The sequence below is a fragment of the Mytilus galloprovincialis genome, chromosome 13 (assembly GCF_965363235.1).
Source record: "Mytilus galloprovincialis chromosome 13, xbMytGall1.hap1.1, whole genome shotgun sequence".
NCBI classification, from domain to species: Eukaryota; Metazoa; Mollusca; class Bivalvia; order Mytilida; family Mytilidae; genus Mytilus; species Mytilus galloprovincialis.
Genome location: NC_134850.1, coordinates 10,260,959 through 10,403,831, shown reverse-complemented (window position 1 = coordinate 10,403,831; position 142,873 = coordinate 10,260,959). Strand labels below are relative to the sequence as shown.

Here is a 142,873-nt window from a genome sequence, read left to right as displayed (position 1 = left end):
GTTAACTAAATCTGCATCATCATCTCTCCACCAACAGCCAGTCTTATGTTAACTGAATCTGCATCATCATCTCTCCACCAACAGCCAGTCTTATGTTAACTGAATCTGCATCATCATCTCTCCACCAACAGCCAGTCTTGTGTTAACTAAATCTGCATCATCATCTCTCCACCAACAGCCAGTCTTATGTTAACTGAATCTGCATCATCATCTCTCCACCAACAGCCAGTCTTATGTTAACTAAATCTGCATCATCATCTCTCCACCAACAGCCAGTCTTATGTTAACTGAATCTGCATCATCATCTCTCCACCAACAGCCAGTCTTATGTTAACTGAATCTGCATCATCATCTCTCCACCAACAGACAGTCTTATGTTAACTGAATCAGCATCATCATCTCGTCACCAACAGATAGTCTATCATCTCTCTACCAACAGCCAGTATATCATCTCTCCACCAACAGACAGTCTTATGTTAACTGAATCAGCATCATCATCTCTCGACCAACAGACAGCCTGGTAAATACTGAATCAGCTCCTCGTCTCTCAACTGACAGACAGTCTGATGAAGACCTAATCTGCCTCTAATGTCTCAACCAACTGACAGTTTTAGAGTTAATTAAATCAGCATCTTACTGAATAAGCATCATCTTCGTTCAACCAACAACAGTCTGGCATATACTGAATTAGCATCATCATCTCTCAACCAACAAACAGTCTGGCATTTACTGAATAAGCATCATCTTCGTTCAACCAACAACAGTCTGGCATATACTGAATAAGCATCATCATCTCTCAACCAACAAACAGTCTGGCATATACTGAAAAAGCATCATCATCTCTCAGCCAACAGACTGTCTGGCATATACTGAATTACCATCATCATGTCTCAACCAACAAACAGTCTGGCATATACTGAATTAGCATCATCATCTCTCAACCAACAAACAGTCTGGCATTTACTGAATAAGCATCATCTTCGTTCAACCAACAACAGTCTGGCATATACTGAATAAGCATCATCATCTCTCAACCAACAAACAGTCTGGCATATACTGAAAAAGCATCATCATCTCTCAGCCAACAGACTGTCTGGCATATACTGAATTACCATCATCATGTCTCAACCAACAAACAGTCTGGCATATACTGAATTAGCATCATCATCTCTAAACCAACAAACAGTCGGGAATTTACTGAATTAGCATTATCTTCGTTCAACCAAAAACCGTCTGGCATGTACTGAATTAGCATCACCATCTCTCTACCAACAAACAGTCTGGCATATACTGAATTAACATAATCATCTCCTAACCAACAATAGTCTGGCATATACTGAATTAGCATTATCATCTCTCAACCAACAACAGTCTAGCATGTACTGAATAAGCATCATCATCTCTCAACCAACAAACAGTCTGGCATATTCTGGATTAGCATCATCATCTCTAACCAACAGTCTGGCATATACTGAATTAGCATCATCATCTTTCAACCAATAGTCTGGCATATTCTGAAATAGCATCATCATCGTTCAACCAACAGTCTGGCATAACCTGAATTAGCATCATCATCTTTCAACCAACAGTATGACAAATACTGAATTAGTAGCATTATCATCTTTCAACCAACAAACAGTCTGGCATATACATCATGATCTTTCCAACAACAAATATTCTACTTTGTTCTGAATCAGCATCATCATATTTCCACCAACTGAAAGTTTGGTGTGATCTCAATCAGTATTAACGTATCTCATCATTAGACATCCTTGCATGAACTGAATCAGTCTTCTCATCTCTCAACCAACAAACAGTCTGGCATATACTAAATTACCATCATCATCCCTCTACCAACAAACAGTCTGGCATATACTGAATTACCATCATCATCCCTCTACCAACAAACAGTCTGGCATATACTGAATAAGCATCATCATCTCTAAACCAACAAACAGTCTGGAATTTACTGAATTAGCATCATCTTCGTTCAACCAATAACAGTCTGGCATATACTGAATTAGCATCATCATCTCTCTACCAACAAACAGTCTGGCATATACTGAATTATCATAATCATCTCCCAACCAACAATAGTCTGGCATATACTGAATTAGCATCATCATCTCTCAACCAACAACAGTCTGGCATGTACTGAATTAACATCATAATCTCTCAACCAACAAACGATCTGGCTTATTCTGAATCAGCATCATCATCTTTCAACTAACAGTCTGGCATATGCTGAATTACCATCATAATCTCTCTACCAACAAACAGTTTGGCATATATTGAATTAGCATCATCATCTCTCAGCCAACAAACAGTCTGGCATTTACTGAATAAGCATCATCTTCGTTCAACCAACAACAGTCTGGCATATACTGAATTAGCATCATCATCTCTCAACCAACAAACAGTCTGGCATATACTGAACTACCATCCTCAAGTCTCAACAAATAAACAGTTTGGCATTTACTGAATAAACATCATCATCTCTCAACCAACAAACAGTCTGGCAAATACTGACAAAGCATCCTCATCTCTCAGCCAACAGACTGTCTGACATATACTGAATTACCATCATCATTTCTCAACCAACAAACAGTCTGCCATATACTGAATTACCATCATTTTGTTTCAACAAATGAACAGACTGGCATATACTGAATAAGCATCATCATCTTTCAACCAACAGTGGCAAATACTGAATTAGCATCATCATCTTTCAACCAACAAACAGTCTGACATATACTGAATAAGCATCCTCATCTCTCAACCAACAAACAGTCTGGCATATACTGAATTACCATTATCATCCCTCTACCAACAAATAGTCTGGCATATACTGAATTAGCATCATCATCTCTAAACCAACAAACAGTCTGGAATTTACTGAATTAGCATTATCTTCGTTCAACCAAAAACAGTCTGGCATATACTGAATTACTATTATTATCCCTCTACCAACAAATAGTCTGGCATATACTGAATTAGCATCATCATCTTTCAACCAACAGTATGACATTTACCTTATTCATAGTTTCAATCAACAAACTCAGTTCTTCAAACACAAGTGCATGATTTTCTGCATCTTCTATTATATACTGAATAAGCATCATCATCTTTCAACCAACAAACAGTCCGGCATATACATCATGATCTTTCCACCAACAAATATTCTACTTTGTACTGAATCAGCATCATCATATTTCCACCAACTGAAAGTTTGGTGTGATCTGAATCAGCATTAACGTATCTCATCATCAGACATCCTTGTATGAACTGAATCAGTCTTCTCATCTCTCAACCAACAAACAGTCTGGCATATACTGAATTAGCATCATCATCTCTAAACCAACAAACAGTCTGGAATTTACTGAATTAGCATTATCTTCGTTAAACCAACAAACAGTCTGGAATTTACTGAATTAGCATTATCTTCGTTAAACCAATAACAGTCTTGCATATACTGAATTACCATCATCATCTCTCTACCAACAAACAGTCTGGCATATACTGATTTAACATAATCATCTCCCAACCAACAATAGTCTGGCATATACGGAATTAGTATCATCATCTCTCAACCAACAACAGTCTGGCATGTACTGAATTAGCATCATCATCTCTCAACCAACAAACAGTCTGGCATATACTGAAAAAGCATCCTCATCTCTCCGCCAACAGACTGTCTGGCATATACTGAATTACCATCATCATGTCTCAACCAACAAACAGTCTGGAATATACTGAATTACCATCATCATCTCTCAACCAACAAACAGTCTGCCATATACTGAATTACCATCATTTTGTTTCAACAAATGAACAGACTGGCATATACTGAATAAGCATCATCATCTTTCAACCAACAGTGGCAAATTCTGAATTAGCATCATCATCTTTCAACCAACAAACAGTCTGGTATATTCTGAATTAGCATCATCATCTTTCAACCAACAGTCTGGCATATACTGAATTAGCATCATCATCTTTCAACCAATAGTCTGGCATATTCTGAAATAGCATCATCATCGTTCAACCAACAGTCTGGCATATACTGAATTAGCATCATCATCTTTCAACCAACAGTCTGGCATATTCTAAATTAGCATCATCATCTTTCAACCAACAGTATGACATATACTGAATTAGCATTATCATCTTTCAACCAACAAACAGTCTGGCATATACATCATGATCTTTCCACCAACAAATATTCTACTTTGTACTGAATCAGCATCATCATATTTCCACCAACTGAAAGTTTGGTGTGAGCTGAATCAGCATTAACATATCTCATCATTAGACATACTTGCGTGAACTGAATCAGTCTTCTCATCTCTCAACCAACAAACAGTCTGGAATTACTGAATTATCATCATCATTCCCCTACCAACAAACAGTCTGGCATATACTGAATTCGCATCATCATCTCTAAACCAACAAACAGTCTGGCATTTACTGAATAAGCATCCTCTTCGTTCAACCAACAACAGTCTGGCATATACTGAATTAGCATCATCATTTCTTAACCAACAAACAGTCTGGCATATACTGAACTACCATCCTCAAGTCTCAACAAATAAACAGTCTGGCATGGCATATACTGAATAAGCATCATTATCTCTCAACCAACAAACAGTTTGGCATATACTGAAAAAGTATCCTCATGTCTCAGCCAACAGACTGTCTGGCATATACTGAATTACCATCATCATCTCTCAACCAACAAACAGTCTGGCATATACTGAATTACCATCATTTTGTCTCAACAAATGAACAGACTGGCATATACTGAATAAGCATCAACATCTTTCAACCAACAGTAGCAAATACTGAATTAGCATCATCATCTTTCAACCAACAAACAGTCTGACATATACTAAATAAGCATCCTCATCTCTCAACCAACAAACAGTCTGGCATATACTGAACTGCCATCATCATATCTCTACCAACAAACAGTCTGGCATATACTGAATTAGCATCATCATCTCCCAACCAACAATAGTCTGGCATATACTGAATTAGCATCATCATCTCTCAACCAACAACAGTCTGGCATGTACTGAATTAGCATCATCATCTCTCAACAACAAACAGTCTGGCATGTACTGAATTAGCATCCTCATCTCTCAACCAACAAACAGTCTGGCATACACTGAACTGCCATCATCATATCTCTACCAAAAACAGTCTGGCATATACTGAATTAGCATCATCATCTCTAAACCAACAGTCTGGAATTACTGAATTAGCATCATCTTCGTTGAACCAGTCTTGCATATACTGAATTAGTATCATCATCTCCCAACCAACAATAGTCTGGCATATACTGAATTAGCATCATCATCTCTCAACCAAAAACAGTCTGGCATGTACTGAATTAGCATCATCATCTCTCAACAACAAACAGTCTGGCATATTCTGAATTAGCATCATCATCTTTCAACCAACAGTCTAGCATATACTGAATTAGCATCATCATCTTTCAACCAATAGTCTGGCATATTCTGAAATAGCATCATCATCGTTCAACCAACAGTCTGGCATATACTGAATTAGCATCATCATCTCTCTACCAACAAACAGTCTGGCATATACTGAATTAACATAATCATCTCCCAACCAACAGTCTGGCATATACGGAATTAGTATCATCATCTCTCAACCAACAACAGTCTGGCATGTACTGAATTAGCATCCTCATCTCTCAACCAACAAACAGTCTGGCATATACTGAACTGCCATCATCATATCTCTACCAACAAACAGTCTGGCATATACTGAATTAGCATCATCATCTCTAAACCAACAAACAGTCTGGAATTACTGAATTAGCATCATCTTCGTTGAACCAGTCTGGCATATACTGAATTAGTATCATCATCTCTCTACCAACAAACAGTCTTGCATATACTGAATTATCATCATCATCTCCCAACCAACAATAGTCTGGCATATACTGGATTAGCATCATCATCTCTCAACCAACAACAGTCTGGCATGTACTGAATTAGCATCATCATCTCTCAACAACAAACAGTCTGGCATAATCTGAATTAGATCATCATCTTTCAACCAACAGTCTAGCATATACTGAATTAGCATCATCATCTTTCAACCAATAGTCTGGCATATTCTGAAATAGCATCATCATCGTTCAACCAACAGTCTGGCATATACTGAATTAGCATCATCATCTCTCTACCAACAAACAGTCTGGCATATACTGAATTAACATAATCATCTCCCAACCAACAGTCTGGCATATACGGAATTAGTATCATCATCTCTCAACCAACAACAGTCTGGCATGTACTGAATTATCATCATCATCTCTCAACCAACAAACAGTCTGGCATATACTGAAAAAGCATCCTCATCTCTCCGCCAACAGACTGTCTGGCATATACTGAATTGCCATCATCATGTCTCAACCAACAAACAGTCTGGCATATACTGAATTACCATCATCATTTCTCAACCAACAAACAGTCTGCCATATACTGAATTATCATCATTTTGTTTCAACAAATGAACAGACTGGCATATACTGAATAAGCATCATCATCTTTCAACCAACAGTGGCAAATTCTGAATTAGCATCATCATCTTTTAACCAACAAACAGTCTGGTATATTCTGAATTAGCATCATCATCTTTCAACCAACAGTCTGGCATATACTGAATTAGCATCATCATCTTTCAACCAATAGTCTGGCATATTCTGAAATAGCATCATCATCGTTCAACCAACAGTCTGGCATATACTGAATTAGCATCATCATCTTTCAACCAACAGTCTGGCATATTCTGAATTAGCATCATCATCTTTCAACCAACAGTATGACATATACTGAATTAGCATCATCATCTTTCAACCAACAAACAGTCTGGCATATACATCATGATCTTTCCACCAACAAATATTCTACTTTGCACTGAATCAGCATCATCATATTTCCACCAACTGAAAGTTTGGTGTGATCTGAATCAGCATAAACATATCTCATCATTAGACATCCTTGCGTGAACTTAATCAGTCTTCTCATCTCTCCACCAACAGAAAGCCTGATTTAACTTTATCAATATCATCATCTCTCAGCCAACAGACAATCTTGTCTCTACTGAATAAGCCTCCACCATCATACAGCTTGGGGTTTTTTTTTATTGAATCAGCATCATCGTCTCTCAATCAACAGAGTTATGATGTGTACTGAAGCAACTACATAAGCATCATCACTTATCTACCAACAGATAGCCTGGTCTGTACTGAATCAGCATCATCATCTCTGCATTAACATACATTCTGGTGTGTACTGAATCAGCATCATCATCTCTGCATTAACATACATTCTGGTGTGTACTGAATCAGCCTGTTCATCTCTCATCCAACATAAAGACTGGTGTGTATTGAATTATAATCCAGATTTCTCGACCAACAGACAGTCTGGTGTCTACTGAATCAGCATCTGCTGTCCACAACATACAGCCTTGTTTATACGGAATCAGCTTCATCATCTCTCCACAACTGACAATTTGGTGCATAATAATATTCTTTCAACTAACAAACAGCCTAGTGTGTACTGAATCAGCTTCTTAATCTCTCAACCAACAAAAACCTGGTGTGGACCGAATCAGCCTATTCTTCCCTCTTTAAACTCACAGTCTGGTTGTTATGGATCATCATCAACATATGTCTACCAACATACAGTGAACTGAAGAAGCCTGCACATCTCTCCACCAACAAACAGCTGGGTCTATACTGAAACAGCCTTTTAATCTCAAAACTAATAGCCAGCCTGGTGTGTACTGAACAACATCTTCATCTCTAAATTTACAGAAATCCTGGTGTGTACTCATACAGCCTCCTTAGTGACCAACAGATGTCATGGTGTATACTGAAACAGCTTTTTATCTCTCAACCAACACACAGCCTGGTGTGTTATGAATCAGCTTCATCATCCCTCCACCAACAGAAAGACAGGTGTGTATTGAATCAGACTACTGATTTCTCAACCAACAGATAGTTTTGATTTTAAGTATCCGAGTTGTGGGGTTTTATTCATTTAGGAACAATATCTGAAAAATGCTTAAAGCAGTTCTCATGAAACTTGGGTGAATTGATTATTCTATTGATGAAAGCTCCTTTTTAATTTTCATCAATTGACATCGAGAAGTAATCAAACATTATTCTTTGAAAATATGACATGTGTATCATATGCTCATGGCGCAGCTGTTTATTTAACATTCTATATCAATAAGATTTGCTCAGGTTTTGTGGTTTCTGAGCTATAAGGGATCAAAAATGTCATTTCTCTATTTGTCATAGAAAATGACATTTCTTACTGTGTCCAGCACATTACCATAATACAGTGTCAATATAAAAATGAAGATGTGGTATGATTGCCAATGAGACAACTCTCCATAGCAGACCAATTAACACATAAATTAAGAAGTACAGCCTTTAACAGCAAGCAAAGCCCACACCGTAAAGCCCACTATAAAAGGCCAAGACATGACAATGTAAAACAATTCAAACAAGAAAACTAACGGCCTAATTAATGTACAAAAAATGAACAGAAAACAAATATGTAATACATAAACAAAAGACAACTACTGAATTACAGGCTTCTGTAATAGAGTAATAATTTTTTTTTAAGTCAAAATCATATTTTATGATTCATAATTCATCAACTTTTTTTTTATTGCAGTTTATTATTCCTACACTATTAGTTGTGACCTGCAGCAGATATTTTAGCCAATATTTCACCATTTTAAAGCCCTGCAGCTGAAGACTCTCAGAAAATGCTAAGTATTTTACTGCTTTACCTTAGCTTATATAATATTTTGTTTAAAGGTTTACCATAGCTTATATAAAATTTTGTTTATGGTGACTTGAGAAACACCAATACCACTCAGATTACAATTCTACCTTGACAGGTAAGTTTGTATCTAGCCTATAAAATACTTATTTAGCCTTGAGAATTGAAAGGTCAGTTTATCCCATGCATACAAAAGAAGTTTACCTATGAGGGTCAGAATGGGGTTTACAGAATAGAGAATACATGTAATAGCAACAAAAAATAATAGAGAATAGAGAAAATGACATCAAAATAAAGAATAGAGAATAATTTACTGCAGTGCAAAAGTATAAGGAATAACTGTGCATAATAAAAAGGTAACTTAGGTAACTGTAAGGCATACTGATAATATAATCATGATCAATGAACATAATTGATAAATAATCTTGTAACAGAAAGACTAAATAGTAAAATCATTTTCATGAGAATTTTACAGAATGAGAGTTATTTCAAGGCTATTAAAAGAAAATGCCCTAAAACTTTAAAGAATACAGATATTAAAAAACCCATCCAGGTCCTCATGTTATTTACCTTGTCAAAATATAGGCCACACCATTATAATCTACACATCTAGTCAAACTGGTTTTAAACTAGAGATCTAGTCAAACTGGTTTGGTATAACTGACAGTTTGCTCCTGCCCTAGATGTCTATTTCACACTGACCTTATGTGTTTGTGCTTAGAGTACATTGTACTGTCATATTTATTGGTTTTCTGTTGGGGCATGATCTAAACCTGCAAAACAGTGGCTTGAGATTTCAATTTAAAAGGAATCAATAAAATCTTAAAAGTTTATTCTATATGAACTGATTTTAGTATAATAAATTAATATTTGGAATTTCATATCCTGATTGATGATTTTTTTTGGGACCAAGATGTTTTCTTCATTCTAATTCACATTATAATTATCTAACCTTCAATTCACATTAAAAGATAAAAAAAAATTCAGCTCGCGTTTAGAATATTTTGCAACTAAATTATAATCCTTTAGAATTTGGTGTAAACAAAAAACAAGAGAACCTGCAAGCAGAGTCTATTTCTATAAAGCCGATAGTTTTTTTATATCTGAAAAGAAAACTAACACGTAAAAAAAAGGCCGAAAGTAACCCCTAAATTTCAACATTAACATATTTTGAACAATTGAATCAAGATGCACAAAGTTTAAGCATTGGTCAGAATATAGGGTTCTTTTGTACTTTAACAATATCACAATAACAATAAAGTGACCTTAATTTTGGACAAGGTAAATGACATGAAGCCAATTTTACCAACTTCTTTTGTATGAATGGGATAAACTGACCTTTCAATTCTCAAGGCTAAATAAGTATTTTATAGGCTAGATACAAACTTACCTGTCAAGGTAGAATTGTAATCTGAGTGATATCGGTGTTTCTCAAGTCACCATAAAGGTTCTATAAATGACACTTAAACATTGGCATGAAATTACAAGTTTTGTTTTATTTAGCTTTAAGGATTATTGTTAAAATAGTACATACAAAAAACTTGCAACCCTGTTTTTATATGACCATAAATTTTGGCGGTCATGTATTGGTATTACTGCTGTTCAACATTGTCGGCCACAAATATAGTTTCCTGACTAAAACTGAAGTATTAGCTCAATTGTTAAAAATTTTAACATAACGTAAAGGAATGTGGGTATCGTGAGAATCTCTCACTGACAACACTGGATAATAGTTATAAGTACTTTGCTAATGACTAAAGACATGAACATGGTTCAACTTGTATTTTGTGACTTCAATAACTTGTATTTAAAAGGGAAGTTACATTTATTTGTCAAATAGAAATATACGTTCAATAGAATATAACAATACAAAAGTATCTTTGACACTTTTGGTACTGTGAATAAAAATGAATTTCAGAGTTAATTACATTAACAATATAAATTAATAATGTGTTAAATTTAGTCTTTAGTCAAAGAAGAACATAACCTATATTTGTTCATTATCAATAACAGTCATATTAAGCTAGATATAGTTCCCTTGAAATTTAGTTCAGTCTATCACATGAAAACATGTTTAACCTCTTTCTCTGGGCACAGTTCAAGTTTTGAAACGTATCAACTGATATAACAGCTCCTGTTGCCTGATTCAAGTCCAATTCCAACAGTAATGATCCTGCTACAGACTTGATTACACAGTTCACTCTACAGTATTTTTACCAGTACATTTATAATGTACAAGTCAACATATGCTTCATTGATTTTCCTTATTTGTCAAAAAGGTTGTCTACAGCTAGTTGTAATAAAATGTTCACATTAAACTGAAAAACCTAATTTCACCTTTTTCTTTTAAGGAGGCTCGCGGGTATAAAATTTTAGAAAAAATTAAACATTTATTTTTCATTACAAATTTTATTTATTACCTTTAGTAGTTGTTACTTTATCATATGGTACAAACATCTTTCCAAAAAACCAATTTGTGTTGGCCCTAGGTGACTTTTAAAATGTAGATATCATTGAAAAAGCTCCAAATTATATCCCTTTGTTGCAAAAATGCCATTTTTAGCTCACCTGGCCTAAAAGGCCAAGTGAGCCTTTCTCATCACTTGGCGTCCGGCGTCCGGCGTCCGGCGTCCGGCGTCCGTCGTCGTCGTTAACTTTTACAAAAATCTTCTCCTCTGAAACTACTGGGCCAAATTAAACCAAACTTGGCAACAATCATCATTGGGGTATCTAGTTTAAAAAATGTGTCCGGTGACCCGGCCAACCATCCAAGATGGCCGCCATGGCTAAAAATAGAACATAGGGGTAAAATGCAGTTTTTGGCTTATAACTCAAAAACCAAAGCATTTAGAGCAAATCTGACATGGGGTAACATTGTTAATCAGGTCAACATTTATCTGCTCTGAAATTTTTAGATGAATCGGACAACCCGTTGTTGGGTTGCTGGCCCTGAATTAGTAATTTTAAGGAAATTTTGCTCTTTTTGGTTATTATCTTGAATATTATTATAGATAGAGATAAACTATAAACAGCAATAATGTTCAGCAAAGTAAGATTTACAAATAAGTCAACATGACTGAAATGGTCAGTTGACCCCTTTAGGAGTTATTGCCCTTAATAGTCAATTTTTAACCATTTTTCGTAAATCTTAGTAATATTTTACAAAAATCTTCTCCTCTGAAACTACTAGGCCAAATTAATCCAAACTTGGCCACAATGATCTTTTGGGTTAGTAGTTTAAAAAATGTGTCCGGTGACCCGGCCATCCAACCAAGATGGCCGCCATGGCTAAAAATAAAACATGGTGTAAAATGCAGTTTTTGGCTTATAACTCAAAACCCGAAGCATTTAGAGCAAATCTGACATGGGAAAAAATTGTTTATCAGGTCAACATTTATCTGCTCTGAAATTTTTAGATGAATGTTGGGTTGCTGGCCCTGAATTAGTAATTTTAAGGAAATTTTGCTCTTTTTGGTTATAATCTTGAATATAATAATAGATAGAGATAAACTATAAACAGCAATAATGTTCACCAATGTAAGACTTACAAATAAGTCAACATGACCGAAATGGTCAATTGACCCCTTTAGGAGTTATTGCCCTTTATAGTCAATTTTTAACCATTTTTCGTAAATCTTAGTAATATTTTACAAAAATCTTCTCCTCTGAAACAACTGGGCCAAATCAATCCAAACTTGGCCACAATGATCTTTTGGGTTAGTAGTTTGAAAAATATGTCCGGTGACCCGGCCATCCAACCAAGATGGCCGCCATGGCTAAAAAAAGAACATGGTGTAAAATGCAGTTTTTGGCTTATAACTCAAAACCCAAAGCATTTAGAGCAAATCTGACATGGGGTAACATTGTTAATCAGGTCAACATTTATCTGCTCTGAAATTTTTAGATGAATCGGACAACCCGTTGTTGGGTTGCTGGCCCTGAATTAGTAATTTTAAGGAAATTTTGCTCTTTTTGGTTATTATCTTGAATATTATTATAGATAGAGATAAACTGTAAACAGCAATAATGTTCACCAAAGTAAGATTTACAAATAAGTCAACATGACCGAAATGGTCAATTGACCCCCTTAGGAGTTATTGTTCTTTATAGTCAATTTCTAACAATTTTCATAAAATTTGTAAATTTTTACTAACATTTTCAACTGAAACTAATGGGCCAAGTTCATTATAGATAGAGATAATTTTAAGCAGCAAGAATGTTCAGTAAAGTAAGATGTACAAACACATCACCATCACCAAAACACAATTTTGTCATGAATCCATCTGCTTCCTTTAATATTCACATAGACCAAGGTGAGCGACACAGGCTCTTTAGAGCCTCTAGTTTGGCATTAAAATTGAAATATCTTTTTTAACTCATCGGTGACCTATATTTTTTATTGTTGTTTTCGAATAAGTTGTATATAAACTAAATAATTGTAAAATTGCCAAAAGGCCAAGTGAGCTTTTCTCATCACTTGGCATCCGGCGTCCGTCGTCGTCGTCCGTTGTCGTCGTCCTGCGTTAACTTTTACAAAAATCTTCTCCTCTGAAACTACTGGGCCAAATTAAACCAAACTTGGCCACAATCATCATTGGGGTATCTAGTTTAAAAAATGTGTCCGGTGACCCGGCCAATTAACCAAGATGGCCGCCATGGCTAAAAATAGAACATAGGGGTAAAATACAGTTTTTGGCTTATAACTAAAAAACCAAAGCATTTAGAGCAAATCTGAATGGGGTAATATTGTTCATCAGGTCAAGATCTATCTGCCTTGAAATTTTCAGATGAATCGGACATTCCGTTGTTGGGTTGCTGCCCCTGAAATAGTAATTTAAGGAAATTTTGCTGTTTTTGGTTATTATCTTGAATATTATTATAGATAGAGATAAACTGTAAACAGCAATAATGTTAAGCAAAGTAAGATCTACAAATAAATCAACATGACCAAAATGGTCAGTTGACCACTTTAGGAGTTATTGCCCTTTATAGTCAATTTTTAACCATTTTTCGTAAATCTTAATTATCTTTTAGAAAAATCTTCTCCTCTGAAACTACTGGACCAAATTTAACCAAACTTAGCCATAATCATCATTGGGGTATCTAGTTAAAAAAATGTGTCCGGTAACTGGGCCAACAAACCAAGATGGCTGCCATGGCTAAAAATAGAACATGGGGGTAAAATGCAGTTTTTGGCTTATAACTCAAAAACCAAAGCATCAAGAGCAAATCTGACAGGAATTAAAATTGTTGATCAGGTCACGATCTAACTACCCTTGAATTTTCAGATGAATCGGATAATCGGTTGTTAGGTTGCTGCCCCTGAATTGGTAATTTTGAGGAAATTTTGCTGTTTTTTTGTTATTATCTCGAATATTATTATAGATAGAGATAAACTGTAAACAGCAATAATGTACAGCAAAGTAAGAACTAAAAATAAGCCAGTATGACCAAAATAGTCAATTGACCCCCTAAGGAGTTATTGCCCTTCATAGTCAATTTTTTACAATTTTCTTAAAATTTGAAGATTTTCCACAGAAAGTACTATTATAGATAGAGATAATTGTAAGCAGCAAGAATGTTTAGTAAAGTAAGATCTACGAACACATCACCATCACCAAAACACAATTTTGTCATGAATCAATCTGTGTCCATTGTTTAATATTCACATAGACCAAGGTGAGCGACACAGGCTCTTTAGAGCCCCTAGTTTATTTTGATATTACTTCTGTTTCTCCTATTAGTTCAACAGAAAAAAAGGACATTAACAAAAATGTATGCTTCTTTCGATGGCAGATTGTGACTGTAAATGAACGGTGACCCCATTTTTTTATTTCATTTTTCTTTTAAGTATAAGATAAAGTTCATTTATAGAAAAATATAGCGAAGTCCTATATTAAATAAAAATTTCGATTTAGACCGGCGAGCCCCCTTAAAAGTATTTATCTTCATTTTTGGTCACTTTCAGTTATTGTGAGATTAATCTAGTTTTAAAACAGGGGCTTGTCATCTGGTTTGTACTGCTGTTCATAGACTGTAAAAGCTCATCATAGTTACCTCAATAGAATAAAAATAAGTTTATGTCACTGCCAAAAGAGTTCTGATTTACGGTACTACAGAGCAAGCTATTGCATGTATATTTGACAAAGTACATAGTAAAATTCTTACCCTTAGTGGCACAGGCGCTTGGGTATAATATGATACATATTTTTTTAAAGTATTTTTTTGTTGTTTAAATTATTCAATTGTCTATATTTATAATAAGTATCTATCACTTCTGTGCATTTCTCAATTAGTTTCGAGTGATTTAAAGGACTAAGTGAAAATACCAAATTTTACTATCCATACTAAGAAACAAAAAGGCAACTAACTCGACCCTATTTTCTGCTATCTATAAATACATAAATAGACCTACCTGAATTTCCCAATTTCTGGAAATTGTGCCTTCCTTGCCGTCAGATCGCAGGCATTGTTTATATTTATCAAACTGGTACTGTTCATAACATTTTTAGTCCATCTCAAGCATATAATAAAAAGATTTTAACTATTTTGAGAACTTTCAAATTTATGTGCCCGGAAGTTGACTGTTTTTCCCGATATTTTATTTAAGGGAAATATTTTTTTCCTGGACTTTTTTGGAACATCTCTACAAGTACGTATGAAAATGATAAAGTGATACGATGTTTTGGAAAAACTTGGCAAAGATGGTCATGCAGTCCTTGAAAGGGAAAGAATTTCCCAAAAAGATTCTATGCAGGTTATGTGTGATAACTGCAATGCATATTAACCAAAAAACCTATGTCAAGACACAGAGCCACATGCCTGAGGGAGTATCATCAAAACAGATAAATGCCATTCCAGCACAATTGATTATCAAAGATAGTGATGTATCTGAAAGTTTTGTCAAAAACATCTTGACAAAATTTACCAAAGATGACATTGGTAAAATCTGACAATCTGATAATTTGGTAAAAAAAGTTGGAGGTATATACTGTGCTTGAAAAATATAACAAAAGTAGACCAATTATCCCAAGTCAGAAAGAGTGTGATGACGACATGAGGAGGTTAGCTGAAACATACAACTTTTTTAAAGAAGAAGTCAAGAAGGATCACTCGTTACTAATAAACACTGCTGCTGATATGTTTAATAGATTTGTTTTCAAATACCTGCAAGAGGCAGTATGTAATTATACGGAAGTAGGTGATTCATATGGAGATACATCTTTTAAGTTAAAACATGGTCTTAAATATGCATTATATTATGTTTTAAAAAAAGTCAGCAGAGATTTTGAGAGCAGATCATCTCAGTAAATTTGCAGACGATAAAGCAGAGGAGGTCACAACATTTTTGCATATTTTTGAAACCACCAAAAAATTAATAATTTTCAAATGCTTTATTCAATAAAAGAAAAAATCGTCAGGTTAATTTGAGAAAGCCACATCGAATAACAGATGATAATTTATTGTTCACCATCAGACAATTCACCATTGAAAGAATTAAAAATAGAGTAGAAATGTACAAAGAATATAAAATCTGGACACTATCAGACTTCATTAAATTGAGGAATCTTGTGGTATGTCGCTTGACAATGTGTAATGGACGACGTGGTGGAGAAGCATGCAGATGTCTTAGATCAGAGTTCAAAGATGCTGTTGAAGACAATTGGATTAATAAAAAATGGAAGAATGATCCATATGTGCTTTTCCAAGTATTGAAGAATGTCTACAAGGCTGGCAAAGGGATAAAAATACTGGTACCAGTTTTGTTCTTTTTAGAAACATTGTCAGCAACTATTTTATTAGATGATGATGACCTTAGGCAGCAAGCTGAAGTTTTATCTAATAACATGTATGTTTTTGCAAACACTCATAATTCCTTGGAATATGTAAACGGCTACTGAGGTATGCAACTTGTTGCAAGTGATGCTGGTATAAGAGAAGATGAGGCAAAGAAGATCAATGACACCTTAATTCGACATTTTACCAGCACTGAAATGGCTGCAAAGGACATACCAGAGAACGAGCGACAATATTTCTATACACATATTTGTAATTCCAAAGAAATGAACAAACAGACATATCAAGCTCCTTTAGCTGTTATGGAGATCGTGAAAGTTGTCAAACACATGAAAGTCACACAGGATAGCGTTGTCACCAACCTGTATGCCACCAGATAATGTCCTTCTTCATGTTATTCCAATTGCTAATCACGGAACAATCGCACAGGATAATGTTTTGTCACCACCATGTTTGCTTCAGATAACATCTTTCTTTGTATTTTTCCTATTGGTCAACACACAGACAGTCACACAGGATAATGGTATGTCACCAACATTTATCCCTCCAGATAATATCTTTCTACATACTCTTCCAATTTGTCATCACACAGACAGTCACATAAGATAAAGTTTTGTCAAATAAAGTAACATGTATGCCTTCAATAAGTGTTTAAAAAGCAAAATCTGCAGATAGTGTCTTTTTCTTCATCTGATTTAAATTTTCAACACAGTCAGTCACACAGGAAATTTTTTATCACCAACATGTATGCCTCCATATAACATCTTTCTTAAGTTATATCCCTCCGATTTGTCATCACACAAATAGTTACACAGTATAGTGGTTTGTCATCAACATGTATGCCTCCAGTTTATGTCCTGATAATGTCTTTCTTCATTTTGAATCAATTTGTCATCACACAGACGGTCACCAAGGATAGGGGTTTGTCACCAACGGAATCCCAATCCTCTCCTAACCTGACACAGTGGTATAACTGTACAAAATAAAGTAACATGTATGCCTTCAATAAGTGTTTAAAAAGCAAAATCTGCAGATGATGTCTTTTTCTTCATCTGATTTAAATTTTCACCACAACTTACTGACCAGACAGTCACACTGCATGATTTTTTGTTATATATATTATAAATAAGAAAAACGACAAGGCAACTTTATCTTCAACTGTAAGCAACCAATTAGATACTTGACCAGGAGAGTGTTGCATATTTTGCAACAAATACTGCCTAAAGCTTAGTAGGCACATACAACTGGTACATAAAGAAGAAGACAGAGTAAAGGCAGTCCTTAAGGTCTCTCCAAGAACAAAAAATAAAATATTTTCATAATTTAAAAAGGAGCTAGGGCATGTAGGGAATTCATTTAAACAACATGGAAAAACTTGGCAAAGATAGTCATGCTGTCCTTGCAAGGGAAAGAGTTTCCAAAAAATATTCTGTGCAGGTTATGTGTGATAACTGCAATGCCATATTAACCAAAAAAGCTATGTCAAGACACAGAGCCGCATGCCAGGGAGGATCATCAAAACAGATAAATGCCATTCCAGTCCAATTTTTGATCAAAGATAATGATGTATCTGAAAGTTTTGGCAAAAACATCTAGACAAAATTCACCAAAGACGATGTTGGTAAAATCTGTCAATCTGATGATTTGGTAAAAAAAAGTTGAAAGTATACTGTAGGTTAAAAAAAAGACAAAAGAAGACCAATTATCCCAAGCCAGAAAGAGTGTGATGAACGACATGCATGAGGAGGTTAGCTCAAACATACAACTTTTTTAAAGAAGAAGTCAAGAAGGATCATCCGTTACTTCATCTCAGTAAATTTGCAGACGATAAAGCAGAGGAGGTCACAACATTTTTGCATATTTTTGAAACCATCAAAAAATTTATCAATTTCAGATGTTTTATTCAATAAAAGAAAAAATCGACAGGTTAATTTGAGAAAGCAACATCGAATTACAGATGATAATTTGGTCACCATCAGACAATACACCATTGAAAGCATTAAAAAAATAGTAGAAATGTACAACCAATATAAAATCTGGACATAGTCAGGCTTCATTAACTTGAGGAATCTTGTGGTATGTCGCTTGACAATGTGCAATGGATGACTTGGTCAGCAAGCATGCAGACTTCTTAGATCAGAGTTTAAAGATGCTGTTGAAGATAATTTGTTTAATAAAAGATGAAAGAAAGATCTATATGTGCTATCTCAAGAATTGAAGATTGCCTATGAGGCTGACAAAGGGATGAATAAACTGGTACCAGTTTTGTTGACTGTAGAAACATTGGCAGCAACTATTTTATTAGATGATGATGACCTTAGGCAGTAAGTTGAAGTTTTATCTAATTACATGTAGGTCTTTGAAAAACTCATAATTCCTTGAAATATGTAACGGCTGCTTTCTTTGCTGCTGGTTTCTTAGCCTTAGGCTTGGCTGCCTTTTTCTCTCCAGCTGGTTTCTTTGCAGCTGGCTTCCATTAGTTCTTGAATGCTCTTCTTCTTCACCTCTTATGAATGCTCCTAGGTAAAAGTCTTGGAATTCTGTCTTCCAAAAGCATTTAATGGGATACCACTCTCAATATAAAATCTGGACATGGTCAGACTTCATTAACTTGGGGAATCTTGTGGTATGTCGCTTGACAATGTGCAATGGACGACTACGTCAGGAAGCATGCAGACTTCTTAGATCAGAGTTCAAAGTTGCTGTTGAAGACAATTTGGTTTAATAAAAAAAGAAAGAATGATCCATATGTGCTATGAAGTTATAACACTTGAACAACACTTTTTAATAATAATTATATGAAATAAGGAAGCTTATATATTCAATCTAGAATTGAACACTTTGATTTTTATAAATGTACGAGTACAAATACAACAAAACACATCCAAAAGCCATGAGGCATGAACGTTTACCAAAATATCGTAAACTCTGACCTTTTATCACGTGACCAATGTCTTAACCTTAAAAGCCATTATGGTGACTTGAGAAACACCGATATCACTCAGATTACAATTCTACCTTGACAGGTAAGTTTGTATCTAGCCTATAAAATACTTATTTAGCCTTGAGAATTGAAAGGTCAGTTTATCCCATTCATACAAAAGAAGTTGGTAAAATTGGTTTTATGCCATTTACCTTGTCCAAAATTAAGGTCACTTTATTGTTATTGTGATATTGTTAAAGTACAAAAGAACCCTATATTCTGACCAATGCTTAAACTTTGTGCATCTTGATTCAATTGTTCAAAATATGTTAATGTTGAAATTTAGGGGTTACTTTCGGCCTTTTTTTTACGTGTTAGTTTTCTTTTCAGATATAAAAAAAACTATTGGCTTTATAGAAATAGACTCTGCTTGCAGGTTCTCTTGTTTTTTGTTTACACCAAATTCTAAAGGATTATAATTTAGTTGCAAAATATTCTAAACGAGAGCTGAATTTTTTTTTATCTTTTAATGTGAATTGAAGGTTAAATAATTATAATGTGAATTAGAATGAAGAAAACATCTTGGTCCCAAAAAAAATCATCAATCAGGATATGAAATTCCAAATATTAATTTATTATACTAAAATCAGTTCATATAGAATAAACTTTTAAGATAATAAGTATTTTATAGGCTTGATACAAACTTACCTGTCAAGGTAGAATTGTAATCTGAGTGGTATTGGTGTTTCTCAAGTCACCATAAATCATTTGCTGTCTAAACTGCTAGACCTTTCCCTCCATTTTCACTTTTATCCTGCTTGTCTGAAGATTTGATTATCAAAACCTGCATTGTCATTTTCCATGTGCACCATGGCTTCAATTTTTAATTGAAACATATAATTTTCATTCAATTGATCATTTATTCAAGCAATCAAAACCATCCATTAGTTCTTGAATGCTCTTCTTCTTCACCTCTTCTGAATGCTCCTAGGTAAAAGTCTTGGAATTCTGTCTTCCAAAAGCATTTAAAGGGATATCACTCTCAATATAAAATCTGGACATGGTCAGACTTCATTAACTTGAGGAATCTTGTGGTATGTCGCTTGATAATGTGCAATGGACGACTAGGTCAGGAAGCATGCAGACTTCTTGGATCAGAGTTCAAAGATGCTGTTGAAGACCATTTGGTTTAATAATAAAAGAAAGAATGATCCATATGTGCTATCCCAAGAACTGAAGATTGCAAACGAGGCTGGCAAAGGGATATGTAATGGCTGCTTTCTTTGCTGCTGGTTTCTTAGCCTTATGCTTGGCTGCCTTTTTCTCACCAGCTGAATCCAGAGTTTTTGTGATCTGAAAGAGTCAAAAATGGTTTTACTTCATATTGTATACCCCTCAATACGTTACCAAAGCTATTTAAGGAATTATAAGGGATTTTCCCGAAAACCTCTGCAAATTTTCAGAAAAAAAAGTTATAACACTTGAACAACACTTTTTAATGATAATTATGTAAAGTAAGGAAGCTTATTGAATCTAGAATTGAACACTTGATTTTTATAAATATACAAGTACAAATAAGACAAAATACATCCAAAAACCATGAGGCATGCACGTTTACCAAAATATCGTAAACTGACCTTTTATCAAGTGACCAATGTCTTAACCTTAGAAACCATTAAATCGTTTGCTGTCTAACTGCTAGACCTTTCCCTCCATTTTCACTTTTATCCTCCTTGTCTGAAAATTTGATTATCAAAACCTACATTGTCATTTTCCATGTACACCATGGCTTCAATTTTTAATTGAAATATATAATTTGCATTCAATTGATTATTTATTCAAGCAATCAAAACCATCCATTAATTCTGTCTTCCAAAAGCATTTAAAGGGATATCACTCTCAATATAAAATCTGGACATGGTCAGACTTCATTAACTTGAGGAATCTTGTGGTATGTCGCTTTACAATGTGCAATGGACGACTAGGTCAGGAAGCATGCAGACTTCTTAGATCAGAGTTCAAAGATGCTGTTGAAGACCATTTGGTTTAATAAAAAAAAGAAAGAATGATCCATATGTGCTATGAATTTATAACACTTTAACAACACTTTTTAATAATAATTACATGAAATAAGGAAGCTTGTTCAATCTAGAATTGAACACTTTGATTTTTATAAATGTACGAGTACAAATACGACAAAACACATCCAAAAACCATGAGGCATGAACGTTTACCAAAATATCGTAAACTCTGACCTTTTATCATGTGACCAATGTCTTAACCTTAGAAACCATTAAATCGTTTGCTGTCTAACTGCTAGACCTTTCCCTCCATTTTCACTTTTATCCTCCTTGTCTGAAAATTTGATTATCAAAACCTACATTGTCATTTTCCATGTACACCATGGCTTCAATTTTTAATTGAAATATATAATTTGCATTCAATTGATTATTTATTCAAGCAATCAAAACCATCCATTAGTTCTTGAATGCTCTTCTTCTTCACCTCTTCTGAATGCTCCTAGGTAAAAGTCTTGGAATTCTGTCTTCCAAAAGCATTTAAAGGGATACCACTCTCAATATAAAATCTGGACATGGTCAGACTTCATTAACTTGGGGAATCTTGTGGTATGTCGCTTGACAATGTGCAATGGACGACTAGGTCAGGAAGCATGCAGACTTCTTAGATCAGAGTTCAAAGATGCTGTTGAAGACAATTTGGTTTAATAATAAAAAAAAGAACTATTAGGAGATCTAGGCTAAAATAGGCACTTCTGGTATTATGTAAGCACCACATCAGCACCATTTGAAAGTTTATAGTCCTTCAGCATGTTCAGTTGTTTCCTACCATTTTCCTTCCAATTCATATTATCTTCATCTTGTAATGTTTTGTTTTCGTTTACCCAATCTAGAAATTCAGGTGGATCAATTAAAAATTATGTTTTGTTTTCATTCTGATTAATCTAACAATTTTTAACTTTCAATTAAAAAAGGCAATTGTTAGAATAGTCCCTTTAATCAATTAATAGATGGTTTATAATAATCTAATAAATCAGAATAGCCTAGATATAATTTTTCTTCCTTGACTTAAATTCCTTCAACAATTATGTATTTATGCACCTTCCTATTTTGGTGTAGTGTGTTTCAAATGTTTAAGCCATGCCTGTTAGGTGTTACCAATTCTTTGTATCTTTTCAATGCTGTTTTATAAACCTAATGCTATGTGCGCATTTGCCTCAAGCTTGCATGTATCATGGGCTATGTGTGTTTAGAACCTAAACATGAATTTGCTATATTTATGTTTCATATATAAATTACTTGCCAAAATGAAATACTAAAATAAATTAAGGACTGAATGCATATACATAATATTTATGTTATATGAATTTAAGGCGCCATAACTAAATAAGTAAGCCACCTACCAAAACCAATAACAACAAGAACAAAATAATTATGATAAAGCAATTTGATTGTAAATGCAGTTAGATTTTAAAACAATTTTAATTGACTACAATCAACTAAGGATATGTAATTACCAATTCTAAATAAAACAATATTGATTAATAGTTCATTAGTATTTTTAATTTCTTCTCCTTGTTTCACATTTGATTGCTTAATTTCTTCCACCATAGTTGTTGCTTATATTGCGTATGTTTTTATCATAATTGTTGACTAAAAATGCCCTCTGTGGGACCTTGAACTTAAATTATATCCCAATGTATAAGAAATTTACCTATGATAATCTTCTATACAATATATTTTGTTGCCTACATCAATTGTAAACAACACTCCATCAAGCAGCTTTTTCCCCATTTAAGAGGTGAACTGACCACCATCAGAATGAAATAAAAAAAAGAAGTAATAGAAGCAATCAAAATATTTTAAAAACCATTTAACTTAACTCAAATTATGTATAGTATACCATATATCCACACTATGGTAGCAGCAGCTAAAGGATCATAAAATCTGACTCCTCATTCTAGACCTTTCTCTCCATTTTCACTTTTATCCTCCTCATCTGAAAATGTAATTATCAAAATATGTTTTGTCATTTACCATGAAGACCATGGCTTCAATGTTTAATTGAAATTATAATTTGCATTTGTTCTGAATTCTCTTGGGTAAAAGTCTTGGAATCCTGTCTCACAAAAGCAATGCGCAATATTCAGTAAAAATAATAGCGCAAATAGGGGTATTTCATCTATAAGAACACATTATTACCACCAGAGATATGAAATTAATTGAAAATCCTTTTCTAAAAGGTGCAACCATATGGTCAGGGTAATTAACACTCTGTTACAGTTTACTTTTTTAAATACTTCTAAACTCTGCATATGGTATGACCGTTCATTAAAAAGACGCTATCATGTAGGTAATTTTATTATTATATTATAATAAAAAGATAAGCTAAATAAAAGTAAGAAGTTTCACATAGTTAATTTTACTTAATTGTCAAATTTATAGTAAACATTTTATACCAGCAGATTTTTTTATTGCACTTTTTATTTGGCAATGTATTGCAATTTTTTAAAGGGAAAATGAAAAAAAAATCATATTTTTTTTTGTTGAATTACACTCTTATCATCGTTTACAATTAACACAATCTGTGATATCAATATATCATTGCACTTTGAAAACAAGTAGTCATTTGTTGATTGACACAGTTGTTTGTTCATCAATACAAATGATGGTTGAAACGAAAAGTCAAATGGTAAATTTATGCAAGAAAAAAAGATAAATAAGAAGACTTCTGGTAGAAGGGAGAGTACTTTCATACATTGATGTCAATGACATGACAGCCTCATCAGACTGATTTCGTAGAGGGAATCCGTTTAAAGTCCCCCTTTACACAAAAAATCTTTCTAACATGAATTCCAGGCAGGTTCAGGGAGGAATTTGCTTGTGTGTGTTCAGAGATGATGACTGCAAAAAAACTGTGTTACAAATATCACAATTATATGTTTTTTTCTCATCATTTGGCTTCAGTCGTCCGTCGTCGTCTATATATAAATTACTTGCCAAAATGAAATACAAAAAATAAATTAAGGACTGAATGCATATACATAATATTTATGTTATATGAATTTAAGGCGCCATAACTAAATAAGTAAGCCACATACCAAAACCAATAACAACAAGAACAAAATAATTATAATAAAGCAATTTGATTGTAAATGCAGAAAGACTTTAAAACAATTTTAAATGGCTACAATCAACTAGGGATATGTAATTACCAATTCTAAATAAAACAATATACCATTAATATAGAATGAAATAGAATTAACAGCCCAGTAAAAATTTGAATTCTTCTCATTTTTTCATGTTTGAATGCCCTCTTTTCTGCTGTCTAAATTTGAAAGGCAGAACAAGTAGAGCCATTGCAAGAGTGTACCATTTTTTGTCATGGTCTGCAGTGATGGATATACAAGTAATTGTCTGAATGGGTCCTACTAGAGAATGTCAGTTTTGTCAGACATTAACACAAATGGTTTTTTTTTCTCACCATATATGGTCGTCACAGTTTCTTATATAAATTACTTGCCAGTGGTTTTTTTTCTCACCATATATGTCCTCATGAAATTTTCAAATTGTGTTAGATGATCCCGTCTGTTGTTTTGAAGAAATGTCAATCCAGAAAACAGATGTTTTAAGACGCTTTTAAATAATGGAGTCATAGATCTTTCATTGAAACACCTTCTTTCTAGATACACGCATACATTTTGTTCCTTTAAATACAATTTTCTAAAATGTCACTCTTTCAATACAGTAATTAAATCTTTGACAATTTTTTTAATTGGTATACATACTGAATTTGTTATTGGTAAATTAAAACCATGCTAAATATTACATTTAAGTACCTTCACAGTACTCCATCTGTAAATACCTATATTTTGGCATTGGACAATTAGGTAAAGTTTTTCTTTGACTGTTAACAACATCTTTTTAAACTTATGTCATCTAAGTGTTTCCTTCTAAAAATGCTAGTCTTTAAGTGACTTTGTCTATATTATTCATACTTTTCTTTTAGACAATCCCATATATAAAACTGTAGACAAAGATCATCATATTAAATAACAGCAATAGAGTATTCACTCTTATTGGTGTTATTTCTTGAATTGCATTGCATTACCATTGATACCCTGGTTAAATGATGCTTTTAATAATGAATTGCTGTTTCAAGTGTGAACCATGTTTATTGTAAATCAAATCCTTCCAAGACTTTCTTGAATGCTCATCTGATTCACTTGTTCTGAATTCTCTTGGAATCCTGTCTCCCAAAAACATTGAAAGGGATACTACTCTATAATTTCACACATGAAATGATTGAACCAGGCAATGATTGAAAATAATATTTTTTAGCAGAATTTTTTATTGCACTTTTTATTTGGCATATAAGGAAAATGAAAAAAATATCATATCTTTTTTGTTGAATTACACTCTTATCAGCGTTTACAATTAACACAATCTGTGAAATCAAGAAGTCATTTGTTGATTGACGCTAGTATTTTGGTCTTGAATCAAAAGAAAAGAAATCTAGTCTGCCTTAAATTTTGGTAAATGACCCTTTATCAGATATGGCAGTCATATATAGGTGTTATGGAGCAGTATATTTTACCCTGTATTGTAGGGGGGAAAACAAGGAGTTTGAACATCAGAATCAATTTCCAAAACCTTATCTAAGCACATCCTTAATTGTTTTGTTAGTTCATTTAGCCTAATCAGATAGACTTTTTTCTACATATGTCATACATCAGTAAATCAATTACCTTTCAAACACTTTAAGTGACTTTGTCTTTATTATCCATACCTCCATTTTAGACAATCCCAATTTTGAAACTATAGACAAAGATCATCATATTAAATAACAGCAATAGAGTATTCACTCTCATTGGTGTTATTTCTTGAATTGCACTGCATTACAATCGTCTTAATACCCTGTATAAATGATGCTTTTAATAATGAATCAGTAGTGTAGTTTTGCACTGTTATGTTCTCATTCATTCCTCAACCAAGTCTATTGTAGTCACATACCCCTACTACTAACTTTTTTTTTAAGCCAGAATATTTCCACTGGTGGGGAAATAATTAATAATCCCAAATTATAGTTTAAACAATTAATGTATTAAAACTAGCTATAATTTGTGCTTCTTGAATAGATTGTCAAAGTCTCTTTGTCTTAAGGATGTATTGAAGTGAAACTAAAAAAAAAACTAGATTTTGAAAATGATGCATAAAGCTAGAAAATTTTGGGTTAAGAAAAAGCTTAAAATGTTGATGGTTGGGGAGCTCCTTTTCCAGATATTTAATTTTTTAAAAATTAGCGGGAAAAGGTTCACTCGATCAGACCATAAATTTTGCATTGGTAGTATTTTGGTCTTAAATCGAAAGAAAAGAAATCTAGTCTGCCTGAGTATTCACTCTCATTGGTGTTATTTCTTGAATTGCACTGCATTACAATCCTCTTAATACCCTGGTTAAATGATGCTTTTAATAATGAATCAGTAGTGTAGTTTTGCACTTTTATTTTCTCATTCATTCTTCAACCAAGTCTATTGTAGTCACATACTCCGACTACTAAACTTTTTTTAAGCCAGCATATTTCCACTGGTGGTGAAATAATTAATAATCCCAAATTATTATTAAACCAATTACTGCATAGCTATAATTTGCTTCTTGAATAGATTGTCATGGTCTCTTTGTCTTAAGGATGTATTGAAGTGAAACTAAAAAAAAACCTAGATTTTGAAACTGATGTATAAAGCTAGAAAATTTTGGGTTAAGAAAAAGCTTAAAATGTTGATGGTTGGGGAGCTCCTTTTCCAGATATTTAATTTTTTTTAAATTAGCAGGAAAAGGTTCACTCGATCAGACCATAAATTTTGCATTGGTAGTTTTTTGGTCTTGAATCGAAAGAAAAGAAATCTAGTCTGCCTTATTTTACCCTGTATTGTAGGGGGAAAAAACAAGGAGTTTGAACATCAGAATTAACTTCCAAAACCTTATCTAAGCACATCCTTAATTGTTTTGTTAGTTCATTGGGCCTAATCAGATAGACTTTTTTCTACATATGTCATACATCAGTTAATCAATTACCTTTCAAACACTTTAAGTGACTTTGTCTGTATTATTCATACCTCCATTTAAGACAATCCCAATTTGAAACTATAGACAAAGATCATCATATTAAATAACAGCAATAGAGTATTCACTCTCATTGGTGTTATTTCTTGAATTGCACTGCATTACAATCGTCTTAATACCCTGGTTAAATGATGCTTTTAATAATGAATCAGTAGTGCAGTTTTGCACTGTTATATGAAACTATAGACAAAGATCATCATATTAAAAAACAGCAATAGAGTATTCACTCTCATTGGTGTTATTTCTTGAATTGCACTCCATCTTAATACCCTGGTTAAATGATGCTTTTAATAATGAATCAGTAGTGTAGTTTTGCACTGTTATGTTCTCATTCATTCCTCAACCAAGTCTATTGTAGTCACATACCCCGACTTCTAAAACTTTTTTTAAGCCAGCATATTTCCACTGGTGGTGAAATAATTAATAATCCCAAATTATAACTTAAACAATTAATGTATTAAAACTAGCTATAATTTGCTTCTTGAATAGATTGTTAAAGTCTCTTTGTCTTAAGGATGTATGCAGACTAGTGTGTAAGCTTTCTTACCAGCCTAGTAAACTTGATTTTGCCAGTATGCATCTTGCAAGTAGGTGTTTCATCCCCTATTCTACAACTTTCAAGAAATGTGAGCATCACTTCAGGTTTTTTTTAGCTTTTCTGGCTATAAATGTTATCATTGTGTTTTCCTGTTAGTTCTTTTATAAATACAAGCATGTCTTACTATTAGGAGATCTAGGCTAAATTAGGCACTTCTGGTATTATGTAAGCACCACATCAGCACCATTTGGAAGTTTATAGTCTTTCAGCATGTTCAGCTGTTTCCTACCATTTTCCTTCCAATTCATATTATCTTCATCTTGTAATGTTTTGTTTTCGTTTACCCAATCTAGAAATTCAGGTGGATCAATTAAAAATTATGTTTTGTTTTCATTCTGATTAATCTAACAATTTTTAAGTTGCAATTAAAATAGGCAATTGTTGGAATAGTCCCTTTAATCAATTAATAGATGGTTTATAATAATCTAATAAATCAGAATAGCCTAGATATAAGTTTTCTTCCTTGACTTAAATTCCTTCAACAATTATGTATTTATGCACCTTCCTATGTTGGTGTGGTGTGTTTCAAATGTTTAAGCCATGCCTGTTAGGTGTTACCAATTCTTTGTATCTTCTCAATGCTGTTTTATAAACCTTGTGCTATGTGCGCATTTGCCTCAAGCTTGCATGTATCATGGGCTATGTGTGTTTAGAACCTAAACATGAATTTGCTATATTTATGTTTCATATATAAATTACTTGCCAAAATGAAATACTAAAATAAATTAAGGACTGAATGCATATACATAATATTTATGTTATATGAATTTAAGGCGCAATAACTAAATAAGTAAGCCACCTACCAAAACCGATAACAACAAGAACAAAATAATTATAATAAAGCAATTTGGGTGTGAATGCAGTTAGACTTTAAAACAATTTTAATTGGCTACAATCAACTAAGGATATGTAATTACCAATTCTAAATAAAACAATATTGATTAATAGTTCATTAGTATTTTTAATTTCTTCTCCTTGTTTCACATTTGATTGCTTAATTTCTTCCACCATAGTTGTTGCTTATATTGCGTTTGTTTTTATCATAATTGTTGACTAAAAATGCCCTCTGTGGGACCTTGAACTTAAATTATATTTCAATGTATAAGAAATTTACCTATGATAATCTTCTATACAATATATTTTGTTGTCTACATCAATCGTAAACAACACTCCATCAAGCAGCTTTTTTCCCATTTAAGAGGTGAACTGACCACCATCAGTATGAAATAAAAAAAAAAGTAATAGAAGCAATCAAAATATTTTAAAAACCATTTAACTTAACTCAAATAATGTATAGTATACCATATATTAGATTTTTTATCCACACTATGGTAGCAGCAGCTAAAGGATCATAAAATCTGACTCCTCATTCTAGACCTTTCTCTCCATTTTCACTTTTATCCTCCTCATCGGAAATTGTAATTATCAAAATATGTTTTGTCATTTACCATGAAGACCATGGCTTCAATATTTAATTGAAATTATAATTTGCATTTGTTCTGAATTCTCTTGGGTAAAAGTCTTGGAATCCTGTCTCACAAAAGCATTGAAAGGGATACTACTGTATAATTTCACACATGAAATGATTGAACCAGGCAATGATTGAAAATAATATTTTTAGCAGATTTTTTTTATTGCACGTTTTATTTGGCAAAGTATTGGAATTTTTTAAAGAGAAAATAAAAAAAAAATCATATTTTTTTGTTGAATTACACTCTTATCAGCGTTTACAATTAACACAATCTGTGATATCAATATATCATGGCACTTTGAAAACAAGTAGTTATTTGTTGATTGACACAGTTGTCTGTTCATCAATACAAATGATGGTTGAAACGAAAAGTAAAATGGTAAATTTATGCAAGAAAAAAAGATAAATAAGAAGACTTCTGATAGAATGGAGAGTACTTTCTTACATTGATGTCAATGACATGACAGCCTCATCAGACTGGTTTCGTAGAGGGAATCCGTTTAAAGTCCCCCTTTACACAAAGAATCTTTCTAACATGAATTCCAGGCAGGTTCAGGGAGAAATTTGCTTGTGCGTGTTCAGAGATGATGACTGCAAAAAAGCTGTGTTACAAATATCACAATAATACGTTTTTTTCTCATCACTCATCGTCTATATATAAATTACTTGCCAAAATGAAATACAAAAAATAAATTAAGGACTGAATGCATATACATAATATTTATGTTAAATGAATTTAAGGCCCCATAACTAAATAAGTAAGCCACCTACCAAAACCAATAACAACAAGAACAAAATAATAATAATAAAGCAATTTGATTGTAAATGCAGAAAGACTTTAAAACAATTTTAAATGGCTACAATCAACTAAGGATATGTAATTACCAATTCTAAATAAAACAATATTGATTAATAGTTCATTAGTATTTTTAATTTCTTCTCCTTGTTTCACATTTGATTGCTTAATTTCTTCCACCATATAGTTGTTGCTTATATTGCATATGTTTTCATCATAATTGTTGACTAAAAATGCCCTCTGTGGGACCTTGAACTTAAATTATATCCCAATGTATAAGAAATTTACCTATGATAATCTACTATGCAATATATTTTGTTGTCTACATCAATCGTAAACAACACTCCATCAAGCAGCTTTTTTCCCATTTAAGAGGTGAACTGACCACCATCAGAATGAAATAAAAAAAAAGTAATAGAAGCAATCAAAATATTTTAAAAACCATTTAACTTAACTCAAATAATGTATAGTATACCATATATTAGATTTTTTATCCACACTATGGTAGCAGCAGCTAAAGGATCATAAAATCTGACTCCTCATTCTAGACCTTTCTCTCCATTTTCACTTTTATCCTCCTCATCGGAAATTGTAATTATCAAAATATGTTTTGTCATTTACCATGAAGACCATGGCTTCAATATTTAATTGAAATTATAATTTGCATTTGTTCTGAATTCTCTTGGGTAAAAGTCTTGGAATCCTGTCTCACAAAAGCATTGAAAGGGATACTACTGTATAATTTCACACATGAAATGATTGAACCAGGCAATGATTGAAAATAATATTTTTAGCAGATTTTTTTTATTGCACGTTTTATTTGGCAAAGTATTGCAATTTTTTAAAGAGAAAATGAAAAAAAAATCATATTTTTTTGTTGAATTACACTCTTATCAGCGTTTACAATTAACACAATCTGTGATATCAATATATCATGGCACTTTGAAAACAAGTAGTTATTTGTTGATTGACGCAGTTGTCTGTTCATCAATACAAATGATGGTTGAAACGAAAAGTCAAATGGTAAATTTATGCAAGAAAAAAAGATAAATAAGAAGACTTCTGGTAGAATGGAGAGTACTGTAAATTCAGAAATTATTGCGAGGTTTTTATTAATGCGAATAATGCGACTGAGTTGTAAACGCAATAATTAAAACTCGCATTTTGTAATATTCTAACTGAATTAAGCATGACTTTTCTCAAAATCGTAAAAATTAAAATCGCATTCAAGTGTAAAATGACAAAATCGCAATAATAAATGCACGCAATAATTTCTGAATTTACAGTACTTTCTTACATTGATGTCAATGACATGACAGCCTCATCAGACTGATTTCGTAGAGGGAATCCGTTCAAAGTCCCCCTTTACACAAAAAATCTTTCTAACATGAATTCCAGGCAGGTTCAGGGAGGAATTTGCTTGTGTGTGTTCAGAGATGATGACTGCAAAAAAGCTGTGTTACAAATATCACAATTATACGTTTTTTTCTCATCACTCATCATCTATATATAAATTACTTGCCAAAATGAAATACAAAAAATAAATTAAGGACTGAATGCATATACATAATATTTATGTTATATGAATTTAAGGCGCCATAACTAAATAAGTAAGCCACCTACCAAAACCAATAACAACAAGAACAAAATAGTTATAATAAAGCAATTTGATTGTAAATGCAGAAAGACTTTAAAACAATTTTAGATGGCTACAATCAACTTAGGATATGTAATTACCAATTCTAAATAAAACAATATACCATTAATATAGAATGAAATAGAATTAACAGCCCAGTAAAAATTTAAATTCTTCTCATTTTTTCATGTTTGAATGCCCTCTTTTCTGCTGTCTAAATTTGAAAGGCAGAACAAGTAGAGTCATTTTTTGTCATGGTCTACGGTGATGGATATACAAGTAATTGTCTGAATGGGTCCTACTAGAGAATGTCAGTTAGACATTAACACAAATGGTTTTTTTTCTCACCATATATGGTCGTCACAGTTTCTTATATAAATTACTTGCCAGTGGGTTTTTTTCTCACCATATATGTCCTCATGAAATTTTCAAATTGTGTTAGATGATCTCGTCTGTTGTTTTGAAGAAATGTCAATCCAGAAAACAGATGTTTTGAGACGCTTATAAATAATGGAGTCATAGATCTTTCATTGAAACACCTTCTTTCTAGATACACGCATACATTTAGTTCCTTCAAATACACTTTTCTAAAATGTCACCCGTTCAAAACAGTAATTAAATCTTTGACAATTGTTTTAATTGGTATAGATACTGAATTTGTTATTGGTAAATTAAAACCATACTAAATATTACATTTATGTACCTTCACAGTACTCCATCTGTAAATACCTATAGTTTGGCATTGGACAATTAGGTAAAGTTTTTCTCTGACTGTTAGCAACATCTTTTTAAACTTATGTCATCTAAGTGATTCCTTCTAAAATTTGGTAGTCTTTAAGTGACTTTGTCTGTATTATTCATACCTCCATTTTAGACAATCCAATATATGAAACTATAGACGAAGATCATCATATTAAATAACAGCAGTAGAGTATTCACGCTCATTGTTGTTATTTCTTTATGTTCTCATTCATTCCTCAACCAAGTCTATTGTAGTCACATACCCTGACTACTAAACTTTTTTTAAGCCAGCATATTTCCACTGGTGGTGAAATAATTAATATTCCCAAATTATAATTAAAACAACTGATGTCTTAAAACTAGCTATTATTTGCTTCTTGAATAGATTGTCAAAGTCTCTTCGTCTTAAGGATGTATTGAAGTGAAACTAAAAAAAAACCTAGATTTTGAAATTGATGCATAAAGCTAGAAAATTTTGGGTTAAGAAAAAGCTTAAAATGTTGATGGTTTGGAAGATCCTTTTCCAGATATTTAATTTTTAAAGAATTAGCGGGAAAAGGTTCACTCGATCAGACCATAAATTTTGCATTGGTAGTATTTTGGACTTAAATCGAAAGAAAAGAAATCTAGTCTGCCTTGAATTTTGGTAAATGACCCTTTATCAGATATTGCAGTCATATATGAGTGTTATGGAGCAGAATGTTTTACCCTGTATTGTAGGGGAAAAAACAAAGAATTTGAACATCAGAATCAATTTCCAAAACCTTATCTAAGCACATCCTTAATTGTTTTGTTAGTTCATTGAGCCTAATCAGATAGACTTTTTTCTACATATGTCATACATCAGTTAATCAATTACCTTTCAAACACTTTAAGCGACTTTGTCTGTATTATTCATACCTCCATTTTAGACAATCCCAGAATTATGAAACTATAGACAAAGATCATTATATTAAATAACAGCAATAGAGTATTCACTCTCATTGGTGTTATTTCTTGAATTGCACTGCATTACAATCGTCTTAATACCCTGTATAAATGATGCTTTTAATAATGAATCAGTAGTGTAGTTTTGCACTGTTATGTTCTCATTCATTCCTCAACCAAGTCTAATGTAGTCACATACCCCGACTACTAAACTTTTTTTTAAGCCAGCATATTTCCACTGGTGGTGAAATAATTAATAATCCCAAATTATAATTAAAACAATTAATGTATTAAAACTAGCTATAATTTGTTTCTTGAATAGATTGTCCAATTCTCTTTGTCTTAAGGATGTATTGAATGCCCTCTTTTCTGCTGTCTAAATTTGAAAGGCAGAACAAGTAGAGCCATTGCAAGTTTTTTGTCATGGTCTACGGTGATGGATATACAAGTAATTGTCTGAATGGGTCCTACTAGAGAATGTCAGTTAGACATTAACACAAGTGGTTTTTTTTCTCACCATATATGGTCGTCACAGTTTCTTATATAAATTACTTGCCAGTGGGTTTTTTTCTCACCATATATGTCCTCATGAAATTTTCAAATTATGTTGGATGGTAGCCCATCAATTGTGTTAGATGATCCCATCTGTTGTTTTGAAGAAATGTCAATCCAGAAAACAAATGTTTTGAGACGCTTATAAATAATGGAGTCATAGATCTTTCATTGAAACACCTTCTTTCTGGATACACGCATACATTTAGTTCCTTTAAATACACTTTTCTAAAATGTCACCCGTTTAACAACATCTTTTTAAACTTATGTCATCTAAGTGTTTCCTTCTAAAAATGGTAGTCTTTAAGTGACTTTGTCTGTATTATTCATACCTCCATTTTAGACAATCCAATATATGAAACTATAGACGAAGATCATCATATTAAATAACAGCAGTAGAGTATTCACGCTCATTGTTGTTATTTCTTTATGTTCTCATTCATTCCTCAACCAAGTCTATTGTAGTCACATACCCTGACTACTAAACTTTTTTTAAGCCAGCATATTTCCACTGGTGGTGAAATAATTAATAATCCCAAATTATAATTAAAACAACTAATGTCTTAAAACTAGCTATTATTTGCTTCTTGAATAGATTGTCAAAGTCTCTTCGTCTTAAGGATGTATTGAAGTGAAACCTAAAAAAAACCTAGATTTTGAAATTGATGCATAAAGCTAGAAAATTTTGGGTTAAGAAAAAGCTTAAAATGTTGATGGTTGGGGAGATCCTTTTCCAGATATTCAATTTTTAAAAAATTAGCAGGAAAAGGTTCACTCGATCAGACCATAAATTTTGCATTGGTAGTATTTTGGACTTAAATCGAAAGAAAAGAAATCTAGTCTGCCTTGAATTTTGGTAAATGACCCTTTATCAGATATTGCAGTCATATATGAGTGTTATGGAGCAGAATGTTTTACCCTGTATTGTAGGGAAAAAAACAAAGAATTTGAACATCAGAATCAATTTCCAAAACCTTATCTAAGCACATCCTTAATTGTTTTGTTAGCAGAATGTTTTACCCTGTATTGTAGGGAAAAAAACAAAGAATTTGAACATCAGAATCAATTTCCAAAACCTTATCTAAGCACATCCTTAATTGTTTTGTTAGTTCATTGAGCCTAATCAGATAGACTTTTTTCTACATATGTCATACATCAGTTAATCTATTACCTTTCAAACACTTTAAGTGACTTTGTCTGTATTATTCATACCTCCATTTTAGACAATCCCAATTATGAAACTATAGACAAAGATCATTATATTAAATAACAGCAAAAGAGTATTCACTCTCATTGGTGTTATTTCTTGAATTGCACTGCATTACAATCGTCTTAATACCCTGTATAAATGATGCTTTTAATAATGAATCAGTAGTGTAGTTTTGCACTGTTATGTTCTCATTCATTCCTCAACCAAGTCTAATGTAGTCACATACCCCGACTACTAAACTTTTTTTTAAGCCAGCATATTTCCACTGGTGGTGAAATAATTAATAATCCCAAATTATAATTAAAACAATTAATGTATTAAAACTAGCTATAATTTGTTTCTTGAATAGATTGTCCAATTCTCTTTGTCTTAAGGATGTATTGAATGCCCTCTTTTCTGCTGTCTAAATTTGAAAGGCAGAACAAGTAGAGCCATTGCAAGTTTTTTGTCATGGTCTACGGTGATGGATATACAAGTAATTGTATGAATGGGTCCTACTAGAGAATATCAGTTAGACATTAACACAAGTGGTTTTTTTTTTCTCACCATATATGGTCGTCAGTTTCTTATATAAATTACTTGCCAGTGGGTTTTTTTCTCACCATATATGTCCTCATGAAATTTTCAAATTATGTTGGATGGTAGCCCATCAATTGTGTTAGATGATCCCATCTGTTGTTTTGAAGAAATGTCAATCCAGAAAACAAATGTTTTGAGACGCTTATAAATAATGGAGTCATAGATCTTTCATTGAAACACCTTCTTTCTGGATACACGCATACATTTAGTTCCTTTAAATACACTTTTCTAAAATGTCACCCGTTTAACAACATCTTTTTAAACTTATGTCATCTAAGTGTAAATAATTAATAATCCCAAATTATAATTAAAACAATTAATGTATTAAAACTAGCTATAATTTGTTTCTTGAATAGATTGTCCAATTCTCTTTGTCTTAAGGATGTATTGAATGCCCTCTTTTCTGCTGTCTAAATTTGAAAGGCAGAACAAGTAGAGCCATTGCAAGTTTTTTGTCATGGTCTACGGTGATGGATATACAAGTAATTGTATGAATGGGTCCTACTAGAGAATATCAGTTAGACATTAACACAAGTGGTTTTTTTTTTCTCACCATATATGGTCGTCAGTTTCTTATATAAATTACTTGCCAGTGGGTTTTTTTCTCACCATATATGTCCTCATGAAATTTTCAAATTATGTTGGATGGTAGCCCATCAATTGTGTTAGATGATCCCATCTGTTGTTTTGAAGAAATGTCAATCCAGAAAACAAATGTTTTGAGACGCTTATAAATAATGGAGTCATAGATCTTTCATTGAAACACCTTCTTTCTGCATACACGCATACATTTAGTTCCTTTAAATACACTTTTCTAAAATGTCACCCGTTTAACAACATCTTTTTAAACTTATGTCATCTAAGTGTTTCCTTCTAAAAATGGTAGTCTTTAAGTGACTTTGTCTGTATTATTCATACCTCCATTTTAGACAGTCCCAATTATGAAACTATAGACAAAGATCATCATATTAAATAACAGCAATAGAGTATTCACTCTCATTGGTGTTATTTCTTGAATTGCACTGCATTACAATCGTCTTAATACCCTGTATAAATGATGCTTTTAATAATGAATCAGTAGTGTAGTTTTGCACTGTTATGTTCTCATTCATTCCTCAACCAAGTCTATTGTAGTCACATACCCCTACTACTAAACTTTTTTTTAAGCCAGAATATTTCCACTGGTGGGGAAATAATTAATAATCCCAAATTATAGTTTAAACAATTAATGTATTAAAACTAGCTATAATTTGTGCTTCTTGAATAGATTGTCAAAGTCTCTTTGTCTTAAGGATGTATTGAAGTGAAACTAAAAAAAAACCTAGATTTTGAAAATGATGCATAAAGCTAGAAAATTTTGGGTTAAGAAAAAGCTTAAAATGTTGATGGTTGGGGAGCTCCTTTTCCAGATATTTAATTTTTAAAAAATTAGCAGGAAAAGGTTCACTCGATCAGACCATAAATTTTGCATTGGTAGTATTTTGGTCTTAAATAGAAAGAAAAGAAATCTAGTCTGCCTTGAATTTTGGTAAATAAATGACCCTTTATCAGATATTGCAGTCATATATGGGTGTTATGGAGCAGAATAGTTTACCCTGTATTGTAGGGGAAAAAACAAGGAATTTGAACATCAGAATCAATTTCCAAAACCTTATCTAAGCACATCCTTAATTGTTTTGTTAGTTCATTGAGCCTAATCATATGACTTTTTTTATACATATGTCATACATCAGTTAATCAATTACCTTTCAAACACTTTAAGTGACTTTGTCTGTATTATTCATACCTCCATTTTAGACAATCCAATATATGAAACTATAGACAAAGATCATCATATTAAATAACAGCAATAGAGCATTCACTCTCATTGGTGTTATTTCTTGAATTGCACTGCATTACAATCGTTTTAATACCCTGTATAAATGATGCTTTTAATAATGAATCAGTAGTGTAGTTTTGCACTGTTATGTTCTCGTTCATTCCTCAACCAAGTGTATTGTAGTCACATACCCTGACTACTAAACTTTTTTTTAAGCCAGCATATTTCCACTGGTGGTGAAACAATTAATAATCCCAAATTATAATTAAAACAATTAATGTATTAAAACTAGCTATAATTTGTTTCTTGAATAGATTGTCCAAGTCTCTTTGCCTTAAGGATGTATTGAATGCCCTCTTTTCTGCTGTCTAAATTTGAAAGGCAGAACAAGTAGAGCCATTGCAAGTTTTTTGTCATGGTCTACAGTGATGGATATACAAGTAATTGTCTGAATGGGTCCTACTAGAGAATGTCAGTTAGACATTAACACAAGTGTTTTTTTTTCTCACCATATATGGTCGTCACAGTTTCTTATATAAATTACTTGCCAGTGGGTTTTTTTCTCACCATATATGTCCTCATGAAATTTTCAAATTATGTTGGATGGTAGCCCATCAATTGTGTTACATGATCCCGTCTGTTGTTTTGAAGAAATGTCAATCCAGAAAACAAATGTTTTGAGACGCTTATAAATAATGGAGTCATACATCTTTCATTGAATCACCTTCTTTCTGGATACACGCATACATTTAGTTCCTTTAAATACACTTTTCTAAAATGTCACCCGTTCAACAACATCTTTTCAAACTTATGTCAGCTAAGTGTTTCCTTCTAAAAATGGTAGTCTTTAAGTGACTTCGTCTGTATTATTCATACCTCCATTTTAGACAATCCCAATTATGAAACTATAGACAAAGATCACCATATTAAATAACAGCAATAGAGTATTCACTCTCATTGGTGTTATTTCTTGAATTGCACTGCATTACAATCGTCTTAATACCCTGTATAAATGATGCTTTAAATAATGAATCAGTAGTGTAGTTTTGCACTGTTATGTTCTCATTCATTCCTCAACCAAGTTTATTGTAGTCACATACCCCTACTACTAAACTTTTTTTTAAGCCAGAATATTTCCACTGGTGGGGAAATAATTAATAATCCCAAATTATAGTTTAAACAATTAATGTATTAAAACTAGCTATAATTTGTGCTTCTTGAATAGATTGTCAAAGTCTCTTTGTCTTAAGGATGTATTGAAGTGAAACTAAAAAAAAACCTAGATTTTGAAAATGATGCATAAAGCTAGAAAATTTTGGGTTAAGAAAAAGCTTTAAATGTTGATGGTTGGGGAGCTCCTTTTCCAGATATTTAATTTTTAAAAAATTAGCGGGAAAAGGTTCACTCGATCAGACCATAAATTTTGCATTGGTAGTATTTTGGTCTTAAATCGAAAGAAAAGAAATCTAGTCTGCCTTGAATTTTGGTAAATGACCCTTTATCAGATATTGCAGTCATATATGAGTGTTATGGAGCAGAATATTTTACCCTGTATTGAAGGGGAAAAAACAAGGAATTTGAACATCAGAATCAATTTCCAAAACCTTATCTAAGCACATCCTTAATTGTTTTGTTAGTTCATTGAGCCTAATCAGATAGACTTTTTTTCTACATATGTCATACATCAGTTAATCAATTACCTTTCAAACACTTTAAGTGACTTTGTCTGTATTATTCATACCTCCATTTTAGACAATCCCAATTATGAAACTATAGACAAAGATCATTATATTAAATAACAGCAATAGAGTATTCACTCTCATTGGTGTTATTTCTTGAATTGCACTGCATTACAATTGTCTTAATACCCTGTATAAATGATGCTTTTAATAATGAATCAGTAGTGTAGTTTTGCACTGTTATGTTCTCATTCATTCCTCAACCAAGTCTATTGTAGTCACATACCCCTACTACTAAACTTTTTTTTAAGCCAGAATATTTCCACTGGTGGGGAAATAATTAGTAATCCCAAATTATAGTTTCAACAATTAATGTATTAAAACTAGCTATAATTTCTGCTTCTTGAATAGATTGTCAAAGTCTCTTTGTCTTAAGGATGTATTGAAGTGAAACTAAAAAAAAAACTAGATTTTGAAAATGATGCATAAAGCTAGAAAATTTTGGGTTAAGAAAAAGCTTAAAATGTTGATGGTTGGGGAGCTCCTTTTCCAGATATTTAATTTTTAAAAAATTAGCGGGAAAAGGTTCACTCGATCAGACCATAAATTTTGCATTGGTAGTATTTTGGTCTTAAATCGAAAGAAAAGAAATCTAGTCTGCCTTGAATTTTGGTAAATGACCCTTTATCAGATATTGAAGTCATATATGAGTGTTATGGAGCAGAATATTTTACCCTGTATTGAAGGGGAAAAAACAAGGAATTTGAACATCAGAATCAATTTCCAAAACCTTATCTAAGCACATCCTTAATTGTTTTGTTAGTTCATTGAGCCTAATCAGATAGACTTTTTTTCTACATATGTCATACATCAGTTAATCAATTACCTTTCAAACACTTTAAGTGACTTTGTCTGTATTATTCATAACTCCATTTTAGACAATCCCAATTATGAAACTATAGACAAAGATCATCATATTAAATAACAGCAATAGAGTATTCACTCTCATTGGTGTTATTTCTTGAATTACACTGCATTACAATCGTCTTAATACCCTGTATAAATGATGCTTTTAATAATGAATCAGTAATGTAGTTTTGCACTGTTATGTTCTCATTCATTCCTCAACCAAGTCTATTGCAGTCACATACGCCGACTACTAAACTTTTTTTTAAGCCAGAATATTTCCACTGGTGGGGAAATAATTAATAATCCCAAATTATAGTTTAAACAATTAATGTATTAAAACTAGCTATAATTTGTGCTTCTTGAATAGATTGTCAAAGTCTCTTTGTCTTAAGGATGTATTGAAGTGAAACTAAAAAAAAACCTAGATTTTGAAAATGATGCATAAAGCTAGAAAATTTTGGGTTAAGAAAAAGCTTTAAATGTTGATGGTTTGGGGAGCTCCTTTTCCAGATATTTAATTTTTAAAAAATTAGCGGGAAAAGGTTCACTCGATCAGACCATAAATTTTGCATTGGTAGTATTTTGGTCTTAAATAGAAAGAAAAGAAATCTAGTCTGCCTTGAATTTTGGTAAATGACCCTTTATCAGATATTGCAGTCATATATGAGTGTTATGGATCAGAATAGTTTACCCTGTATTGAAGGGGAAGAAACAAGGAATTTGAACATCAGAATCAATTTCCAAAACCTTATCTAAGCACATCCTTAATTGTTTTGTTAGTTCATTGAGCCTAATCAGATAGACTTTTTTTCTACATATGTCATACATCAGTTAATCAATTACCTTTCAAACACTTTAAGTGACTTTGTCTGTATTATTCATACCTCCATTTTAGACAATCCCAATTATGAAACTATAGACAAAGATCATCATATTAAATAACAGCAATAAAGTATTCACTCTCATTGGTGTTATTTCTTGAATTGCACTGCATTACAATCGTCTTAATACCCTGTATAAATGATGCTTTTAATAATGAATCAGTAGTGTAGTTTTGCACTGTTATGTTCTCATTCATTCCTCAACCAAGTCTATTGTAGTCACATACCCTGACTACTAAACTTTTTTTTAAGCCAGCATATTTCCACTGGTGGTGAAATAATTAATAATCCCAAATTATAATTAAAACAATTAATGTATTAAAACTAGCTATAATTTGTTTCTTGAATAGATTGTCCAAGTCTCTTTGTCTTAAGGATGTATTGAATGCCCTCTTTTCTGCTATCTAAATTTGAAAGGCAGAACAAGTAGAGCCATTGCAAGTTTTTTGTCATGGTTTACGGTGATGGATATACAAGTAATTGTCTGAATGGGTCCTACTAGAGAATGTCAGTTAGACATTAACACAAGTGTTTTTTTTTTCTCACCACATATGGTCGTCACAGTTTCTTATATAAATTACTTGCCAGTGGTTTTTTTTCTCACCATATATGTCCTCATGAAATTTTCAAATTATTTTGGATGGTAGCCCATCAATTGTGTTACATGATCCCGTCTGTTGTTTTGAAGAAATGTCAATCCAGAAAACAAATGTTATGAGACGCTTATAAATAATGGAGTCATTATCTTTCATTGAAACACCTTCTTTCTGGATACACGCATACATTTAGTTCCTTTAAATACACTTTTCTAAAATGTCACCCGTTCAACAACATCTTTTCAAACTTATGTCATCTAAGTGTTTCCTTCTAAAAATGGTAGTCTTTAAGTGACTTTGTCTGTATTATTCATACCTCCATTTTAGACAATCCCAATTATGAAACTATAGACAAAGATCATCATATTAAATAACAGCAATAGAGTATTCACTCTCATTGGTGTTATTTCTTGAATTGCACTGCATTACAATCGTCTTAATACCCTGTATAAATGATGCTTTAAATAATGAATCAGTAGTGTAGTTTTGCACTGTTATGTTCTCATTCATTCCTCAACCAAGTTTATTGTAGTCACATACCCCTACTACTAAACTTTTTTTTAAGCCAGAATATTTCCACTGGTGGGGAAATAATTAATAATCCCAAATTATAGTTTAAACAATTAATGTATTAAAACTCGCTATAATTTGTGCTTCTTGAATAGATTGTCAAAGTCTCTTTGTCTTAAGGATGTATTGAAGTGAAACTAAAAAAAAACCTAGATTTTGAAAATGATGCATAAAGCTAGAAAATTTTGGGTTTAGAAAAAACTTAAAATGTTGATGGTTGGGGAGCTCCTTTTCCAGATATTTAATTTTTAAAAAATTAGCGGGAAAAGGTTCACTTGATCAGACCATAAATTTTGCATTGGTAGTATTTTGGTCTTAAATTGAAAGAAAAGAAATCTAGTCTGCCTTGAATTTTGGTAAATGACCCTTTATCAGATATTGCAGTCATATATGAGTGTTATGGAGCAGAATATTTTACCCTGTATTGAAGGGAAAAAAACAAGAAATTTGAACATCAGAATCAATTTCCAAAACCTTATCTAAGCACATCCTTAATTGTTTTGTTAGTTCATTGAGCCTAATCAGATAGACTTTTTTTCTACATATGTCATACATCAGTTAATCAATTACCTTTCAAACACTTTAAGTGACTTTGTCTGTATTATTCATACCTCCATTTTAGACAATCCCAATTATGAAACTATAGACAAAGATCATCATATTAAATAACAGCAATAGAGTATTCACTCTCATTGGTGTTATTTCTTGAATTACACTGCATTACAATCGTCTTAATACCCTGTATAAATGATGCTTTTAATAATGAATCAGTAATGTAGTTTTGCACTGTTATGTTCTCATTCATTCCTCAACCAAGTCTATTGCAGTCACATACGCCGACTACTAAACTTTTTTTTAAGCCAGAATATTTCCACTGGTGGGGAAATAATTAATAATCCCAAATTATAGTTTAAACAATTAATGTATTAAAACTAGCTATAATTTGTGCTTCTTGAATAGATTGTCAAAGTCTCTTTGTCTTAAGGATGTATTGAAGTGAAACTAAAAAAAACCTAGATTTTGAAAATGATGCATAAAGCTAGAAAATTTTGGGTTAAGAAAAAGCTTTAAATGTTGATGGTTGGGGAGCTCCTTTTCCAGATATTTAATTTTTAAAAAATTAGCGGGAAAAGGTTCACTCGATCAGACCATAAATTTTGCATTGGTAGTATTTTGGTCTTAAATCGAAAGAAAAGAAATCTAGTCTGCCTTGAATTTTGGTAAATTACCCTTTATCAGATATTGCAGTCATATATGAGTGTTATGGAGCAGAATATTTTACCCTGTATTGAAGGGGAAAAAACAAGGAATTTGAACATCAGAATCAATTTCCAAAACCTTATCTAAGCACATCCTTAATTATTTTGTTAGTTCATTGAGCCTAATCAGATAGACTTTTTTTCTACATATGTCATACATCAGTTAATCAATTACCTTTCAAACACTTTAAGTGACTTTGTCTGTATTATTCATACCTCCATTTTAGACAATCCCAATTATGAAACTATAGACAAAGATCATCATATTAAATAACAGCAATAGAGTATTCACTCTCATTGGTGTTATTTCTTGAATTACACTGCATTACAATCGTCTTAATACCCTGTATAAATGATGCTTTTAATAATGAATCAGTAGTGTAGTTTTGCACTGTTATGTTCTCATTCATTCCTCAACCAAGTCTATTGTAGTCACATACCCTGACTACTAAACTTTTTTTAAGCCAGCATATTTCCACTGGTGGTGAAATAATTAATAATCCCAAATTATAATTAAAACAATTAATGTATTAAAACTAGCTATAATTTGTTTCTTGAATAGATTGTCCAATTCTCTTTGTCTTAAGGATGTATTGAATGCCCTCTTTTCTGCTGTCTAAATTTGAAAGGCAGAACAAGTAGAGCCATTGCAAGTTTTTTGTCATGGTCTACGGTGATGGATATACAAGTAATTGTCTGAATGGGTCCTACTAGAGAATGTCAGTTAGACATTAACACAAGTGTTTTTTTTTTTTCTCACCATATATGGTCGTCACAGTTTCTTATATAAATTACTTGCCAGTGGGTTTTTTTCTCACCATATATGTCCTCATGAAATTTTCAAATTATGTTGGATGGTAGCCCATCAATTGTGTTAGATGATCCCGTCTGTTGTTTTGAAGAAATATCAATCCAGAAAACAAATGTTTTGAGACGCTTATAAATAATGGAGTCATACATCTTTCATTGAATCACCTTCTTTCTGGATACACGCATACATTTAGTTCCTTTAAATACACTTTTCTAAAATGTCACCCGTTCAATAACATCTTTTTAAACTTATGTCATCTAAGTGTTTCCTTCTAAAAATTGTAGTCTTTAAGTGACTTTGTCTGTATTATTCATACCTCCATTTTAGACAATCCCATATATGAAACTATAGACAAAGATCATCATATTAGATAACAGCAATAGAGTATTCACTCTCATTGGTGTTATTTCTTGAATTGCACTGCATTACAATCATCTTAATACCCTGTATAAATGATGCTTTTAATAATGAATCAGTAGTGTAGTTTTGCACTGTTATGTTCTCAATCATTCCTCAACCAAGTCTGTTGTAGTCACATACCCTGACTACTAAACTTTTTTTTAAGCCAGCATATTTCCACTGGTGGTGAAATAATTAATAATCCCAAATTATAATTAAAACAATTAATGTATTAAAACTAGCTATAATTTGTTTCTTGAATAGATTGTCCAAGTCTCTTTGTCTTAAGGATGTATTGAATGCCCTCTTTTCTGCTGTTTAAATTTGAAAGGCAGAACAAGTAGAGCCATTGCAAGTTTTTTGTCATGGTCTACGGTGATGGATATACAAGTAATTGTCTGAATGGGTCCTACTAGAGAATGTCAGTTAGACATTAACACAAGTGTTTTTTTTTCTCACCATATATGGTCGTCACAGTTTCTTATATAAATTACTTGCCAGTGGGTTTTTTTCTCACCATATATGTCCTCATGAAATTTTCAAATTATGTTGGATGGTAGCCCATCAATTGTGTTAGATGATCCCGTCTGTTGTTTTGAAGAAATGTCAATCCAGAAAACAAATGTTTTGAGACGCTTATAAATAATGGAGTCATACATCTTTCATTGAATCACCTTCTTTCTGGATACACGCATACATTTAGTTCCTTTAAATACACTTTTCTAAAATGTCACCTGTTCAACAACATCTTTTTAAACTTATGTCATCTAAGTGTTTCCTTCTAAAAATTGTAGTCTTTAAGTGACTTTGTCTGTATTATTCATACCTCCATTTTAGACAATCCCATATATGAAACTATAGACAAAGATCATCATATTAGATAACAGCAATAGAGTATTCACTCTCATTGGTGTTATTTCTTGAATTGCACTGCATTACAATCATCTTAATACCCTTTATAAATGATGCTTTTAATAATGAATCAGTAATGTAGTTTTGCACTGTTATGTTCTCATTCATTCCTCAACCAAGTCTATTGTAGTCACATACCCTGACTACTGAACTTTTTTGTAAGCCAGAATATTTCCACTGGTGGGGAAATAATTAATAATCCCAAATTATAGTTTAAACAATTAATGTATTAAAACTAGCTATAATTTGTGCTTCTTGAATAGATTGTCAAAGTCTCTTTGTCTTAAGGATGTATTGAAGTGAAACTAAAAAAAAACCTAGATTTTGAAAATGATGCATAAAGCTAGAAAATTTTGGGTTAAGAAAAAACTTAAAATGTTGATGGTTGAAGAGCTCCTTTTCCAGATATTTAATTTTTTAGAAATTAGCAGGAAAAGGTTCACTTGATCAGACCATAAATTTTGCATGGGTAGTATTTGGGTCTTAAATTGAAAGAAAAGACATCTAGTTTGCCCTAAATTTTGGTAAATGACCCTTTATTAGATATTGCAGTCATATATGGGTTTTATGGAGCAGAATATTTTACCCTGTAGTGTAGGGGAAAAAACAAGGAGTTTGAACATCAGAATCAATTTCCAAAACCTTACCTAAGCACATCCTTAATTTTTTTGTTAGTTCATTGAGCCTAATTAGATAGACTTTTTTCAACATATGTCATACATCAGTAAATCAATTACCTTTCAAACACCAGTATGTAATTGACCATGCAATGTGCACGTTTAATTTTAACATTAGTATCAACATTCAGGTCATGATCTATTGAAGATTAGTAGTTACAGATAAGTTATAACAGTATTTATGATAAGGGAAAGATACAAGACCACTGTCTAAGATGCTCACCTAATGGACAATTACAGTCATATTTTTAGAAATTAAAAAAAACAAAAAAACAAAAAAAAACACACACTATGCTGATATATTTAACATTAGAACTATTTGCTACAGCTTTTATTATGAAAGTGTCACTTATAACATTTGTCTTCTCAACAAAAGAAAATATATTATCTCTTGTAGATTTTCACAAACTGGCAATTACAGTCATATTATTAGAAAATAGGAAAAAAAAAGGTTTATTTGGAATGCAATATAAAAAAAGTAATAGAAGCAATCAAAATATTTCTAAAACCATTTAACTCCACTTATGTGTAGTATACCATATATTAGAACTTTTATCCACACTTTGTTGGAAGTAGCTAAAGGATCATAAAATCTGACTCCTCATTCTAGACCTTTCTCTCCATTTTCACTTTTATCCTCCTTGTTTGAAAATGTGGTAATTATCAAAATCTGTTTTGTCATTTACCATGTAGACCATGGCTTCAATGTTCAATTGAAATTATAATTTGCATTTAAATGATCATTTATTCTGAGGCAATCAAATCCTTCCTAGAGTTTCTTGAATGCTCATCTGATTCACTTGTTCTGAATTCTCTCGGAATCCTGTCTCCCAAAAACATTGAAAGGGATACTACTCTATAATTTCACACATGAAATGATTGAACCAGGCAATGATTGAAAATAATATTTTTTAGCAGAATTTTTTATTGCACTTTTTATTTGGCATATAAGGAAAGTGAAAAAAAAATATCATATCTTTTTTGTTGAATTACACTCTTATGAGCGTTTACAATTAACACAATCTGTGATATCAATATATCATGGCACTTTGAAATCAAGTAGTCATTTGTTGATTGACGCAGTTATCTGTTCATCAATACAAATGGTGGTTGAAACGAAAAGATAAATAAAAAGACTTCTGGTAGAAGGGAGAGTACTTTCTTACATTGATGTCAATGACACGACAGCCTCATCAGACTGATTTTGTAGAGGGAATCCGTTTAAAGTCCCACTTTACTCAAAGAATCTTTCATACATGGATTCCAGGCAGGTTCAGGGGGGAATTTGCTTGTGTGTGTACAGAGATGATGTCTTCAAAATAGCTGTGTTACAAATATCACAATTATACGTTTTTTCTTAAGAATGTGTCCTCTGGTGGATTTTCAGGAATGATGTATTTTGAATAACATATAAATCACATGCCTATCTATGATGTTTCTTCATCTTACAATTTAAGCTTTCTTCATTCTAGAATTAACTTTGCCTGCATGGTGATAAGCCATGCGTGAAACCTACTATCTGCAGGATGGAATTTTGCTGTCTTTATTGAACAACATTGTTCCAATAATCTTTTATGTATTTTTTTGCATGGTATTCTTATTCTAAAAATCTATGGTAAATAGTACCAGTGCCTTGTGGTTAGATCTGGGATTAAATCAAGAGCTTTGGGAACAAGCCTAGAAAGAAAATACGAGAAGATTGAGCTCGTCAGTCATGGTATGCAATCATCTATGGGAAGGAAAACCCAAATACTTTGGCTCAATAAAACAGCAAAAATTGTATTAAAGTCAGACAAGTTTATACTTATTTATCAATCTGTGGTACAAGTGTATAAAATATAAAAAAAAATCATTTGAAAGCATCTACACACAACTGATAATCTCAAAAGTGTGGCAAGTCCTTAATTTTATATTCAGTTAATTGACAAATGAAATGTAAACTATTTGCTTATCCTGCATAATATATAACAAGCACAGATCATTTCTTGGCCTTCAAAAGAAAAACAATTACTATCGTAAATAATATATACCATTTTATTTATGTAAATTATAAGATTTCATCCCATCTACATGAACTTTATTTGTTCCTGTTACATTGCCATCATAGGGGGAACATTCTTTAAACATTTGTACTGCTGGTCCATCCTGGCTTACTTGGAATGCAATAAAAAAAAAAGTAATAAAGCAATCGTCATATTTCTAAAACCATTTACAGTGACTTGACTGTAAGTGTTGCTATCCACCAATTGCAATTCATTCAAAATTTTGACCAAATTGCAATTTGTTTTATTAAACCAAATTGTTCAACTGGTCAGAAATTTGAACCAACTGCTGTAGAAAACCACAGTAAAGACTGAAAGTGCAAGGTGATAAAATAAAACATACTTACAATCCTATAAGACTTTAACTCCACTTTATTGATGGTATTTTTAAATCAGTCTATCAATCTGTATAGTTATATTATAGCCATTACCATACTAAAGGTGAACTGTTTTATTTTTAATTGCTATAAAAATGTCCAAACTAAGCTTTTATATAGTTTTTCTTTCGAAAAGAATTCTATATTCATAAGAATCACACATTATGTGAATAAAAACATTTCATATTCAGTAAAATATTTGTGAAATTGTAATATGTTAGTAGGAAGGGGAGATAATCTTTTTTGGTTTCAAAAAATCTTTATTCAAAAGAATAGTATTTTAGGTTATCTCCACAAGGAAACTTATCAATAGCATATTGTTATTCCACACATATTTTACTGAATATATGATGTATTATTTTAAATGACATATGATTCTTATAAATATAAAATCCTTTTCAAAAGAAAAACTATATAAAAGCTTAGTTTGGACATTTTTATAGCAATTAAAAATAAAAAGGATTTTATATTTATAAGAATCATATATCGCATTGCTGGTCCTTCCTTTGAGCAGGAATAAAAAAAATATAATAAAAAAACTGAAAGGGTCACCTGTATGACGTATGTCCTCATTCACGCAATTCAATTTTGCCTAGGATGCAAGATTCTAGTTACAATGTGCTGTCGCATGGAAGCATTATAGAAGTCTTGAATAGTGTAAAGGCTATGTACTGACAGAAAGACTTACACACTCTGCTGTCTTTTCAACTACAAAGCAGGCTAGCCAGTAGTGATAAAGAATCTATGGCTCTTACCACACGAGACATTTACACAATCATGTGGTACAAACCACCAGCAAACAATAGAAGAGTATAATATACTATACATGTTTCTCTCCCTCTGTGCATTGATGATTGGATTTCATTTTTTTCCGTAAAATTCATTTTTCTTTTGTCTAGGCATGAGTTACTGTCCTTTCTTTAGCATGCTTCAAGAGTCATTTTCTCTCTTTTTCAATTGTCAAATGTCAACATCTTATATTAATCACAGAATGCTTGCCTCAGATGGGAATGTCTGTCTTTGGATTTGCATTTTATCTGAAATTGACATGTTTGTTACAATCTACAGTGATATTTGTACTACATCACTTTTGATACTGAGAGTTGTCAAATTCAATTAAAAAAAATCATCATAATTCAGTATTTACTATTAATAGAAACATTCATATATAGGCATCTGATAAATGATAAATTATAGATTATATTTCTCAAAGTTTGTATAATTATTTGATTGAAGATTAAGACATCTTGTGTTCTGCTATTTTGCAATCCGAAGATGGCAAAAGATAAAGGATTTCAACATAATTCATCAAACATATTAGGTTTATAAGTGTGTTACATAATGCCAGATGGGTGTGTTTTATCAGTAACACTGAAATTAAAGCATTTTAACAAATGCTATCATAATATATTTTATTAAAGCTTAAAATCAAAACATTTTTAATGTAATTATTGTTGTACAATCTAGTTCTAGTACTAATTGACTGCATGATACATCAGTTTGCTTGGTATTTTGCATGGCATTCAATTTTAACTATCTGGCAGGTCGAAACTTTCCTGGTTCAGTTCAAAATTACGTTTTGTAAGACCCTGCATTATTAAGATAAATAAAAAATGTAGTAAATGTTGTTGATAGAATTTAAGTGTTATTTTCAACAAATGGTACATCACTCTAAATTTTGAATATATATGCTGTATTGATAAAAACACCATCTTTGGCTTTTTATATTCTTTTAAAAAGATGTATGATGATTTTTTAGAAGTGCTGTATATATTATACATTTACAAGCATATAGAACCAGGAAGGTCTCAGGGAAAAGTCAGATTTCTATTTTATTTTCCCTCAAACTGTAAATTTGATGCATTCCCTGACTGATGAGACCAAATATGCATTCAAATTTACGGTTTAAATAAACTTACATAACTGCTATGAAAGCATATATCAACTTGCCCTGCTGTTCCATTTTTTTTTAGGAAAACATAATAAAGTGCTTTGCTGAGTGCAGCTGGAGGCGCTGCAGAGGTCCAAACCTGAACAGTTGGGGCAAATATGCACACCATATTCAAGCTTGATACTGGTTTGAATTTGGATTTTTATTTAACATTTGACATATTATAGGTTTCTAAATAAAAGTAGTCAAAGAACTAGAAATTGGTTATATGAATTGAAGTTTCAAATGTTTATTCAATTAAAGATTTCTTACTGTTGTGCAATACACTGTGCTGTTTTGCAATACTTAGTAAATCTGTTGTCAGACTATAAACAAAGAAAGTTCAATTAACTCTCATGATCAATGTCATATTAGAAATTTATGAAAATCGAAAGGGAGCTTACATCAATAGATTTAAAAACTATAGGTACTCTGATGGATTTAACATAGGAGGGTGTAATACATATAATACTAAAGGTACTCTGATGGATGTAATATAGATGGGTGTAATACATATTAAACCATAGGTAATCTGGTGGACGTAAGAAAGGAGAGTGTAATACCCATAATACCATAGGTATTTTAATGGATTTAACATAGGAGGTTGTAATACACATATATATAGGTACTCTGATGGATTAAACATAGGAGGTTGTAATACACATAATAAAATAGGAACTCTGGTGGATGTAGCATAGGTGGGTGTAATACATATAAAACCATAGGTGCTCTGACGGATTTAACATAGGAGGGTGTTATACACATAAAACCATAGGTACTCTGATGGATGTAACATAGGGGGTGTAATTCATATAATACTATAGGAACTCTGATGGATGTAACATAGGTGCCTTGGGTGTAATAGGCATATAATACTATAGCTAGTCTGATGGATGTAGCACAGGTGGATGTAATTCATATAATAATATAGGTACTCCGATGGATTTAACATAGGAGGGTGTTATATGAAACGCGCGTCTGGCGTATATACTAAATTTAGTCCTGATATCTATGATGAGTTTAAATACATATAAAACTTAATAGGTACTCTGATGGATGTAACATAGGTGTGTGACAAAACCTTATAACAGAATAGATGTAGTCAATATTCTGTGCAAAGTTTTCAGATGAATCTGACAATCGATTGTTGGGTTGCTGCCCCTGAATTGGTAATTTTAAGGAAAATTTTCCATTTTTGGTTATTATCTTGAATATTATTATAGATATTATAGTCATTATTTACCAATTTTTCGTAAATTTTTGATAATTAAAGCCATTTTTATTATTCGTGATTATAAAGACTCATGACAGTTAGAAAACATTCCGAAGCAAACATTCAGTATAACATAGAATTCAACATGATGTATTTAATGACGTAAGAAACTGACTTCAAGTGGTTATGTAAAATGATGAGATACAATCTCCAAGAAGCAATTTGCATGTCACCCTCCATAGAATCCATCAATAGCTAGCTAAACCTCTCAAGTGTTGTCAATTATTTTATCTGTACATATCCATTGTTATATACATTTGTACTGTATTAATGAAATGCTTGTTCATAATTTTTCGTCATTATAATCTGATGTACACTCCCCTTTATTGTTGACTATGTCATTTAGACAAACTTGCATTATAGATGAAAAAAATATATATACATAAAAACATGCGCTGATCAAAATGTAAAAAAGATGAATAAATGGGATACTGAAAAAGAAAACAAATTCGTTGAGAGCTTTGACAGAAATAAATTAAGCGAATAAGAAATCAGAGTTGAACATGCTAGAACTAGCATACTAGGTAAAGAAAACATAAATAAAGTCGTTGGACAGGTGAACTCTATTATTCTAGAATTTGTAACTGTGATATCGGACCTTCTTGTCTGCCTTCTCATTCCGACGCCTTTAGGTCTTTAGTGCAACTAAATGACTTACTCTCGACCTGCACATTGTATTGTAAACAATGGCGTTCATCTCCATTCACCGTCTTATGAGAAGGTTAAAGCATTTTGAGAACATTGCAAAAACATATCAACGTACAGTAGCATCTCAATTCAGAAATCATCAGCCGTTCATAAGTGAAGTCAAGAAAGAATGTTTGAAAGATGAAATAAAAAACTACATCGATAAAACTAACCCCCACGAATACGAGTTGTATGCAGTTGTTGCGGATGCAGCTCCATTGACATTTATTCGACAGAAAGTTAACAATCAACTATAGGTGAACAGTTTACAGCAAAGAGCAGTGTATGGCATTTTCCATATTACAATCTTAATGATCGAACAATACTCTTTGGAAATGAAGAAGTGAAAGGCATTGGAGATTACTCCTCTAATGTTATGAAGTGCTTCAACAGTATGCTCGTGATGAAATTTATGACGAAAAATTGATTCCAGCATATACAGCACTAGAAGGATTTTATACCAACAGAGGTATTTTGAAACAATATTTCAGGAATGGGACCTTCGAAACATTTGGCAGTGCCATGCAGTGGTGTAGCAAGGCCATTTTTAAGGGATAACATGAATGACAGAATAATACTGTTATTATTGATTTTCATTACTTCCCTTTGATTTATCCTGTTTTAAGTTATTTTTCTTTAAATAAAGTAAACTAAGAAGCATACAAAGGATATATATTTTAATCATATAGTCATAAATAAACTCATCATAGATACTTAAGGACTTAACTTTGTAAATATGCCAGACACACGTTTCATCTACAAAAGACTCATCAGTGACGCTTTAATCAAAAAATGTTTAAAAAAGCCAATTAAAGTATGACGTAAAGGATGGTAGTTAAATGATTTTAAAGGTCTTGGGGACAAATAAGTAACATAAATTAAAAAATTATTTGAGGAATATAGACTTCTTTGCAAGGCTCAAATTTAAATTTATATAAACAATCTGATATCAGTTTAAAATTTACCAACTGTTGAATGGCTGTCATAGCTATAGTCAAGGTTGTTAAAACTTCCGTTTATTGTTAGAATTTTCTGGTTGATTGTCCACATAAATAATTTAGAGGAAATCAGGTTTTTATCGCAAGTGATGTTTCTGAAGGTTTCTGTAAACAGTGCTACATGGCTATCGCTGATCAGATAAGAATTTACTTTTTTGAAGAGAAGGTTAAAATCTGCAGGTTTTGTTGGATTTTTAGAGAAAACTTCCTGAAGTTTTGAATAGTGTTTCTCAAGTAAAACTTTGAGCTGTGTTTCTATTAATCTTGACTTGTCATCAGAACCACTATCATTAATGAATGTGTTTATGTCATAAGGACATTGAAATGCGGTCGGTGCATGCGGTTCTTCTTCATCATCTTCATTCATATCAATATTCGTCAAATCAAAGATAACATTGTCATCAAAATCAAAATTTTCATTGTTATCCCAATTTGACATTTCTTCAATTTCTTCAACTGTATGTTCAAATTCATTTTCTGTAATTTTACCCTGGCAACACTGTAAATCCAAAAGTGGTGGTGTACTGTCTAAATCATAAAAATTATATACAACGTCGCCATGTTTTAATCTAGCAGCCATGGGGTTGTAATTCAGGATACGTAATCCCTCGGTTGTTATGGCACGCCCTATGGCTATTCCCATTTGACCCGGCGCAAAAAATGAGTAGCAGTCTACCTCCAGATATTTGATACTTTGGCCTTGGGCCCTGTGCACGGTTAAGGCATAAGCCAACCTCAACGGATATTGCATTCGTGATGCCAATATAGTTTTAGTTGTTGGGTCATACACCTCAAACAAACATTTTTCCATTTCAACTAGCCTTCCATTACAACAATAGAATCATTTGATAAGGAAGAAATGTGTCCAAGTCATCCATTAGATAGCCCTGAAATATTTCTAATTAAAATTACAGGTGCCCCGACTTTAACTGACAACACTTTACATGCCACACTTTTACGTAATAGATCAACTTTTCCAGTGTCCAAAGATCTAAAATATTTTGGAGGACCTGGAATTAGTTCATCTAATTTTTCCTGGTTCATAAATTCTACATCAAAATTTGTACCAAATAAATATTGGATATCATTGTTAGGAATATTTTGCAATGGTCTATCAAGACTTTTTACAAATTCCTCAGTTTCTTCGGTTGGGTTGCCATCACATAATTCATTAATTGCCCTAATCAACTGATGCTCATTTTAGCGAACAACCTGAAAGGAATAAAAGAAATAATGTTTAACAAACTTTCTATGAGGCAAAACAAAAATTTTCTAAGGTACTGACCAATAATAATTGGCAAAAGGGGGAGGGAGACAGGGCTCATGGGACACAGATGATGCCCACCCCCCACCCAACCTTTGTATATAATATAAAGTTATAAAGGAACATAATTGGGCCAATATCCCTAATGCGCCTCAAAAGTTGTGTTTAGACGAAAACTCTCTGTGTAGTGATATTGGACATGTTTATAGTTTTAACAAGTGACTGAACTAACTATAATTGTTAATTTCTGTGTCATTTGGTCTCTTGCAGAGAGCTGTCTCATTGGCAATCATACCACATCTTCTTTTTTTTTTAAATTGCATTTGAATAAATTTTTTCAACTTAAAAAACTATGATACAAATGTAATGTGTAAATTGACAGGCCTATCAGACGGTGCCTCATTTGCAGAGCCTGTTGAGACTTTGCAATTGACATAAACTAGAACCTAAGTCCTATGACATGATAAGATTCAATTGTTCTAGACTCATATTTTTGAAAAGTTAAAGTGTTTCAAAAGATATTTATAAGTCAAATTCTGTTCTATTGTTTTAATTCATTTTGTTCCTTAAATCAACTTAACCTATAGCTGTACAACCTATGGGAATGCAACAAGAGTACAAATCCCAATAACTGATAATTATACCATGGTTATCTATGTTATAATTTTCACAAGTATACCATGGTTTTGTTGAATATGGTTTTCAAAAAGAAAAATAAAGATCGGGAGACCTGGCGTTGGCCTCTTGAATTTTGACACAAGAACAACAGAGTCAGTGTGGGGCCACTAAGCTAAACTGCCCGCTTTGCACCAGCTGATTAAAAAAATGCCTAGGGTGGGAATCGAACCCACATACACCCACTCTGTTCTCCTATATTTTATAATAAGCAAAAATTCCCTCTCAAAACAATAAAACAAAAGTTTAAAAAATCTAATTTATATTTCTTTAAAATATATTAAGGTGGCTCGGGACTATTCGACTGCGCATAATTTCACGCATGAATTACAAAAGTATTTGCGGTAAATTCGATATATTTTTTAAAAATATTTTGATTGATTAGAAATGTTAAATCATTGTAGTTATGTGACTTATAGAATATTTTCATTATTATCCATATTTGTTAAAGGATCAAAATGACATTTCACCCATTTTCACCATTTTCCACCAAAATTTGGGTTTTTAGGTAAAATATTTTTTTTTCCTTATCGGTGACCTATGTTTTTTATTGGCTCATTCTTTGAAGCTATATTCCAACTTTTCATATAACAGTTTTGGACAAATTGTCATAGAACGTTTTTTTGATATATGTCAACACCTGTATTTTCCCTATCATTTCATTGAAAAATGATCCCATTTACATATACCTAGTTTATAAGTAAAATTTTGATCTTAAATGGTCCGTGACCCCCTATTTTTTTCGACCAATTTGATTCATTTTCTTTAAAGAATAAAATAACAAAAAATACGGCACTTCTGATAGTAACTTCGAATAGGCCCGAGCCACCTTAAGCTGCTTTAAATTCAGTTATGGGAATATATACCGGTACCTAGATTGTATCCTCATACATTATCATAGTCTCCAATGTACAGCTATCTTTTACATTCAATATACAGAGGTTTTTTTAAGAGGGAGGGAAAAGCAGGCACATCTCTTTTAAGGAGCTTCATATACATGTATATAGTTAAGGAATTAGACTACCGGTATTTATAACAATATAAATGTTGGACCGTTTAAATTTGATAGCAAATGGTTACCCAAAATTAAAGACTACAAAATTTATTTTCTATTAAAGCTTTGCGCAATGTTTCTCTTTGTTATATGTACAAAACAGCCCCGGCATCTCTATTATTAATTTTTTTTTTTTTTATACTATTGCAATTTGAAATTTAAGTTCACATGGCTTAAGAAGGGGTCATAAACCGTAATACAGTGTAGCTCTGTTGAAATGAATTTTCTCGTTTTCAGTAAAAACAATATAACATTTTGATAGTTGAGTTGAAAATTAAAAAGAAAACTAACCCTAAATGTGGGACTCCAGAGAGCTTCCAACTATCAAAAAATCTTTGACTAATTTTGCATCCATTTCCAGTAAATCTTATTCCTTCACTATATGTTTGTCTAGATCTGTAGCATTATCCGCCACCCATGTAAATGTGCATCCTTCGGAGATGAAAATTCAGGTCTAACTGATATTCCTGTGGTTTCAAAATTTCCGTGCTTATTATATAGAAGGCAGAGCTTTGTGTTTACTATTTAGCCAATTCTTAACAAAATTTTACATTAAAAGATGCTATAGGTTAAAACAGATATTTCATATTTTTGGGTAGTTTTGTGGTGTTTCGTAAATTATAACATAGTTTTGTTGAAACACCACGGCAAAGGTTAAGGCCAGGGCTGTCAACAAAACTATGATATTATTTACGAAACACCTCAAAACTATCCAAAAGATATGAAACATCTATAACTTAAACTGTTAAAACGGTTATTATTAAGATTTTTTTTAGAGAAGTTACAATTTCATTCAGACATAGGATGTGAATTTTGTTATGTACTGTCCTGGACAAGTTGAAAAAAAAGGTATTGTAGAGGCCTGACTGAGAACATCATATACTATAGTGTCAAATGTACTGTTGTTTAAAATTTGAATCTGACAGAAAGAGGGTTAAAATTAGGAGATCAAAAAACTCAAATTTGCAAAAAAATACCAACTAACCATCCTTAAATTAAAGTCTTTGTAAATATGCTGCTTGTAAAACAATATTTTCCACTATCACCATACAAGTAGTTTGGTACCGGAGGAAGTTGCTTGAAGTCCCCACTAACAATAATCTGAAAAAAATATGACTTTTTAAGAATTGAATGCTTCTTTTTGTAACTTCATTGGGGTGTAAAAGCGTTGACCAAAATACATTTAGTATGAATTTGAATGTAAAAATTTGCGCTAGGTCAACGCTTTTACTACCCTATGAAGTTACAAAAAGAACCATTCAATATTTATAATTACAGTTTAATATTTAAGAATTGAATGCTTCTTTTTGTAACTTCATTGGGGTGTAAAAGCGTTGATCAAAATACATTATGTATGAATATGAATGTAAAAATTTGCACTAGGTCAACACTTTTACTACCCTATGAAGTTACAAAAAGAACCATTCAATACTTATAATTACATTTTTAAGCTAGGATCATGAAAACAAGAATTTTTACAAGTTTTCATTTCATTTAATTTACAGAAAAATTAAGTCCAGCACTTTTATCATTAAAAATAACAAAATGTTTTTGTTTTTTTTACAAAATTTACTTCTGGATAATACCTGATGATCATAAACAAGTTTCTGTCCAAGTTTGATAGAAATCCAGGATAGTTTAATCAAGTTACATGTATAATATCAAAATTTCAAAAACTTTAACCACAGAGTGAATATTTGAGGACACCACTGACGACGGAATGTAGGATTGCTGTGGCTCACTATTTCGACTAAAGTCAAAGGCTAAACAAAAACTAAGATGCAAAAATTTTTTAATCTGTTGGTAGAGGTTAATTCTTTTTGATTTTCTGTAGATAAGCAAATAATTAGAGTAAAGAATCATGAGACAACCATACATATTGTGTGAATGTGTTCAAATATATGGAAAGCAAGCCTTTTATAGCTGACTATGTCACATAATGTGAATTGTCTTTGCTCAGTGTTAAAGGCCGTACAATGAAATATAATCATTAATTTCTGTGTCATTTGGTATCTTGTGGAGAATTATCTCATTGGCAATCATACCACATCTTTTTTTTTATATAAACAATATTTTTAACTACTCAGTTTAAAATCAACATGCATTTAAAAATTGCTTTACCTGTAATCCACCAAACACACTGTTGTTGTCTCTAACAAGGCGGCAAACAAACTCAACCTTTTCAAAAATGGCTTTTGACAACATCCAAACTTCATCTATTACCAGTGTCTGTGCAGACCTTGAATAAAACAAGCTGTATAAAACCAATTGTTGGACAAAGATAGGAAATACATAATTTAATAACACAACTGAATCATACATATGTGAAGTAAACAATATAAGACTATCATGACTATATGCAAATGATTTTTTATTCATGTTATTATGCAGGACATTCAGCTTGTAAACAATTTAGCATTACCAGACCAAAATTTCTTATGTGAAAATTTCTGAAAGAGTCCTACTGGTTTCTTATTGAGAACCAGATTTAATGATCATTTTCATTCAGAATTCATATCTATCAATCTATATTTTATACATTGAGAGTCCACAATGTTGGGGAAATTTTCATCTATGAACACAATGAAATTGCAAAAAAATATTGATTAAACATGTTAAAATTGCAATACCAGACTTTCGGTCCTGAATTCAATCAAATTTTACCAGACCTAACAATTGTTCACAAGAAATGTCAGACTGTCAGCACTTACCCGTACCGTAAACTATATCAATAATCAAAATTGTAAAGCAAATCAACACTGACTTTGAGAGTTCAAATCCTGCATTTGCTCATGCACTTTTAATTTGATTGACTAGAATTGTCAGTTTTCCTATCAAAGCTCAATATTTTCCCCTCTATTCTACCTTATTCTTTTCCTTGCATCTGCAAATTGTTCATCTAACAGGAAGTATCTGCGAAGATCGTCCACACTAAGTCTTCCATCTTGTATTCCGGACCAATGATGGAGTGTAGTGGCCCCATATCAAAGCTGATAGCTGGCCACATCTGTTGTTGATGTTATAGCTATATTCTTGTCTTTTTGTAGAGTACATATTATCTGCCTGGAATGACAATGCATTTATATAAATATGATGCAAAATAATAGTATTAAAAGACAGGAAGATAAGAGATGAACATACAAACTGATAATGTCAGGGCTAAAAAAGAATATATAATATTATATGTTTTTCAATTTGGAAATGAACTATGCACATGTATAATTTACTACTTGTAAAATATAATTGAACTTGCAATTGAATGCATTATCACCCCCGCTTTTGATGGGGTTCATGTTTCTCAGTCCTTAGTTTATGTAGTTTTCTTTGTTGTTTTGTTTACTAATGTTTGTTTGTTTCTTTTTAAGCCATTGCTTTGTCAGTTTAATTTTTTCTTATGAGTTTGAAAGTCACACTGGTATATGTAGCCCCTTTTACAAAAATCCAGAGTTATCTACCTTTAGTTTAAAATTTCTAAAGTCAATCCGTCTCACATGTCTAGATTGAAAAATAAAAATATGTAACATTAAGACTCATAATTCGTCCCTGCATAATTCTATGCTGGATTTCTACTTATTTATTTTTTTTGTAATGATTTTCTTTTTTATCATCTAATTTATGTTCCACAGGCTAGTTATCAATTACAAGGAAAATGTTGGAGGAAAAGAAAAACTTGAAGATATTTATAACAAGAGTTGTTTGCAGTTTAGCAAAGTATTTGTGGTCCCATCAAAGGAAGTTTTGTCTAAAGTTATCCAAAAACTATTTCACATAAAAAGTGTTCTTAATTATAAAGGAAAATCAAAGTATACAGTATTTAATTTAGAACAAAAATTTCCATCTGAATCAGAAACATGTGACAGTATAACATTACCTGAACACTGTACATTTGAAAGAACAAGCAGTGTCAGAGAAATATTTGTTCCAACAGAATTTTGTCTAAATGGAAAAAATGTTCAATATAATGTATCATTTGACACCAGTCATCCAGTGGAAAATGTACCATCAACATATTTAACCATAGCATTGATTCCCGTACAGAAATTGCTAACAAAAGCACATAAGTTTCACATGTGAAGCACATGAGATGCAAGTAAGAATTGTATGCAAATCAGGTTGCTCATATGTGCAGTTTGGTAGTTCATATGTGCCCACAAAAATCTAACATAATGTTCACATGACACATGTGCAATTCAAACCTCAGGTGAGCTTTTATCATCCATGTTAGTTTTATGTTAGTTTTGTACTTTGAAAAGTTTTTCCATTCTTCTAACCATTCAAAACTAACCTACATCATTGCTCATATGAGCTTTTTCAAAATGACATGCCCAGTCATGTACTTCCTGTAAATTCAAATTCATGAAAAGCATGCAATAAATGGAGGTAGATGGATAGGGAAAATGTTAAGTCCTATATTGTGCTATTTGAAGAAAGGCATTGTTGAAATCTGATAAAACCAGTGTGGCTGTGGTTAATTATTTGTAAGTTATCATTTCTATTTCATTATTTTCATTTTTGTGTCAGATTTTGAAATATATTACAATTTTAAGTCCTTTATGGGAATATAAATACAGGTTAATAAAATTGCTTCAAAATAAGTACTGCATGTATAAAGATTTTTCCTTTTTAAACTTTTTGAAATGCAGTACTTATTAATCAAAGACATTCATTGTGTACTAAACTTCCAAGTCCCTCTATTAGTTTTATAATGTAATGTTATGTTTTTAGTCATGATCATGATTATTGTTTAAATAAAAAAAAAAAAATGATATGAAAATCATAATTAACTGACAATAATTAAAGAATAACTCTTTTAACATGATGTATCAGTTATTTTATTTTCAACTGAATTATTTAAGATTTTCATTTAAATTTGAAAAATATTCCTTTTTTAAAGCAGCCATTTTGTTTTGGTCAACTATAATATTCACGTGTGCAACATGTGAGCAACTGCTCATATGAGCAATCTAATAAAATGCACATGTGAAACAAAAGCTCATATGAGCAGTTGCTAACGTGAGCATCTTATGTGCAACTTATGTGCAACATGTTAGTACTTTTTGGTAAGGGTTTAACTTTCCCTATTCAATGTAACCAGAACAACATTGATGGAATTTTACATGTACTGCATGAATTTAGGATTTGTAAAGGGGTTAAAAACAAAGAACAAAAAAACAGCTTAAAACCTGATACATGGACTAGTATTATTGACAAAACAATAAATGAAACCAGAATAAGATCTAAAGTCTGCAAAACTATTATTTCAATAAATTTTACATTAGACCTATGCTCTGCTTGCTCTTCTAAAGAAAGACTTAAAAGAAAAAGGAAACTTGACACAAAACTAAATGATCAAAAGAAAACCTCCAATAGCTCACAACCATTGGCTAATAACAAAAATATTGAATATTGAAGTTAATGATAGAAATGACTCATTGCAGAAAAAAAACTACAGAAGTTACTAAACAAACACAAGAACAGGCACAGGAACTTGAACCAGAAAATTGTAGAGAACATGTGAATCTTTGTGAACAAGATAATGAAGACATGCAAATTATTTTGGACAAAATCTTAAGCAAAGGAGCACCTGAAGATTTTAGAGTACTTTTAGAATCACTGTTGTCAAATTCAAAGATTGGTCTGGAAAAAGACAAAGACGCTGGGATCCTAAAGTGATAGGAATATGCCTCTCGCTATACTGTAGATCACCTCAAGCATATCAAGATTTAGGTAAATCTGGAATGCTTATACTTCCCTCAAAAAGACTTCTGCAGTATTACAAGAAATCTGTACCACAGGCACCTGGCAATGTTAATCAGAACTTTGAATGGATGGTTAAAGAGGCAGAAAAAAAGGGTAATAAAGAGCATGGAAAGCGAGGTGGAATTCTTATTGATGAAATGAGCATTCAAGATGACCTCCAAATAGTCAAAAAAGGAGATTCTTGGTTCATTATTGGAGCTGTAGATATGGGTGAAATAAATAAAAAAAAATTGATATCATCATAAATATGGAAAGAAAAGTTAAAATGGCCACTCACTGCCTACAATATTTATTTCGTGGCTTTACAGGATTTAGATGGCCTGTTGCATATTATGCCTCTGAGACAGCTAGTGCTTTTCAAATCTATAATTCTTTTTGGGAGATTGTTTTAAAATTGAAAGAAAATGGTTTCACTGTAGACTATGTAAATATGGATGGTGCATCCACAAATAGGCTGTTTATGCACATGTTAAGCGAAGACTTGTGGAAGAGTAAATTTTTAGTATCTGACATTTTTGAAAGGGACCATCAAATTTGTATATTACAAGATATAAAGCATGTGCTAAAAAAAATTAGGAATAATTTGGAGTCAAGTCGGCTAGAAAATAAATCAAAACCAGGCTGTTGCCTTATAAACTACTCTGTCCCTATTGTTAGGAGTCATTGGGAAGAAGCCTATAAATTCAATATTCAAGATGGTTTTCCTATTCACTCAAAACTCACAGAGGAACACATAGTGTTAACCCCTGTTTCTAAAATGAGAAACTCTTTAGCTACTGATGTTTTGAATGGTGAAATGCTGTCAAAGAACCCCAAGGATTCAATTTTTGTCAAATTCAAACTAAGTTTAATTTTGGACCCTTTAATTTGGACCTTAATGTAGACCAATTTGAAAACGGGACCAAAAATTAAGAATCTACATACACAGTTATATTCGGCATATCAAAGAACCACAATTATACAATTTTTGATGAAATCAAACAATAATTTTGGACCCTTTGGGCCCCTTATTCCTTAACTGTTGGGACCAAACCTCCCAAAATCAATACCAACCTTCCTTTTATGGTCATAAACCTTGTGTTTAAATTTCATAGATTTCTATATACTTATACTAAAGTTATGGTGCGAAAACCAAGAATAATGCTTATTTGGGCCCTTTTTTGGCCCCAGGTGATAATTCTTTTACACAAACGGGATGATGTATTTGATAAAAATCTTTCCAATCCTTTTATATACCCACTAGAACACACCTGTGATATTGCGGGTCCGTGACTGAATTAAAGTATATAACTATGCGTAAGCCTTATTTTAGTATTGGTAATGTCATCTGATAAAGTCATGCCGATTATAAGAAACACAGTTTTCTCTGCTTTCAAATCTTTTTGTTTGAACCCGTCACCTGGAACTTATCAATTATTGGTAATATTAATTATATGGAAAAAAAAAGGTCCTGAAATGGAATATTTTTTAACCAACAGCATTGTCCTATATTAGTTATAAATAAAGTTGAATTCTTTGATTCGCTGCTTTACGTCATACCCGCTAACAAATTGAAAACTGTACATATACGCCTTATATTATTATTAATGATTGAACTTAGTAGTGTCCACCCTGTAAGTATGAACTGTGTATATAGCAAAATCCGAAATACACCGTTTGGTGGTGCGCTTTTCATATGCTTAACATACAGGTAAGTAAATAGGTAACAGATGAATATACTATTGGAATCGGTATCGGATTCGACCCGGTACTTGTTAATTATTGGCAATATTTAAATTATGTGTAAAACAAAAGGGTCTGGAGTGGTGTAATTTTTAATCTACACCATTGTCCTATATTAGCTATATATAAAGTTGAATTCTTCGTTTTTACCCCATGACGGCTGACAAATTGGACCTCATTATTTTAGTATTATAGATATACTATAGCAGTGGTCAAGAGTTGTACCATATCGGGATTTGGTCAACTCTTTATTACAGAATAATGAGACAACCCTCTATCCAAGTCACGATGTATTAAAATTTATAACAATTATAGGTCACAGTACAGCCTTTAACAAGGAGCCTTAGTTCACACTGAACAACAAAGCTGTAAAGGACCCCACAATGACCAGTATAACACAATTCAAACAAGAAAACCAACGGTCTAATCTATATACAAAACGTGAAAAGACTAACATACATATGTTACATACCAGAAAACGACAACCACTGAACAACAGATTCCTGACTTAGGACAGGGGCATATGATATGTGCAGTCAGTTTGAACGTTTTAACTGGTGCCTTAGACTGAATGAAAAAAAAAATGGTAAAATTTAAAAAAAAAAATACCTACATTTATATATCTACCCTATGTCATGTCTGTTTTTCAAAGATGTAATAGGAAACATACATATTTTTTATTTGGTTTTAGGTCACACCAATTTGATTTTTAGTTCTTTTGATTCAAAAAATGATCATTCATTAGACAACAACTATGAAGCAAGCAATCAGTTTCTGTATTTTCAATTTGTTTTTTAAGATATTTCTAACATTTTAGAAAATTGGCACAAGCAGAAAAATAAAGAATGACCTATACTTGTATGCAATATTTAACATGACTTGTGATTATAATAAAGTCTCCAATACAAAATCATGACCCATATTTTAGGCACATCCCTACCAAAGATGTAAAGTAAAGAAAATTCAATTTTGTGTGGCCTAAACATAATGAACAACAATGGCAAAGTTATTAAATTCCACAGTTTGTTATTTTGTCTGTTTTATATTTTTAGGCTGTTATCTTGTTTTTACAATATAAACCAATTTGCTAAGGCTTTTTTTTGGTGGTAATAAATTTCGTGTTATGACAAAATGTATGATGTAGTGCACATTTTCCCAATATTTTTTTTTATTTAACTTCAACTTTAAGGACCACTTATCTTCAGTCATGGTACAGTTAGGTCTAGTGTAGTATTTTTCCAATTAAACTTTATATCTTTAGCACTAGCGGATCTAGAAATTTTCATAAGTGGGGGCCCACTGACTGCGCTAAGAGGGGGCCCGCTCCAGTCACGCTTCAGTGATTCCCTATATAAGCAACCAATATTTTTCCCAAAAAGGGGGGGCCCGGGCCCCCTCTAAATCCGCCTCTGTTTAGATCCTTTTTGGAAGAACAAATCCTTGAGATGTACAAAAAAAATTCAAGAAAGATATTTTGAAGCGACTTTTGATAATACAATGTATAATACCCCTATATAACTTATAAAATGTGTCTTATCATGCTTATTGTAATATAATTTTTTTCAGTACTTTCTATTTATATAGGTATATTGAGTTTGAAGTTGTTCTTTAATTTATAAAGTTTATTTCTTTTATATAACTATGGATGTATCCAGCATTTTCAGCCCTTCAAATTTATAATCTTAACTCTCAAGTTAACTCTCTTAAGCATGTTAAGTCAGACTTAGTCTCATTGCAAATGTTTTCCCAAATAAGCAAATTTTTCTATTCTTTATTCTAATTCAACAGCTCATCTAGCCAACAATTACAACTAGATGAATTTACTACCTATCTATTATATCTATTATACTGATAAAATAAACAAATTATACAAATAAAATTCTATTTGGAATTCTCATACCTTGATAAACTCGTAATATAGTGTAAAACTCAAAATATATAACTTTCATTTTCTAGACTGTACATGATATCAAATGTCCTTCACATTACATGTGACGTATTTGATCACGTGATATTCATTGCTAGAAAAAAATACCTTTTAAAGAGGCGTATATATCGGTTTATTAAATTATTTTTTTTTACTAAGAAAGTTAGTTTTATATAATTTAAACAAAATATTAAGATATTTTACACTTTATCTATTTTATAAATAAAAAGCAAGACTTATATCAGTTTAATTGAGATATATATGATTAAAACCCATACACTTTTAAAGTTATAGTTTGAAGCAAGCGCATAGGTCGCGCGCGATCATCATATATCTACGTCTCCAAATTTCGAAGTGTCGGTATTTAACTAAAATAAACGCCATTGAGCTAATTTTTGGTGCATCTGAAAGATAATATATAAGCCTTTAAGAATAATACCGTAATTCAATGAACAAATAAGTTTTTCATAGAAAAATATAATATTTTTGCAGGGAAATGCATACTTAAACCCCGTGCCTACTTTGGTGTTTGACACCTAATTTCTCTAATATAACCTAAATTGGAGATATAACCCAGAGCCCAGAGGTAGATTTAAGGGGGAGCAGGGTTTTATTTCTAAAAAAAAATGGTTGAATATAAAGGGAACACAGGCGGATCAAGCCATTTTAAAAAGAGGTTCCTAACCCAGGACAAAAAGGGGGGACTATATAGGGAACAAAAAATCTTACCCCTTTTGAATCCGCCACTGGAATCACTGAAGAATGACACGAGCGGGCCCCTACTATATGAAATTTCTAGATCCGCCAGGGTCCGTGATAAATCTACGCTAAATAAGATATTATATGTAACTTTCATTTTCTACAGATTGTACATCAAATCAAATGTCCTTCACATTACTTCTTCTTCTGTGTATTAGCCTCCTTTAAGTAGGAGCACCTCCGAATGAAGTATATACCCTTAATGTCTTATTAAAATTTGTAAACACATTAAAAATATGTACATCACATGCATATAAAAGAAAGGAAGTTGTTGGTTTTTTTTTACATGGCATATATACAGGGACTTGGGTGTTTTTTTTAAACTATATTATCTCATGTTTATGTTAAAAATCTGTTATTATTGCTTTATATAAGTCTAGAATAAAAGTAAACCATTTATTGTTAAGCGATAAAATTAAGTAAAATATGATCAAATGTGCTAAAAACTGGTTAAATCCGTTGTAATATATTAAGTAGAAATTTCATACTAATGTAAAATACCTAATGGATTTGGTGATTTAAAACTATAAAAGATTTTTTTTTTTTTTTTTAAATAAGGTGGTTTGGGATGTTAACTGTGAAGATATTTCTTTTAAAATATATATGTCTTATAATCACTTTATTCAAATATTGCAGTAATTATAAAATAAAATAAAATAATTTGGCATCAGTAGGGATTTTTAAATGAGATTAAAATAGATTTTAAAATATATGTACTTAATACTGTTTCTTTTCTTTGTTTGTACATTTATATATTTTTATGTGCTACTGTATATGTGCTGATATTAGACATTTGTTTTAATCTATCTTGCTTAGCTTTTATTCTGCATGTGCTATCTATGTATTAATATATATATGTGATGTCTGTATGTTTGTGTTGTATGTGTATCTGATGTTATTACATGTATGTTTTGTTTATTAATATCAGTCGGTTAAAGAGCTCTTAAGAGCTCATGTTCATTGTTATTATGTATATATATGCAACCCGACTTTAAATAAAGATTACTTTACTTTTACTTTACCTTATGTGGACAAAACCTTTGCCACAGGGATTTTTTTTTATAAATTAAAGAGGGGAAGTGGTAGGGTCACCCTACCCCAAATTGGCACCACAATTAAAAACGTTAAAACACTTTACCCATCTTGGTCGTTGGGTCCAAACAACCTCTGTACTTATTGTTGACAAAAGCTTTGCCGTAGGGAACTTTAGATAAATTAAAGGAGGGAGGTGGTAGGGGCACACTACCTAAGCTTTTAACCTCAATCAAAAACGTTTATAAACCTTACCCACCTTGGTCTTTGGGTCCAGACAACCTTAAACAAAATTCCTATCATTTGAACTAAGTGTGGACAAAACCTTTCCCGTAGGGATTTTTTTTTAATGAATTGCAGAATAGATGAGGTGGTGTCATCCTACCATAACTTTGGACCTAAATTAAAATAGTCCCACCTTTTACCACTTGGGGGTTCGGACAAGGCAACCCGATGATAGGCAATTGGCTATTATTGGTACCATGTGCGGATAAAAGGTTATCATAAGCTTGACTGCACGCGGGAGGATAAAGTCATGAAACTTTTTAATTATGCATAAGGTCCAAAATTATGATAGGGTGATTTTTCCATCTAAAATAAATTTTTTCATTTAAATAAAGTTACCATACATATAATGATAAACTATTTTAATTAATTGATAAAGTATTTTGATAATTGTTAATTCAAGTTCATTTTAAGAATCAAACTCTTTTATTTCATATTTATGTATTTGATTAATTTATTCGTTTGGTTGGACTCGAAATAAACATATAGACATCTTTGTTTTATTCACCAGGAGGCCTCGAAATAAAGCAAACGACAGTCGTCCCCCAAATTGTCGTAGTTAAAGTACTGAGAAGAAACATGTAAAACAGCAAAGCAACAACACATAAACCCTTCAACGGGAAAGGGGAGGCAACTGCCTTAGTCTGCGCTTTCCCCCTCTTTTCCGCACAACAATATGTTTAAATTGAGTTGTAAAAGTGTTTAAATTACTAAAGCATAACTTGTACGAAGCGGTCCGTTCGAAAAATATGCACACGATCAACAATATAAAATCACCCTTCCCTTTTCCCGCCCCAAAAAAATCAGTCAAAAAGAAGCATTCCTTTCTTATTATTATTTTTCTATTCTAATAAGACAACACAAACAGTTTGACCAAGTTTTTCTTTAATACACCAGTGCACTTTTTATTACGTTTCAATTCGAATTTAACATATAGTTTTGATATTCCTTATGTATTAATTTTCTTTTAGACAAACTTCTCGTAATTTCTTGAAAGTTTTTACATTACATTTTTTTTCTACAAATATAACTTCCTTGCATTATATACTTTATTTTTCATATTTCAGACTCGGTGCCGGGCTTAATGTCTATACATGTGACGTATTTAATCACGTGAGATTCATTGCTAGAAAAAAAAACTTTTAACGAGGCGTATATATCGGTTTATCAAATATATCTTTTTAAGGATGTCTGCTTGTCATGTTTAGAAATTTTTGTCAGATTTTCAGAATCCTCTGGTTTTATCCATTTGAATGCCTTAAAACAAATCCCCATGAACCCCCATTTTTCTTTTTATAAATCTTTTACATGTATAATTATAAGTCATTTCCTTTAAGAATAATACCGCAATTCAATGAACAAATAAGTTTTTCATAGAGAAAAATATCGTTACAGTTTAAGTGTGCAGGGAAATGCATAGTTAAACCCCGTGCCTACCTTGGTGGTAATTTTTACGCACGAAAAGCTGACCTAAGCGCGAATATTTAATATAAGGTCGTTAAAGTCAGCGTATATAATAAGTATAAGAATAACATTACTTTTCGGAAGTCTTTGTTAATAAACAAACCAAAATGCAGATAAAATTTTTGAACTGGCCAAAAGTTGATAAGCTCCTTGCCTCATTTGGCAAGGAGTTCCAGGGTTTAGCTGCCTCATAACTAAAGCTTTTCTTACCATACCTTGTTGTTTTTGGCCGTGGTATATCTGCTATGCCTTTGTACCTGAAGTTATATGAATTTTCTTTAATATTTACTAAATTATGTAGGAATTCTGGACTTGATTTATTTATTATTTTATATGTCTCTAATACCATGGTTCTCAATCTTCTGATTTTTAGTGCTGGTAGCTTAGATTGTTCAAGAAGTGTATTGTAAGAATTTGTGTAGTCGTCATAAATAAATCTGAGTGCTCTTTCTTGTATTTTTTCTATTTTCTTTGTGTTTTGTTCACTGCAGAAGTGCCATGTAAGAGGACAGTAGCTGAGGTTTGACATGATAAATGAGTGGTATATTGTAAGTTTTGAAAGTCTGGTGAGATGAGTGCCAATTCTTTTTAGAACGTTCAGTTGTCGTGCAGCTTTTTTGCAAATATTTGAGATGTGAGTGTTAAAATCCAGTTTAAAGTCTATTGTTACACCGAGAAGTTTCACTTCGTCGTCACATTTTATGTTGAATCCATTTAGGTTGAAAGTAATATTTTGAGTGTGTGTTTTTTTACCTATGGAAATTGCCTGGAATTTTTCTGGGTTTGCCTGCATTTTGTTGAAAGAGAACCATGAGATTAGGGAATTACTGTCTTCCTCTCAGGGTTTAATAACTGATTCCAAAGTAGTACCTGTTTTTGAGAGGGTGTTATCATCAGCATAGTTGTATAAATCACAGTGTTTGACAAAAAGAAAAATATCATTTATAAAAACATTAAATAATACAGGGCCTAGTATAGATCCCTGAGGAACACCTTTATATATATCTTGCATTTGACTGATACTCTGGCCTATTTTTACACACTGTTTTCTTGCAGTCAGATAGCTTTTGAGTAATTCCAGAGCAGATGGACTAAGGCCATATTTTTCCAATTTCAAAAGAAGTAAATCATGTGGAAGACAGTCAAAGGCTTTACTTAGGTCCATTAATATAGCCGCTAAATATTTATTGTTATCCAGTGCCTTTTTCCAATCTTCCAAAATTTTGAGTAATGTTGACTGGCAGCCATAACCAGCTCGAAATGCCGCAAGAAAATGGTCGAAAATATCATCAAAGTATTTAGTGAGTTGATTTTCTATGGCTGTTTCAAAAATTTTAGATATAGCAGGTAAAACACTAACTGGTCTATAATTACCCTTTTCAAGAACACTGTTTTTTTTGTGAACAGGTGCCACTTGGGCAATTTTTAATGAGTCTGGAAAAATGGAAGTGGATAATGATAAATTTACAAGCTGTGTGATAGGTTTAATCACTACAGGTTTAGCAGCGTGTAAAATTTTTGGTGATATACCATCTATACCAGTAGCCTTTTTAACATTTATTTTACCAATTCTTTTCGAAACAAATTCCTCATTTATAGGCTGAAAAATAAGTTTATTTGATGTTGACCCGTTTGAGTATTTATTACGTATAGCTTCTATACTTGGGTGTTTGTCATTCACCTGTACGTTGTTGTCACCAATGTTTTTTGCAACATTAACAAAAAAGTCATTAAAAATTTCAGATATTTCTTGTTGTAAGGGATTTTTTAATTTCAGATATTTCTTATTATAAGGTACAACTGATAGGTTATTGCATAAGGTTGCATGAACCAAAAGACCCGGGTGGGTTAAGTTATGGAATGTTTTTCAATTGAGGTCCAAAGTTGGGGTAGGGTGTCCATAGCAACTCCCTTCTTTAATTCATAACTCCCTTCTTTAATTCATTTAAAATTCCCGACGACAAAGGTTTTGTCCACCTTTGGTACAAAAGATAGGCAATTGCTTAAGGTTATCTGGACTTTAAGACCCGGGTGGGTAAATTCACTTTTTTAATTGATGTCCAAAGGTGGGGTAGGCTGATTTTTCCATTCTCTTTTAATTCATACAAAACTCCCTACGGCTAAGCTTTTATCCACATTAGGTACAAATGATAGGCAATTGCATAAGGTTTCCTGGACCTAAAGACCCAGGTGAGTTAAGCTATGGAAATATTTTGATTGAGGTCCAAAGTTAAAAGAATACATGCTCTGAGAATACATGTCAGTTTTCCAAATCCCATGTACAGAATGAGGATAAATCATGGATATCTATATATTAATAGATCAAAAAAAGAGGGACGAAATATACCAGACGGACAGTCAAACTGCCAACGAGGTTCACGTTTTGTTTTCTTATTTTAATTGCTTCACGGGAATATAATATACGAAGTTTTTATATTTAGTTTCATTTGAGTTTTAACTTATTTCCTGATATTTATTCGTTGACGTAATTTGAAAAGGTTTCATCGAAACTATTTTTACATTTCTCTCATGAACAGTTTCCGGTTAATTGAAAAGTATATATATTCACCAAAGTAGGCATGGGGTTTAAGTATGCATTTCCCTGCAAACATATTATATTTTTCAATGAAAAACTTATTTGTTCATTGAATTACGGTATTATTCTTAAAGGCTTTTACATTATCTTTCAGATGCACCAAAAATTAACTCAATTGCGTTTATTTTAGTTAAATGCCGACACTTCGAAATTTGAAGACGTATATATATGATGACCTATGCGCTTGCTTCAAACTATAACTTAAGTGTACGGTCTTTAATCATATATATCTCAATTAAACTGATGTATATCTTGCTTTTTATTTATGAAATAGATAAAGTGTAAAATACCTTGATTTTTTGTTTAAATTATATAAAACCAACTTTCTTAGTTAATTTAAAAGGTAATTTTTTCTAGCAATGAATCTCACGTGATCAAATACGTCACTTGTACTAGAATCCATGACAAGTCGCCCCACTCCTAGTCGCCCCACTTTTTCACCAACTCGCCCCACTTTAAAAAAAACCGCCCCAACCTGGATCACCAACTCGCCCCACTTGTGAAATGTGTTAAATCCTGTTAATATTACTCCTGAAATTATATAAGGTGTACTACACCATCATATGTAACATCTACCAGAGACCTGTATTATATAAGGTGTACTACACTGTCATATGTAACATCTAACAGAGACCGGTATTATATAAGGTAAACTTCACCGTCATATGTAAAATCCACCAGAGACCTGTGTTATATAAGGTATACCCTGGCTGTTTTTGGCACAACTTTTTTGAACTTTTGGTCCTCGATGCTGTTCAACTTTGTACTTGTTTCGGCTTTCGAACTTTTGTATCTGGGCGTCCCTAGTAAGTCTTGTGTGGACAAAATGCATTTCTGGCGTATTAAAAATTTTAAACTTTTTGCCTTTTGTTAGCTATTATTCGTGTGTTTCTCAATTGTGTTCTCCTATTTATTTATATTGTAGTCCTGTAATGCTGTGTTGTCATTTTATTGTTATATTTCACATAGTCATGAAAGAGGGCGGTTTGGCATGCCACAAAACCAGGTTCGACCCACCATTTTTTCCTAAAAAAATGTCCTGTACCAAGTCAGGAATATGGCCATTGTTATATTATAGTTCGTTTCTGTGTGTGTGTGTGTTACATTTTAACGTTGTGTTTCTGTTGTGTCGGTTTTTTCTCTCTTATTTTTGAGTGTAAATTCACATTACTATAAAACGTGATAACTTACTTATCTATCCCAAATTCATGTATTTGGTTTTGATGTTATATTTGTTATTCTCATTGAATTTGTCTGATGCTTAGTCCGTTTCTGTGTGTGTGTGTTTGTTACATTTTAATGTTGTGTCGTTGTTCTCCTCTTATATTTAATATGTTTCCCTCAGTTTTAGTTTGTTACCCCGATTTTGTTTTTTGTCCATGGATTTATGAGTTTTGAACACCGGTATACCACTGGTGCCTTTATTTTTTGCCCTTAATGCCTAGACTGTTTGCCCCATAACTTTTATGATAAATCCTAACCTACTGCTTTATGGTATGAACATTGTGGTATAATTTCAGAGTAATTAAAATACTTATACACAACTTATTGTCCTGAAACTAGATAAATGTATGTTTGGGCCCCTTTGGGTCCCTTATTCCTAAACCGATGGGACCATAACCCCCAAAATCAATCCCAACCTTCATTTCATGGTTAGTAACATTGCGTTAAAATGTTATTGATTTCTATTTTCTTGTACTAAAGTTATCATCCGGAAACTATCCGTCTTTGGACGACGATGCTGTGATACCAATATATGACTGCAAATATTTTTGCGGTCATATAAAACCCAGACCAAAACACAAAACTTAACTATAACCACTGAACCATGAAAATGAGGTCAAGGTCAGATGACACCTTCCAGTTGGACATGTACACCTTAGTCCTTTCATTCACCCAATATATTGCTTATAGTATCTGAGATTTGAACTTGACCACCAAAACTTATCCTTGTTCACTGATCCATGAAATGAGGTCGAGGTCAAGTGAAAACTGTCTGACGTGCATGAGGACTTTGCAAGGTACACACATACCAAATATAGTTATCCTATTACTTATAATAAGAGAGAATTTAACATAATATTACAAAAAAATCCTAACTTTTTTTCCAAGTAGTCACTGCACCATGAAAATGAGGTCAAGGACATTGAACATGTGACTGGCGGAAACTTCGAAATATGAGGCATCCATATACAAAGTATGAAGCATACAGGTCTCCCACCTTCTAAACTATAAAGCTTTTAAGAAGTTAGCTAACGTTGCCGCCGCCGGATCACTATCCCTATGTCGAGCTTTCTGTGACAAAAGTCGCAGGCTCGACAATAAAAACCAATTATACCAAGCATGTTTCAATTGATTGATAATCACAATGTGAGTGAAACCCATACAGGGGGAACTATATCTATCCATATATAAATAAAGTAGTGCCAAAATATATAACAATTCAAGGCAGACAATTACGATTTATTGTAATATGAAATAACTCATATGTTTACCATGTTTACAAGTGTATATGGGTATGCTGAATATATAATTTACAAATTAAAATAATTGAATATAAACAGTCAAACAATGATTTAAATGTATATATAAGCATTTAACAATAGCTAAGCATCTGTCATGTATTATTTTAACAAACAAACAACAATTCAATTTTCATGTAAAATAATTCATCTTATTCGCAGTGTATGTGCATTTAACAAAAGATACATAGTTTATAGTAAGCAAAACACACCAATATTCCTGCTTAATATAAGAGACAGAAAACAATTGCTCACAACATGTTTTATATGATACCAAATTGAAGCAATAATTCTGATTAAGGAAAGAGATTTTAGCAAAGAAAATTTTGCATGTCAATATATAAACTGAAAATTTACATAAAACAGAAAGTTGATAAAAGAGAGAAACAAAAATCATTACAACATGTTTCAGTTTTCATAGTATAATGTTTCTTTAAAATAAATTCCCCATATTAAGTGTGTAAGCTTTTAAGCAATAGAGAAACAGCATGAAAAGTGACCAAAAAACTCAATAAAAATTCAATGACTCAAAAATAAGATTAAGAATCATAACGAAAAAGTATATAGATCTTCAAGTGTGTGAAGTTTAATCTACATACACCAGTCAAGGGTCTAACTTAAATAAGTTATCAGAGAAAAATAACATGCATGTATTATTAACGACGCTTTCATGAGTTGTCGACTCTTTTCTCCTAAATCTGTGATAACATATGTTTGTTATCAGTTAAATGTATCATAAATATTTTATCTTTAATGAACACTTGGGAATTTTTAAAACTTTGCGCAGTAGCTTAATATATTACCTTCATAACTAATTTTCTATTTCCATTGATACAATTTTAATCAACCATGGTAAAACAATGAGACATGGCTTTTAAGGGCAAACAAAGCTGTAGTAACAAGGATTAAGTTATTACAAGCATGTGACTTACTATATGAGAGTATATGAGACACTTGGAATATTGCGCAGTTCCTAATTACAAGCTCTGATCATCATTTCTTACAATGAATTGAAATACATTGCTATGCATGTCAGAGCAAAGCCTTTAAAGAGATATAGAAAAGCTGTAATAATACCCTTTTGTTATTGCAGGAATATATTTTCTGTAATAACATAGGTGTACTATGCGTAATTTGTAAACTATGAGCTGTTATATCTTTGCAAAGATTAGTATACTTAAAGAAAATTATAATATCAATAGAACTTGAGAAATTTTTTATAAAACAAAGGTTGTATATTTTCTCTTTGAAACATGTAACATACATATGTTATCACAGTTTTTTGATATTTTAGCCCACAATAACAACATGAATGTTATTTTTCTCTAATAACTTATTTAAGTTAGACCCTTGACTGTACTAACAAACTTAAACACCATTAAACTATCTGCATTAATTACCAAAATGAGGTCGAAGAGTGACAAGGAAAATGGACATATGATAGATGGCAACTTCTTAACATCAGGCATCAATTACTTAGTATGAAACATCCAGTTTTTTTACACTCTAAAATATACAGCTTTTTAGAAATGAAACTACTTCCACCACCCTATCACTTTCCCTATGTCAAGCTTTCTGCTACACTGGATGTCCCAGGCTCCACAAAATCTAATTATACCATGTATGTTTCAATAGTTAAACCATCTGAGATCATAATAGTTTAATACTATCTAACAACATCATGAAAATCAATCAACTGTACAAATATTTATACAAATTCATATCAAATTTCATATATATATATAAGTAGTTCGTCTTAAAATAATGTATAACCTAATCATAAATTTTAAGAAATTCTTTTTTGAAGTTTTTGAGATTATCGAAACTTACTTAGCATTGTCATTTCAGTAACTAGGTGTGTGCCATTTTCCTAATTTTTCCGTAGAAAATATATCTACCTTTCTGATAATTTTAACCTAGTAAGTCCTTACTGTTGAAGTTTATACTTACATTTCCTTCATATTTTCTATTTTTATCAACAGCAGCCATGTTTGTGGATGAATAGAATCACCTGATACAATTATCAAATCAAATACCATGAAAAACATTCGGGTAAGTTTGGTGATATTTGGCAATGTCATTTTATTTTTAAGTTTACCACAAGAAAAAGAGAGAAGACAGATGCCAAATAATGAGATCATTCTTAAGTCCCTTTTCACATTAAATGTAGTACAGCAAAATTGATATCAAACATAAAATTTTAAATATATTTAATGTTGATACATATACATACAATTATTTCATAGTTAATTCAAAACATATTAAAAAAAAATCTGCAAACATACATTAATTTATCAGATTATAACAGCCTGATTTCTTTGTCCATTAGAGGCATTACCTTTCAAATTGATGTTCACAAATTCACCTAAATATCTCATATTTAATTTATAAGTTAACATACTATAATGCTTATCAAAATTACAAAAAGTCTTAAAGAAACATTTAAAATTCAAGGACTTATAATAATGTATTAATATTTTGCATGTATTTTGTAAAATAAGATCAAACACATTTACTTAGCTCAGTTACAATATAAAAACAGACAGAGCAAAGATGTACAATAAAATTTAATGACAAAAAGTTGTTGTATTAATGAAAATCAAAATATACTTACAAAATAAATAGTTTAAAATTTACCCCTTTTTCCCCATTTCAAATTAACTTAGCTTTACAACATGAAAAACACATCACTTAAAAAATCATTTAGTCTTTTTTGTAGTAAATGGTGTATTTCTTAGAGTTGTTAAGGGTATCTATAGGTACATGAATAACTATGTTTTAAATTCATTTAAATATTTGTTTACACAATAATTCAACAAATAAAATAACATTATAACAAATACAAAAAAATAAATAAACAAAGTGAAACCTCCCCCTCCCCCATCCAATCTGAAGGAACTGTATTATGAATAAAGTCAATATGAGATTTTCTTAGAGATATTATTGTGTCTGGAAGACTCATATGGTTCCACTTCAGATGCAAAGTTTAATCTAAATATACAATCACTGCTGATATATATGAATTTGAGCAAAGTGGCACATAGGTTTATTGTTCACTGTACCTCTTAAACAAATAAATATTCTAACCAGATGCTCCCCAGGGCACAGCTTTATACAACCATAGATGTCGAACCCTGAACAGTTGGGGAAAGTATGGACACAACAAGCAAGCTTGATACAGCTCTGAATTTGGATTGTTATTAAATATTTGACACAGCATAGGTTTCTGACACAAAATGAATGTGGTTTAATGAACTTAAAAAAAAATACTTGCTTTTAAAGGGGCACTAGCTGTCAAATTCATGGACACATGATTCAAATTCTTATATTTGATTTAAAACAATGTAAAACATTTATCTGAAGGATGCCTCCGGGTGTGGGAATTTCTCGCTACATTGAAGACCTGTTGGTGACCTTCTGCTGTTGTTTTTTTCTATGGTCGGGTTGTTGTCTCTTTGACACATTCCCCATTTCCATTCTCAATTTTATCCAAACCAAAAAACATCTGAAATAAACAGTTTACAGAGCATGGGGGTCAATAATATGTAGGTTCATTTCATTTAATTAATTATCAATTTGACCTCAGATGACCATATAAGCGATGTAAATATAAATAAAGATATGATTAAGCCAACACGTGCAATATGATTTTTATAGGTCTATTTGATTGTTTGATTTTATTTTGTAGATTAAAAATATATTTATCAAATGATTTACCTTTGATTCATTTTCATTGTTGACATGTGAGTTACAAATGTAAAGTGAATAATTAATTATTAATTTCATTATTGATTGAACAAAAAAAATCTTACTTTAGATTTTTTATATATCTTGTAGGTAGTGCCCCTTTAAGCAATACACTGCAGTTGAATATTAATCCCTTAAAAAAGAATATTTGAAGAAAGTTTTACTTTATTTCTGAAATCCGAAATATAAAAAATTTTGCCCCCAACAAATTCATATTTACCCAATCCTAACAGTTTGGACCATCATCCCCAAAATCAATCCCAACCTTCCTTTTGAGGTATTGAACCTTCTTATCAAATTTCAAAGAGATCCATAGTTATTGTCTGGACACCAAATGTGGCTTCGGAGGATGCAGACGACAACATCATACCATTATGTGACGCAAAAAGTTTTAAGTTTAAAAATAACAACATTCAAGTTTCTCCTAAAAGAGCAAATATTTAAAAAAAATCCAAAAACCCTGGTCACCTGCAAACCTTCAGTATATGTACAAACAGTCTGCAAAGTAAAAACTTTCTAACATTTAAACTGTAGAAGGAGTTATCTGGAAATGCACCTCTTATGCAAGTATATCAAAAAATAACATTCCAACTATCTCCCAAAAGAGCAAGTATTAATGAAAATGTGTAAGGATTCAACAGAACCCAGTGTCTCGCCTACTCTTGCTGTTAATCTCAGACTCAACAAAAATGAGGAAAAACAAGAATGTGTCCCCAGTACACGAATGCCCCACTGGCACTATCATTTTCTATGTTCAGTGGACCGTGAAATTGGGGTAAACCCTCTAATTTGGCATTAAAATTAAAAAGATCATATCAAAGGGAACATGTATACTAAGTTTGAAGTCGATTGGACTTCAACTTCATCAAAAACTACCTTGACCAAAAACTTTAACCTGAAGCGGGACAGACGGACGAACGAACGAACGGACGCACAGACCAGAAAACATAATGCCCCTCTACTATCGTAGGTGGGCATAAAAACAATAAAATATTCCTCTTTATTGTAAGAAGCTTCTGTCAAAGCTACGATAGAATGAAGGATTGCTATGTCTCGCTTTTTCAACTAAAGTTGAAGGCTTGACAAAAATCAAAATCCTGACCACATGCACATCTTCAATATATGTACAAACACGAAAAAGACTTAAGATAACATCTGTAAACAAAGATGTTTCAATCATAAAAGTAAACCTCAAATAAAGTTCATCCGTATTTGCCATTTATTTAGTTACCAGCTTTATGAAGATTTTTATTTCATGAGACTGCAATAAAAACAAGACAATAAATATTTTTAATAGACAAATGTTTTGAAAGTCAGGATCAAATTTATTGAAACAAGCAGCATTATACATTTGTACCTTTTTAATTCATTTTTGTATTTGAACTGCTATAAAAGACCAAAAATGTGAGAGAGAAAAATTGTATTAAATAATATATTTATTTATATACATGATATATATTATAACAAAGTGAACCCAAATCCTATTGTCTGTTTCTTTTTTTCAGACATTTGATGCTTTAAATGATATAAAGAAGGTATTATTGGTGCTACTGTGGATTCATTAATATTCGTTGGGTACCAATTTTCGTTGATTTCGTGGGTACAAGTAAACCACGAAATTAGATGTTCAACGAATGACACATTTTCTATTGTCTTGTATTGCAGACCTCGGCACCACCACGAAATCAAATATCCTCGAATATACAAGTTTTCCTTTATCCACGAAAATTGATACCCACGAAAATAAATGAATCCACAGTATATAGGCCCTGAAAATTCAATGAGTTCTTAGTTTTAGAAATAGGAACATTTACTTATAATTTAACAATGAGTTACAAATCTAAAAATGGTTAAATCACTTAACAGAATGATACATTAAACCAAAAGATGAAAAACCAGGTCCAGGTTATAACATTTCATTTGTGTATAACATTTTTAGTTGAATTTTTGAGTATATATATGTATAAACCATCTTTACCATAATTATTATAGTTTTTGAAGAATTTATAATGTATCCTTCAAAAATAATAACACTTACATGTACTTGCAGGTTTAATAAAAATAAAAAATACTTCTATAAAATAATTAATTTATCATAAAAAAGAAATAATTCATTTATAATGTTTATCATTATTTATAATGTTTATTATATAATTATTACAAAGAAAAAAACTAAAGTACAAAGTTCAAATTTAATGACCATATTAATTTTTACTCTGACAGTATCTCAGAGTTATATATTGTTGGATTGAAGCTAAATCTTTAATTAGTTCAACTTAAAACTAATTTCAATCATGGAATTCAATAGCTGCATCACACACCACTTTCTATCACAAAGAAAAATTCACATTTTAACAGGATGTTTGTGCAGCACACAACACTACCAATACAAAGAACATTGGATGGAAAGTGTTGTGCAGCGCTAAAAATATTATAATGCAGAATAAACAGGGAATTCATTAAATAAACTGTTATCACAGAGATATGTCTCGCCTTATTGTAATTTGATTATGCAAACATTGAAATCAAAATAGCAATACTCTTACATTTTACACAAGTTATAAAAATATTCAAAGTCAGTGAACCATGACTGAGTTACATGGCTAAACAATCTCCATGTAAATGAGATGTGCCAATGCTTATACAACTGCATACCAAATACCAAAATGACCATTGACTTATTATAAGTCGTTCCCAAATCTAAATACAAACATTAACTACTAAACTATAGAGAAATTTCAAAGTCAATAAGAGGGGGTAGGGTAGGGCTATATAATCTCCATGGAAACAATACTTGCAAATGCCAATAAATTTGTATACCAAATATCATTGATTTAAAATAAGCAGTTCATCTTTAACTGATCTAATTACAAACTAATACATGTAAACTAAGACTAAGTTTCAAAGTCATTAGACTGTGACTGAGGGGTGAGGCCAAATATTCTCCATGGGAATGAGATGTGCCAATGCGAAAGCAACTGAATACCAATTAACATTGGCCTTCCAATAATGGTTCCCCTTGAAATGATCTGATCACAAACAAATACATGATAACTTAGAATAATTTTCAGTCAATAGACCATGACTAAGAAATGGAGTCAAATTATCTCCATGGAAATTAGATATGCCGATGCTTACACAACTACATACCAAATATCATTGACCTACCACTTGTGGTTCCCCATAAACTGACCTAATCACAAAATTGTACATGTAAAATAAGAAAAAGTTTCAAAGTCAATAGACCATGGCTAAGGGAACGGAACTAAATTATCTCCATGAAAATGAGGTATGCTGATGCTTACACAACTGCATACCAAATATCATTGACCTTCCATTTATGGTTCCCCAGGAACTGACTTGATCACAAACTAATACATGTAAAATAAGCAAACGTTTTGAAGTCAATAGACCATACCTGAGGGGGCAGGGCCAAATAATCTCCATGGAAATGAGATGTGCCAATGCTTATACAACTGCATACCATACATAATTGACCTACCACTTGTGGTTCAACATAAACTAGACCTAATCACAAACTAATACATTGTTGACGCCTACACCGGAAACATACCTATGTCTCACTTTTTGACTCCGTCAAGGCAAGACAAAATTTTCAAGCACAAGAAATTATGCAAATCCCATAATTGAAAATAATAGCCTGCACTTTTAATTTGTTTTGTTATTTTCAAGCAAACAAATTTCAACTATTCAATATTATTAAGTGACATGAAATCTTTTATTAAAGACCTACGTTCTGGCTCCAATAGAATATCTTTTGGATTTGAATAGAATATCACAGCTTTATCATCGTCATCAAGAGCTTCATTATCCTTTAGCTTTTGGTAATGTTTTCTTGAAATCTCCAACAGTGTGAAGAAAACCTGAAAAAAGAAAAAAGACAAATATTTTCATATTTTTGTTGGGTGTGGGACAAAACAATTTTTTTTAAACATATAATAAAGTTTCCATGTGTACTTTATACTAGCTATCATGGTTATAGAGTCTTCAAGGAACCTATCTTGCAAAGTTACCAGACATTAAAGCAATGTAAAGTATATCCCTGCTTCTACATGGTGTGGCATAGCAACCATGGCATCAATAGGTTGGATATATTTAATATATTTTGTAATACTGATTTTTCTGGATTGTAAAAGAAATGTAAATAGTGTAAGAGAGAGCTCAAGATACAATAATTACACAACAAACAGAAGGCAAATATGTAAAAAGTGTTTAAATTCAATCTGTTTATCTGTGTTGTCAAATCGTACCCTTTTGCCTAACCGGTTACTCGTATAATCTTTCGACGGATTAACCTGTTGACCCAACTTGACCGGTAGTTTAAGTTAATGTTTGAAGGCCTTGTCAAAAGTACCCTACACATTGATATAAGAAGATGTGGTATGAGTTTCAATATGACTACATTCCATCCAAGTCATACATTTACGTTTTATAATACGATGATTTGAAGTTTGGCCTTTGATTTTACAAGGCTTGTCTGTGAAGATTCCTGTCGAAGTTTGACTTTTAATAATCAAATACACGGTATCAACTATTATACTAACTTCAAATTTTAAATTAAAAAAAACTTCTTGATCTCGTAGAATTGAATATGTCTGAAACCCATGATTATTCCCTTTTGTCTTGTTGTCTCCAAAAATAATGTGAGGTGTTTCAATTAAAATTGATTAATCCTGATATTCATACCATCAAGTATATACATTGATTACATTCACCTTGGTTTGTTTTTTACAGTTTTTGATTTCGCATTTAGTTATGACAAAGACTTGCACGACGGAGATTGCACATTCAAATGTAGGTCTACACAATATACGATCAAAAGTGAAATAACGAAGTAAATCGTAAAATTTAATCGTATTACTGATTAAAAATTACTGTTAAAAGAAACATGAAACTAATTATATTTCCTTAAGATCTTGCCCCGAGCTGAGAGACAAGTTTTAATTAACTTTGTATTTTTGGATTAACAAATCCAATCAGTATACTGGACAAATGATCCGTTAAATTAATTACCACGACAACATTTTTTAAAGAAAACACAACTATTTAATGATTTCAATTCAAATTTATATGAAATCTATTTAAATTGAAAAATAGTCCGGTTAACCGGTTAGCTTTTTTGGTATTCGGTATTCATGGTATTCGGTCGTTCGAACGGTTAACTGGTTAACCGTTGACAACACTAGTTTATTTGTGTGTCGCCATCTCATCAATTCAGCATGATTTTTTTAGGTCTTTTCTCCAAGTATACACACAAATGAGTGACATGAGAGGCTTGGAAGTCTGTCCAATCAAATAGGGAATTGAAAACTTGAAGGTTGAAGTCTTGTATATGACTGCTCCATAGGCTTACATGCAAAACAGCTAATCTTAGAAAACCAAAATAAATAGAAAATGCTACATAGAAAAAAAATTTCATGTTTATATCATGTATGTACTAATTTGAAATTTTGATTCAATAGAAAAACCATATGCTCCGCAGGGCACAGCTTTATACGACCGCAGAGGTCGAACCCTGAACAGTTGGGGTAAGTATGGACACAACATTTAAGCTTGATACAGCTCTGAATTTGGATTGTGATTAAATAGTTGACACAACAGTACTTAATGCTCTACATGCAGCCCACCAAGCAGTCAGTGCTGTGCGTGCAAGGGCCATGGACTCTGTGTATTGGCCTGATATCACAGTAGACATTTCCTGAGTGAGAGACCAGTGTGTTCACTGCCATCAGATGGCCAAGTCAAATCCTATGCAGCCACCATATGACATAACACCTCCACATTATCCGTTCCAGATGATTTGTAGCGACTACTTCACTTATAACAGTAATGACTATGTAGTTATTGTTGACAGGTATTCAAACTGGCCAATGGTATACAAGTCTGAATCAGGTGCAGAGGGACTTGTCAAGAGACTTCGTAAGACATTCGTGACATTTGGTATCCAAGAAGAGTTGACATCTGATGGAGGTCCACAGTTCACAGCAGGGAAGACGCAAGAGTTCTTAAAGGCCTTGGGTGTTGGTCATAGACTTTCATCAGTGGCAAACCAACATGCTAACTGCAGGGCTGAGATGGCTGTGAAAACAGTAAAACGCATGCTGGTGGACAACATCACTGTCATTGGATTGTTGGATGTTGATAAATTCCAGAGAGCATTACTGATGTACAGAAATTCTATTGACCCGGAAACGAAAGCATCCCCAGCATTGATTCTGTTTAGACGACCCATTCGTGATGCCATTCCTATACTGATAGATATTCTCTTCATGAAACCTGGACTGAGTTAATGTCTCATCGAGAACTGGCACTTGCCAAACGTCATTTGAGGGAACATGAACTGTGGAATGAACACTCTCACATCCTGCCTCCACTACACATTAGAGATCATGTGTACATACAAAACTTGGTAGGCAATCATCCCAGGAGACAGTAGGACAACCGGATGTGCCTTTTCGGCCAAAATGTGATTCGGCGGCGCTCAGTAGTCCTACGCCGAAAATTGGACTATTTTGCGTCTGCCGACGTCAACTGAAAAATGGCGCGCTTTTGTATTTTTTTTAAAATTCGTTTGCGGCAAAGTGCGGACGATAAATACTGTCGATTTTAAGCATATCTACATGAGAAAAATATATGAGTTTAAATTTTATTTTCATTTTTGATCATTGAAACATAAGGAAATCTTATTTTTTTACATCTGAACATAGAATTTCGGATTTTGATTTTCTGCACTATAGGATTAAATGGCTATATCAAAAATGGGAACAAAAAAATACCTATCCTTCGATTTACTAAAAATTTTTACAACCTATTCTCGCGAGTTTTTGGCATTGAAATTCGTAAAGAACAGAGGTGTCTAAGCCAAGGCAAAAATTTGTTCCCATTTTAAAGTAGGGGTCTCAATCTTTTATAGGTTTTTCCTTGCATGGTCGGTAGATTTGAAAATTGGAAGAGTTTCTGTTTTTAAAGTAAATATGTATTCAAATATAATGAAAAGGTGAATCATTAGGTATAAAACCACTTTAAATATAGCAGTTTGTGTCACTGAATTGTAAAATTATAGATTTTTTTCGAAATTGAAGAAGGCGCCATTTTTGGCTATTTTTCCATTACGTCTATTGATATGCTAAAATTATGAGGTGTTTCTAAAAAATCTCCGACTCAATTTTTTTTAAACTTTCATATGCTAATCTTTGGTACAAAATGTATGTGTTTTGAAAAAATTAGGCACTTCTATCGAGTAGAAATGGAGAATGGTCATCTTTACTTAGTATGTCCCCACTATGGGGGCCCTGTTCCTCCCTTTACCTTGTTTCTGAAGAACACGATAGTAATTCATCTCTCGAAAAAATTATCCACTAAAAATAGTTTAAACATATCAAATATATGTTAAGACATCAATAAATTTTACTGGATGTGATTTTTTAAGCAGAATTGCCGGAATCGACCTCAACCGAAGTTGTGTCAGTATATAGATAAACGTTGTCAATTTCCGGCGCCGAAAATGCCAACGTAAAATGTCATTAAAAGTTGGATTCTTTTCTTCTTTGTAGCAATTTTGTTAATCTTAATGCCAAGGAAGGCATGCAATATGTTGAATCCATACCAACGTTATACCATACTTGGTACCCTAGAGTGTTAGGCTTACACATCATGGGACCCCGACTGATTTGTTGAAATCATGATCGTACTTTAACTAAAAGTTTTCAAAGTAACTTATAAAAAACAAGATTCATTCCGTGAATATTGTTACCTGCCGCTGAGTTTTTAATGAACATTTAATCTGATTAGGTCATAGAAAAGCTGTTGATATTCCTTTCGTTAATATAATTATCGTTGTGTGTTTTGTTTGGTTTCTTATTTTTAAAAGGGGGGCGTTGGCAGGGGCATGCTCTTTTTATTTTGTCAGAGGCATGTGTCATTTTTAGGGCTCATGGTTCTCAATCTCTGGTTACAGTGGAGGTTCAAACTCATCATGACTTTAAAAACTTATTAAAAATTCATTTTGCAGTTTCTTGGGGCATTGACATACTGACTATCAATATATCTATGTCATGCTTCATTGATTCCCTATATAATCAACCAAATTTTTCCCATGAAAGGGGGCCCCCCCTGGATCCGCCTATGTACTTGTTCGCCCTGGGTGCTTTGCCCTGATACCCATTAGCCCTGTTCTTTTTTTTTTATTTTGTTGTCCTCTTTAATGTAAATTATTTGAATGAAGTATGTAAAATTTGGTTGACAATTTTGTGCATAAACCACATACGCCAAAACGTTGCAAATTTTGTCTGGATTGACTATTCATTTGCATCCATTGCTACACATGCATTTATTTCTAAACATATTTTCACTTTTGCATACAGGCTGGAAAGGAATATTCTGCATCTGTAACAGATGCAGAATATTCCTTTCCAGCCTGTCTTGTGTCATGTAACAGGGTCTTTTATACATGTGGCTCACTAACTGCTTTTTGTTCAAGTTAATCTTTTTAGACATTTGATATCTGGTGGAGAGTTGTCTTATTGGCATTGATCATACCCCAACTTTCTAATTTTCATATTACTGAAAGGTAACTGTATTTATTACCTTGAATTGAATAAATAACTACTTACAAAAAACAATTCCACATGTAAAAAAAATAAATGAAACATAATTTCAAATGATACAATGTAGCTAGCCTTATGGAATATTTTGTATGTTGTGCATCTCTTTTCTCCTTTTAGTGACAGGGGGCCTATTTTGTATGGTTGGCTGCTTCATATCTGGTGATGGGATATACATTTAGTTATGCAGTGTTGAATACAAGTCCCCACCCCCCTAATTGATAGGAATAAACAAAACAAAAATTCTTTCACTCAATCTCAACAACAAGGCAAAAGTGAAGTAAATCAATATAAGCATACTACTGGTTCCGCTCGTTTTCTGCTCTTTGGTTGGGTTGTTATCTCTTTGACACATTGCCCATCTATATTCTCAATTTTAAAGATTATTCAAGTATGTGATATGTGATAAATATCCAAAAATGAGCTTATTTGATAAAATTCAGCCTTGATCCACAATTTCTTGAAAAAGTAACAAAGCAAAATACAACATGTGGGTACATGTCTAATTTACCAGGAAAAAAGTTGAATAATTCTGGAATGGCAAAACTTGAATTTGCCCAAAACTAAAAGCGAGCTTTTTTAAATTACACTCATGCAAAATAAAAGGGAAACACTTGAGGCCAGAGGGAAGATATAATATTCGGTTGTCAGAAGTATAAAATAAACGTGGAATCTTTTTAATTATATAACAGTGAAATTGCTTAAAACAAAATATTCATGAAAACAACCGAGTCAATAATCTGATTTTTTTTAATAAATATGGTGACATTTCATTTCTGCACTTTTTAATGTTGATGAGTCTCACATATTTAAAAAATCCTCTTGTTAATAAACTTTGGAGCCCATAGTCTGTTAAACTTTCATTTATTAAATCCTGCATTAGTTCAACAAAAATATCCGCTTATAATCACTTGAACCACCTCGGATACCATTCTGTACATGAATATATCTCTCATAACAAATTTCATATAAATTGCTGATTCCAGGTATCAAAATTTTTATCCTCCAGTAAAATTATTCCTCTGACAGGATGTTTTGTCTTCTGAAAATGAAATATTTTGTTATTAAATTAAGTTTGTTAATTCAATCAAAAAGTAATGAAGAATGATAATTATAATATATTGTATTTCATTGTTATTGCCATCTATGACTTCAATACAGTCTGCTCAAGTCATTCTCTTATCTAAAAAAAACAGATGCTCCGCAGGGCACAGCTTTATACGACCGCAGAGGTTGAACCCTGAACGGTTGGGGCAAGTATGGACACAACATTCAAGCTGGATTCAGCTCTAAATTTGGATTGTGATTAAATAGTTGACACAGCATAGGTTTCTGACACAGAATGAATGTGGTCTAATGAACTTAAAAATTTTTTTTTGCCTTTGAGCAATTCACTATGCTGTTGAATATTAATCCTCTCAAAAAAATGTTTGAAGAAATTTTCTTTTTATTAATGAAATCTGAAATGAAAAAAATTGACCCCCCCAATTTTTTTTCACATCCCCCTTTCCCTTATTCCAAAACTGATCTCAATTCAAATTTCTAATGGAGTTTGCAACAATAACTACTCATTTAAATACATCATAAAATATTAAAATGTAAAGAAAGAGCTTGTAATCACTGAATGGTAAAGATTGTTTTAATTTATCAGTTGGTAGTAAAAGTGAACATACATTGTATATTGTATAAAACAATGATTTAAGTTGATTCAACTACATGTACTATTCTGGACAAAGAAAGATAATTCCAATTGAAAATTCTTGCTATTGCACAATATTGTGCAATTAGATATTTCTTGCTATTGTGCAATACTGTGCAATTGAAAATATTTGCTATTGCACAATACTGTGCAATTGAAGATTTCTTGCTATTGCGCAATACTGTGCAATTGAAAATTTCTTGCTATTGCACAATACTTAATATAATAATTTTGGATCCTGATTTGGACCAACTTGAAAACTAGGCCCATAATCAAAAATCTAAGTACATGTTTAGATTCAGCATATTAAAGAAGCCTAAGAATTCAATTTTTGTTAAAATCAAACTTAGTTTAATTTTGGACCCTTTGGACTTTAATGTAGACCAATTTGAAAACGGGACCAAAAATTAAGAATCTACATACACAGTTAGATTTGGCATATCGAAGAACCCCAATTATTCAATTTTTGATGAAATCAAACAAAGTTTAATTTTGGACCCCGATTTGGACCAACTTGAAACTGGGCCAATAATCAAAAATCTAAGTATTTTTTTAGATTCAGCATATCAAAGAACCCCAACTTGGCCAAGGATTCAATTTTTGTTAAATCAAACTAATTTTAATTTTGGACCCTTTGGACCTTAATGTAGACCAATTTGAAAACAGGACCAAAAATTAAGAATCTACATACACAGTTAGATTCGGCATATTGAAGAACCCCAATCATTCAATTTTTGATGAAATCAAACAAAGTTTAATTTTGGACCCTTTGGGCCCCTTATTCCTAAACTGTTTGAACCAAAACTTCCAAAATCAATCCCAACCTTCCTTTTATGGTCATAAACCTTGTGTTTAAATTTCATAGATTTCTATTGACTTATACTAAAGTTATGGTGCGAAAACCAAGAAAAATGCTTATTTGGGCCCCTTTTTGGCCCCTAATTCCTAAACTGTTCAGACCTCAACTCCCAAAATCAATCCCAACCTTCCTTTTGTGGTCATAAACCTTGTGTTTAAATTTCATTGATTTCTATTTACTTATACTACATGTAGTTATTGTGCGAAAACCAAGAATAAAGCTTATTTGGGCTCTTTTTTGGCCCCTAATTCCTGAACTGTTGAAACCAAAACTCTCAAAATCAATCCCAACCTTTCTTTTGTGGTCATAAACCTTGTGTCAAAATTTCATAGATTTATATTTACTTAAACTTAAGTTATAGTGCGAAAACCAAGAAAATGCTTATTTGGGCCCTTTTTGGCCCCTAATTCCTAAAATGGTGGGACCAAAACTTCCAAAATCAATCCCAACCTTCCTTTTGTGGTCATAAACCTTGTGTTAAAATTTCATAGATTTCTATTCACTTTTACTAAAGTTAGAGTGCAAAAACTAAAAGTATTCGGACGACGACGCCAACGTGATACCAATATACGACCAAAAAAAATTCAATTTTTGCGGTCGTATAAAAATGGTCAGATTTATTAAAACGCTTCATTTGCATGGATATGATGCACATCATGTAAGAGTTAATTCCCTTATATTGTTTTTTTTATCATAAAATAAATTTAAATTATGGTACCCTTCATTCTTGAAATTAGGTTTTAAATCCAAATGTAACTATCTTGACATTTATACAGCATAGATAACAGAATAAAATCTTTAAACTATTAAAAGAATACCATTCGACCTTAAAGTCTGTGTATGATTCTTTTACCTATATCTCATTAATTATAATTTCCATCCTCAATTTATTCCATTGGCAACTTTTATATATAAAAAAGAATAATTTAGTATATAATTATGTCTGACTGTTAAATGTAGATATTTTCAGTCAATTCCCTTATGAAAACAGTCTGCATACCATGTATATTATGTTTTTGTTTCATATTTGTGGGATTGAAATCATAGCACACTGTAAATAACTGACTGTTTTTACCCTAAACAGACACTTTTGGATTACTTACCCATAATATATTCTAGTCCTATTGTTTTCTATCAAAATCATTTTGCTTTCAACATTACTGGACACTGGTCGTTGACATTCCATTTGATTACTGTTTTCTTGTTGTATGTATATCACACATACATGACATACACATGCACATGTACAAGTGTTTTTTGTTGATATATAAAAGTCCTATGTATTGAATTTTTGATTCATAGTGAACATCTTTCTCCTTTCTGTAAATATAAAGCAAATGTACATACAATTACTAAATAAATTATATACTAAATTATTCAAAGCAAAATTAAACTTTGCATTGTTATTATCAACACATTAATACAAATTTGCCATATGAATTACCAAGAAAATACATGTTTTTACTAAGTATTATAAATAATTATGCCTCAAGCATTTTGCTCAATACATAAAAGTTAAAGGCAATAATGGGCAAAGAAAATATTTCCAAGTCTTGGAAAATTATTTTTTTATGTATAATATAAAAAAGAAGATGTGGTATGATTGCCAATGAGACAACTATCCACAAAAGACCAAAATGACACAGACATTAACAACTATAGGTCACTGTACAGCCTTCAACAATGAGCAAAGCCCATACCGCATAGTCAGCTATAAAGGGCCCCGATAAGACAATGTAAAACAATTCAAACGCGAAAACTAATGGCCTTATTTATGAAAAAACGAAGAACAAATATGTAACACATAAACAAACGACAACCACTGAATTACAGGCTCCTGGCTTGGGACAGGCACATATATAAATAATGTGGCGGTGTTAAACATGTTAGATAACAATGTTTAATATCACAACATGGAGCAGATTTGTGTGTTAACAATCCTTTCTTTAACATTTTTATATTCAATTATATTATAGTGTACATAAATATCATAACATGTACAATACAAGCTAAAATTATATACATTTTGGGGGCACTCACAACCCAGTTTTTCTCAATTTAAATCCTGGAACCACCACTGTCATGACTATTGAGACCTTGTTGGTAAAAATTTGGTTGATTATATAGGGACTGAAGCATGACTGGAGCCCCCCCCCCCCCCTTTATGAAAAGTTCTGGTTTTGCCACTGAAATTTGTTAGTTTCTGGTCTGACATGTAAATGTATGTCACTGTGTAAACTCTCAAATGGGTGACGGGTGATTGGTTAATTACAATGGGGATACTACATGTATCTGGTTTATTTTTTTATATATGGGAAAGAAGAGTATGGATAGTGAACCCCCATTGTCAGAAACAAGTGCCTATAATCCCTTTCCCTTTGTATTGTATCAATTTGTGTTCATAAAAGATTTAATTTTTATAGATAAAATATTAAACTTGAGTGTACATGTATTATATAAATGAAATCAGGGACATATAAAAGTTCAAAGTTCTTTATTTTCCAATTAAGGGCCCCTGACGGCAATAATGACAACAATACACAATACATTCTGATTCTTAACACATAAACAATTAACATATAATGAGTTTTGTCTCTTGCTTGTTCATGTTGTTATAAGTGTCAAAAGTGTTGGCTGTTATGTTTTATTGTTGTTTTGTTTTGTATATGTTTCAGCAATGATCCTTTTGTACTGGATTTTATCCTGAATAAAATTAGTTAGGTAGTAAGTTTATAATGAAGATAAAATTAATTGTTCACAGATGAAATGTGAATTTATTTATATAAGACCAGGTATAAAGTAGCCAAGAGTTAAAGTGAATATGTCTTACATTCTAATGATTTAGTACATGGACGTCTTAACTTTGACGTGCAGCAAAATTCACCCACCCCACCCCCTTTTTTAGAGAACTTACAGTCGGCATGAAACATGATCATCCACGCTTTCAAATTTGATTCGTTTTGGTCCGTATTTGCAGTTTCATGTTTACAATGTTCACAAAGTGATAGCATGAATTATTTCCAGGGAGATCGTGAAGAACACTTTTTATAATTTTGTCTGTCCAGTTTGAAAATGGATGTTGACAGTGGGTATAATATTTCCGGAGACAAGGGCGGATACCCCAGACCGAAATCCGAATGTAATAAAATAATAAAAGTGATAAGGCAGCAGCCATTTGATTTTCTGGTGGGGGGGGGGGGGGCTATGGTTTTTTTTCTGGACAAATTTTTTCGTGACAAGTCGAAAACAATTTTTTCTTTCAATTTTAGCATTACATATACTGGGTGGCAGCTGAGGGTGAAACAAACAAAAAAACCATAGCCCCCCCCCCCCCCCCCCAGAAAATCAAATGGTTGCTGCCTAAATAGTAAATTCATTACATGAAAAGGAAATGATGAAAACTTGGATTTCAATATTCATGTTTCATATTATTTTACACTTTATTTTTGCCGTTTAAATCATTTCTTGGGATACGACTTCTTTGAAAATAATTACCTGCAATATCTGGAATAAAGTTTTATCTTTTATGTTGTGTGGCATCCAAGAATGTCATAAATGCAACTTTCAACGAGGAATGCCAAATCCGACGTCAAATAATGGCCGCCATTACGTGTTGAAAACGTCGTCTAGTGAACCGTATCACTGAGCGCCGAAATCCTTACTCAGGCGCTTCCGGTTGTCCTACTGAGATGGGAACGTACAGGAACAGTTGTTGAAGTAAGACAATACCATCAATATGTTATATGTGTAGATGGCACAGGCCCTGTTACTTTCCGCAACCGTCAGCACCTTCGAAAGTTCACTCCTTTTCAAACCACTCAAACACCAGGTACTTTGATGGCACCCACTACAGTTAAACATAAAGAAGTAATCTTGAATTCTCCAACTCCATCCAAGACAACACTGCCACAAGTGCCAAATATTCCTATGACTTTATCACCAACAAGAATTATAAGTCAACCAGTTGCTATGAATGAGACACAGACTACAGTCCAAACTCCAAAGCCGGCAACTCAGACAATACAACAGCCTCTAAAAATAGATTTGGACCAGTCATACCACCACATCCCTGAATCAGATGTGCCTGCTATGACTAAGATACCATGGGCTCTTTCCCGTCTTCAGCCACACAATAAAGCTGGGGGAAATGAACTATTAACACCACGAAGACCGAGCCGCCACAACACAACAGAAAACAACATTGGCGAATCAGGAACTGATTAATGAATTATATTTAAACATTTATAAGTGAATCTAGAGACTTTTTGTTTGAAATTAGTTGTGAAAGGATATTTTGCGTTTAATTTTGTTCGCTTCCGGAAGACTCAACAGAACATTCCTGAAAATTTACTTTTTTATAGACGACTTTATTTGTTGAAGTTTTTTTTCGTATCCTCAAAAAACTTGTCCTGGAGGAGGAGATAACTAATCATTTACTAATTAGTAAGATCAGAACTTGTCCTTCATAATAATTTGTCCTGTCTGTGAAAAATAAAACGAATAATAATAAAGTTACTTTTGGATATATATAAATATATATAAAATATGTTATTATTTTTATTTTAGGATCAAATTGACTGGACTACATATATATATATATATATATATACACAGTACACATATAATGTACTGTGTATATATATATTTCAGGTATCAGTCAGCCTTATAATTAAGGATATAAACTAGGAAGATGTTGACTCTCATTTAAATATAAACATATAACATAATGGAAATAGAGCAACGCCACAACGTGACAAATGAGTTTATTTTATTACGCCAAATCTGAAGCTATCCCAAATGTCTATGGAGAACACTGCCGCCACCACCCAAACACTTTTCTTATGTCGATCTTTCTGCGATAAAAGTCACAGGCTCAGCAAAAATGAGGTTAAGGACATTGGACATATGATAATAGAAACTTCGTAACATGAGGCACCACAATACAAAGTATGAAGCATCCAGGTCTTTCACCTTCTAAAATATAAAGCTTTTAAGAAGTTGGCCGCCACCGGATCACCAGAGTTGGCAAAAACTTTGTTTGAGACAATTTCACCTGTCGGTCATGGGACCGACAAAGAAAGATTATTTGTCAGTCCTACAAAATTTTAGTCCTAAAAAAATCTGTCAATTTGATCCTAAAATAAAAATAATAACATATTTTATCCAAAAGTAACTTTATTATTATTCGTTTTATTTTTCACAGCCACGGACAAATTATTATGAAGGACCAGTTCTGATCTTCTGATTGTTCTTAATTAAAGTCATTTTCTCTATCCATTTCATCATCTGAATCATTTTTTCAGTATTTGTTATCTCCATCTAAGATTTCAATCGCCGATTGTTTTCCATGAACAAATTTAGCAGGACACGTGTAGATCGGCACTTTGGTTTCAATAATAGGTTACAGTTTGTTTATAACAGAAACCAGTACCGGAAATTAGTAGCAGGTACATCTGAAGACCGATGTTAACACATATTGGAATTAGTTGCAGTACAACTAATTACCGATAAAAAAAGGCACTGCAACGGCCGTTTTTACATCGGTCATCAGAACAGGCACTAGCTTTCAAAATACTGGTCTGAGCCTCATTTTGACCGATAGGACCGACAGGACTGACTATTTCGCGAACTCTGGAAGACTATCCCTATGTTGAGCTTTCTGCGACAAAAGTCGCATGCTTTACAAAAAACTGCAAAATTTCCTTAAAACTACCAATTTTGAGGAGGCAAACCAACAATCAGGGTTGTTCCATTTGTCAGATTTTTTCTAAAAGCTTTAGTTTTTGAGATATAAGCCAAAAACTGCATTTGACCCCTATCTTAGTTCTTTTTCTAGCCATGGTGGCCATGTTTGTCAATGTATCAACTCTTTAATTTAAAACTAGATACCCTAAGGAACAATTAGTTAAAGTTTGGAGATATTTGGCCCAGTAGTTTCAGAGAAAAAGACTTTTGAAATAGTTTAAGACGAGGACAACAGACACCAAGTGATGTCATAAGCTCACATGGGCCATTTGGGCGGCGTAAAAATCAAGAATCTGCTTAAATTTTGGCAAATAACCTTTTATGAACTATTAAGTTTACATAAAAAGATAAAAAGGGTGTCATGGGGCAAAATATTTTACCTTGTATCATATGGTAAAAACACAAGGATTCCAAACATCTAACACAAATTCCAAAACTTCACCTAAGTACATCATTAAAGGATCAATAAGTTTACTAGGATTGTTTTTAAATTTTCATGAATTGTAAACAACATCTTTGTAATCAAAGAGCTGAATAGCTCTGAGGGGAAAGACGGCCCTTGTTTCGGTGTTATTTTTTTTTTTGGGGGGGGGGGAGGGGGGTAAGAATGAAAAAAGAACAGGTTGACAATATTGAAATTGTTGTTTAATGTAATTTCCTTTCTTTAGTATAGGATTTTATTTGGACCAATAGAAGAGATCTGCATCTTTGAAATCTAAACATTTGGTTAAAGTTGAAAGTTAATTATCTAAAATTCAACTGAATTCTGTCATTTAACAACAACTGCAATTTTTTGAAATCTTAATTGTACCACTGAACTGCAGGCTAGGGTGATTTTTCCATTTTTTGTGACAGTACTCCAAGATTTTGATTTTTTTCTCTAGAAATTTAGGACTGAAAAATCTAATCAGTTTTAAATTTCCAATGATTAAGTTCCCAGTTACAACTCTCATTACAGGGATAAAAATACTAATAAAAAAAAAACAATATGATTGATGTAAACTGTGAGAAGCTTGTTTCCAGGTCCTACATTTTGAAATATTAGTAAATTTCATGAATAAGTATAAACTACAAAATGCAACATTTTTAATTTAATTATTACTTTACAATTACAATGATGATGTTGGTACATAAATCTAGTTTTAATGCAAGACTACTAATCATATACTAAATGTCACATTTTAAGTGTTCAGATACATTAACTTTTATTTTAGTGGATAATTACTCTTCAATTGAGGTGCTCCTGAATTGGAGGAAGATTCTCAAAACAGAATTTTACAGAAAAAAATGATAAAAATCGTTTCTCTTCCCAATCTTATGACTCCCCACAGACTTTGTTTACCTTGAAAGTTGCTGACATACTACATGTGTAATTAAAGTATTGCATGTTGATGTTTGAATCATCTACAGCAAACAAAATTATGTTTGAATTTAACAAATACCATTTTTTAATAGTGCAAGATCTCTGAGAATGATTCACATAACCTGTGAAGGATATCCTTGCTTATGCGTATTGGGGCATTCCAACAATGACATCAATATAATATAATAATGTAGGTTGGATATATTTTGAATATCTCGTCATACTGATTTTTCTGGATTGTAAAAGAAACGTAAATAGTGTAAAGGAGAGCTCAAGATACGATTATTTCACAAGAAACAAGGGAAATGTGTAAAAAAGTGTTTAAAGTCAATCTATTCATTTGTCAATCTCCTTCTCATCAATCTCAGTCAGATTTGTTGGGGGGTTTTCCACACTATAAAAACAAAATGAATGATGTGAGGGATGTCACTCTGGTCAACCCCATAGGGGATTGACGGCTTGAAGCCGTCTTTCCCCAAAAATGAGGCTATGCCATCATCATTGAAATAAGTTACAAACAAAGTTTAAAACCAAATCTATATATCTATGGAAAAATTTAGTAAAATTTTAAGTAACCTACCCTAGTTCCATCAACAATCATCCCACTCATTGTTAGTTTTTTTTTAAGTTCATCTTCTGAAAGTTGTTTTTCGTCTCTTTTATGCTTGTTGTGCAAATCTAACAACAGTTCTCCTGCATGCTGACCAAGAACCCTATCATGTAAGTCTGCTTCTATTGCCAACTCTTCTGTATCATGGGTATCGGCAGATTCTAATGGTTCCATACTTGAAGTTGAAGATCTATAATGTAAATTTTCACTGCTTGATCCCGACCTTCTTGGGCTTCCTCTAAATTTCCTCTTTCTTTTCTCATCAGGTTTAACATCTGCAGGGGCAACTGGAGTGTAATATGAATCTGGTTTTACCTGCATTAAGTAAAAATAGCACATAATTATGATTTAAAATTCAAAACGCACACATGCTGAAATGTTTGATTATGAGTTTTATGTTGGGATCATGGTCTAAAAAAATAAAAACAATGGAGAAAAAAAACATTAGATGAACATATAGGCAGGCACATCTTACAAAAATTCTACACCCTTAACAGTTATCTAAAGTGTCTAATGTAACGAAAACAGAGCGGTCAGGCTTTGATGTTAAAACTATAAATGTGTAACCCTTAATGTGTTGCTATAAGAATGTGTTTTATAACAATGTATAAGTTTATATGACCTAAAGTTATAACTGGCGACCCTTCTTTTGTAGCGTGGTACTCTGGTATTGTGGTACTTTGCTGTATTCTGGTAGATCTAAGGTTGGTTCTTTATAGGTTTTGTGGTAATTAGTGGTATTCTGGTAGATCTTAGTTTGGTTCTGTTTAGGTTTTTGTAAGAATAACAGACTCGTTAAATAAAAATCAACTTGTAATAACTTTAAGATGCGTTAAATATCTACAATTCATACAAATAGTATATAACTTAACAGTATTCTAGTCTAACAAATAAATACCTTACTTTATTAGAATATCGTAAAGAAAATAGATAGCGGAAATATAAATACCTTGAAAGTTTAGTTTGGTTATCGGCAAATGGTAAATCAAATTCAATGTCAAAAAGATAACATTTCTCTCGAGAAGTTATTCTCTAAATGCAACTTGTTAAGGAATTAACAAGCCCACATTATACGGAAGTAGTCTGGTTACTACTTAGTCTGGTAAATGGTTTCGGTAAATGTATATAATTAAATTGTTTGGAATTAGTGTGTGTTTCTTGTCCAGGGTAAAATCATACTGAAGTCTTATCCGTTTTCTCCACCGTATTTATACTTAGGTAAACCAATTAATATACCAATAAGGTTTACCATTTACCTAAATTACCAAATCCTATGCTGACGTCATAACAAAAATAGGTTATGACATCATTGTGTTGTACCTCATTTAAAGTAAAAAATTCACAGCTGTTCCGATTGTAAAAACATAGACAAGAATAACAACCAGATGCTCCGCAGGGCGTAGCTTTATACGACCGCAGAGGTTGAACCCTGAACGGTTGGGGCAAGTATGGACACAACATTCAAGCTGGATTCAGCTCTAAATTTGGATTGTGATTAAATAGTTGACACAGCATAGGTTTCTGACACAGAATGAATGTGTTCTAATGAACTTAAAATTTTTGTTTTCTCTTAGAGCAATTCACTATGCTGTTGAATATTAATCCTCTCAAAAAAATGTTTGAAGAAATTTTCTTTTTTATTTATGAAATTTCAAATGAGAAAAATTGAACCCATTAATCACATCCCCCTTTCCCTTATTCCAAAACTAATCTCAATTAAAATTTCTAATGGAGTTTGCAACAATAACTACTCATTTAAATACATCATAAAATATTAAGATGTAAAAAAACTGCTTGTTATCACTGAATGGTAAAGATTATTTTAATTTATCAGTTGGTAGTAAAAAGTGTATATCGTATATAACAAAGATTTAAGTTGATTCTGGACAAAGAAAGATAACTCCAATTAAAAAAAAATCTTGCTATTGCACAATATTTTGCAATTAGATATTTCTTGCTTACTATTCTGGACAAAGAAAGATAACTCTAATTTAAAAAAAAAATTGCTATTTCACAATATTGTGCAATTAGATATTTCTTGCCATTGCACAATACTGTGCAATTGAAAAGACTTGCTATTGCACAATACTTAATATAATAATTTTAGATCCTGATTTGGACCAACTTGAAAACTGGGCCCATAATAAAAAATGTAAGTACATTTTTGGATTCAGCATATCAAAAAACCCCAAGATTTCAATTTTTGTTAAAATCAGACTAAGTTTAATTTTGGACCCTTTGGACTTTAGAGTAGACCAATTTGAAAACAGGACCAAAAATGAAGAATCTACATACACAGTTAGATTTGGTATATCAAAGAACCCCATTTATTCAATTTTTGATGAAATCAAACAAAGTTTAATTTTGGACCCTGATTTGGACCAACTTGAAAACTGGGCCAATAATCAAGAATCTAAGACCATTTTAAGATTCAGCATATCAAAGAACCTAACTGATTCATTTTTTGTCAAAATCAAACTAAGTTTAATTTTGAACCCTTTGGACCTTAATGTAGACCAATTTGAAAACGGGGACCAAAAGTTAAGAATCTACATACACAGTCATGACAGTTAGATTCGGCATATCAAAGAACCCCAATTATTCAATTTTGATGAAATCAAACAAAGTTTAATTTTGGACCCTTTGGGCCGCTTATTATGTTGGGACCAAAACTCCCAAAATCAATACCAACCTTCCTTTTATGGTCATAAACCTTGTGTTTAAATTTCATAGATTTCTATTAACTTATACTAACGTTATGGTGCGAAAACCAAGAAAAATGCTTATTTGGGTCCCTTTTTGGCCCCTAATTCCTAAACTGTTCAGACCTAAACTCCCAAAATCAATACCAACCTTCCTTTTGTAGTCATTAACATTGTGTTTAAATTTCATTGATTTCTATTTACTTAAACTAAAGTTATTGTGCGAAATACAAGAATAATGCTTATTTGGGCCCTTTTTTGGCCCCTAATTCCTAAACTGTTGAAACCAAAACTCCCAAAATCAATCCCAACCGTTCTTTTGTGGTCATAAACCTTGTGTCAAAATTTCATAGATTTCTATTAACTTAAACTAAAGTTATAGTGCGAAAACCAAGAAAATGCTTATTTGGGCCCTTTTTGGTCCCTAATTCCTAAAATGTTGGGACCAAAACTCCCAAAATCAATACCAACCTTCCTTTTGTGGTCATAAACCTTGTGTTAAAATTTCATAGATTTCCATTCACTTTTACTAAAGTTAGAGTGCGAAAACTAAAAGTATTCAGACGACGACGACGCAGACGACGACGCCAACGTGGGAGGGAGGACCTTTTTCTGGACATTGGGATCAGGTATTTTTAAGCTCAGGATTTGGGGATTGATCCTTACGGGATACAGGAATATATTGTTCAATTTCGGGATATGAATTTCTTTAAATTCTGAATCTCAGGATTTCATGTTTTTAAGCCAGGGACTTTGGGATTAGGACCCCGCCAACCACCCCTCAAACTAACCTGAGTCGGTCTTAGTCATTAATACAAGATTCATATCTTACCAATGGCATGTTAATAAGATTCTCAAAAGAAAAAGCACTGATGGATTGTCCTAGAAGCATATTTTATTAGACTAATAATGGTCTTTATATAAGCAGTTACATTTATTTCATGTTTGAAGCGGTGTAAATTTTTAATTTAATTTGACTTTTAACAAAAGATGCATTGTAGCAAAGGAGAAGAATAATTGTGGTCTCAGGCCAGGAACACAAAAATAGTTGAACAGAAAGGAAACAAATATCTGACTTTGGGAAAAGGGAGAGAGCTTCTGATACCTTTTATGAAATTCCCCATACATAATATTTTATACCAAAAAATCATCCTACAACAGGCTGTATATGCCCGCAAATTTCGCGGGTGTGTTCTAGTATATGTTAGTTGTCAAAATGTGAAGCTATACATAGATGCTATTGGTAATTAAAGAAATCTCGCTCAAACAAGTTCTTTTATACCAATACTGTTGCAAAGATTATATTTACCTCAATAACAGATACCATGACCTTCGAAAATTCATGATTAAGTCCACATCTAAAAAGACGAAGATCTGGTTCTGAAGTAACTTGTTTTATTCCTTTCAAATTTTCCATAACAACATGACGAGCTCTATTACAGTATCTGAAATTCAAAATTTTAATTTATGAGCCATATGATACAAACAGAAGCCATATAAACAAGAGGCTCTCAAGGGTCTGAATTGCTCAGCTGGTTTTTTTTTGCTAAAAATCTTTCCACAATGATAATTTTGCTTTTCAATACATATGTATACATGTATATTAATGATTGTCTTATAAATTCCATTTGAATGTTCTTTGTATCTGTCTCATTATCTTCAAAACTGTAAACCAGATGCTCCAAAGGGCGCAGATTTATACGACCAAAGAGATCAAACTAACATTTTTATCTTAAATGCTGTATATAGGCTTTACATAATGAACTGATGCTTCCCAGCAGTGGAATTATTTTTCCTGCAAAATTCAAGGTTTTATCTAACAGATTATGTCATAATGTATTAAAATTGAATGTTTGCAATCCAAATTTCACTGTTCTGGGGTGTTGAAATTAATGGGGGTTATTGAAATAATTATAATACTAAACAAGTGATTTTTATGTCATTATCCCAGATTTATTACAAGGGTACCACTTGACATGACCTGTCATCCTTACAATACAGATGTTGGTTCTGATAATTTTAGCAACATAATTAATCATTGTATTGTATATATTTGAAGCTGCAATAAAATTCAATCACTTATTCTAGTGACTTATGTTTACTACTTCAAAAAGTTAATATGAGGCAGGCATAACCTGTGAATGGGGACGAAGTCTGTATGCATTATTGTTTTTATTTCAAACATATTGATAAAAAAACCGGAAATACCGTAACGTTCCCGATTTTTGTTCTGTTGTAAGGGACTTAGCTGTGACGTTCTTTAAGTTATGACGTCATATTCAATGTCAACAAAAGAAACGCTTTCATCAGGTAAAGTTTTTTTTATATCAAACAATTATTAAAAATGTATTTGTATTGAGCTCTAATCTTATATTTTACTAGACTGATAAATATATATTTTATTCAAAGTCTCATGCAAACAAGACCGGAAAAGCAAGTAGATTTCTGCGCGAAATTTTCCCGAATTTTTTTTATTTTTTTTTATTTCTACCATAATTGGGGACTTATCTGAATCGTCCCCATATTAAACATGTTAAAGGAAGAAAAAACTCTAGATCTTACTTCCAACCTGTGTGGACATAATTTCACTTGAATCAGTGATTTCGAAAAATCACTTATGTGAGTAAGTCCCCGGACTGTTTACAGCTGACTATGAAGGATGGGTTATACTCATTATAAAAGGTCATACTGTGATCTATAATTGTAAATGGTCTCTTGTGGAGAGTTATCTCATTGGCAATCATACCACATCTTCTTTTTCAACACATACATGTTATACATTAATAAGTTTATAAGTTCACATAAATGGCAGGGGCGTAGCTAGAAAAAAACGATGTGGAAGCAACTACTGCCGAGCGGATCGAGGCGAAAAAAATTTGGGACCCTATTATGCAGATTTTTTTGATTTTTTTCGGTTTTCGGTCATAGGACGGTTAAAAGAGGAGCTAAATGTAGATAAAAATTTATAAATGTAAAACTATTAATAAATCTTCTGAATATAGTAATACATAAACAACACATATTTGTGATACAGAATTTACTCAAAATTGTCCAAAATCTGCTCTTCGGGTCTGGGCAAAAACAAACTTCTCTATTACTTTGTCAACATTCACACTGAAATCCCGATGAATATGCAGTAATGCTATGTATCTTTCGTTGTTCATTGCTGGTCGTACATTTGTTTTTAATTACATACGTAGTACCGTGACTGATAGATCTCAGGGCCATCATGGCATGATAGCACTCGCGAGATGTTATAAACCAGCGTTCGTGTTCGGCATCGAGCGACCTCCCAATTGAATTCGTCAAAATTACATGCTAGGTCAGTTTCGTATGTTTCAGACAATATTGAGATTTCATCGTTTGTGATATTTCCTACAACACGATGAAGCAGATACAGCATAAAGAAGCGATTTTCTGATAACTTGACGCGACTCCACTCTCCAGTTGCCTTATCATATGGTCTATGAACGCAAAAAATAATGAGACTTTCCAATACTGTTTTGGCATGGTTGCAGGGTGATTGGCTCCGGTAGTCTGTCAACCACATCGCCTCGGCATATTTTCAACGATATCGAAGGGATCTGACAATTCTAATGTCGATTTGTACATCTCATTCCAAACTGATGAACTGTTCACTGTAAAATGTGCTTCAAAATTACATATCTTAGACTGAGTATTACAAATTCAAAAGTAAAAATCTTGTAAAAAATACAAGTAACCTTCCGATTTTGTCATAATCTCCAAATTTTTTTTAAATTTTGAAACCAAATGTCGTTATTTAATGATATTTCATCAATTAAAAAAAGTGACTCATTCAATTTATAAATTTTTATTTTGCGATTTCTTTTTTTGCATGCCGAATCAATGTGCACGCAACTTCGGAGCTACGATCTTCAAGTTTTCTGAATGAACAGCTTCATCAACACTTGTAACTAGGTTGTCAAACTAATATCCGGGATAGACGGGAAGACACCAACAGTCTCCGATTCCGATTGACCAACTCATCTCTCTCTCATCTGCTTTTTTTTATTTTTTTTATTTTTTTATTTTTTTTATTTGTGAAAACGACGTGGATGCATGTGCTGTCGTGCCTCCGGGTAGCTACACCCCTGAATGGGTTCATAATCCTTATTAGTATCACTTAGCTTACTGAACTCTCAAACAGCAAAGGTCTGCAAAGACTCCTACAAAACCCGTAAAAAATCCCTCAAATGGATGGTTTTTCCTTCTGTAATCTCTTATGTCCTCAAAAAGAGTTTTAATTCCAGCAACAAAAACCTTTAACTTCAAAACCCACCAAGTTCTGAAATTATACCCAAAAAAATAAGTTACAAATGTACATAGCTTATCTTAGTGATTATAGATTACAAGAATATAAAAGTTTTTTATACTTGTACGTACAATGAACATGTATGAACTTTAATTTAAAGAGCAGGAAATTTTAGAATAGCTTGAGGTATTCTCTTGTTGTAAGATCTTTACATGATTGTACATGTACATGTACCTTGTGAGACAGTCTAAGGAGACAAATATTGGATACATGCTGTATAGAAGATATTCTAGTCAATCTGTATCATGTTTATATAAACCTAGTTTAATCATTGTCTGTGGAATGCTGTCTGGGTTGATTTTTATATTTTTGTACTGATATCAGATAGAGGTTGCTTGTTTGAAACAGGCATGTTGGCGGTGCATTACGTTTGCACGCAAAAATCATTACATTTGTGCACAGCTTTTCATTACAGCGCACATTTATTTGACCATGTTGACAGGTAAACGCATGTAAGCATAGGCAATAACCCTTATTTATCTATAAATTCATTCAATTATTTTTAAGTAAAAGTACCTTTTCAGTCTACACCAAAAACTTTTTCAACTACTAGTCCTAAGACCAATATTCTGACATTTTTCTTATTGGTCCAAACAAAGTTTTGCAAAAACTTACTAGTCTGAAAGAAATTTTACTAGTCTGGGGCATCGGACTAGTGGCTAACCTTGCAGACTGCCTTTTCCGTTAGTCTAAGTCACCTACTCACCCACAAGGAGGTAGAAGTTAGATACAAGCAGGATAAGTCGGTTGCATTATATTCTATCTATCCAGAAAGTTTAATACTCATCATATACTAATGATTTTCCCCTCGATTTGCTATATTAAAAAAACAAGCTTCAAATGACCGTGCCTTGACAACACTTTACCATGTTTACAATCTAACTTAGATTATTTACGAATTTTAAAGAGATCACTATTCAGGGTACTCAAGAACTTGTTCACCCTGAAAAATTCGCAATGAAGTTACAGATTTGCCTCAAGTTATAACAGAATTTATCACGCACACTTTATATATTGTCTTAGAAGACAATATAAACAACATATGATTAAAATATATTTTCAAAGTTAATGGATTTTTATATTATTCATATACCCTTTTTTACCCAAGTTTACCTGTTAGATAAATGCGCGCAAACGTAAAACATTTTAATCCCCAAATGCGTGCAAACGTAGTGCGTCCCATGTTGGATTCCTTTACTCTGTCACATGTCTGCAATACACATAATTAACAGCCTCTGGCTGTACCTTGAATGACATTTGAAATTTTAAAATTAGCACATATTGGTGACTTTTAAACATTGATTATAAAATTTTAGTATATTATCAATAAATTTATAAACTTATATGATATACAGAAAAGCAGATAAGTTCACAAAAAAAATTTAAAATTTAGTGTACAGCCAATATGGTGACCACGGAAATCACAACGGCAGCCATGTCTAATGTACAAATGCGTGTTACCCGCGTCTGGTGATGTTTCATAGGCTATCAAACATAACCAGATGCTGTTAATCATGTGTATTGGCATACAATGTATAACAATATTTTCATGAGGGAAAGGATCATAACCCTGAGCTAGGGAAGAATCTTTAAGATGCTGTATATACAGGTATCAGGTCCGTTCTCTCCCAATACATTTTCACACCCTACACGTTCGCACCTTGCATTTCGCACCCAAGGCCTGTTCGCTCTCTACACGTTCGCGCCCAATTTTAATTCAAATTCAGTTGAATAATTGGAAAATCATGATTGTTGTTTTAAATTGCTTTGGCATGTTTGGTGTAAATACCATAATACTGAATATATTTAGCTTGGTATGTGTAAAACATTGAACATTTTAGGGACGACATCAAAAGTTCAATGTAGGTTAAAAAATTTAATTCACATAGTTTTTTCGCTGACCCCCTACCCCCCTTCTTAACTTAATTTGGGAAAAATTGATTTATCTATATATAAAATCGATTTTAGATAAACAAAACTTGCAGCAATGTTGACCCCCCACCCCCAAAATAGCGTTTGACATGAACACTTGCATATAGCATGCATAGAGTTTCAAAGCATTTGTTTGAAATCGATGTTAAACGCTTTGAAATAATGATATGACGTACGTTAACTCTGCATCTTTATACTTGAAGAGCAGGGTTTATTTACAAAACAGTTTGTTTAATACAAAATTATTAACGTGTGTACAAACTATTTTGTGTAAACGGACGTTGTATTTTATGTAGGGATGGTTTTGTGATCCGTAGATCAGGATGATTATCATGGTTAACGATGCCTTCGACCAGCATTGGTATATTATTTATATCTGACATGAACCAAAGGTGCAAAAAGCCTGTAAAGTGGAGAATATTTGGCAGTAAAATCGCCAAAGTTTTCCATACAAATCATTTATAAATGCGATGATCATGTAAAATACGTGACAATTGAGTTTAAGTTTTGTAGCATTTTTATTGGAAACATGGGCACACACGGAAATTTAAACACTCTAGGGACTTTTTCTAATAGTAATGTATGTCTGCCCCGACGTATTTAACCAGGACAAAGTTATCTCTTACAGAAAACCTTTAGGTAGAGGTAAGCGCACAAGGTATATAGTACAGTCAGGGGTACTACTTGTACAAGTACACATATAAGTAAATTTTTAGGATACTTATACAAGTGAATTTTATTTAATTGTATCTATATAGGTAAAAAAAAAATTGCTTAGTTATGTCCCTTAGTCATTCAGAATTTTTTACTTGTATAAGTAAAAAAATCATCCTTTCTTCTTTTCTTGAATTCTTAAGATTTCTTAGCTCTAATAGAATTTTAAATTGTGTACCCTTTGCAGATGTCTTTACTAATCATTTAAGTGTAATTTCATGGACAATGAAAGTCCCATTTGTCTGTTATCTTCTTAACACTGCTCATTTACAAGCCCCAAAGGAGCAATTTTTGAATGCTTTGCGCAAATATACAAGATCTTTGCTCAATCAGTTTCTTTGATGAATTAATGAGATGAAACATTGAACTTTAATGAAAAAATTTGAGCAAACCTGGGAAAAATCATTAAAGGCATGATTTTACATCTCAAAACTTGAGGATTTGTGTGGGATTTTAAGAAAAATTTACTTACAAGTAAATTTTTCAAAAAATTAAGGGGAGATTATTCAAACATTATTTATTTACTTATATGTGTATATTTTTGTTCACTTCTTCAAGTAAATAAAATACACTTGTACAAGTAGTACCCCTGACTGTAGTACAGAATATTAGTGCAATTTAAAACTCTTCAAAGTTCCAGGCATAAATAAACGTTGAAAATATGCAACACAGCTCTTTATTCTAATATTTGAAAACAAAATAGTAGTGCAAAAAAAAAAGCCATATGAATTAACTTCACATTCTACATGATATTTTTTTTTTTCAAAACCTTGTCCCAGAAACTTGTTAGCAAAAGCAAAACAGACAAAAATGACATTATGCAGATTTTGTATCTATAAAATAAAATATTATACCTACCTGCCTACACATGAAAAAAAATATACAGAGTCAAGTTATTTTTTTGGGGAAAAAAATAAAATATTTTACCTACCTACCCTGTTTCAAAACATAAGATCGGAAAAGCATGAAAAGGGCAATCAAACAATGTTTTAATTTAGGCCTGGTCAAAACACTGTTTTTTCAGTATTTGCTTACTTTTCTTTTGTTTCAAGTTCTTTAATGTCATTTGCACATCTGTTAAGGGCATCATCTACTAATTTACTCTGGTGATGGAAGGACGTTAAAGGCATGCTGAATGATATATACTTGTTGACAAAGTCAATGTATTCCTGTTGTTCTTTGCTAATTGGAGATACCTCTCCTGCTACTTTAGCAATTAAATCTTGTGGCTCTTCGGTGTACCTTGAAGCGTAATGAATTTTAAGATGGTGCTGTACATTTAATCGTTCCCATTTTGATACCGTTTCATATAATGGTGATTTTTGGGTTACCCTAGGTTTCGGACTTATACTACCATGTCTTCGCCTCCGTCTGGAAGAGGACGAGGAAGCCTCACCCTCGGATGAATGCACTGATGAACAGGGCGGCGATTCTGATGGTGTATACATAATAAATTTATTTCTTTTTCGTTTTTTCGCGTGTGTGCAACTTCATTTTAGTGCATATTAACTCCATAATAAAAACTTGAATAACAAAGAGTTTGATTGAGGCAGATATACTCGTACCATACCAACTCGTACCCTACCATATCGTCTCCTCTCGTAGAAGCTAAACCGGGAAGTTGTACCTCATGTAGTAATTTGACTTCAGATATAGTTAATTTACTAAGGAAAAATAAACTTTGTCTCCTCCTAAGTTTTATATAAATTTGTACATTTACTCTTTCTGAAAGAAGCATATACAAAATTTTATCATCGGTATAAGGACATCATTCGTAAATATAGTTCAACATGCAGACTTCTTATACGTTCAGGTATTGCACATCCAATATTTTATGGAAATATTCTTTATAAAGCACAAAAATGTCAGTATTCACATCAGAAGCTAACAAAACCTTTAACCATCTCTGTGCCACGGGCCACTTTTGGGCCATTTTTTTCATACTACGTTCGGTGCCACGGGGCCACTTTTGGGCCATTGTTTTTTTTTACTCTGATGCTATGAAATGTACTATGACGTAACGTCATTGTCCGTGCTTCTTTGAAATGCACAAAGCGCGCCAAATTATTGGAAAATAGTAATTTTTTGAAAAGTTGCGTATACTAAATACACAACTGAAAAATAGTTTATTAATAAGATAATATATTTTTCTAATAAATCAAATTGTGCTTTATGTCTTTTATACATATCTTTTTTTATTCTCTCAACCTTTAGTTTAGCTATCATAATCTATTTCGCTTTCATTATTGTATATCTTTTATTTTCTTTACAATGCTGAGGACATTATAACTTATCTACGTGCATATCCGTAGACATGGATATTTTAACACCCTGAAGTATCAAGTACACACTGAGGTATCTCTAAAATTTGGCGATTTTAGTGAAGTTCGTCCACAAAGTTTAAAGTGAAAGCAACGGTTTTTTTTCTCCCTTCTTTATATATCTTTTACTGAAATTTGACTTATTTCTAACGGAATGTAGGGTACACTAAGCCGGGAATAAAAGTTTTTGACAGTATACCCTTGAATTTCTCATGGCACCTTTTCAACTGATTTTTAATAAAAAAAAATAATAATTCTTTAGAAAACAAACTGGAACATGTTTTAGGTAGAGGTAGGTTAAATGCATATTTATGACGAGGAGATGGTATATGAGATTTGAGTATTTACCAAGCTTTGTAATAAACTGACTCGCTGGGTCGGTTTATTTTACTTGCTAGTTCAAAAAATAAGTATAAAGCTCTGTTGTAAAACAAGTTACCCTACGCGAACACATAGTTTTTACTTCATTACTTCTAAACAGCGAGTGCTTAGCGGAAAAGCAACAAGTATACCAATTTTTTTTTAAAGTTTTTAAGTTTGACCAGGCGCAAAACTTGAATCCACGACCTCATTTTAAAAAATCAGTGCCATAACTTTTAGAATTTATCTTAGTAAATCTTCTATTTATTTTATATAAGAGATACATGCAACGGCGGGCACATGTAGAGCAGTATCCCTTCTGTTTCGGTAAAGGGTTTTTGTTAGTCAGTCTTCAGTTTTTGAATAGTGTTTGAAGACTCGTTCTTTGTCTTTTTGTCGTTTTATTAAAATTTCATTACTCGGGGTTTATTTCCGTTGACTAGGACAGCCTTTTTGTTTGGGCTTAAATGCAGAACGATTTTCTTCGTGCTCTTTCACAATATGCAAACATTATAAAATATGTCCCTTCAGAGCGTATAAAATTTATATCAACGTGAACTTGATATGGTATGTTTTATCATGTTCGGCATGTTCCTGTTTTAGCGAAAAGTTCCTGTAAAATTTGCGCCGAGTTGTAAAAGATGTTTAGCAAGCGATGTAGAAGTAAAGAAGTTGTGATATACGACATTGGTATTTTTTTACGAAGTAATGTAAATAAGAAGATGTGGTATGAGGGTCAATGAGACATTAATTCTCCATCAATTCAAAATGTATAAAAAATTAAAAAATTAAAGATCATAGTACACAGAACAAAACGGTACAGCGCTCCCAAAATGACTCGTGTAAAATAATTCAAGCAGGAAAACCAACGGTCTAATCTTTAGGAATTAAAAAAAAAATCGAGAAACATCTATGAACCACATCAACAAACGACAACCACTGAACAACAACCCTTGGGTTGACCTGGTGGTATTGGATTGACTGCACGCCTTTTCTCTCTATAAACTATATATGTACATGTACAAAAAAGTATATATACTATAGTGAGCATGATATTTCCTGACATTGATTCTACCAGCATCCAAACTTTTACCTCGAAATAAAACTTTTTATGGAATGCATTGCAGCATGCATGTTTGACTGCGAGTTCTTACTAATTGACGTTTGAATAAATCCGAAATTTTGCTGTCGGAGTGTAGTTTTGATTGTTTCTACCGGGAAGGTTATTGTTGTTAGTTAGGTAAGAATTAAAAATTAGTTGAAATATGTTGCGACTAAACATTCAAGTTCTTAAAACATTTGGTTTCTTGGCTTAGCAATATTGCTTAGCAATGTAATGTTCCACTATTCAGATATCGACGCTATGAGTATGTATCGTACAAGGAAAGGATAATTAATGTTCTTTCATTGTAGAATTGTTCACTGTGAAAAATTTAAAATGTATACGAACTGCCTGCAAGATTTACTGACGATCACATTTTGCAAGAACCGCAGAAGCGGATTTTTCATCGTCATTTGCATTCATTTCGTATAATTATATACAAACCACAACTCTCCCGCCTTTTAGTTACACATCTTCGAAAATTGACACAAAAGTTGTATGGAATAAACATTGTGAATGCAAAAGTAGAATTAAGGCAACAAAAACGTTCGTGGTAGAAATGACCAAGTACCTGAATCAAAATTATTAGATATTATTTACGTGAATATCATCGGATTATAATTTATTCATGTAACTTTTACATGTTCTATCAATAACTGTTGTTCTTAACACTTTTAATTGCAAAATAAATCATAAATCACATGATGTATACGGAAAATCTGTCTACGAATAACTACAAGGAAGACGATATAGTTCAATTGCAGAACATGTACATGTATATCATTGAAATATTGACAAAATAAAAGATTTTCGTAAAAAGTATATGCATGAATTTGCATACGTTTTTTTAAAAAGCAGCTAAGTTAAAAAAAAACATATTTTCATTTTTTGTTCAATTTGAAGTTTTATAACACTTTAAAAATCTTTGTTAAAGAAGAAATATACATATGTATGTAAATACGGTAAAAACTGCTTATTCGCAAAAAAATCAATATTTGGACTTTTCCGTAAATTTTTATTTTCCCCGCGTTTTTCCGCTAACACTTTTTTGCAGTTCGCATACACTATGACGTTAGGGTACAGTAACGTCATAATACAGAACCAGTCTGGATGGAAAAACATGCCTTGGCACTGAACGTATATTTTTACGATTTCGCCGTCAGAAGGGATATAGTTACGATACTGTTTTAGTTTCTTGTGTAGTATTTGGAGTTTAGTGTGGCGTTCATTATCCCTGAACTAGTATATATATTATATATGTTAGGGCCAACAGAAGGACGCCTCCGGTAGCGGGAATTTCTCGCTGCATACACCTTATCGCTATTCCCGGCTGACCCGTCCGCTTGAACTTTTGACGTCAACAACAATCACTTTTCCATTGTGGCGTCAGACATTTTGTTTTATGACGTCAAAATTTTACGGGAACCTGTGTGATTTCCAGCAATGGCGGACAAATAGCGATAAGGTGTATTGAAGACCTGTTGGTGACCCTCTGCTGTTGTCTGCTCTATGGTCGGGTTATTGTCTCTTTGACACATTCCCCATTTCCATTCTCAATTTTATATAGGCTAATATAAAAAAGAAGATGTTGTATGATTTCCAATGAGACAACTTTCCTCAAGAGACAAAAATGACAAGCGTATATCAATATTTAGCAGAGTTGGGCGAATGTAAATTATCGGATATGTTCCTTACGTCGTAACTACAATCCCCTTCCCTTTCATGAATATGACCTACCGAATTAGACTATTTACCGGATTTGTAATCACTTAAGCAACACGACGGGTGCCACATGTGGAGCAGGATCTGCTTACCCTTCCGGAGCACCTGAGATCACCCCTAGTTTTTGGTGGGGTTCGTGTTGTTTATTCTTTAGTTTTCTATGTTGTGTCGTGTGTACTATTGTTTTTCTGTTTGTCTTTTTTATTTTTAGCCATGGCGTTGTCAGTTTGTTTTAGATTTATGAGTTTGACTGTCCCTTTGGTATCTTTCGTCCCTCTTTTAAATGGGTTTAGACAAAAGATACAGTTCATTTGTTCCTCCAGTAGACAAAGCCTGTCGAAAGGTTTTGTGGGAATACACATCAATATTCATAAGATTTGGATGTATGTAAGTTGCCTTGGTCTGCACTTCAGGTACAGTAGATGTGTACCTGAAGTAGACAAAGCCTGTCTAAAGTTTGGATACACGCATATAACAATATTCATCAGAGTTGGGTAAATGTAGATTAATTGGGTCTAGACTAAAGGTACAGTTCATTTGTTCCTCCAGTAGACAAAGCCTGTCGAAAGTTTTCATGGGAATACACATCAATATTCATAAGATTTAGATGTATGTAACTTGCATTGGTCTGCAGTAAATGTGTACCTGAAGTAGACGTTTAAATGGAAAGATACATCAATATTTATAAGAGCTGGGTGTATGTAGATTAAATTCGTCTATACTAAAGGTACCAAAGCCTGTCGAAAGTTTTCATGGGAATACACATCATTAATAATAAGATTTGGATGTATGTTAGTTGCATTTGTCTGCACTCTAGGTACAGAAGATGGGTACTTGAAGTAGACAAACGTTTTGATGGTAATACACATCAAAAGTCATCAAATTAACGTGTATGTAAGTTGCATTGGTCTGTATTTAATGTTCAGTTGATGTGTAACTCTAGTAGACAAGGCCTGTTGAAAGTGTTGATGGTTATACATATCAATAGTCATCAAAGTGACGTGTATGTAAGTTGCATTGGTCTGTACTCAATGTTCAGTTGATGTGTACCTCAGATATACAAAGACTGTTGAAAGTCTTGATGGTAATACATATCAATAGTCATTAAAGTGACGTGTATAAAAGTTGCATTGGTCTGTACTTGATGTTCAGTTGATGTGTACCTCTCGTAGACAAAGCCTGTCGAAAGTTTTGATGATAATACAGATCAATAGTCATCAAAGTGACGTGTATGTAAGTTGCATCAATTGGTCTGTACTTGAAGTACAGTGTATGTGCATCTTAGATAGACAAAGCCTGTCGAAAGTGGTGATGGTAATACACATCAATAGTCATCAAAGTGACGTATTTGTAACTACTGGGGGTAAGAAAATCCTTAGTTTTTTTCACCTTATATACAACATGTACCCTGGTGGATGTAACACAGGAGGATGTTATACATCTTATATACCACATGTACCCTGGTTGATGCAACACAGGAAGATATTTTACACCTATTATACCACATGTACTCTGGTTGATGTCACACTGGAGGATGTTATACGCCTTATAGACAACATGATTCTGGTGGATGTTGCAATACACCTTATATACCGCATGTACCCTGGTAAAAGTCACACTAGAGGATATTATACACCTGATATACCACATGTACCCTGGTTGATGTAACACAGGAGGAAGTTATACACCTTATATACCACATTTACCCTGGTTGATGTAACACAGGAGGATGTTATAGTCACTGATGAGTCTTTTGTAGACGAAATGCGCGTCTGGCGTATAAACAAAATTTAGTCCTGGTATCTATGATGAGTTTATTTACAACCACTGGGTCGATACCACTGCTGGTGGAGATTTATTTCTCAGAAGGTATCACAAGCCCATGGCCAGTAGTCAGCACTTTTTGTGCTGACATGAATTATGGCACCCTCAACGGAGTTGGGGTGACATATTGTTATTGTTCGTTTCTTTTTTTATGGCACCCTCAACGGAGTTGGGGTGACATACTGTTATTCTACGTTTCTTTTTTTTCTTATTATTTTTCTTGCACAAATTTTGTCCGCGCGAGTTCTTGGAATCCAATGGACCAATGTTGATGGAACTCTTCTATAATGAGGACCCCCATGTGAAGTTGTGCACCTTGCTATGGAATGGTAAAAAATGGCCGCCGTTTCCATGGAAACAGCACAAATGCGAAAAAAATCAAAGTGTTCCAAATTGGAAGAAACTCCACAGGAATGTTAACTGGCATGTGCTGATTTCCAGTTTGACTTTGGAATTTTCAAAATGGCTGCCGTTACCATGGAAACAGCTAAAACATCAAAAAATCTAACTCTTTCGTTATAAGATCCATCTGGATGAAACTTGATGAAAATGTTCTCCAGTATGCCAAGATGTCAAGACAATATTTGGATAGTTCAAAATGGCCGCCGTTGTCATGGAAACTGGGGCCAAGTTTTGCATTGACCCTATGGAAAAAAGCATAAAATGAGCATTTTCTCAGTGAGTATTGCACCAAAGTAAATGAAACTTTATTGATATATAACATGACATCTGGCAATGAGATGTCTGCTTTTAGAATTTTGGAATTATCTACTGTAACCATGGTTGCAGCACAAATGTTCAAAATTTCCCAAAAAAAATAAAGTGCTGCAAACTGGATGAAACTTTACAGAAATAGTGTCTGACATGTGTGGAATTGCATTTTGATGTTGGAATTTCCAAAATGGCCGCCGTCACCATGGAAACGGCAAAATTGTCCAAAATTTCAAAGTGCTCCAAACTTAATGAAATTTTGCAAAAATGATGACTTGCATGTGTAGATGCACTCTTTGACTTTGGAATTTTCAAAATGGCTGCCGCTCGCCTGGCAATGGGGGGGACGAGGGTGCCATCCGTTATTGCTAGCAATTACAAATCTAGTTTCTTTTTATTATTAAGTCACCAAAACGGATTAAGTCACCAAAACGGAGTTTTTGGCGACTTATTGTTTTTGTATCGTTTCTTATTATTATTATTCTTATTCTTCTCTTTCTGACCCCTTAAACTGTCCTACCATTTTTTGGGAAGCAGTACAGGATGGAAAATTTATATTTATTCTGGGTATAGGTCTGCATCATGGGGGTTGCAGAACCCAATGTCCATGATACCAGGGTGTCATCTTGGCATAATTAGGGGGGCTCAAAGATGGGTGGGGTCAATTTTTTTTTGCATTTCATCAATTTTCTGCTGTAAATAGAGTAGATGGTATTATATTTTCTTTTATGAATATTTAGAGACACATGTCAGCTTCAACTTGGAACTAATTTTATTTCAGTAGGGGGTCTCCTTGGAATAATTTTAGGGGGGTGAATTTTTATGGAACATTCCAGAACATCAATGTCAAATTAGTTCTAGAGACATTAAATGGTACATGATTGTATATAATTATGGAGGGAACACATTACAGTGGGGGTTGGACTTTGGAATATTCAAAATGGCCCCCGTTACCATGGAAACAGCAAAAATATGAAAAACTTCAAAATGCTTCAAAATTATTGAAACTTATAGCAAATGTTGCCTAAGGTATGTAGACTAAACTTTTGAGTTTGGAATTTTCAAAATGGCCGCCGTTGCCATGGGAACAGCAAAAATGTCCAAAATTTTTAAAATGCTTCAAAATTGATGAAACTTAAAACAAATGTTGCCTACCATATGTGGACATTACTTTTGACCTCAAAATTTCCAAAATGGCCGCCGTAACCATGGAAACGGCAAAAATGTTAAAATATCAAAATCCATTCGATTTAATGAAACTTTACACATAGGTAATTTGGCATCATTGATACCGCAGAACAAACGATTTGGGGTCCGTTTTGGTGACTTTTGTGTTAGCATCCTAACACAGGATTACTTGTTATTATTTTTATTCTTCCACACATTTTGTCCATACTATTTCTCAGAACTGGTCCTACCAATGTTGATGGAACTATACCATAATATGAACCGCCATGTTAAGTTGTGCAAGAGACAGTGGAATTGTTAAAAATGGCCGCCGTTACCATGGAAACAGAACAAATGTGAAAAAATCCAGTTTTTTGTTTTGGTGAACTATTTGGATACTATTTAACTCAGAATCATTATATTTTAATACAATGTAGGTGCCCACTATATACAGGTGTTGGATGATTTTGGCACTCATTGGAACTACTATGTTGCCATGGAAACTACTCCAAAAAAATCAAAAATCTCAAAATGTTCCAAACTTAATGAAACTTCACAGTAACGATGAGCAACATTGGAAGATGTGGAATTTGGCGTTGGAATTTCCAAAATCGCTGTTGTTACCATGGAAACAATGCAAAAGGTCAAAACTTTGAATTTTCACAGAACATTCTAGAACATCAATGTTTAATTTATTCTAGAGACATTAAATGGTATATGATTGTGGAGGGAAAAAATTGCAGCGGGGGTTTGACTTTGGAATATTCAAAATGGCCGCCGTTACCATGGAAACAGCAAAAATACGAAAAACTTCAAAATGCTTCAAATTTATTGAAACTTATAACAAATGTTGCTCAGCTAATGTAGACTTGACTTTTGAGTTTGGAATTTCCAAAATGGCCGCCGTTACCATGGCTACCGCTCACCTGGCAATAGGGGAAGGGTGCCATCCGCTATTGCTTGCAATGGCAAATCTAGTTATTATTCTTATTCTTCTCTTTCTGACCCCTTAAACTGTCCTACCATTTTTTGGGAAGCAGTACAGGATGGAAAATTTATATTTATTCTGGGTATAGGTCTGCATCATGGGGGTTGCAGAACCCAATGTCCATGATACCAGGGTGTCATCTTAGCATAATTAGGGGGGCTCAAAGATGGGTGGGGTCAATTTTTTTTTGCATTTCATCAATTTTCTGCTGTAAATAGAGTAGATGGTATTATATTTTCTTTAATGAATATTTAGAGACACATGTCAGCTTCAACTTGGAACTAATTTTATTTCAGTAGGGGGTCTCCTTGGCATAATTTTAGGGGGGTGAATTTTTGTGGAACATTCCAGAACATCAATGTCAAATTAGTTCTAGAGACATTAAATGGTACATGATTGTATATAATTATGGAGGGAACACATTACAGTGGGGGTTGGACTTTGGAATATTCAAAATGGCCGCCGTCACCATGGAAACAGCAAAAATATGAAAAACTTCAAAATGCTTCAAAATTATTGAAACTTATAGCAAATGTTGCCTAATGTATGTAGACTAAACTTTTGAGTTTGGAATTTTCAAAATGGCCGCCGTTGCCATGGAAACAGCAAAAATGTCCAAAAATTTCAAAATGCTTCAAAATTGATGAAACTTAAAACAAATGTTGCCTACCATATGTGGACATTACTTTTGACTTCAAAATTTCCAAAATGGCCGCCGTAACCATGGAAACGGCAAAAATGTTAAAATATTAAAATCCATTCGATTTAATGAAACATTACACATAGGTAATTTGGCATCATTGATACCGCAGAACAAACGATTTGGGGTCCGTTTTGGTGACTTTTGTGTTAGCATCCTAACACAGGATTACTTGTTATGGCACCCTCAACGAAGTTGGGGTGACGAATTGTTATTCTACGTTTCTTTTTTTTCTTATTATTATTTTTCTTGCAACACATTTTGTCCAGGCGATTTCTCCAAATCTAAAGTACCAAAGTTGATGGAACTTTACTTTATTAAGGACCCCCATGTGCAGAGTTGCAGGAAGCATGGAATGGTTCAAGATGGCTGCCGTTTCCATGGAAACAGAACAAATGTGAAAAAATCCAGTTTTTGTTTTTGGTGAACTGTTTGAATATGCTTTAACTCAGAATCATTATATTTGAATACAATGGAGGTGCCCAGTATATACAGGTGTTGGGTGATTTTGGCACTCATTGGAACTACTATGTTGCCATGGAAACTACACCAAAAATTTCCAAAATATGGAAATATTCCAATTTTTTTGAAACTTCACAGTATCGATGAGCAACATTGGAAGATGTGGAATTTGGCGTTGGAATTTCCAAAATATCTGTTGTTACCATGGAAATAAGCAAAAAGGTCAAAACTTTGAATTTTCACAGAACATTCCAGAACATCAATGTTAAATTTATTCTAGAGACATTAAATGGTATATGATGGTATATATGATTATGGAGGGAAAAAATTGCACTTTTGGAATATTGAAAATGGCCGCCGTTACCATGGGAACAGCAAAATTATGAAAAACTTCAAAATGCTTTAAATTTAATGAAACTTATAACACATTTTGCCTAGCTTATGTAGACTTGACTTTTGAGTTTCGAATTTTCAAAATGGCCGCCGTTGCCATGGAAACAGCAAAAATATTCTAAATGGCTGCCGCTGGCCTGGCAATGGGGAAAGGGTGCCATCTGCTATTGCTTGCAATGGCAAATCTAGTTATCATTGATATTGTTATATTTATAAATGAACTGTTTACACAATTTTGAATTTTTTGAAATAATAAGGCTTTTCTACCTCAGGCATAGATTACCTTAGCTGTATTTGGCATCACTTTTGGGAATTTTGAATCTCAATGCTCTTCAACTTTGTACTTTATTTGGCTTTTTCAACTGTTTTGGATTCGAGCGTCACTGATGAGTCTTTTGTAGAGGAAACGCGTGTCTGGCGTATATACAAAATTAAGTCCTGGTATCTATCAGGAGGATGTTACATGTATCCTGTTGGATGTTACACAGGCCGTGTGATTTCTTTTCCAAGCACCAACCTGTTTCCATTGTATTTTAAAATATACAAATGAAGTAGACAGAGCCTTTGCAAATTTGGATAGCAAAATACATTTATTTTGATCAGAGTTGGGTGTATGTAAGTTGTATTGGTCTGTACTTGAGATACAGTTGATGGGTACCTGAAGAAGACTAACCCTGTCAAAAGAGTTGATGAAAATACACATTAATACTCATCAGAGTTAGGTGTATGTAAGTTCCATTTGTCTGTACTTGAGATACAGTTGATTTGTACCTCAGGTAGACAAAGCCTGTCGAAAGTGTTGATTAATATGCATGAGGCATCCAGGTCTTCCACCTTCTTATATATAAAGCTGTTAAGAAGTTAGCTTACACCACCGCCGCCGAATCACTATCCCTATGTGAAGCTTTCTGTGACAAAAGTCACAGGCTTGACAAAAACCAATTATACTAAAGATGTTTCAATAGATAGACAATTTCTCATCATAGTACTATCTCACTACTTCATAACCAGTCAATTATGATTAATTGTCACATGAAATAGCTCATATGTATACAAGTGTAAATGGTAATGTTGAAGGCATAATTAAAAAATATCAATATAAACAGTGAAACAATGATTTAATCAGATCAATGTGTGTATATTTATAAGCAATTAACAATAGCTCAGCATCAATTTATAAGAGGTCATAAATTGTTTTAACATACAAAATGTAATAACAATGATTCAATTTCCGTGTAAAATAATTCATTTAAATAGCTATGCATATGTATGTGCATGTAACAAAAGATAAGCCAAAAATTAATATATCAAATATTCCCAAGGTTAAAATATTTAAATAATGGCATCAATAAAAAGTGAAAAGATGATCTTATTACAACTGTATATACATGTACAAATAAAAAAACATAAATATTCTATGAACAGAGAAATAATTTAAAACTATACATCAACCATTCAGAGGTAAAAAAAATAAGTATGGAAGATGAAAATATATATTCAAAATGCTTTCAAACATTTTCAATTTTCACAACTAAGTATTTTTAATTCATAGTGATCACAAGGACAGTACAGTACCATTAAATCGCTCCTAAAACTAGAAGTCATAAAAATGTTGTGAACCAGAATACAAAGTATAAATAAAACATTTAAAATTACTTGTGTAAAAAAGACATGTACAATTCAATTTCTGTCATGTCTTGTCAACAAATTATAATTGCCATTTAGAGTCATGTTATAATAAATATATATATATATATATACAGAATCAAATAACTTAAAGTTCAAACGAATTATCATTGAATTACTATACATGTATGTAATTAAATTGCATTGTAAAAAAATCAATATTCAACTTTTTTTTCAAAACATCATCAACATGATCAAAGAAAGAAAAAACAAAAATATAAATATTTTTCAAACAAAAACAAATTAGAGATAAACAGCTGCTACACGAGCGCATGATACACCTGTCTTCTTGTTTGTGAAGGTTAATGCAATAAGAGTTTATCAGATACAGTGCGACAATTGAAACCATAATATGTCCTGTCAAAATTTTGACGGGCGTAGAATAATAAAAATAATAATTAAAACTAGATTTGTAATTGCTAGCAATAACGGATGGCACCCTCGTCCCCCCCATTGCCAGGCGAGCGGCAGCCATTTTGAAAATTCCAAAGTCAAAGAGTGCATCTACACATGCAAGTCATCATTTTTGCAAAATTTCATTAAGTTTGGAGCACTTTGAAATTTTGGACAATTTTGCCGTTTCCATGGTGACGGCGGCCATTTTGGAAATTCCAACATCAAAATGCAATTCCACACATGTCAGACACTATTTCTGTAAAGTTTCATCCAGTTTGCAGCACTTTATTTTTTTTGGGAAATTTTGAACATTTGTGCTGCAACCATGGTTACAGTAGATAATTCCAAAATTCTAAAAGCAGACATCTCATTGCCAGATGTCATGTTATATATCAATAAAGTTTCATTTACTTTGGTGCAATACTCACTGAGAAAATGCTCATTTTATGCTTTTTTCCATAGGGTCAATGCAAAACTTGGCCCCAGTTTCCATGACAACGGCGGCCATTTTGAACTATCCAAATATTGTCTTGACATCTTGGCATACTGGAGAACATTTTCATCAAGTTTCATCCAGATGGATCTTATAACGAAAGAGTTAGATTTTTTGATGTTTTAGCTGTTTCCATGGTAACGGCAGCCATTTTGAAAATTCCAAAGTCAAACTGGAAATCAGCACATGCCAGTTAACATTCCTGTGGAGTTTCTTCCAATTTGGAACACTTTGATTTTTTTCGCATTTGTGCTGTTTCCATGGAAACGGCGGCCATTTTTTACCATTCCATAGCAAGGTGCACAACTTCACATGGGGGTCCTCATTATAGAAGAGTTCCATCAACATTGGTCCATTGGATTCCAAGAACTCGCGCGGACAAAATTTGTGCAAGAAAAATAATAAGAAAAAAAAGAAACGTAGAATAACAGTATGTCACCCCAACTCCGTTGAGGGTGCCATAACAAATCCCTCTTATTATCAAGTTTAACATTTCAGAATATTTGGCCCTTCATGTTCTTTGATTGTATAACCTTACAGACCTTAATGAACCTCTTGTCATAATTCTTATTTCATTTATTTCGAGAGAGGAACAGATATCTTAGAATTTTCTCCATTCTTAATCTTTGAATTTGCAATTTTTCAAAATCTTGTATTTGTATTGAAATTCTTCTGCCTTTCTGTACCAAAGAATATGGTATATAGAAAAACTTTGCATTGCTTCAACATGTCCTTTGGTTTTTTTTATTTTTGTGTCACTGAAAAATCTATCATACAAAATTGTCTTGATAAGTTTTGTTTTCCGATACATGTAAATCAAATTAAAAGTTGTTTAAGGGTATTGTTCCATGTACACTGGGTCTTGCCTGTAATTGCAGCTGTCAGTGTAAAAGTTATTTTGAATGAACAAAATGAGACCATTAATTAGTAAAACAAAGAATTCTTTAAACATGTTAAATAAACAGCTGAGTACAACCAGATAGGTAAAATCTAACATTCATGAAAAACAAAAGGGAGCTTTTGTCAACAGATATATACAATTCGCTCAGTTTTATGCAAATTGGGTATAGCAATTTTGAGTTTATGTCCAACATATTGACAGAGGATGGACAAGGGTATACCATTATACGTCCCATAAACGGGCACATAAAACTAGAGGCTCTAAAGAGCCTGTGTCGCTCACCTTAATCTATGTGAATATTCAACAAAGGACACAGATGGATTCATGACAAAATTGTGTTTTGGTGATGGTGATGTGTTTGTTGATCTTACTTTACTGAACATTCTTGCGGCTTACAATTATCTTTATCTATAATGATTGGCCCAGTAGTTTCAGTGAAAAATGATAATAAAAATTTACAAGTTTTATGAAAATTGTTAAAAATTGACTATAAAGGGCAATAACTCCTTCAGAGGTCAATTGACCATTTTGGTCATGTTGACTTATTTAGGTCTTACTTTGCTGTAAATTATTCCTGTTTACAGTATCTCTATCTATAATAATATTCAAGATAATAACAAACCAGATGCTCCGCAGGGCACAGCTTTATACGATCGCAGAGGTTGAACCCAGAACAGTTGGGGCAAGTTTGGACACAACATTCAAGCTGGATACAGCTCTAAATTTGGATTGTGATTAAATAGTTGACACAGCATAGGTTTCTGACACAGAATGAATGTGGTCTAATGAACTTAAAATTTTGTTTTGCCTTTGAGCAATTCACTATGCTGTTGAATATTAATCCTCTCAAAAAAATGTTTGAAGAAATTTTCTTTTTATTTATGAAATCTGAAATGAGAAAAATTTAACCCCCCCCCCCCATTTTTTTTTTCACATCCCCCTTTCCCTTTTTCCAAAATTGATCTCAATTCAAATTTCTAATGGAGTTTGCAACAATAACTACTCATTTAAATACATCATAAAATATTAAAATGTAACAAAAGGTGCTTCAGTTATCACTGAATGGTAAAGATTGTTTTAATTTATCAGTTGGTAGTAAAAGTGAATATACATTGTATATTGTATAAAACAATGATTTAAGTTGACTCAACTACTATTCTGGACAAAGAAAGATAACTCCAATCAATTGAAATTTCTTGCTATTGCACAATATTGTGCAATTAGATATTTCTGGCTATTGCGCAATACTGTGCAATTGAAAATATTTGCTATTGCACAATACTGTGCAATTGAAGATTTCTTGCTATTGCGCAATACTGAGCAATTGAAAATTTCTTGCTATTGCACAATACTGTGCAATTGAAGATTTCTTGCTATTGCTGAATACTGTGCAATTGAAAATTTCTTGCTATTGCACAATACTTAATATAATAATTTTGGATCCTGATTTGAATCAACTTGAAACCTGGGCCCATAAACAAAAATCTAAGTACATGTTTAGATTCAGCATATCAAAAAAGCCCAAGAATTCAATTTTTGTTAAAATCAAATTAAGTTTAATTTTGGACCCTTTGGACTTTAATGTAGACCAATTTGAAAACGGGACCAAAAATTAAGAATCTACATACACAGTTAGATTTAGCATATCAAAGAACCCCAATTTTGGACCCTTTGGGCCCCTTATTCCTAAACTGTTGGGACCTCAACTCCCAAAATTAATCCCAACCTTCCTTTTGTGGTCATAAACCTTGTGTTTAAACTTCACTGATTTCTATTTACTTATACTAAAGTTATTGTGCGAAAACCAAGAATAATGCTTATTTGGGCCCATTTTTGGCCCCTAATTCCTAAAATGTTGGGACCAAAACTCCCAAAATCAATTCCAACCTTCCTTTTGTGGTCATAAACCTTGTGTCAAAATTTCATCGATTTCTTTGCACTTTTACTAAAGTTAGAGTGTGAAAACTAAAAGTATTCGGACGACGATGAGGACGCAGACGACGACGCCAACGTGATAGCAATATACGTCGAAAATTAAAATTTTTGCAGTCGTATAAAAAACGGCAAATTTTCTTCAAATCACTAATTTGGGGGCAGCAACCCAATAACGGGCTGTCCAAATCATCTGAAAATTTTAGAGCAGATAGATCTTGACATGATAAACAATATGACCCCCCCCCCCCCAGTCAGATTTGCTCTAAATGCTCTGGATTTTGAGTTATAAGCCAAAAACTGCATTTTACCCCTATGTTCTATTTTTAGCCACAGCAGCCATCTTGGTTGGTTGGCCGGGTCACCGGACACAATTTTTAAACCCTAATAATGATTTTTGCCATGTTTGATTAGATTTGGCCCAGTAGTTTCAGAGGAGAAGATTTTTGTTAAAGTTTACAGACGACGGACGCCGGACAACTATGGACGACTGATGCCAAGTGATGAGAAAAGCTCACTTGACCTTTCATGTCATGTGAGCTAAAAACAACTTTTTTTATGAAGCTATCTTTTTATCTAGAAGATTAGTTTTTGTCAAGTTTTATAATAATCTGTGAAGTGTTACAAATTTAGTTTGTCAAAAAAATGTAATCCTTAATGGTACACATACTGTAATTTTTCTCTCGGGAATCAAAAAGTAGAACATTACTTTTATATTAATCCCTCACAGATGCAAGTCAAAATACATGAAATAGGCCAAAAAACATTATATAATGAAAGAGTACAAACTGAATACCTTCAACATGTTCAAGAACCATTCTTGTCACTGTTCATGATCAATTCATTGGATATTTCCTGGATCTTCCTGTTCTGTAAAAGAATTTGAAACGGTTTTAAATTAACATGTTAATCTGATAAAAGCTGGATATATCGGCAGCCTTTAACCTGCACCTTAATTTTTGTCTACATTGTGTACTTGTATTTGGACAGCGCTAAAAAACAGGGAACTGGTCATCTTTGAAATTCCTGGGTTTTTTTATTACATTCAACAGGAATATTATAATTTTCAATTCAATCACTGCATAAAAATGCATTGACTTATGTTGTACTTACATAACACAGGAGCATGTGTGTTTGTTAGTTGAACAACATTTTGAATGTTTATAATTACATTCACTCATGTCATGACAATAAAATATTCTGAAATTTTACAATATCACATATATACATTATCAAACGTAATTAAAGTACTGGTACTAGCTTTGGATCATAAACAAGCTTTTGTCCAAGTTTGGTACAAATCTAGGATACTTTAAGAAAGTTATTAAAATTTTTAAAACTTTAACCACAGAATGAATGTTTGTAGACGACACCATCCCTGATGGAACGTAGAATGGCTATGTCTTGCTTTTGCCACAAAAACCGCAGGATATTTCACTACAAAAGTCTGAAAGTCTGAAAAGACCAGTTTTTGTCTTAATTTGCATGAACTTTTATACAAATATATCATGCTTACTAGGGGTATTTGCCAAAAATACCGGTTGAGAGGTACAAATTTCCAGAGCCGTTAGGCGAGGGAAATTTTATTACCTGGAAACCAGTATTTTTGGCAAATACCCCTTGTAAGCATGATATAATTGTTTAATTCCACCGAATGTTCACCTCAGAAATTAAAGTTTATAACAATCAGGTATCATATGAAATTTCGACTTGAATGTATAATTTTTGTATACACTACAGCTGTGCTCTTTGCGCAGTCAAATTGCATTGACCGTATATATACTGACTGTATATATCTCCCTTTTTATGATAATAAGCTGGTTCTCGGCTGACTACTACACTTTGTTCATCAGTTTCAGTGAAGCGTAATACAAGTGGATTCCAGTTTTATGTGTTCGGTTGACAATTTGTTTCCGTTGAGTTTTATTTATGACGTCATTCCCCGAATTTTTACTTCATTTGGTCCAAATTCAATAATGATGCTTTTTATCCTAAATATTTCATCTGGAACCATATATTTAGTATGACCATGAATTTGTCATATTAGAATAGAAATAATTCATTGGGTTATTTTTAGACATGGTATTCCCTATCTGCCATGGTATTTGCTAGGGTATTTCCCATCTGCCATAGTATTTGCTAGCAAAAATATGGAATTCCCTAATGGCAAATACCCCGGCAGACGGAACAAATCTCAATATATAGAAATTGGTGAAAAATACCATGGTTCTCATCCAATCAAAATACAGCATTATTACATAAGGTGGAATTATACGCGACATTCTCCAAAAGTATGAATTGTGTCTATATTTTTCTTGACAAATTCTCATTTATATCAAATTTGTTTGAAATTTACTTGACATATTCTTGACATTCTGAATATGGTCTTAAAATTTCTTGACAAATTCTTGACATTTGAATACTGTCTTGAAATTTCTCGACATGTTCTCGACATTCTTTTTTTTTCTCAGTATGGCTTGACATATTCTGAACATTTTGAATTGTGTCTTTAATTTGCTTGACAGTTCTTTATTTCTCTTTATATGATATACTGTTGTTTCAAGTTACACTTCAAAAATAAAAATTGGGCATGTAAAATAATTGAAAAATTACAAATGCAAATATGGCAATGCAATCTAATGTATAAAATAATTTAAATGTGGTTGTGTTGATATAAAACAATTTAAAATTGGGTTTTTAAATAATTACAAATTTTGATTCCTAAATCTTATAAATTAAATGATTAAAACCAATCATACTGTAGACATATTTCATTCTACATTCATAATATTCAATGTTTAAATGGTAAATAATTATTGTACCAAAATGTGGTTTATATAAATAGAAAATTATGATGATATACAAATCATTCATTTAACAGGGGGAAAATTTGTGTAATGTCATCTGTTGGAATATATATTAAGTATTACACATGGACAGGATGTTCCCCATTATATTAAGGTATTCCACACCCCAGAGTACACAACTGTCAAATAGAAATAACTGCTTTACCTGTAAAAAGCCATGCAACTTATAAGTTGACCGACCATGCCACTACAATTTAAAAAGTTTGTTCATAGATGAAAATGAAAAGTATCATTTTGATGTGACGTTAATTATTTTAACATAAAATAAAATTTGAATATTTCCCAAAGATTAAAAGAAAAGTATTATCTATTCCAGGAATAATAAAAAAAAATGTATTTTAATGGGTCCATTTCTATAGAATTCATTGGTCTTATGAAATGGATCTCAAACAGACATGCATAATATAGATCTTTATAAAACCTTTTTTTTTCTTTTCTGGAAGGAGTTATCCCAAACATTTATTTTTGTTAAAAAATTATAAAATTCAACACTCAAATTGGAATAAAAAATGAATAAGGTTTTTGAATCAAGATGGGAACAAATTCTTTGACCTTCACGAAAGCCTTCCCCCCCCCCCCTTTTTTTTTAGCCAAACAAACCAAAAAGATGAATTAATAAAAATAAATCAAAATCTAATCTTCTACAATTTGGGGGAGTTATTCAGGGTATTCCAACTTACTTGCACCAAACAGGTATCTTACTATACCAAATTAATCCTTGATTCTTCAAAGTTTAGTTAAGCCATAATAAGTATATAACAGCAATAGAATGTCATAAACAGTGCAAAATAAGTCTGTTCACATTTTAAGGCAAAATTTATACTGCATGTACTGTTGAGATAGTGTCAAGACATATTTAAGACTGTCAAAAATGTGTCGAGACATATTGAGACATTATTTAGAATGTCAAGACAGATCGAGACATTATTAAGAATGTCAAGAATATGTCAAGACAGATCAAGAAAAATTTAAGACAATCAAGAATTGGTCAAGACTAATTCAGACTCTTATCAGATGAAAATACACGGACACGACTGGAAACACCATTTTTCAATCTTTCAAGAACCATAACTCCTGAACGGTAAAAGTCAAAATCGTCATTATTGAACTTGACCTCTATTTTGTCATCAGTAACAACATATTAAAATTTGGGAAGCTTTGGTAAAACAGTTCATGCGTAAATGCACGGACACGACTGGAAACACCATTTTTCAATCTTTCAAGAACCATAACCCCTGAACGGTAAAAGTCAAAATCGTCATTATTGAACTTGACCTCCATTTTGTCATCAGTAACAACATATTAAAATTTGGGAAGCTAAGGTAGAACAGTTCATGCGTAAATGCACGGACACGACTGGAAACTCCATTTTTCAATCTTTCAAGAACCATACATGTAACTCCTGAACGGTAAAAGTCAAAATCACCATTATTGATCTTGACCTCCACTTTGTCATCAGTAACAACATATTAAAATTTGGGAAGCTTAGGTAGAACAGTTCATGTGTAAATGCATGGACACGACTGGAAACCATTTTTCAGTCTTTCAAGAACCATAACTCCTGAACGGTAAAAGTCAAAATCGCCATTATTGAACTTGACCTTCATTTAGTTGTCAGTAACAACATATTAAAATTTTAAAAGCTTTGGTTGAATGGTTCATGAGTTAATTCACGGACAACATTTGATTGCCGCCCGCCCGCCGTACATCCCCAAATCAATAACCGACATTTTTGTCACAAAAATCAGGTTAATAATAGACAAGTACACTAAAAAATTTAAAGTCAGAACGCCTGAATTATGAGTCGTCTTAAGAATTAAATGTACATGTATACCTGGTCTTGTTGATCATTTTTAATTATTAAAATGTTCTGTCCATCTGCAGAAATTTCTAAAATAATATGGTAGGCAATATACTAAAAAGTGGCTAAAATTGTCATTAACAGGCAAAAACTTTAATAAGGCCAGGGAACACACTTATTTTGTAGACAATAAATCATGTAAATTGAAATAAAAAAAAAATCGCTCATGCTCTATTTCAATAATACTTTTTTTAGTTTTCTATTTTAGGGGAAATAAAAATTATATCAAAATTATAGTAAATTTCACCAGTAGTTTCATAATAGATTTTTGTAAAAGTTAATAATGGAAAACTGATGCCAAGTGATGAGAATGGCCCACAAATGGTCTTTCAGTCCAGTGAAACTATCATATTCCTGTCTTAGTCAACAGACAGGAAAAGGACCATTATAATTTATACATAATTCAGCATTCCTGAAGCAGTTTGCAAATCTATTGTGATTGCATACGGACAGAATAACTGTCCCAAAATGGTAAACAGCTGGTCAGAGCTGGTTCAAAATAATCATAGCTTTGTTTTAAAAATCTTATTTATGTGCAACTGACCCTGTAGCAGGAATTGAATCATTCACCACATCTACTTCAAACTCATCACCACGTGGTTCTATGTCATAGTCAAATTTTGAAGTTCTAACAACTTTCTTAAATACTTCTTCTCCTAATCTTGGGATAAGGCCTCCAGTGCCTTGAAGGATTTTGATGGCATCATCAGAAGGTTCTGTGCAGAATAAGTTGTGATGAATTAACATCCAAAGATCAATAATTGTAGAAAACTGTAGTTTATCCTTGTTAAAAATTTGAAGAAAGTCTTTCTTCTGCATTCTCAAAAGATAATCATGATGTGCATTATACAAAACCACCATATACTTTTTTTTATTAATAGCACAAATAGGCACCATTGATAAACCATAATCACTGTTTCCACTGTATGCAAAGAGTTTTCTTTTGTGCTTCCACATCGATAATGAAATGGCTTGTTTACAAACTTGATTTATGTCTGCAAGATTAAAATCCAATGCTTTGTTTTCTATGGTACATATTTCACCATTGCTCTCATCACTCATCTCTTGTTCAGTATTCCATTTTTGGTTTAATCTTTTTACTCCGGGACTTTCCTCAGGTTCCTCAATATGAAACACAGCAGAGTTTGTTTCAGAATCCCAAAACATGTCCTTTGTTGTTGGAAACAATATTATATCTGCACGACCATAAAAAAGACGAGTACTTCCTGAAAAAATAACAAATCAGAACTAGATAATAATTAATGGGATTAATCACAGAGGGTCTGTGATCATGACAAAAAGTCATACCTGTCAACTGACCCGTATTCTGCAGGTGTGACCCGAGATTTTCTCAATTTTAAGGGATCACCCGGGTCACCCGCCGGGTCATTGAATAACCCGGGAATTCCGAAATTGACCCGCTTCCACCTGGATTTTTTAGGCTTCATAGATTTCATAAGTGATTTTCCTTTGATATACCGGCAAATTCGTAATTCTTCCGTGAACAGGAAGTTGAGCTAGCTGTGTTGGGACATTCCGATATGTCTACGGTATTTTTAAAAAGCTCCAGATCTCAAATATCGTAACATGACTGCAATACACCATATTCACAAGACAACTTAAATAAACTATAACGGTAACTTTCCAGTTTTTAATTTTTGGATTATTTTTTTAAAGTCGACATATTTCCATTCACGGGTAATAACAAATTGGTAATGACCATCGGTATAAAATATGTTTATTGTAGTTTTGACAAGTAAGTTAAATTAACTATGTGAAACTTCTAATTTTTATTTAGCTTATCTTTTTATTATAATATAATGATAAAATGACCTATATGATAGCATCTTTTTAAAGAACGGTCATACTATATGAGGAGTTTAGAATTATTAAAAGTAAACTGTAACAAAGTGTTAATTACCCAGACCATACGCGTACGGTCGGACCTTATGCGTATGGTCGGACCATATGAGTATATTCCCATATGGTCATGACTGTACGCGTATGGTCCAAATACTCATATGGTCCGGAACATAAACATATCGAGAAAAACATGTACACCTTACAATCATAATATACACTGAATATAGTTGATTGTAAACATGATAATTGACAATTTTGACCATGTTGACCTATTTGTAGGTCTTTCTTTGCTGTACATTGTTTATCTCTATCTATAATAATTTTAAAGATAATAACATTGGCCAAGTTTAGTTTTATTTGGCCCAGTATTTTCAGAGAAGATTTTTGTATAAGTTAAAGACGATGACGAACAACAGATGCCAAGTGATGATCTGAGAAAAGCTCACTTGGTCCTTTGGGCAAGGTGAGCTAAAAATCTGAACTTTTTTTGCAGTAGTCATGAAAAATGAAAATATTTCATATAGCATCCTTATAAACAAGAGGCTCTCGAGTGTCTGAATTGCTCACCTGGTTTTTTTTTTGCTTAAATCTTTCATCTTTTCTCAGATCATCACTTGGCATCTGTTGTCCGTCATCGTCTTTAACTTTTACAAAAATCTTCTCTGAAAATACTGGGCCAAATAAAATCCAACTTGGTCAATGTTATTATCTTTAACATTATTATAGATAGAGATAAACAATGTACAGCAAAGTAAGACCTACAACTAAGTCAACATGGTCAAAATTATTTCTCCTTTTCAAAACATATTAATGAGTGGCTTAAAAATGCCATTTTAAATTAAAATATTTTTTTGCAGAAGTTTTAGCCCTTATGGCTTAAGTGGTTCTTTATTTGTACATATATATCTTACCAATATTTGTAGATCCATATTGTATTGGAGTACCACATCCACATGGACAACCATACGGTGGTTTTCCTGGGGATCTTGAATCTATAAAGTAATTTGTGGGATTATACAGGAGTTGAGACAGAAGGTGACTAGTTATCAATGATGCAACAGTAGTTTCTGTCTTCATGCTGTTCAGTTTGGCAAGGCTGTCCTCGTGAAGTTCTGGAAAAAAATTCTTTGTTATATTATAAATCACATACATGACATAAATAAGAAAGTACATGTTTACACATTTCCTCCATTGATGGAATTGCTTTTTCAATATACATGATATATGTTAAAATTTGTTAAAATCGCAAGCAGTTCATCACATTACTGTGCAATTGAAGATTTCTTGCTATTGCTGAATACAGTGTAAATTGTAATTGAAAATTTCTGGCTATATTGCACAATACTTAATATAATAATGTTGGATCCTGATTTGGACCAACTTGAAAACTGGGCCCATAATCAAAAATCTAAGTACATGTTTAGATTCAGCATATCAACGAAGCCCAAGAATTCAATTTTTGTTAAAATCAAACTTAGTTTAATTTTGGACCCTTTGGACTTTAATATAGATCAATTTGAAAACGGGACCAAAAATTAAGAATCTACACACACAGTTAGATTTGGCATATCAAAGAACCGCAATTATTCAATTTTTGATTAAATCAAACAAAGTTTAATTTTGGACCCCGATTTGGACCAACTTGAAAACTGGGCCAATAATAAACAAGAGTGAACACACTGAAATGTCTCGCCTTCTTTACTAATCATTGATATTATGTTGATAGTCCTAAGTATAAAGCATTATTACAACTGTCACATAAACTTACCATTAAACAAGATAGTTAAACAAAGACCAATTAACCATGAAAATGAGGTCAGATGAACCATGCCAGGCAGACATGTACAGCTAACAATGCTTCTATACAACAAATATAGTTGACCTATTACTTATAGTTTAAGAAAAATAGACCAAAACACAAAAACTTAACACTGTCCAATGAACCGTGCAATTGAGGTCATGGTCAAATAAAACCTGCGGGACTGACATATAGATCATAATATAATATATTTCCATACACCAAATATAGTTGACCTTTGGCATATAATATTAGATAAAAAGATCAAAACTTAAAAACTTAACTTTGACCACTGAACCATGAAAATGAGGTCAAGGTCAGATGACATCTGCCCGCTAGACATGTACACCTTACAATCATTCCATACAACAAATATAGTAGACCTATTGCATAAAGTATGAGAAAAACAGACCAAAACACAAAAACTTAACTATAACCACTGAACCATGAAAATAAGGTCAAGGTCAGATGACACCTGCCAGTTGGACATGTACACCTTCCAGTCCTTCCATACACCAAATATACTAGCCCTATTGCTTATAGTATCTGAGATATGGACTTGACCACCAAAACTTAACCTTGTTCACTGATCAATGAAATGAGGTTGAGGTCAAGTGAAAACTGTCTGACTGGCATGAGGACCTTGCAAGGTACGCACATACCAAATATAGTTATCCTATTACTTATAATAAGAGAGAATTCAACGTTACAAAAATTCTGAACTTTTTTTTCAAGTGGTCACTGAACCATGAAAATGAGGTCAAGGACATTGGACATGTGACTGACGGAAACTTCGTAACATGAGGCATCTATATACAAAATATGAAGCATCCAGGTCTTCCACCTTCTAAAATATATAGATTTTAAGAAGTGAGCTAACACCGCCGCCGCCGGATCACTATCCCTATGTCGAGCTTTCTGCAACAAAAGTTGCAGGCTCGACAAAAACTTAACTTTGACCACTGAACCATGAAAATGAGGTCAAGGTCACATGACATCTGCCCGCAAGACATGTACACCTTACAATCGTTCCATACAACAAATATAGTAGACCTATTGCATATAGTATGAGAAAAACAGACCAAAACACAAAAATTTAACTTTGACCACTGAACCATGAAAATGAGGTCAAGGTCACATGAAATCTGCCCGCTAGACATGTACACCTTACAATCATTCCATACAACAAATATAGTAGACCTATTGCATATAGTATGAGAAAAACAGACCAAAACACAACCAGGTGCTCCGCAGGGCGCAGCTTTATACGACCGCAGAGGTCGAACCCTAAACAGTTGGGGCAAGTATGGACAAAACATTCAAGCGTGATACAGCTCTGAATTTGGATTGTGATCAAATTTTTGACATTACATGGTTTTTTTACACAAAACAAATGTCAAGATTTTACAAATCAATTAAAGATTTCTTCTTCAAACTTATTTAAATCTAAAATTAAATAGTTGACACAGCATAGGTTTCTGACACAGAATGAATGTGGTCTAATGAACTTAAAAGTTTTTTTTTTGCCTTTGAGCAATTCACTATGCTGTTGAATATTAATCCTCTCAAAAAAATGTTTGAAGAAATTTTCTTTTTATTTATGAAATCTGAAATGAGAAAAATTTAAACCCCCCCCCCTTTTTTTCACATCCCCGTTTCCCTTTTTCCAAAACTGATATCAATTCAAATTTCTAATGGAGTTTGCAACAATAACTACTCTTTTAAATACATCATAAAATATTAAAATGTAAAATAAAGTGCTTGTTATCACTGAATGGTAAAGATTGGTTGGTAGTAAAAGTGAATATACATTGTTTAGGCCTAAAAAAAAAAAGATATGTGTTTCCGGTAACATCATTTTGAAAAAAAGGGTCGGTAGGTCGGAATTCTTTTTTTTTTTTTTTTTTTTTTTTTTTTTTGACATCGTAAATGAAATCCGGAAAATTATCATGGTTTTTCCAAGTCCGGATCCGTAATTAGTTTCAAAAACCGGAAGTGTGCCATTTGCAATGTTTTTGAAGCACCTGCTGTGCAAATTTCTTGGATTTTAACCTATTTGGAATACCTTTTGACATTAATAAAATGTTTTACTGGCTTTCTATGCAAGTAGAAGCAAGAGAGAAAAAATATTAAGTCATCTATCAGAAGCCTGTGTCAAAAACGGGGTCGGTTGATACAATTTTTTTTAATTTTTTTTTTGAAGATCCAATAAAAAAGTTAGGGTCGGGGCTAAAAAACAGGGTCGGTCGGGTTACCGGAAACATCGATCTTTTTTTTCTCGGCCTTATTGTATAAAACAATAAAAAAAACTTCATCAGCAACATTTTATATTGGCAAATTTCCAATGAAGTTCTTTACATAAAGTTATTGGCAAATAAAAATAGAAAATGACATCATTATAAGTCATGTCTGGCAAATTTCCAACATACATTATCTAAACACATTTTAGATAAGATAAGGAAAAAAAGCTTCATCAGCAACATTTTATATTGGCAAATTTCCAATGAAGTTATTTACATAAAGTTATTGGCAAATAAAAATAGAAAATGACATCATAGTCATGTCTGGCAAATTTCCAACATATATTATCAACTACTATTCTATACAAAGAAAGATAACTCCAATTGAAAATTAATTGCTATTGCACAATATTGTGCAATTAGATATTTCTTGCTATTGTGCAATACTGTGCAATTGAAAATTTCTTGCTATTGCACAATACTTGATATGGAATCCTGATTTGGACCAACTTGAAAACTGGGCCCATAATCAAAAATCAAAATACATATTAAGATAAAGCATATCAAATAAACCCAAGAAATTAATTTTTTGTTAAAATCAAACTTAGTTTAATTTTGGACCCTTTGGACCTTAATGTAGACCAATTTGAAAACTGGACCAAAAATTAAGAATCTACATACACAGTTAGATTTGGCATATCAAAGAACCCCAATTATTCAATTTTTGATGAAATCACACAAAGTTCAATTTTGGACCCTTTGGGCCCCTTATTCCTAAACTGTTAGGACCAAAACTCCCAAAATGATTTCAATACAAATTTATATCAAATCTATCTAAATTGAGAAAAGTCCGGTTAACCAGTTACCGGTTAGCGTTTTTGGTATTCGGTATTCGATCGTTCGACCGATTAACTGGTTAACCGTTGACAACACTAGTATTTTTCATAGATTTGATATCCAGGAGTTGAATGGTTAAAGATATTTATGTTCTTTTTGCTGTATGGCAACAACCTGTATGTATAAATTGTCCAAAATATTGCGAAAAGAGGGCAAAGATGTCAAATGTTTCCCCAAAATTTGACCCAAAGTAGATTTCAATTCCCTGGAGTGATACCGTTTCTGAAACAGTTTACAACTTTACATATACCAATCAAGAGATCAAGAGTGCATTTCTTTCTAACCAAAGTTTGGTTAACGTTGTGTGCCGTTTTCTATAGTTTGTGAAACATTACAGAAGTAGAAACAAATGCATCATTTGGTTAGAGGTGATTGAATTGTTTATTAATTTTAGACAATGTTTTGAGTTATGACAAGCACAAACACGTTTAGATAATTGATTTGATTTAATGTTAGAAAGAAATGCATCGTTTGAACTATCACACAACGAACGACAAACTGTAAACGCATCTGCAGCGAGTGTATAGTTTGTCAAAGTTTATGCAAACTTGCAAAAGTATGTTAGAAACGAATGATCAAAATGGGTGCTTGCTGAACAGTTTGTAGGGTTACCGTTAGACAGAAAATCGCACCAAATAAAAAATATTTGTCTTTCGTCTCACTTTTGTGAGAATGTTGTGGTAAAAGAATCAGTTATTGGTTGAGTTGGTCTGGGTTAAAATAAATACAACTCGCAGTGATCTTGATGCGATCAGGCATTGGTCGAGAATATTTTGAAATGATCAGACATTAGTCGAGCAAAGGTTGAAATGATTGAGTACTGATCGGTAAAATTTTAGTAATCCTACCAAACTTGATCTCTACACGATCCTTTCCTGATCAATTTGACCGCTACTCGACAAATTCACAATCTCTTCTCGAGCGACTTGCTTTTCGATCCTTACTCAAATGGTTTTGACCTGTCAAAAACTCTCGGGTAGAAAGTCAGATCAATGATGACTAAGGTAGACTATCCCGAAACATGCTTGTCGATTGAGTCAGACCAGTCTCCCGATCATGTTATTGTCTTGATCTTGCTTGATCGAGTTGATCTGATCGGCAGTGTGAAGGTGTCAACGTATATTTGTTCCGCCTAACAGAAGAAACTTTGTTATAAGCATTGTCATAATATCTATTCCTGTTGGAACAAATATTCTACATTGTATATCATTTATTCCATTAAGAACATATACTGTAATATTTATTCCTGTGGAAATAATATTCAAGAATATATTTTCCTTTTGGAACTTATGTTATGAAGGAACTTCTATTCGGTGACAACCTAGCTTTGTGCACATGCAATTCTGTTACATGTTCAAAAATTGCTACACAATATATCTGCTATATTAGACATGAAAATTTACTCTTTAGTATTAAGATTACCTTTATTCGCATAAAATCTTTCCAGTGCTGTGAAGGCAGCGTGTGTGTGATGGTCAATTGTTTCACCAGTACCATGCACATAATCTTCAAGGGCATCATAACCTCTTGCAAATATGTTTTCTGAATTTTCAGAAACAAATCGTTTCTCTTTTTCAGTTTTCTTCCATGGGAATTGCCATATACTATTCCTACTTGTGAAGGATTCTCCTAGATTGTTTACAATCTCGTTTTCATGAAACTTCTGTTCACATGCTTCAGCTGTTGCAGCGACCAAAGTATATTTGTGATTGTTGATGTAGGAATCAATTTCATCTTTCAAACGCATTTTTTTTCTTTCACTAATTTCAAATAGTTGATTCTTGCATTTCGATGAAAATCCATGTCGTAAAAATACATGAGCGTTCACTTTGTCGCGCATTGTTGTTATTTTGTTTAGATTACGCAGTAGCGACGCCATATTGTGTTTTAGGGTTTATAAGAGGATACATGTCAACTCGTACTTTCGGCGACTCGTACCCTATTTTTACCAACTCGTACTTCTACTAAGTCGTACCCAATATTTTTGACATTATAATATACGTTATCGACGTTCATATCCGTAGATATGATTATTTTAACAAAATGGCAAGGTTATGAGCACTAACTCTTAATTTACATAATGATGATCGATCTGATCTATTTTTTTAAAGCATCAACATAACCTGCCCGTTCACTCATTTTGTAAACACTTTGGAAAAATGTTAATTTTGAAGATGCTGAAATATTTGCATGTTGTTCCTGAAAACCCTGGTCAATTAGTCTTTGTTTTAATATGAGGCAGGCATAACCTGTGAATGGGGACGAAGTCTGTATTTTTTTTTTTTTTTAATTAAAACATGTTGATAAAATGCAAGATAACATTATCCTATTTTTCAATGGTAGTCTTGCAAGTTCGGAACGACATGCGTCATTTGAGGCCTTACAGTGTACTCCCAAGATTTCTTTAATAAATTTTATATGCAACTTTTCATAGGCATCACTGTCTTTAAATGTCGTAATAATCCCCCAGATTATAAAGCAAACTGAGTGCATTAATTTATATTGCAATTGGTTTGTGCAATTTGCATAAGTCATCGGGTTTGTAGAAATTGGGATTTTCAAAAGGGTTATAATCGGAAAAATTATGTACATTCCTAATTTAAGTAATAGAAAAAATAGTCCAGCTTTAAAAGGCCAGGATTTTTTAATTTGTTGGTTTACGGATCCGCCGACCCGATTTTGCCGATTTCCAAAATAAAAATAAAATCGAATTTTCAGGCTTTTTTTTATTCTCGCCGACCCTAAGAAATGCATTATCCCTGAAAAATAATTAAAATATCCTTTTTTATGAAATAAAATGCATTAATCACTAACAGAAGTGATGACACTTTCTGTTGTGAAAAATGAAACTTTCAGTTTACGTTTCTAAAAATAGACAAATCATTATTAATGACCTTGAAATGTTGTTTGCGCAAATAATTTTGCGGAACGGAACCTGTGTTAAAAACCAATAATTTACACAATCATTTCGTTTCCCTTATTTGTCACCAGTCCGTAAGATGCATGTTCTCATATAAATAGACTTGTCCAAATGTGGACAGGTGGAAGTTCAAGACATCAAGTTAAAATACTAAATTTTAACAAATCATTTGATATTTTCTTGTATCATAGATAATAAAAAAAATATCGTCCATTTGGATAAAAAACGGGAATGCATGACAACAGATTATTTAACCTGATATTCTCGTTTTTCCAATGGACGAGTCTATTACGTTTTTGACACGTGTGTTGAAACTTATTTTCGTACGACGTTTTTACTTTTTTTTCTTTATCAGTTTTCGTGCTTATTATTTTTCACCAAGTTTTGATTAAAAGCTAAGTCAAATAACTGACGTGAATCTGTTTTTCTTATTTGTGAATTGACGATTAAATTTTGTCTTTGTCAGTGTACCCCCCCCCTTTTTTTACGGGAAATTATTAGACAATGTCATGCAATGTTTACAGCTGAGCAATAATAATTATCAAACTAAAATTTAAGAACGATGAAAAAATAGTATGACAAACATATATTAGAAAGGTGAAATATATTTTTATTTTTCATATCAGTTTTCTGTCTTGAAAGATCTTTTTTTTCTTTTTTTTTCCGACCGACCGACCCGACTTTTTCATGGAGAAAATCCGTAAACCAACAAATTAAAAAACCGTGGCCAAATGTATATTCATATAGTAGCTATAAATATACACTTTCAACTGGCTTCTATTTACAGTCAATTATTTCAATTCAAAAGCAAATACAAATTCAGCAACAATCTTTTGTTGACCCAGCAGTCAGCAGCCTTAGGTTCACGTATTGCTTTCCTTTTTTTAAAGAAAGCAACTTGTTTCATAGTTTTCATGTATTAGTTTGGTAAGTTATAATAATTGGTATGCAGTTGCATAAGCATTGGCATATCTCATTTCCATAAAGATTACTTGGCCCTGCCCCCTCATCGTTTCGTTTAGCGTATATCGTATCGTTTAGCGTGCATAGTTTCGTTTAGCGTATATGTTTTTTTTTTAAATATAAACCATGAATTGTGTTCTGTTAAATCTGTTTATATAGGTGATAACATGCGTAAAATTCGGATCAATCAACATTTTTTGGAAAATAGCCTAAGGTATCACCCTTTTTTTTCAAATGAACAATTCAGGTTATTTTAGATGGAAGTCGGAATTAATATAATGTTCTTACAAAAATATATTCCGTGTCTTAAGGTTGACTTTTTGTTCAAAAAGATTGTTTAATATTTTTATATATGTATTCTCTTTTATAGCATGTCTTTTAAAATCGACTGAATAGCAGTTTTATCTATACATGTATATGTCGTAATTAAGGAGGCTCGAGGGTATAAAAATTTCAGAAAAAAATCAAACATTTGTTTTTCATTACAAATTGTATTTATTTCCTTTTGTAGTTGTTACTTTATCATATGGTACAAAAATCATTCAAAACAGTCAATTCGTGTTGGCCCAAGATGACTTTAAAAATGTATATATCATTGAAAAAGTTCCAAATTATCTCCCTTTGGTGGAAAAATCCCATTTTTTGGCTCTAAAATTGAAATATCTTTTTCAACTCATCGGTGACCTATCTTTTTTAATATAATTTCCGTATAATCTGTACTTAAACTAAATTATTGTAAAATTTTAGCGATTTCTGTAATAAATTTCTTTTTTTTCTTTCGATATTACCTTTATTTCTCCTATTACTTCAACAGAAAAAAACGCCTTTACACAAATGTATGCTTCTTTCGAAGGCAGATTGTGAGCGCAAATGAACGGTGACCCTACTTTTTTATTTTATTTTTCTATTAACTATAAGATAAAGTTCATTTATAGAAAAATATAGAGAAATCCTATATAAATGATTTAGACCCGCGAACCCCCTTAAACCATTTAGTTTTGTATTATAGATTGTTTTATTCATTTTAAAATCAGACAAAAAAAAAAAATATTCGAGAAATTTCAAACAAAAACAATTACTCATTATGTGCCTCATCAACTACAAACATAAATCCCTACCAATGTACAAACGATTGTGTATTATTTTTCCTATAAATGCCCTTTACTTTAAACAATCATCAACATAGGCGGATCCAGGCCCCCCCCCCTTTCGTGGGAAAAATTTGATTGATTATATAGGGAATCATTAAAGCATGACTGGAACCCCCCCCCCTTTTAGGTCAGTCAGCGCCCCCCCCCCCCCCCCCCCCCCCTAGGAAAAGTTCTGGATCCGCCACTGATCAACAATTGTCCGGCAAAAAACTAGACCATTTCCTTCTATTCCTGATTTTTCTTATACCATTTTCCTTAATTTTCTTTCACCATTTTCCTCTGTTCTTTATTTTGCCCGTTATACTCTTATAGACTATTCTAATTTTGTATTTTTTTTCTTTATTTTCCTGTGTTTATACCTCCTTAGTTCGGAGCAACCCACCCTAAATATACATATGATACACACGGTCTATAGGTCATCGCTTGTGCCGAAATACACATGTTTGCATAACACAGGATGTCCTTGTTCATATTTATTTTAAGTATTGAATGCTTTTTTGTAACTTCATTGGGGTGTAAAAGTGTTGATCGAAGTACATTCTAAAAATGTGCGCACGGTCAACGCTTTTACAACCCCATGAAGTTACAAAAAGAAGCATTCAATACTTATAAATACATTTTTTTAACTAGGATTATGAAAACACGATTTTTATCAAGTTTTTATTTAATTTACCTGTGCACTCTATTGTGGGACCATGTCTTATCTTGAATGATACGGGCAGAATATCAATTTGCGCCAATTGCAGTTTTGAAAAGATATTAATTGCGCCACTCTCTTTTATCTTGATGGTATTAATTGCGCCAATAAATGAAATGAAATTGCGCCACATTTACCTGTTAATATTTGTTACCTATATCATACCTGTACATGTTTTACCTATATCAAGACAAGACAAGACAAATACTTTATTAAAGTCTCGCCACTTGTTACATATAAAATATACAGCTTTTTAAAACACAAGTTAATAACAAGAGCCACTCTATAAAGAGTTTTGAGAGACTATAACAAAAAAAATTCTTAAAATTAAAATGCAAATACAAGTCAACGATCACGAGTATAAAGTACATTTTCGCTTTTTAAATTTCATAGCAGATTTTGGTAGTATAAAATATCATACTTTCATTTGTAAAAAGAAATATAATTTTTTCATTATCAGTGTCCAGAAATTAGAACGTCAAATTTTGAGAACTGCGTGTAAAAGAAAAGCAACCAATGTGTTGTCAGAGCGACCTTCAAAAATAATTAATTCAGAGATCTTCAAAATTGAAGAAGAAAATTTAGAAAAGAAAGATTTAAAATATGTGTGTCAGTTTATGTATAGAGAGAGAAGAAAACTGCGTCCGGCTTAATCTAAAAATCGAGCAGAATTTCACAGACTAATGGATGATATTGGTGTTGTTACAAACAAAGATGATGACTTTGTATTGTGTAACGATCCAGAAAGCGGTATAATTTTATTAGGATGCAAGGCTAATTTGAAATTTCAATGTACAATGTCAGAGGAATTTTTTATTGGCGCAAATGGTACCTATAGTTTTGAAAATTAGGTGGCGCAAAAGAGGTATTGGCGCACATTGTATTGTGTAATGAAATTAATTAAGGAATAACGCAAGACTGCAGTGTAGCCAATCAGAATAACGTATTATAATTCAATTCAAATCTTTATTGCCATAAAACTACATATTTATAGTATGTGACACAACATATAATGACACATACATCTAATGTTGGTATAACATTGT

At 32.5% G+C, this 142,873-nt stretch overlaps 2 protein-coding genes and 2 long non-coding RNA genes across 5 annotated transcripts; all 4 read right to left on the bottom strand.

Moving 5' to 3' along the window:
- Window positions 1-58,020: 58,020 nt before the first annotated feature.
- Window positions 58,021-60,061, bottom strand: LOC143056680 (uncharacterized). The gene is made up of 3 exons (XR_012972457.1): window positions 59,883-60,061; window positions 59,139-59,256; window positions 58,021-58,118 (listed from the first exon to the last, which is right to left on the bottom strand). It is a non-coding gene; the product is annotated as an uncharacterized LOC143056680 (long non-coding RNA).
- A 14,950-nt stretch (window positions 60,062-75,011) lies between these two features.
- Window positions 75,012-108,887, bottom strand: LOC143056400 (uncharacterized). Of its 2 annotated transcripts, XM_076229491.1 has the most exons (6): window positions 108,448-108,887; window positions 104,587-104,739; window positions 101,743-101,878; window positions 97,702-98,046; window positions 82,586-82,715; window positions 75,012-78,589 (listed from the first exon to the last, which is right to left on the bottom strand). In XM_076229491.1, exons 1-6 carry the CDS (start codon window positions 108,858-108,860, stop codon window positions 78,570-78,572), a joined length of 1,197 nt encoding a protein of 398 aa, XP_076085606.1. In that variant the 5' UTR covers window positions 108,861-108,887; the 3' UTR covers window positions 75,012-78,569. The 2 variants fall into 2 exon arrangements, with proteins under 2 accessions (XP_076085606.1, XP_076085605.1); XM_076229490.1 differs by lacking the exon at window positions 75,012-78,589 and having other exon boundaries at window positions 81,047-82,715.
- Window positions 88,238-93,174, bottom strand: LOC143056523 (uncharacterized). Its single transcript, XR_012972385.1, has 3 exons — window positions 92,928-93,174; window positions 91,117-91,333; window positions 88,238-88,497 (listed from the first exon to the last, which is right to left on the bottom strand). It is a non-coding gene; the product is annotated as an uncharacterized LOC143056523 (long non-coding RNA).
- Window positions 108,888-123,572: 14,685 nt separating the features above from the next.
- Window positions 123,573-137,970, bottom strand: LOC143057562 (uncharacterized). The gene is made up of 4 exons (XM_076230876.1): window positions 137,519-137,970; window positions 132,073-132,273; window positions 129,843-130,524; window positions 123,573-125,440 (listed from the first exon to the last, which is right to left on the bottom strand). The coding sequence occupies exons 1-4, from the start codon at window positions 137,934-137,936 to the stop codon at window positions 125,407-125,409; spliced, it is 1,335 nt and encodes a 444-aa protein (XP_076086991.1). The 5' UTR covers window positions 137,937-137,970; the 3' UTR covers window positions 123,573-125,406.
- Window positions 137,971-142,873: the final 4,903 nt, after the last annotated feature.

Bases quoted from the DNA above. Each gene is read 5' to 3' on its own strand.
- LOC143056400 (XM_076229490.1), bottom strand. From the start codon at position 108,860: ATGTATACACCATCAGAATCGCCGCCCTGTTCATCAGTGCATTCATCC. The intron at 104,740-108,447 runs GTAAGCAAATAC...GTATAATTTCAG, and splicing joins GAACTTGAAACAAAAGAAAA to AACTTGGTGGGTTTTGAAGT. The intron at 101,879-104,586 runs GTAAGCTAAGTG...TTTGAATTTCAG, and splicing joins CTTTGCTGTTTGAGAGTTCA to ATACTGTAATAGAGCTCGTC.
- LOC143057562 (XM_076230876.1), bottom strand. From the start codon at position 137,936: ATGCGCGACAAAGTGAACGCTCATGTATTTTTACGACATGGATTTTCA. The intron at 132,274-137,518 runs GTAATCTTAATA...ATTTTTTTCCAG, and splicing joins AAGATTTTATGCGAATAAAG to AACTTCACGAGGACAGCCTT. The intron at 125,441-129,842 runs GTCAGTTGCACA...ATTCTTTTACAG, and splicing joins GATTCAATTCCTGCTACAGG to AACAGGAAGATCCAGGAAAT.